General features: G+C 38.9%; 1 protein-coding gene and 1 pseudogene across 2 annotated transcripts; one reads left to right on the plus strand and one right to left on the minus strand.

Moving 5' to 3' along the window:
* The first annotated feature begins 19,576 nt into the window (after positions 1-19,576).
* LOC127483028 (U4 spliceosomal RNA) lies at positions 19,577-19,701 on the plus strand (annotated as a pseudogene).
* Positions 19,702-30,145: 10,444 nt separating this feature from the next.
* Positions 30,146-121,606, minus strand: IMPG2 (interphotoreceptor matrix proteoglycan 2). 2 transcript variants are annotated; one of them, XM_070072009.1, is made up of 19 exons: positions 119,838-121,606; positions 119,186-119,413; positions 115,770-115,936; positions 112,024-112,055; positions 94,119-94,168; positions 92,437-92,519; positions 75,510-75,671; positions 71,537-71,595; positions 69,278-69,298; positions 61,281-61,525; positions 60,066-60,151; positions 54,079-54,382; positions 51,648-52,933; positions 50,834-51,053; positions 41,475-41,685; positions 40,022-40,210; positions 37,768-37,966; positions 36,618-36,697; positions 30,146-34,293 (listed from the first exon to the last, which is right to left on the minus strand). In XM_070072009.1, exons 1-19 carry the CDS (start codon positions 119,920-119,922, stop codon positions 34,281-34,283), a joined length of 3,720 nt encoding a protein of 1,239 aa, XP_069928110.1. In that variant the 5' UTR covers positions 119,923-121,606; the 3' UTR covers positions 30,146-34,280. The 2 variants fall into 2 exon arrangements, with proteins under 2 accessions (XP_069928110.1, XP_069928111.1); XM_070072010.1 differs by having other exon boundaries at positions 119,186-119,365; positions 119,838-120,068.
* Between the last annotated feature and the right edge of the window lie 290 nt (positions 121,607-121,896).

A 121,896-nucleotide genomic window follows, 5' to 3' on the forward strand; every position in this document is an offset into this window, starting at 1 on the left:
TAATCCTTGCTCATGAATTGAAAGACTCAATATCATTAAAATGTCTATAATACCTAAAGCAATCTACAGATTCAATGCAATCTCTTTCAAAATACCAATAACATTCTTTACAGAGTTTTTTAAAAATCTCAAAATTCATATGAAATCACAGAATATACAGAATAGTCAAATAAAACTGTAAAAATGAAATTAAGCTGAAGAGATCACAATACCAGACTTCAAAGCATATTGCAAAGCTATAGTGATTAAGGCAGGATGGTACTGACCTAAAAGCTGACAAATAGATCAATGGAATATATTAGAGTCTAGAAATTAATCCACATACCTATAGATAACTGAGCATACATTAGTATCCAGAGCATACACTGGAGAAAGAATTATCTCTTCAATAAATGGGACTGAAAAAACTGGATCTACATATATGTAGAAGAATGAAATTAGATCCTTATCTCTCACCATGCACAAAAGTCAACTAGAGATGGATCCAAAACCTAAATTTAAAATGTGAAACTATCAAGTTGCTAGAAGAAAATGTAGGGAAAGCACTTCAAGACTTTTGTGTAAGTGATGATTTTTGGATAAAACCCTCAAAGTACAAGGAACAAAAGCAAAACTAGACAAATGGGATTATATCAAACTCAGGAGCTTCTACACAGCAAAACAATCATTAGAAGGGAAGGACATCTGACAGAATAGGAAAAGACAATTGCAAACTACTTATCCAATGAAGGGTTTATATCCAGAATAAATCAAGAACTCAAAAAAAAAAAAAAAAGTCAATAGCTACAAAACAAACAATTCAGTTAGGAAATGGGGAAAGGACCTCAACAGATAGTTCTCAAAAGAAAGAATATGGCCAAATATGAAAAAATGCTCAACATCACTATGTTCCAGGGAAATGCAATTAAAACCACAATGAAATATCACCTCACTCTTCTAAAAATAGTTATTATTCAAAAGACAGAGCAACAAATGCTGGTGAGGGGAAATCTTAAACACTGTGGGAATATAAATCAATGTAGTCACTGTGGAAAACATATTGGTGGTCTCCTAAAACACTAGAAATAGACTTGCTGTATGATCCAGCAATCCCACTATTGTGTATATACCCAAAAGACATGAACACATTGTATCAAAGTTACTTGCACCACCATGTTTATAGCAGTACTGTTCACAAGAGCCAAAATATGGAATCCACCAAGGTGTCCAACATCAGATGAGTGGATAAAGAAATGTGGCATATATACACAATGGAATACTATTCATCTATAAAAAAGAATGAAATTCTATTGTTTGCATGAAAATGGTTGCAACTGAAAATGTTAAGGGAAATAAGCTGGACACAGAGAAATACCACAGGTTCTCCCCTGCATGTGGGAGCTAAAATTTTTAAAAATAATAGTAATAAATTAACATAGAAAGACCTCTGTGTATCAGTTATGCTGCAAAGATAGCTTTGTCAAACTTTGTTTTTAATATCTGTCAAACAAATTGTTCAGCATTATGTACTTCTTTTTAAAAGTGTATACATCGGGTTATACAGGGCAGAGCCAAGATGGCAGAATAGTGAGGGCGCGCACCAATAGTCCAGGAAAAGATAGTTTAATAAAAGTGGAGTTACTGTAGCCTCAGGAAAAAGCTCAGGAAAAAACTGCAGAGAAAACACTTCCAGATCTAGTGGATGTGACACGGAGGACCTACAGGGAGAGCAAGGTCACCCACCACGTGGAAGCTGAGCTGCGGGAGCTGAGCCGCGGGAGCCAAGCCACAGAGTCTGTGCACCAGCACTGGAAGGGGAGGTGAGACAAAAACTTCCATAGCCCGAGACATTGGCGGGGAAAGGAAGAAAGAGCCTAGAGGGAACGAGGCCTGAAGCCCCACTGGGGAAAGTTCACCAGGCTGACTGGAGGAGAAAAAAACCGAATAAATAAGGGGAACCGGCACGGACATTAGTCGCTCTCTCCACTCACCTTACAAAGCCGAGCAAGACAAAGAGTAGGCACCATTTTACATATGTAAAGCGGTGCCCACCATTAGCCAAGCAGAAAAACCTGATTCTGGTGGGGAGAAATAACAGGAGGTTAGGACCTAGTGAAAGTGTGGAGCTAACGAACTGAGACTGTGAAAATCTGATGGGGGGGGGGAGTGCAGAGAACTCACCAAGTACACAAACTCAGTAACCTGGGCAATCCGGTGAGAGACTGCAGAGAAATTTGAGACCACACAGAGGGCTGCATAAACTCTTTGTGTGGTCCCAGGGGTAGAGCAGACTAATACCCACAGGGACCAGATTTCATACATCAACTACCCTCAATGCCACTCAGCTATGTGGAATTACTTCCCAACTGAGTCAAAAAAAAAAAGAGAGAGAGAGAGAGTGAGGGAGCGAGAGAGCGAGAGAGCGAGAGAACAATCTGGGTGAGTCACCTTTGGCACACCCTTAACCCAGAAGAACCAAACAGCTCTCTGGCCACACCCATCACAGTCTCTAAGGATCCATCAAAAGCAGACAGTCCACTTAATCTAGAGTCATAGTATAATTAGAAAAAGCACCACAGCAAAGAAATCAAAGAATATCTCCACAATGCCAAACAAACGCAGAAACCGAGGTAACAAGAACAAGGAAGACACTATGATGCTCCCAAATGAAAAATATACGCCATTTCAAGATTATGAAGATGATGAGATAGAAGAAATGCAGGAAGCGGATCTCAAAAAATTGATAAGAACATTAAGAAGTTTTCAAAAACAAATTCTTGAACAACAGAAATCCTTAATGGACAAGATAGAAAATCTCTCTTGCAAACATGAAATATTAAGGAGGAATCAAAATGCAATGAAACAACTATTAGAACATGAAACTGTGATAGTAACGAGAAATCATAATGAAATGAAGAATCAATAGATCAAATGACAAACATATTAGAGAGCCTTAAAAACAGAATGGGTGAAGCAGAAGAGAGAATATCGGATTCAGAAGACAGAGACAGGAAAATATACAGTCAAACCAAAGAAAAGAAGAGGAAATTAGAAATCTAAAAAATATTGTCAGGAAACTTCAGGATACTATTCTCGCAAAAGCAATTTATACATTCAATGCAATACCAATCAAGATACCGAAGTCCTTATTCTCAGATCTGGAAAAAATAATGCTGAAATTCATATGGAGGCACAGGAGATCCCGAATAGCTAAAGCAATCTTGTACAAGAAAAACAAAGCTGGAGGCACCACAATACCAGATTTCAGGACATTCTTCAGGGCAGTTGTTATCAAAACAGTATGGTACTGGTACAGAAACAGATGGATAGACCAATGGATCAGAATATAAACACCAGAAATCAACCCAAACATCTACAGCCAACTTATATTTGATCAAGGATCCAAAACCAATCTCTAGAGAAAGGAAAGTCTATTCAATAAATGGTGCTGGGAAAATTAGATTCCCATGTGCAGAAACGTGAAGCAAAATCCATAACTTTCACCTTACACAAAAATTCACTCAACATGGATTAAAGACTTAAATCCATGACCTGACACCATCAAATTATTAGAGAGCATTGGAGAAAAACCCTGCAAGATATAGGTACTGGCAAAGATTTCTTGGAAAAGTCCCCAGAAGCACAGGCAGTCAAAGCCAAAATTAACATTTGGGATTGCATCAAATTGAGAAGTTTCTGTGCTGCAAAAGAAACAGTCAGGAGAGTGAAGAGGCAACCCACAGAATGGGAAAATATATTTGCAAACTATGCAACAGATAAAGGGTTAATAACCAGAATCTACAAAGAAATCAAAAAACTCCACAACATCAAAACAAACAACCCACTTAAGAGATGGGCCAAGGACCTCAATAGACATTTTTCAAAAGAGGAAATCCAAAGGGCCAACAGACACATGAAAAAATATTCAGGATCACTAGCAATCAGGGAAATGCAAATCAAAACCACAATGAGGTTTCACCTCACCCGGGTTAGAATGGCTTACATGCAGAAATCTACCAACAACAGATGCTGGGGAGGATGTGGAGAAAAAGGGACACTAACCCACTGTTGGTGGGAATGCAAATTGGTTGACCCACTAGGGAAGTCACTCGGGAGATTCCTCAGAAACCTGAATATAACCCTACCGTTCAACCCAGCCATCCCACTCCTTGGAATTTACCCAAAGGAAATGAAATTGGCAAACAAAAAAGCTGTCTGTACATTAATGTTTATTGCAGCTCAATTCACAATAGCTAAGACCTGGAACCAACCCAAATGCCCATCAACAGTAGACTGGATAAAGAAATTATGGGACATGTACTCTATAGAATACTATACAGCAGTCAAAAACAATGAAACCCTGTCATTTGCAACAAGATGGAGGAATTTGGAAAACATCATGCTGAGTGAATTAAGCCAGTCCCAAAGGGACAAATTTCATATGTTCTCCCTGATTGGTGACAACTAACTGAGCACCAAAGGGGAAACCTGTTGAAGTGAAATGGACACTATGAGAAACAGTGAATTGATCAGCTCCTGTCCTGACTGTTGATGTACAATGTAATACTTTATCCACTTTAGTATTTTTTTGTTCTAGTACTATTGGTTGAACTCTGTAATTAACACACAATTATTCTTAGGTATTTAAATTTTAACTGAAAAGTGATCCCTGTTAAGAATCTGGAAAACATTATGCTGAGTGAAATAAGCCAGTCCCAAAGGGACAAATATCATATGTTCTCCCTGATCAGTGACAACTAACTGAGCACCAAAAAGGAAACCTGTTAAAGTGAAATGAACACTATGAGAAACGGTGACTTGATCAGTCCTTGCCCTGACTGTTGATGAACAACTTAATACTTTATCCCTCTTAGTATTTTTTATGTTTGTTCTACTTAATACTTTTGGTTGAATACTATAATCAATACACAGTTATTCTTAAGTGTTGAAACTTAACTGAAAAGTGATCACTGCTAAATATAAGAGTGGGAATAAGAGAGGGAAGAGATGTGCAATTCGGGACATGCTCAAGCTGACTTACCTCAAACAGTAGAGTTAGAAGCATACCAGGGGATCCAATTCAATCCCATCAAGGTGGCATGTACCAATGACATCTCACTATTCCAAGTGATCAATTTCTGTTCACAATTGATCATAATGATAGGACTAAGATTCAAAGGGATCACATAAACAAGATTAGTGTCTGCAAATACTAACTGATAGAATAAAAAAGAGAGAGAACGATTCAACATGGGAAGTGAGATACACAGCAGACTCATAGAATGGCAGATGTCCTAAACAGCACTCTGGCCTCAGAATCAGCCCTGAAGTCATGTATTTCAGGCATGGAAAGTCAAGACACTCTGGCAAAAAAAAAAAAAAAACCTAAATGAAAGATCTCTGTGAGTGAGATCCCAGTGGAAAGAACAGGTCATCAAAGAAGGAGGTACCTTTCTCTGAATAGAGGAGAGAACTTCCACTTTGACCATGACCCTGTCGGAATAAGATCGAAATCGCCGAACTCAAAGGCTTCCATAGCCTTGGCAACTCATGACAAGTGCCTAGGGTGATTACTGATGCCATAAACAAGAATGTCAATTTGTTAAGTCAACAACAGGAGTCACTGTGCACTTACTCCTCATGTAGGATCTTTGTCCTTAATGTGCTGTACATTGTGAATTAATGCTATAACTAGTACTCAAACAGTATTTTTCACTTTGTGTTTCTATGTGGGTGCAAACTGACGAAATCTTTACTTAATATATGCTAAACTGATCTTCTGTATATAAAGAGAATTGAAAATGAATCTTGATGTGAATGGAAGGGGACAGGGAGCGGGAAAGGGGAGGGTTGTGGGTGGGAGGGAAGTTATGGGGGGGAAGCCATTGTAATCCATAAGCTGTACTTTGGAAATTTATATTCATTAAATAAAAGTTAAAAAATAAAAATAAAAAGTGTATACATCAAGAAGCAAAAATTATACTTAATAATAAAATGTGTTAGTGACATGCTTACTTTAAAAAAAAACAGTACATATAGGTACAGACTATTATAGGCTCTGTTTTACTTTGTTGCTTTTTTTACAATTTTCACAGTGGTTCTCTTCTGTTTAATGATGTGTGTTTTCTTTGCTTTATTCCCAACCTTAATTAGGTTACCAAGTAAATGTTTAAGTTAATGAAAAATAAATCAATAGAAATTAGAGTAATAAACTGAAACTGTGGAGTCAAATCATGTACAATAGTAAATTTTTCACATACTTTCCTTCATGTTCACATTTTGGAAATCAATACTAATTTAGAGTACTAGACATTCCCACAAAAATTTGAAAAGTAGAATAGTTGAAGTTGCTGCACTTATATTTAGAATGACATTTAATAACTCTGCTGAAAATGAAAAAAAAAAAGTTGCCAAAAAAAAAGAGAGAGAATAAGGAAGAGTAAGAGGTTAGGGAATACAGGCTATTGGCCTCCAAATGCAGACTTCAGCAAAAAATAAAAAATAAAAAAATAAGAGTCCTGTTTACAGTAAAGAATTTAAGCACTGATATCATCCTTTTCCTTGCTCTCTTAGGTGAAACTAACACAAATTCCAAAAATATGTAGGTCCAACTCTATTCTTCCCTGATGTATACAGAGTACAAGCTAGCCAAGCTGTTAAATCCTATGGCTTTATGACTGGATTCTGGAAGACAGGGAGGATAAAGTGAGCAAGGAAGGCAAGTGCTTTTTACCCTCAGGGAAGGTATAGGCAGCAGCAAGGCATATTCCACATACTGTGTTGCCAGTTACATTGGAAGCCAGAGTAGGGAGCTACAAAAAAGTAATAGGTAAAGATCAGAAACTGTAAGTGGAGTCAAAACTATCAAGAAGTCAGGGAAACCAGCACAAATTAGGGACTGATGCCAACCCATGAACTACCCACTGAGAGATCTTTCCAGGGAAAGAATGAAGCCAGGGAGGCACAGAACACTGATGACCAAAAAGTCATAGAATGTTGGATCTGGAGAGGATCATAGATTCTATCAAATCCAACTGCTGCCCTCCTACCCTGCTCCCACTGCAACCCCCATCTGGGGGACCTAGACTACAGATGTTAATGGACAAAGAAGAATAATTGATAAGTAGCAGGACTAGGACCATTGCAATTGTTTTTAAACCTTAGTCCAGGATTCTTTCTGCTCCCCATATTTTTTCATAATTTAAATTTAAAATACAAAAGTGATGTAAAGCAGGGACTAGTAAACTTTTTCCGTAAAGGGTAAGATAATAAAAAAGTGTGTGCTTTGCTGGCTATATCATCTCATATAACTCTTCAATTCTGTCATTGTAGTGTAAAAGCAGCCACAAACAAAATATGAGCAAAATGGGTAGAGCTATGTTCCAATAAAACTTTATTTACAAATTCAGGCATTAGTCTGGCCTTTGTACAATAGTTTTATGTCGCTGGGCCTAGAGAAATAATATGGTACTTTCTAAAACTTCCGATTCATTGCCTTCAGGCTATGGCATGGGCAAATGTGGAGGAATAGAGTTGTTTTTGACCTGTATCCCCAGAGCTTCTAGAAAAGTAAGAAAACCTTTCCCAGCCAATGTAGTCAATCATTGAAACTTCACACTTATGTGGCAACATACACACACACCTCAGAGAGACAAAATTGAAAGGGTAGGGAGAGAGGCTAACAGGTGAACATTTTCATTATTAACCAGGTGTCCCTTCTTAGTCTTTTAAGGAGTAAAATCAAATCAAATTAACAAGCTTCTAACTCTACCATTTGGGGCAAGTCAGCTTGAGCATGTCCCAAATTATACATCTCTTCCCTCTCTTATTCCCACTCTTATGTTTAACAGGGATCACATTTCAGTTAATTTTCAACACTTAAGAATAACTGTGTATTAATTACAGAATTAAACCAGTCATATTAAGTAGAACAGACAAAAAAACTACTAAGAGGGATAATGTATTAAGTTGTTCATTAACAGTCAGGGCTATGCTGATCAAGTCACCGTTTCCCATAGTGTCCATCATACCAGGGGATTCCAATTCAATCCCATCAAGGTGGCATGTACCAATGCCATTTCACTAGTCCAAGTGATCAATTTCAGTTCACAATTGATCATAATGAAAGGACTAAGAGTCAAAGGGAGCACATAAACAAGTCTAGTACCTCCTAACACTAACTGATAGAATAAATAAAGGGGAGAGTGATCCAACATGGGAAGTGAGATACTCAGCAGACTCATAGAATGGCAGATGTCCTAAATAGCACTCTGGCCTCAGAATCAGCCCTAAAGGCATTCGGACCTGGCTGAAAAGCCCATGAGAGTATTTCAGGCATGGAAAGCCAAGACACTCTGGCAAAAGATCTCTGTGAGTGAGATCCCAGTGGAAAGAACAGGTCTTCAAAGAAGGAGGTACCTTTCTCTGAAGGGAGGAGAGAACCTCCACTTTGACTAAGACCTTGTCTAAACAAGATAAGAATCGGAGAACTCAGAGGGCTTCCATAGCCTTGGAAACTCATGACTGGTGCATAGGGAGATTACTGATGCCATAGACAGGAGTGTCAATTGGTAAAGTCAACAACAGGAGTCACTGTGCACTTACTCCTCATGTAGGATCTCTATCCTTAATGTGCTGTGCATTGAGATTTAATGCTATAACGAGTACTCAAACAATATATTTCACTTTGTGTTTCTATGGGGGTGCAAACTGTTGAAATCTTTACTTAATGCATACTAAACTGATCCTCTGTAAAAAAAAAAAAAAAAAAAAAAAAAAAAAAAAAAAAAAAGAAAAGAAAAGAAAAGAAAAAAAAAAAGAAATTATCAACTCCCAACTTGACTCTCACTGGGATTAAACATGACAATAGGTCTGATCTGATTTCATCATCATTTAAAAAAATCATCTATTATTTTTCACTTTATGTTTCTGTGTGGGAGCAAACTGTTGAAATCCTTACTTAATGTATACTAAGCTGATCTTCTGTATATTAAGATAATCGAAAATGAATCTTGATGTGAATGGAAGGGGAGAGGGAGTGGGAAAGGGGAGGGTTGTGGGTGGGAGGGACGGTATGGGGGGGAAGCCATTGTAATCCATAAATCGTACTTTGGAAATTTATATTCATTAAATAAAAGTTAAAAAAAATTAACAAGCTTTCTTGTTAGTCATTCATTAGCCACCTATATATCTTTGCTGCTCTCTGGTGGTAAGATGAAATTGTAGGAAGATATTCCAGACGAGTTGTATACAGTAGAACTTAGGAGTTGAATTCACAAAAATGGACACTAAAGAGCTAATTATCAGTGAAATGGAGTTTTTTCAAACTTACCTGACAGAGGTGTTATCAGATCCCTAACATATTTCTACGATTGGATATCTTTCATCACAATTTCTTGTTTTTCTATCAAGCCCAAGCATCAGTTCTCCTGACACTCGAAGATTCTGTACTTTTTCTTTCTCTAAAGCAGGAACATCACCTTTGATTACCCATGGCTCAAAAGAAGTTTTAATTCTTTCAAAACTTTTGGATAGGCCACACAAAGGTGCCCCAGAAAGTCAAATAAGAGGGATCAGCACTGTAGCACAGTGGGTTAAGCTATGGCCTGCAGTGTCAGCATCCCATGTGGGTGCCAGTTTGAGTCCCAACTACTCCACTTCCAATTTGGCTCCTGCTAATGGCCTGGGAAAAGCAATGGAAGATGGCCAAGAAAATTAAATGCCTATGTGGCAACTGACTGACACCTAAGGAATTTTTAATGCAAATTACAATTTCAAGTGATGCTTGCAGCTGAACATCAGCAGGTTTTACTCCTCTTTAATGTTTTTATTTTATATTTATTTCTTTGCTTATTTGAAAGGCAGAGTCAGAGAGGGAGAGAGGGAGTGTGGGGGGGAGAGGGAGAGAGGAAAGGTGGAGGGGGGAGAGAGAGAGAGAGAATCTTCCATCTGCTGGTTCACTCCCCCAAATGGTACCAATAGCCAGGTTTGGGTTAGGCCCAAGTCAGGAGCCAGGAACTCCAACCAAGTCTCCCATGTGGGTGTTAGAATCCCAAGTACTTAGGTCATCACCTGCTGCCTTCCCAGGAACATTAGCATGAAGCTGGATCAGAAACAGAGTAGCCAGCATTCATATCTGCACTCTGATATGAAATGCTTAATGTCACCAATGGAGACATAATTCACTGAGTCACAATACTATCCTCCTCTCTTTAGTGTTGATAAAGCCTTTATCATGCCAGAGAAGCCCAATTTCAATTTTCTCCTCACTGAAAACAACCCTGTAGAATTGGATTGATATTTCTTATCAGAAGACAGGGTAAGACCATTCTTTCCTTATCAGTAGATTTGCTCTGGAGACTTTGACCAAACAAGGAGAGGAGAGACTCCAGAAACTAGGGAAAAGGAAGAGTAGGAATAAATTAAATAGTCTGAATACTCTATCAACCCAGCGGTCATGTCTAACTTACCCATTGAGGTTAATACTCTCAAGCTCCTGGCACAAAAATTACTATACTACAGAGATCCAATATGCTTTTACTGAGTGAGTGAGAAAAGAAATGAACCAATCATTCATGTCTATGAGGGTTGTTGGCAAACTACAAGTATATAGCACCCTACAAATGGTCATTATTTTTCATATTAGAAGTAGTAAATAAGCAAATTACAAATCAAGACACAGTGACAGGAAATAGTATGTCTAAATTGGAAAGAAGTTCTTTCCAAACTCCTAACTTTGCATCACTTTCTCAGTCATAGCATCACAGACTGTAGAGCTTGAAAGGAATTTTAAAGATTTTCTTGTTTGAACATTCATCTTTATTCAGAATTCCACAATGTTTCCATCAAGTATGGGTCACTTAACCTCTGTTCAAACACTTCCAGAGACAAGGAACCCAACATATGCAAAGACAGTTTATATTTTTGGCAGGAATGGAAGTAGAGCAGTAGGTAAGGTTAGAAAAGTGAAATTCTAGAATTGTGCTGTTTAATAGGCAGCCTCATGTGACTACTGAGCAACTGAAATGTGGCTAGTCCAAACTGAGGTACACTGTGATTCTGCACTTAATATAAAATGGATGAAAATATCTCATTATTAATTTTTATAATTATTACATGGAAAAACTGTATCATGCATCATTGAATTAAATAAAATATAGGATTTTTCTCAGTGATCTAAGTTTTGCAGAGGTATTTAAGATAACATTTATGGCCAGCGCCGCAGCTCAATAGGCTAATCCTCCACCTAGTGGCGCCGGCACACTGGGTTCTAGTCCCAGTCAAGGCACCGGTTCTGTCCCAGTTGCCCCCCTTCCAGGCCAGCTCTCTGCTGTGGCCAGGGAGTGCAGTGGAGGATGGCCCAAGTACTTGGGCCCTGCACCCCATGGGAAACCTGCACCTGGCTCCTGTCTTCGGGTCAGCGCGGTGCGCCGACTGCAGTGGCCATGGGAGGGTGAACCAACGGCAAAAGGAAGACCTTTCTCTTTCTCTCTCTCACTGCCCACTCTGCCTGTCAAAAAAAAAAAAAAAAAAAGATAACATTTATAAGACTTGATATTTGGGGCTGGGTTAACACGCTGACCTGAAGCACCAGCATCCCATATGGATGCCAGTTCAAGGCCTGGCTGTTCCACTTCCCATCCAGCTCTCTGCTATGGCCTGGGAAAGCAGTAGAAGATTGCCCACCCAAGTCTTTGGGCCCCTGCACCTGCGTGGGAGACTCAGAAGAAGCTCTTGGCTCCTGACTTCTGATTGGCACAGCTCCGGTCGTTGCAGCCAGTTGGGGAGTGAACCAGCAGATGGAAGACCTCTCTCTCTCTCTCTGCCTCTCCTCTCTCTGTGTGTAACTCTGACTTTCAAATAAATAAATAATTTTTAAAAAAAAAAAGACTTGATATTCAAGTTTTCAAATCTTAGTTATCACAAAAACATTTACACAGGCCACTTAGGAGTATTAAGATGATTGATGCCACCAAATAAGCCTTCATTAACGTTTAAATAGTCTTTCTAATATGATACTTGAAACACAGCTTTTAAATACTTGGTCAAATTTGTCCTGCCAGAAAAGCACACTCCCTCATCTTCTAGCTTCCCTATTCTCACATTGCTCCAAGAGCACAGTCAAGTGCCTGAGCCAGTATCTGGAGAGAACATATCCTGTCCTCCTTGAAGTTAGATGACCTAACAGCAAGGACTTACCTAATGCCTCACATTTTGAGAAAAACTTAATAGGGTCAGAGGTGGAAAGAATGCCCTTGGAAATTCTGCTTATCCCCTTCAGGCTGCACCTGCCCAGCTTCTAGTACATGAAGATGAAATATTTTTGACTCTTATCTCTTTCAAAATATGACTTAATATAATAGCCTACCCTTAACCATGTTTTACCTTGTGTGGTTCCAGTTGCCAGTGGTCAACCATGACCTGAAAACATTAAATGGAACATTTCAGAAACAAACAATTCATAATCTTAAATGTATGTGTCCTTCTGCGTGGCATGATGAAATCTCATATTTTACAGCTTCATTCTACTCAAGACGTGAGTCATGACTTTTTCCAGCATATCCACATGGCATACAATACCTGCCCTTAGAAGCAACCTTGGCTATCATATTGACTGCCATGGTATTGCCATGTTTGTGCTCAAGTAATTTTTATTTTTACTAAATAATGGCCCTAAAGCACAAGAATAGTGATGCTGGAAATTTAGATATGCCAAAGAGAAGCTATAAAGTGCTTCCTTAAGTGAAAAGATGAGAGTTCTTGATTTAGTAAGGAAAGAAAACAGTATGCTGTGGTTGATGGGCATAACTAATTTTGTTCACATGGAATTATGAGGAAGGAAAAAGAAATTCATGTTAGTTGTGGTTTCACACCTCAAACTACAGAAGTTATGGCCACAGTACCCAGTAAACGCTTAGTTTTATAGTTCACTGCTATCCATGGTTACAGGTATTCACTAGGAGTCTTGGAATGTATCCTCCATGGAGTAAAATGGACCTCCATAATCATGTGACCTGAGAATATGCCAGAAAATGCTGCAAAAGGCATAAATTTAGTTAAGGCAGAAAATTAGGGAGAAAAACAAACCAAGTGTTTTATCAACAACAAACTGAGCTAAGAACATGATACAGCTGCTACAAAAAAAAAAAAAAGAATAATTCTAAGGTACAAAGATGTTATGGCCATTTTACTCATCTGTAGACATACAACATCTTAGAAAAGTCATCAGTACCAGGGGAGGTCCAGAGATGACCAGAGTTATACAGGATCTAATATATGTCTCCATTCACAGGGACTCAGAGTGAATGGCTGCAGAAGAGTTGGGGAATAGCTGGTGAAGGGCAGATAGACACAAGTATGTTCTCTTGAAATCTTTGAAGAGCTGTCATGAAAAAGAAATTATGCTTGTTCTCATTCTCTACAAATGACAGAATAGGTACCTATCTGAGTATTAGGGAGGTTAAGTCAGACTTGTGATTTAAACGTTAGGTAAATAATTTAATATCTGAGAGCAAGTTGTTCATCTGAAAAGAAAGATATTATAAGTAGCTAATCTTAGGTAAGTGTTAAATAACAGATATAACAAGATCTAAAAAGTGTTTAGATAATATTAGCTTGGATCAACTGATGTGATAGGGGATGCCTGAAAATGCAATAAGCTGCCTCTAGAGGAGGGTTTTACCACAAGCTAGATGATCATACGCCAATGATGTTGTTTGAATATGCCTGCATTGGGTAGAAGAACTAACCAATGATCCATAAGGACCCTCCTAACTCAAAAATTCTTCACAGTTTTTAACTAACCCTCAAGTCTCTCTCCCCTGTGCTCCTCACACTTTGTCCATCGCACAAACATAGGAGTTATCACACTTTCTCATCAGTGACTATAAACATGTCTTTTCCCACATAACCTGTGAGCTCCTTAATGTCAGGCCATGCCTGGTCCATCTTTGATCCCCATGAGCCTTCACCAGTGTCTGACATACAGCCAGAATTTAATAAGCATTTGTGTAATGAAGATGTCTCCAGACTAGACTTGACTTGGGCTCCTGCCTGCTTCTCTACCTAAGTGGCAATTCTAGTAATATTAGGGATCCAACTAATATTCAATCCAGGCAGTTCTAGAACTCTTGTGATTGTGCTGTAAACATCCCTTGGGGCATTAAATTGTCTTGCTGAGTAAAACACTCCAACTGCATAATATTAATTGCATTGTGAAGTTATGAAATTTGGACAACTATGTGATACCTAATACCTGAAGTCTCCTCCTGGCCGCAAGATATGGCTCTTTGAGCATCATACACACTATCCAGAGTCCTGCTCTCCAGTTGATAAAGAGGCTCAGCTCACATCAATGGAGAGCCTTATGCACTTTTTTTATGTACCAAATGTTTCTAAAAGCAGCAAGAGGCATAATATTGCAATGCAGTCACAGTATTCAAAATTAACCTAACACCTGCCTGTCTACTAGAAAAGTGTGTTTGCATAATTACTGACTGATTCTTCCAGTACCTAAGTTCTTCTGAGGCACCCTTCAGATCCCCAGACTTATTAATCATTAATACGTTTGTCCAAGTACTTCCCAAAATATGAATGGCCCAATAAATACTTGGTGAGTAACTAAAGAGTCTTTTAATAGCACAACAGAGGTAATAATATGGCTTCCAAATTCTAACTGTAGAGTAGCTTAGACATTTAAAGAAAGTGGTTCAACTATCACTCAATGCAAGGAAAAAAATTTTCATACTCTATACTCTGAATTAACACAATTGTTGAAGAATCACAACTACCCAAAAAACCTAAAAATTCCATATGGGGTATGAGTAAAATTAGCAAAGAAACTTCCAGCCCTGGTATTGGAATGTGATTCTAAACAAACTGACAGTGGGTTTGTTTCAACACCAAGCTCTCTCTCTGCTTGGGAATGCAGTGAAGGGAAAGTCTGAAAGGAAAGCCAGTCTTGGCAAAAGCTCTTTTGTTCTTTCATGTATTCCAAAGATGTGAGGCTCCAGGAGCACTCAAGTCCTCAACCCTGGGCATGACTAAAGCTGTTACAAACTTGAGAAAAACAATTTCCCTTCTGCTTCAAACAGTACGTGCAGCCCTGAAAGCACAGAACCTACCCAAACTGCACAAACAAGAAGCACATGTTTTCCGTCACGACTAATTTCCTCAGTAATGATGTGTTATTTCTTTATGATATCCTTACAGCCCATTTTCCTCCCATTAACTGTGTATGAAGTTTTTGTAGGGGTGAGCTTTTCCTAAGACAGTGTTCATTCATGAAACTTCCTAATTCTATCAATTGTTCTAATCTTTTATGTGATTTAAGTGTTAAGTAGGAGACTGTTTATGTCTGCAGGAGTTCAGATACCTATATACACTCCATTAGCTTTCATCAGTGATGATTAAAAGGACTTTTATATATACTTTTCTGAAAAGAATCAAAAGAATGAGTGAGGAAATGTTAGACCACTATGTTCCCTACTGACTCTTCTCTCCTTTCTGTTTATCACTTATTACTCTGATGACTATCGTGAATCGTTTGTAGGTTTAACATTTTTGTCTTTGCTCATAGAACAGTGAATTTGGGGTTTAGTTGGTTCAGAGTAATTTTTGTAAAACTACAGTGCTTTCTTGGACAACATTGCTAAGGGATTCTTTCGATGCAGAGTTCATTAGACAGGACCATTTTCTACACTGATTTGACATTTGTAATGACTCAGAAAAAGCCTAAACAATCTTTATGCCTCAGAGAAATTTAAAGAGAAGAACCTAAGGTAAATGTCACCCACAAAAGCCAAGGAAAGTGCTTCTCTCAACAGGGTGAGCAGAATATAGTAACTGCAGGCTATTTGAAGATCAATTAAGAAAAATCATCCCCTATTCACACTGAATAGGTCATACTAATGTTCTGCTTATATATGCAAGGAAGTTTAAAACAAGAAGAAAGCCTACCTCTAGAGAGGTATGGTTTTTGCAATTATGAGAATAATATTGAGACTTTCACAGCCATTCATTCACCTGACAGCACATGACCCTGAATATAGCTCAGCACACTGTCCAATAAAGAGCTAAATTGGTAACAATACTCATAAATGTCCATGAGTAAAATGGAAGTCATTCCTGCAGTGGTAAAAACCACACTAATGAAGACAACATTCACAAAGACTCTTTCTCACAAGGTCCTGGATAGTGTAGATGCTATGATCACCAGCCATTCTCCAAGGTTGCAAAGCTCTTGCCACAAGCATGGCCAAAACCAGGGGTGTCCTTATATGCCTGGCTTCTCCAGGTGGAAGATATCCCTTTAAAGAGATGTCTCTGGGAGTCCCTTGAGAAGAAATAATTTCATAATAGTAATTAGAGCCACTGTGTATATTCTGGTAAGGTAATTCAGCTACAGATAATAAAGATTCCCTAGGTATTCTAAAAGGAATTCCAAACATAAAAGAAGGAAACAACATCAATGCATTGGATTCAGTCTTTTTATTAAATTCATTTTCTTTAAAAATGAACAAAAAAAAAACGGGAAAAAAAGATCAAACAAAGTTTGGATATCAATGATATGTGCCCAGAAGATCACCCAGTTATACCCATCAACAATGAAGGGTGATAAGTAAGACAAAGGAATGAACTATGTTCTGGGAATGAGGCCCTTAGACAGCACATGTTCCCAATACACCAGATTTAGACGGTTTTTCTTGGGATCTTTGCAAAGTCTGACCATTCCCAAGGAGCCTGACCATGCTCAGAGTTCAATAGTGAATACATCAATATTTCTCATTCTATGAAAAGCATTCATTCTCAGTTAAGGAATGCTTCACTTTGAAATTCTTTTCACCTCTTAAATATTGCATAGCTTTTTAGAGACCTTGCTTTCTAGGATTCTAGATCTGTTAATGATGTAATAAACATTCATAGAATAATTGTTATTACATAGTATTTGCTGTTTGTGAGACTGTTATTTCATTAAATGTCATGTCATTTAATATCTGTGAGGACTCATCATTACTCCCAGGAAGCAGGTGAGGATATTGAAGCCCAGAAGGACAAATCACCTTCCCCAATATGACATAGTCTGTGAAGAAACCAGGATTTCACCTCATGTCTTTTCAGTCTTGGATGTTTTTACTACACCAGGTTGTCTCTGACCAATGATGAGATGATCAAAAGATTTAAAAAGGAATAATTTAGAAGCAGTCATATATTCCAAAACTTAAATAAAAGAGACTATAACTATGTGACTTGTACTCATTCCTCAAAACAAAACAATCATTTTTAGCCTTCATGACATTACTTTATTCCTCCTATATTTTTCTTTCACAAAAGGCAGCGGCACCCAAATCATTATCATCTACTGGGAAAGGTTTTCCTTAGGACACTGCCTGGGGACAATTTTCAGAAGTCAAGCTATTTTTTACTTCTACTTCTGGGCTAGCATTTAAGCTTGAATATAAATTTCTATTTCTTACTACTGACATTCAATAATGTTGGCACTTAGCTAGGGCACAAAATATCATATATCATGGAGCAACCCATGCTTACCACTTCCACATAAATAATGTCCTATACAGAAAGGAATTGCACTTAAATTGACAAAGATTTTGTGATTATCATGGAAGGGAAGAATATCCAAATTAATCCTAATATCAAGCCTTGACAGTTTTTTCTCTCATCAATCTGTTGGTAGATCGCTTTTCTAAAAATAAGTCTTCCTGTCCCTTTTGTTGATGCATAGACTTCCCGGGAGTCTTACTCAGTGCCTATGACTTTCTGCTTATATGTAATCCCAGAAGGATAAAATTGCTTGCTTTGCCACTAACGTTGCTGTATTAAATGAAGCCTGTATTGGAAGATTTTATGTAAGAAAAACTATCCAACTTACCTTTGCAAGCAAATCAAATCTTCATTGACTATCTTATATCTTAACCTGGGTGTAGATAGATGATTCCAGTAGAAACACTGGGGGAGAAATTTAAGTTTTCACAAAGAGTAAGCGTGAATCACTTGTCCATAAAGGGTACTTTTTATGAGAAATAGCATTGTCACCCAAAAGGCTGTTTTCCAGGCCGTTTTGAAATTGTTCACATCTATTATCTTCAAACTACATTCAGAGTCCTGACATTGATTTTTATATGAAAAGACTACAAATCACTTTAAAACATGCCAAGCCCCTGTAATGTAGCCCATAAAACACACATACATTTCCATGTAAATTAATCAAGAGAGTATGGTCAAGAATGTAACAGTAATTTGGAAAATCAGTCTAGAGGAAGATGATTTTGATTGCATAAGTCTCCTCAAAATAGCCTGAAATTATCCTAGGTCCAACTTAGAGAACTTCACAATGAACCATAGAGATTTAGAATAAAAAAAGACCTCAATATCCTGTTGATTTACTCATTTTTGGTTCATAGGATGGAAGTAGATTGATATTTTTATTTTTTATACAGATTCTAATACTTTTTGCTTTTTATTATGGTAACTTTAAGTATACTTAAATGTAGGGAGATTATGTAATAAATTTCTATATATGAGCAGAAGTCATACCAATTGAGTTGCCAATCTTTAACCTTCTTACTTTTCACCCAAGGAATTCAAAATCCTGAGAAGCAACTTAGCTGAGTTGTGGCTGACTTCATGCCTGAAAGTTAAGTTCTACCATTTCCCTTTTCCCAGATAGTACTTTCCCCCTGAAATTTATATTTGCTAAATAAAAGTTAAAAAAATAAAATAAAATAGAAGGAAATAAAATTAATATCTAAGTAATGTTATAGCCATTGCCTAATGAGATTAAAAATAAATGGCTCATTAATCTTAGCAGAAAACCCTCTGTCCTCCAAGACTAAATTGTTATCTACCATTCAGCTTTCTCCCCACCCTAAATTATCATCCAGCACTCTAATATCAACAAAGCAAATTTAAAACTCAGAAAAGAGGGCCCAAGGAGAAATAGAAACCATTTCTAAAACTGGACATCTAATCCTTTCCTGCCACACTGTGATTTCTAATACAAGTTTCCCTGTTTTTAGTTAAAGATGCCTAATGCTTCTGGTGTGCAAAACTTAAAATTTTAGAATTCTATTTTCCCATTTTCTTATAGTCCATTTCTAGCCAGTCCTCAAATCTTGTCAACTTTTCTTCTAGAAAATTTCTTAAATGGGTTCACTTCTCTGAAACCCCTCACTTGCATCCCTTCATCCCATCACATCTAGTCTATGACAATAGCCATTTCACCAGCCAACTTTCCATTATTCCTTTCCCAGTCTACTAATACACCACTAGGATGGGAGGGGGAAGAAAATCTCCCAAGTGCTGCCCTCAGCATATTTCTTACTTCCAAAGGCCTCTCATTGTCTCTCAAACCATATTTTACTACTACTCTGTGGAGCACTACTCTGTCAGTGCTCCACATCTGACAGCCACTGTCCTTCCTACTCATTTAAACCTATCCCCTAATATTTCAAGCCTGAACACCTTGCCCAGTTAGGTCATTTCCCTTGCCTACCCTAAAAAGCCACTCTCACGCTAGTCACCTGTAATATCCACTGGAACCTAACTTTAACCTAGGGCCATGTTTAGAAGTAACCTTCCCAGGTTTGCGCAGTGGTAGTATCGTAGCCGATGAAGTTTATCTGAGACCCAATTATTGTTAATTGAAAACTTTTCCCAGAAGTAACATTCTTGATTGAGCCTAATTACTGCACAGTGAATTTTCTCTTTCTCTGACTCTCCCCTGCACTACAAGTAGCCTGTTCGTTCAACCTAGCTCTGGATTTTATTCTAAAATCCTTCATTTGTGTTCTATTTTCCCAGCTAGATTATAAACTCCCAGCTAGACTATAAACTTTCTCTCCTTTCATACAATACATGGTTGTAAACTCTTTAAAAGCAAGGAATGTGTTTCATACATCTTTGACTTTCCCAAAAGATGCTGAACTGCACCTTACATTTAATAAATAGTGGGTTTTAAGGCAGTATGTTGGAAAAATTCCTGAGTGAAGGTAAGTCTTCAGATGTAACCTAATATGAAGATGAAATAAGGGGATTAGGTAGACACATAGACTTCTCTTTATAATAAAAGTATCAAGTGAAAGTTATTCAATTTTCTGTATTGATAGCTTTAAATAATTATTACTGTGTTTCTAAATCTTCATTCAATAAGGATATTTATTTAAAAAAAAAAAGACAAATATTGTTCTAAGCATCAAAAGAAGGCCATACACTAAAACAGCACCCTAAAGTTTATAACTCAGGATAAAAATTAAGAATGTTTTAAATAAGATTTCATTTTTCTAATTAAAAGTGTCATGATAGTCCACTAAAGAGTGAATAAACACCACAAACTCCCTACTTCTAACTCCTCTTTGATTTAAGAAATAACAAATTAAAGGAGACTCCAGCCAAACTAACTTGAGCAAAGAAGTGAATGGAAAGTTAGGCCTGGACATGCTCTCATAGTGGCTGCTGGGAGCCTCTCCTCGCCAGGCTGGCAGGAGGCCAGGTCTGGTTAATGCCCACTCAGTCTGCGACCCTGCTTAGCTGACACTGTGAGCAGATTGGCCAAGTGGAAAGAAAGCTGTTGTGAAGTAAATGTCAAGAAAGTATGATTTTGAAAGAAAACAAAAATTTGAAATCTTGATGAAATAAACCTATTTTAGAAATCTTTCATAAGGAAACATTCAGAAATGCAGACAAGATGAATTCTTCACGGTATTAATTCTGATAATTACAAGTTGAAAGCAGCCTAAACTAGATCCTAATATGTGAATGAGAAGTCTATGTTTTGGTGGAGCTTTCCCAGAGCTCTCAAAAAAAAAAAAAAAAATTCCAAAAGGGACCAGACCAGTCACTCAGGCAGAGAAAATGATCTATGTAATGTGAAATATTCTGATTTTTAAATATTACCAACTAATTCAAATAGTTTTTAATATTGCAAAAATCAAACAAAGTATGTATATGGGCCAGGCTTTGCCCACACATCACCAGCCTGCTATGTCTGATCTATGTGGTAAACTTTTTGAAAGCTATATGTTAAAATATTTTTCATAAAAATGCTCTTAATATAAGATTAGGAGAAAATGAAAGTTGTCTTAATCACTTAAAATATGTATGTTTAGAAAAAAAGACAGTAAAGACATCAAAATAAAAGCTATATGAGGAGTGAGGCTAGATGATTTATTATCTTGATACTTTTCTGTAATTTAAAATCATATTCAAAAAGATAGTTTATTACTTTATAATAGTTTTCTAAAAGTATCATAGAGAAGGAAAAACACATCTGCTCAGCCCTTCTATTGGGTTCAGCAGATCTGGATTCAACTGCATCATTGATTGGGAGATTTCCCTGAAAAGGGAAAGCTGGCATCCATTCTTTTTTTTTTTTTTCTTTTTTTTTTTTTTTTTGATTTATTTATTTGAAAGTAGAGTTACAGAGGAGGGGAGAGAGAGAGAAAGAGAGAGAGAGAGAGAGGTCTTCTATCTGATGGTTCACTCCCCAAATGGCTGTAACAGCCAGAGCTGAGCTGATCTGATGCCAGGAACTTCTTCCAGCTCTTCCGTGTGAGTGAAGTGCCCAGGCACTTGGGCCATCCTCCACTGCTTTCCCAGGTCATAGCAGAGAACTTGATCAGAAGTGGAGCAGCTGGGACTCGAACGGCGCCCACATGGGATGCTGGCAATGCAGTGGCAGCTTTACCTGCTACGCCGCAGTGCCGGCCCCAGCATCAGTCCTTTATTCTACTCAGTGAAGTTAAATTTTGTGAGTACATGACTTAAAGCCCCACAGTTCTGAATTGCTATAAGACTGAATAATTAACACCATTAAAAGGTTGGAAATATTACTGAAGACACACAGAAATATTGCAATAGGAGCGGGTATTTATCCTGTTGGTTAAGACACCTGCATCCCATACTGGAGTGCCTGGGTTGGATTCCCAGCTATAGTTCCTAACTCCAGCTTCCCACTATTGCAGACCCTGTGACACCGGCGATCTATGAGATAACTGGGTTCCTGCCACCCTCAGAGGAGACCCGAATTGAGTTCTCTGCTCTTGCCTCTAGCCTTGTCAGTGTGGGGTTCTCTTTCTCCCTCCCTCTACCTCACCTTCCTCTATTCTTTTTCTCTCTGTCTCTCTGTCTCTGTCTCTCTTCCTCTCTCTCTCTCTCTCTCTCTCAAAAATAAAACTTTAAAAAAACACTGCAAAGAAAAACTGCATAAAATGCACTTAAGCCATCAACACCAAAACAGCAACTTAAAAATATTCAGGTTAGTAGGGAGTGAAGTCGCCTCAATCTCAAACGAAAACTAAAAATGAGGAATCACATTACCTTTTTTTGAGGCCAATAATAGGTATGCAAGAGTAGAGCCAGGAATAAGCTTGTAAAATGGATAACCGCCAACAGAAACAGAATGCTTATAAACATAAAATAAATCAATCCTTTTAAAAGAGAGGAGTAACAAGAAGCAATGGCAGCTTGCTTTTTATGTCATCAATTACACATTGATTTATGTTCACTATTCAATATCATGCCCAGAGGTTATTACTATAAACCAGAATTATGTGCTTTATGGAATTTTTCCATTGCATTTTGAAGACTACATTTGGTATGGTTTTATTTAGATGAATTTACAAAAAAAAAAAAAAAAGAAGAAGAATGCCTAGCCTAAATCTGTATGCTCTAATATAAATTTCAGAATTGAGAAACTAGCTGAGTAACTCGGTGGCTTTAGGGCAACCCTGAGAAAGCAGTCATCCTTGGGTAGCTATCACACTGCCATTCCCTGTCCTCACCTCCCAGGCTCATCTGGCCTTCCAATTGCCTGCTGCTGCTGCAGAGTTCAGGCAGCACAGGACAGGGGCTCTTGCCCCCCAGGACCATTGAAACGTGGGAGCAGGGACAGGAAAGTCCCCTATGATGAAGCCACCCTTAACGGAATGACTCTCTGTTCACTGACACTTTTCCCTTTGCTTGCCATGGACTGTTCCATCCCAGATATGATTTGGACTTTGGTGTTCCTGTGTAGGACTCCTACAGCTTATGGCTTTACAAATTAACTTTGAAACCATTCTTTGGCTCAGTTACTAGCTTTTCTGAACCCTCTCCCCATCTACTCCATCCACAAACACACCCATTAGTTTCTCAGATTTTCTGACCAGCATGGATGGCTAAAATCATGTCCCTAATCTCTCCAGGTTCTTCTTGTCTCTTGCTCTCTTATATAACCATCCACAGGAATTAGTGAGATGAAATCCTGGACAGGTTTATTTAATAAAATAAATCACTCATATTTACATTTATGGATTTTTTTTTTCATTTTCTTTGAAAGAGAGAAACAAAGACAGAAAAATCTATTTGTTTACTCCCTAAGAACCCCACAACAGCCAGGGCTGGTCCAGGCAGAAGCTAGAAGCTAGAAACTCAACCCGTGTCCCATGTGGGTAGCAGGGGCCCAGCTACTTGAGCCATCACCCGCTGCCTCCAAGGGCCCAACTACTTGAGGAGCCATTGTGTGCTACACATTAGCAGGAAGTTGTAATTGGCAGCCGAGCTGGGACTCAAACTCAGGCACTCTGATTTGAGATGTGGTATTCCAAGTAGCCTCTAAACTCTTATGCCAAACTCCCAACTGTCCACTTACCTGTCAGGAAGATGTGAAATTTTACCATATATAGGTGAGGATTGCCTATTGTCATTTTTCCCAATAATTTCAGATTAATAAAAGACACCCAAATGTATAACAGACCAAAGAACAGGCATATGAAAAAGAATAACAGTGTCCTCATAAAAAAAAAAAAAAAAACTTGTTCTTTGGGGAATGTAAATTTGATGTTAATATTCATATGCATACCAATCAATTTTATTAATGTTAATCTTAACAAGAATGTCTAGCATCTGGGCAAGGAGAAAAGATGTAGTGTTTTTCACTTTCCACATTTCTATTGGCCACTATACCAAGATTGTATTTTCAGCTTCTGTTTACAGTCACTTGGTCCAGTGTGCTCTCCCTTCCACTTGGCACCACGTTACACAACCTCAGACACAAGCCTTTAGTAAAGGTAATGACTTCGAAACTCAGACGCTGAGCTCACATAGTAACCATGAGCACACATGGGTCACTATGGCCAGAAGAGAAGTTGGTGCCAGAAGTGGAAGCCATCAGCAACTCAAAACATGAAGTGAAATAAGAAGTCACATTAAGAGAAAGGACAAGGTAGAGATATTATAACATACCTGTCAATACGAAGGTACCTCCCTCCCCTGGTGGTGGCTGAAACAGGAGTTAGGGTTCCAGGTCTGGGAGGGCTTGTGAGTTCTGCTTCATAGTGAATTAGGTTCTGGAAAGTAGATTAGAACTAGAAACCCAAGTCTAATATGACCACTGCTGTTAACTAGAATTACAGTATTTGCTAGTCTTCTAGATGATAAAAAGAAGCTTGAAGTGGGAAGGTTCTCAGGATATTTGACTTCCTGTTTCTACTTCTCGGGGCACTTTCTTTCCCTGGGAGTATGTAATATTATCTCCTCCTTAAATCATTATAAGGGTTGAGAGGTTAAAAACATTATGTTCTGGTTTACATAATTTAGCAATAAAAGATGATCTCAACCATTTAACACAATCCTCTCCTCTAAATAAAACAACACTGGGGACAAAATTCTCTAAGACAAATAGATGGAAAATGTGTTTACTCTGCAGATTGCCGTGTAACTTTCTCTTTTTTCCCCAGCGAGTTCTGGAACAGAAAACAAGGGCTTCCCTAGGTGCACAGCTGAGATATCCCAAGTGGGGTCACAGTGAGGTCCTGCTGTTATCGTGTTCTGGAGTTCACCATGGCATATCACAGACCAGCAACAAGAAGAAAGGATTGATTGCCACAGTCAGGGGTGCTCCCGACTGGGTGCCACAAAAATACTGTTCATTATCAGATTCCTATCCCTTTCAGTGGAGTTCAATAAAGCTAGGAAGACTCACCTGATCTTACATATCTTGCCAAACTATCAATTTTATATTTTTAAGTCAAAATTAATTTGACTGTATTCAAAATAGAATAATGTCTAAACCTGATTATTAATGGAAAGTCCATTTAAGCTTGTAGTTTTGCCATTTTGAGTTAAATTCTGAGTTTGAAACATCACTGGCAAATCTGAAAGTAAAATAAGAAAAAATGAAGCAATGGAAAAATCTCCCCTGGCTCACAGTATTGAACAAAAGGTATTTCCAATCCTCAACATGTGTTTTTAAACTTTCTGTTATGAGAATTAAAGATCATTCCACTAATGTGTCATGGACATCACTTCATATGGAAAACAAATTTCTCTAGAATTAAGTTACCTTTACTTCTACATTTTAAAAGAAGCAAACAATATTTTAAAGGAGCAATTACAACCTAGCAATCTCCTTATCTAGATCATTTGAATGGTTTCATCTATTGTGGAAATAAGCCATTAAATCCATTTTCCTGGTAGAAACTGTAATATTGATTATTGGTCTATTATCCACCTAAAATGAAGCTGTCACCAAATGGTAGAATGAGATGTCAATGCCCATTTTATTCATGGCTTTCCAAACTCAAATGGAATAAAAAAAAGAAAAAAGGTGAAGAACTTTTTTTTTCTTTACATCAGCCTTCTCTCTCATTTTCAGTAAATAAGGTACTAAGATATTAGAAAACAATTTTGGAAGGAAAAAAATCACTTCTCAAAAGCTTTCGAGGCCGGCGCCGGGGCTCACTAGGCTAATCCTCTGCCTTGCGGCGCCGGCACACCAGGGTTCTAGTCCCGGTCGGGGCGCCGGATTCTGTCCCGGTTGCCCCTCTTCCAGGCCAGCTCTCTGCTGTGGCCCGGGAGTGCAGTGGAGGATGGCCCAAGTGCTTGGGCCCTGCACCCCATGGGAGACCAGGAGAGGGGCACCTGGCTCCTGGCTTCAGATCAGCACGGTGCGCCGGCCGCAGCGAGCCGGCCGTGGCGGCCATTGGAGGGTGAACCAACGGCAAAAAGGAAGACCTTTCTCTCTGTCTCTCTCTCTCACTGTCCACTCCGCCTGTCAAAAAATAAATAAGTAAATAAAAAGCTTTCTATATAATAAATCAAAAAGTGGAAAAGTGGAGTCCGTGGTAAAACAAAAAAGGCAGAGGTGCATCTGAATCAATTATCACTAGAAAGCAACTAGAAATTAAATCAGTGTCTGCAAATAACTACAATTTAGTTTTGTTCAAACTGTGAAAACCTTCTAATCTATTTTATTTTTCTGGACCTTACAAGTAGAAGCAATTTATCACTATATTATTATTATTATTATTATTATTATTATTAGGGAGGCAGAGAGACATTCACCGCCATTCACTTGTTCATTCTTCAAATGCTCACAATGGTTGGGACTGAAGCCAGGAGCCAGAAGCAATCCAGGTCTCCCACATGGGTGGCAGGAATCCCATTGTTTACGCCATCACTGCTGCTTCCCTGGGTCTGCATTGACAGGAAGCTAAAGTCAGGAGCCAGAGCTGGGAATTGTACCCAGGAACTTCGATGGGGGAGGCAGGCATCTTAACCACTAGGATAAACACCCATGCCAGCAATAACAATTTAAAATATGAAATGAAAAAAAAAATATGAAATGAAAATGTTTCCTTCACTCATTATAGACAACAGTCAATGCTTGTTTTACTATCACATAAACCCTTAACAATTTCAGCAGTCTCATCCTCATTGAGTGTTTTGCCAATTACCTAACCCTGAGGAAAACTAATACTGTTCTCTAGGAGCACAGACCCAACTAGATGCTTCCAAATGCCTATATCACCTTAGGGGCATGAAGCCTTCTCTTTTCAAGGCCTTTCCATTGGAGTACCAGAATATGAGGACTGAGTCACATAGACAGGAAGTCAGTCAATGTTCCCCTAAACTGAATGGAAAGTAGCAAATCAGTTGCTGCTATGTGCAGGCCAAACACGATCAATTAAGGTACATGATCACTAACTTTCAAAAAAATAATTACAGGAATTTTAGTAAAACTGACAAGTGTAACCAAGTATGTGTCCCTCTATATGGCAGTGATTTTTTCAAGAAAGGGAAGAACGGGGTCACATCTTTCCCTGTGCCCTCCCTCTGATGCCTTTGTTTTAGTGTACCCTACACATAAAGAAATAAAATCATATTTTTATAAAAATTACGTTTTAGAGGCAGTAATTGGGGCACAGTGGTTAAGCCCAAGCCAGGCTGAACATCCCATATCATGGTCTGAGTTTAAGTCCCAGCTTCACTTCCAATTCAGTTTCCTGCTAATGTACGGCCTGCAAAGCAGCAGGTACCAGCTCAAATACTTGGGTTCCTACAATCCACATGGGAAACTCTGATGGAATTCCTGGCTTTTGCCTGGTTTGGTACCAACTGTTGTGAGCATTTGGAAAATGAACCAGCAGATAGAAGTTCTCTTTCTCTCTCTCTCTCATTCTGCCTTTCAAATAAAAATAAATTTTTAAAAAACTTTATCTTTTTTTTTTGCTTTCAAACTTTTATTTAATGAATATAAATTTCCAAAGTACAGCTTATGGATTACAATGGCTTCCTCCCCATAACGTCCCTCCCACCCGCAACCCTCCCCTTTCCCACTCCCTCTTTGAACAAATGCCTTCCTTATTCATTATACTCCTAACTCTATTAAGAAAAAGTAAAGTTGAATTTTTATTCCTCCAAACCCACCTCTCTGGATAAGCTCCCCAATTGTCCCAATCTTTGCCCCTCCCCCCACCACAGCGAGCTTGTTTCTCCTGTTTTGGCCCCTTTTCTCACAATACTTCATCTGTTTATCCCACCTTCTTCCTTGAGTCAATTTAAGAAACTCGGGTTACTGCATTTGGATGTAGTTGTCCATCATATTCTGTTAGGTTTTTATGAAATGCTTACTGCTTGATGATCCATGAATTACTCATTGAGACTAAGACAGATATAACTGTATGGATATGACTTCTTGAAACAGTTACATTTAAAGCTCCATAAACCATTTCTTCAAAAGTGATTTGTAGGAACTGGCATTGTGGTACAGAGGGTGAAGATGCCACCTATCATGTAGGTATCCCATATGAGCAGCACTTTAGGTCCCAGCTTCTCTGTATCCACTCCAGCCCCTTGTTGATGAGCCTGGGGAAGGAGCAGAAGATGGTCCAAGTACTGTAGCCTCTGCCACCCACATAAGAGACCCAGATAGAATTCCATGTTCCTGGCTTCCTCCTGGCCCAGCCCTGTTCATTCTAGCCATTTAGGGAGTGAACACATGGATGGAAGATATCATATCTCTCTCTCTCTCTCTCTCTAACTCTGACTTTCAATAAATCAATAAATTTTTACTGTGGTTTATAAACCACTCATAGGTCCACCTAATTAGTTCCTGGAATATAATCATCCATTTGTTAGTCATCAGATGGATATTTACATATGACCCATTTTCTGAAGATATTTACATATGACTCAATAATAAAAAATTATTGTAGACCAACTCTGTAGCAAGCACTTTTTTGCAAATGATAAATGACTGAGATACAGCCCTAATGTCAAAGAACTCAGTTGAATGGGAAGTCAGTTATGTAATTAAAGAATTATAGCACAGCCTTACTGAATAAAGAATGGTAGCATATGCTAGGTATAGAAAAAGTCAAGAAAGAAGTAGTCCTGGGTTTGGGGGTTTATGAGGTTCCCTGAAAATTCCATCTGACAAAAATATGCTCATTTCCCCTCAAACCTGCCATAGTGCAGTGCACTATCAACAGGAGTTATTCATTTGGATAATGAACTATCTCCAAAAAGCTTACATACAATTTGTTTTTTTTTAAAAAAAAGATTTTATTTATTTATTTATTTATTTGAGAGGTAGAACTACAGACAGTGAGAGGCAGAGACAGAGAGAAAGGTCTTCCTTCCATGGGTTCACTCCCCAGATGGCCAAAATGGCTGGAGCTGCGCTGATCCGAAGCCAGGAGCCAGGTGCTTCCTCCATTCTCCCATGCAAGTGTAGGGGCCCAAGCACCTGGGCCATCCTCTACTGCTTTCCCAGGCCATAGCAGAGAGCTGGATTGGAAGAGGAGCAGCCGGGACTAGAACTGGCACCCATATGGGATGCTAGTGCTGCAGGCGGAGGATTAACTTACTGAGCCAAGATGCCGGCCCTAAGCTTACAAACAATTTGGTGTTACCTGGAAAAGACGGATGGCTTAACGCCTATTAGTACATTAGCATATATTAATGTGTTCTATTACACAACATATGCCTTTTGGTGAAATGATAATTTAAAGTCTAGTAATGGAGCACAGCTTATCAAGGACTAGCTCAAATGGGACATAAATTCAGAAGGATGAGAAAGTGTACCCGAATCATGAAGGCATGAGCTAAGAGTGACAAGGGCTTATCCTGACAGCCTCCTTAAAAACAGGGTTTACTACAATTTCTCCTAAAATTAGATCACGAATTAAGCAACAGCTATTTAATTAGATCACTAAATAATTAATCAACAGACACATTTCTCTCACTTTATAATTTTGTAGTATAGTCTTTGGAGTAAAATCAAGACCACCTTTCTCTTTTCTAAGACTGCTTAATATTTCAGCACATCCTGCTGCCTGCAAGACATAAGGCAAATGCAGAAAAGAGAAAACCTGAACACGTGGGTTTCTAATGCTAATGCGCCAGGAACTGGCCTTCTTCCATAACTGACAGCTGATTTTCCTCCTGCCTTTACATCCAAGATGGCCTCAGATTGCTGTTACTATGTTTATCTCTGTTCTCTTTCCACAGGTAATTAATTTCTCCTCTCCTCACAAGACAGCTGGTGCGAGCTACCTCACCTAATCTTTAATCAACTTCAGTTTTCTTTCCATACTTGCTCTATGCAGATGAGGGGAAAAAAATGCAAGTTTCTAAGAAAGTTTAAAAGACTAAAGTCCATGAAAGGCCAAATAATGACTCAGCATCATTAACTAACAGCAAAATTGGAGGCATAGTGGGGCTACATACTTCTCTCGAATTCTCCTAATCTTCACTACACAAAGATGAAACAAAGAATGAGTTTTCCCTTTCACACCATGCTCAGATAGTATATACTTTGAATGGTAACTACAATTCAGCTATTGCTAACATGTATGATATTGCTTCAAATTGACAAAGAAAACATACACAGGTTCTTGAAAGAGATGTTTATTGCTAATGAAAAATCACACAATTATATACAGGAGAGAAGAAAGATGTTTCAATATGCATAAAGACTTTAAAATTTTTATTTCTAATTAGCTAGTATTAATACTAGAAAACTTGAAGAAAAAGTACAGTAACATGAATTTATTTGATCCCCACCTTGGATAAAATTTCATTATAAACAATATTAAAAATGGAAGTCTTTCATTATACATGCTCCACAATGAACAAATATTATGGTGTATACACTATGGCTCAAGAATCGTCACATAATTCTGATATATAAATAATCATGTCTGTATTCTGTGATATAACCATTTACCCCTATATATTCTCATAATCTCTAAAAATAAAACAAATAAATGAGAAATTTTTTAAAAGGATAAACAATCATTTAATCTAGACTGTAGCAATAACTGCAATTCAGGGGAGTGGTTTAACCTGTCTCCTATTAACTCACAGAAGTGATGTAATGTTTTACAAAATATGTGAGTCAAGGAAATTTCCAGGCAAATTCTTTATATCATCATTACGTTATGATACCCTCCCATCTCCCTACCTCCAGCCGGGGCCTTTGTGGAAAACACTGGAATCAACTCCAGGATTGTGACCTTCTCATCATTTTTCGGTGTTAATTCACTCTTGGGAAAAGAAAGAGCTAGAATCTTGACTCATTGCAGCTGAACTGTAAATAAGGAAGCACAGCCCCACCCATTTCTACTGGGAATTGTTAGAAACATTAAAAAAATTGACCCATATTTTTCTTGGCTAAAACATCTCAATTTAATAAAGATAAGTTATTCTCCTAAATCAGCTGTTTCCTTATTAAATAAATATGCTGTCTTCTCTTCCCATTGCAAAATGGAAATTCAATTCAGGGACACACAGATGTCAAAATACCCATTGTTGAAAACATGGACATGACCCAAAAATACCAGCTGCCTAAAAATCATGAAATGGAAGGCAAACTTATAAAACAAGCTTGCAAATCTTTAACTAGTTCAGGCATTATATTTAAGTCAAAAAATTTTAGAGTCTACAAAGAATATTTGTGCATTTTCCATCATTTTGTCAGGAGCAATACCAAGGTGGTTCAACTACATTACAATTCACTGTATGGCAAAGAAAAAAAAGGGGGGGGGGTGCTTAGAGATTTAATCTAGGTGACCAGATACTGCAGAATTTAAAATAGAGGCAAGAATTAGAATAAAATCAGAAAAAATTTTCACTTCGTTTATTATGTAAAATAAATGGGACTTTAGGCCACATAAGTGTGAAAAAAATACCCTAAAATACTGCAGTAGTGGAAACAGAACCCTGTTTAGCAAATAAATTCCCCAGAACACATTAAAAAATAATCTTCACAGTACCTTATAAGTAAAAAAAAAAAAAGTTATTTACCACACACTTTAAATACTAACTATGCCTTAACTTTTTCAAATGAAGTGATAGCCTCATTGAATATTATATTGCTAGGTTAGTGAGACTTTTCTAATCTTCAGAACATTTCATTTCTTATGCAGCCTAAATTAATTTAGTACTTTCTAATGAATACATATCATTAAATGACCTTATGGAAAGCTCCTTTTTTTTTTGGATTTCTTTTTTTTTTTTTCTAATTTTATTTAAGTTGTACACACTTCATGTATTTCATATATACAGATTTAGGAACATAGTGATACTTTCCTCCCTTCCATCCATGCTCCAACCCTTTTTCCTCCTCCCTGGGAAATCTCTTTTTAAAAGTTCTGTAGAGATAGTTTCCCTATCATACTGATAGCTCCACTGGCCCTTTATTTGCACATAAGTGGATCTTAACTGCATTCTTCAAGGAGACTCTAATACTGAACTGTGGCCACCTGTTCTTTCCCTGATAGCTTAGGAGTTCCCACTCTTAACATTTCATTTGTATGAAGTAGATATTCATGTAGAGCTAAGTAATTTGCTCTTGCATGAAAAGGTCATGCAAAAGGAAATCAGAGATGGTGACATGTGGCAGAATTTCCAAATTCCTACTTCACTGCTTGGCTCATGGAGAACAATCCTATGCCCCAGCTCATGTGTCTCCTAAGTGTCCCAAATGGAGATCTTCTCTAGACAACCTTTATGTACCTCTAGCCTACATTCAGAAGGTTGCATTCTAGAGTTAATTTGAGACAAAAGGCATTTTTGTCCAACACAAATGAGTTTAGGAAAAAAGTTTAAAATCTTAAACAGAAATCTTTGAAAGTTTTACAAATAAAAGCATGCATTTAGTAGTGACAAACATCATTGACATTTTTCATGCTCTAATGATAATTATCATTACTTTTCCAATGGGCCAGTAGAACATGTTCCTACAGGGGCTTGACTATGCTAAACTTATAGAGAATTCATTATGTGTGTAGGGTATAAAAGGGAATACTGAGATATGAAGCTACCTATACACACACACACACACAAAAATTTTATTCACATGTAGTTTGATGAATGATGCCTAGATGTCTTCGAGGTTTTTCCCTATCTTTAATGTGGCCTGTACCAAGCCCAGACATTTAAATCCTAGGGTCATCATAATGAGTGAAATTGGCAGTCATTAACTTGAGGAAAAAAGTAGTGAACAAAGTATTTTTTTCTTATGGCTAACCTCTAGCTATCCCTGGTTAGATATATCTGGTCAGAAACAAGTCAAAATGTTCAAGATTGCTTTTAGAAACCACAAATACATCTGACATAAATACTTGTGTTAAAAATAACATATTCCATATGCAATTTAATATTAATAGTGATGATTATTTGACTTTTTCTTGGCTCCCTCGAAAGCTACCTACTAAGAAAAAATTAGAAACAAAGAGGAAAACTTTCACTTTCAGTCAAAATGACAGTCACCTCTGTTGCAGTAATCACACCCTCAACTCTTCTCTTCCCAGGTGATCAATACCTGGGGTTAGCCCACAGTGGGTGTAACTCTCACCTGTGCTGCCACATAAACCACACAAAGGATCCATGCAGTCCTCAGTGTGAGCATGGAACCCTCAGCAATGGCCCATCCCAAATAGTCAGGGAGTTCTGATCCGCTGACACCAGGCACACTGATTGCCTACAGACCCAGCTACATCCCACACTCTATCATGCATCCACAGGATTCCCACAGTCACAGGATGCAGAAGATCTGCTCTGTCCTCCTAGCCTGCTCCATCCACAGAGACAGCAGAGATGTTTCCAGAGCCCACTGCCTATGGGTGTTCTGCCTTGGCAGTTTGAGCCCTGGAGCCTGTGATTTGGTGAGATGCTGGGGCACCTCACTGTCCTACTTGGATGCCCAGTCCCCTGTCAATCCTCCCAGCCAGAATCAAAGTCAAGGGGGAATGTGGATTTTTCCCTTTGGTAAAAAACCCCTAATCATTCCCATGTACAAGAGCCACTGCAGCCTCTACTTGTGTCAAAATGTCACCTTCTCCCTGCCAGTTGCCAGTTGCCCTTGTTGGGGAGTGGGAAGAAAGAAATATGCTTTTCTTTCGCTGGATTAGGTGGGTACCCTGCCCCTGATAGGGCTCCAGGCCAGACTCAAAGATAGCATGGTCCATAAGGCTCTCCCTCAGGCAGTATCACCAATGGCATAGTCTACCACAGTATGCTCTCACCTCGCTCTCCAAAGCTGGCATGTCCTCTGGTTCCCAGCTGCAAGATCATGTGTGGTATCTGCACTCGCTGCTGCACGTTGTCACCTTCCACACTGCTCCACAGAGTCCCTCTTCCCTCTGTAGAATTTCCACTCAGCCTTCTCTCCAACTCTCCCCTGGGAATGTACTTCCTCGGCTTTTTTTCTGCCATTTTCCCACCTAAAGCAGTACATCTTTTTCTCTATTCAGCCATCGTGAAATCCTCAGTCTTTTTCTACTCATGCAGTTTTGAATTTCTTTAAACCAGCTTTTGGATTTATATAAATAAAAATGGTCATGCCTGTTACTACATTCTGAAAATTTAAGCTGTAAAAAATTGAGTGCCCCACACTTAAATTTTAATAATTAAGGGAAAAAAACTCTTCTTCCAACAGGGTTTAAAATCCAGATTAATCATATGACATAGGTAGCAAGTGATCTCCATCTTCTCCAGGCTTCTAATCATAGGAGTTGTGGTTAAAGCTCTTCCCTGCCAGGAACGAGAGAGTAACACATTGAAAACACAGAATATAGTGAGATGCATTTTTGTTGTAAAACATTGCCAAGCTATTTTCCTAAAATCACCAATACTTTCTTTTTTCACTTTCTGTGGAGGAAAGCTGTCTTTTTGCTATTCTAAATGTTTTAAAAATCCACTCTGCAAAGACCATATGCAGTGTTGCTATTATTGAATCCTAAGCCAAATTCATTAACTTTTTTTTGACTACCTGGTAGATACAAACCTTGCAACTAAGTGAAGTTGAAAACACTGCACAGATTATGTGCCTAGCATTCTTTCAGTGTTGTCTATGAATGTCCTATTTAAGGTTGTAGAGCCTGGGTGGACTTTCTTTTGTTTCAAAGTATCTTCTTGTTCAAATCTTATTGGATTCATGTACTTTTTGGCATATTTTAATGCCAGAGAGTTCACTGGAAGAAATTGAAGCAGGTAGTCAATCTGCCTGTTCCTAATTAGGTTCTCCTGAGTCCTTTCTTCAAATGTCTTAACTGGGTGAAATACATTTTTAATTCAGGCAAGCAGCTCCAGGGGGCTTCTACAGGGTCTTGGAAAGACAAAAACATCCTCTGTGTTCTTTCTATTAGACAGTACTAAGATGGAACCATGGGTCATCTGCTGGCTGATGAAGGGATGAGTCGGAGTCCTGGCATCATTGCTAAGACAACACTTAACAAGGTTGGCAGCACTGCCTGGGAGCCAACTCAGATATTCAGAGATTTTTTACAGAGATCTCTGCCACACAGAAGGGATTAAATGGCATCCTTCTCAGATTAAATGGCAATTTATCACTCTGTCACAGATATGCCATGAGTGAAGGAGTTGCTTATAGAAAAAGGATTTGGAAAAGAGAAACGAAAATGAATCTTGATGTGAATGGAAGGGGAGAGGGAGTGGGAAAGGGGAGGGTTGCGGATGGGAGGGACGTTATGGGGGGGAAGCCATTGTAATCCATAAGCTGTACTTTGGAAATTTATATTCATTAAATAAAAGTTTAAAAATGTAATAATAAAGTAATAGTGACATAAAAAAAAAGGATTTGGAGCAATGAGATAGGTTACTCAGGGCCATGGATATGTTATCCTGAACCTTTGTCAATTCCTCTTACAAGCTTATATGATTTTTTCTGATTTTTCTTGCTTAAATGCCAGGTGAAGGCCTGCGCCATGGCTCATTTGGCTATCCTCCACCTGCGGCGCCAACACCCCAGCTTCTAGTCCCAGTTGGGGCACCGGGTACTAGTCCCAGTTGCTCCTCTTCCAGTCCAGCTCTCTGCTGAGGCCCAGGAGGGCAGCGGAGGATGGCCCAAGTGCTTTGGCCTTGCACCCACATGGGAGACCAGGAGGAAGCACCTGGCTCCTGGCTTTGGATCGTTGCAGCACCAGCCGTGGTGGCCATTAGGGGAGTGAACCAATGGAAGGAAGACCTTTCTCTTTCTCTCTCTCACTGTCTATAACTCTCTCTCACTGTCTAACTCTGCCTGGCAAAAAAAAAAAAATGCTAAGTGAAGATAGATGCCCAGCTGGCACTCCTACATGAGTAAGCTTCTGTGTGAGGGCAGTCACAGGGGCACCTATCAAACACCAAACTGTAATCCCACCCATTATACTCAACTAATATCTACAATGCTTCCTTTACAAGATAGTTTAGTTTCACATCCTAAGTCTGGTTGCAGATCCTGGGGAACAAAGAAAAAAGTTGCAGACACTTGCCCAAAATATATGCTGAGAAAAGTAACTGGAAAGAGCCAGAATGAAATCACAATAGACTTGATAGAGGCGAGTGATACACTTCAATAAGATATGTGATTCAAAGCATATGAAAATGTCTACAGAGTTAGAAATAAAAGGGTATGTTGAAATATGTGAGGGTTTATGGCTACTCAAATGTTTTTTCAAAGAAATCATCTACAAAAAATATTTTAAAGCATTTGGTCACTTGTGAGATCTATGATAACAAAAAAGGAAATGTGACATACTCCAGGACCTCTAGGCCAAAACAGATAGTGCTTCAGTTTTAAATCTTTGCTACTCACTATCATGATCATCTTAAATAAGTCTCTTCATCTCCCCCAAAGCTTCCTTTCCACAAATAAGAAACACTCAGCTTAAAATAGCAATTATGAGGAATAAATGAAATAATTGAAATGGACATGCATGAACTTTGAAGGACTCAATAGATGTTGGTTATTGCCAAGATCCCTGTCATATGGGCAGAAATTACGTGCTCATGCGAGTGGTGCTACCCTAAAGCAAACTATAAAGACCTTGGGTTGGGGGACTATTTCCAATACTTACATTTGATGCTCTCTTACAAAAGCTGCAAACTCAGGATCATTGGCATACAGTTCCAAAACTCTCATTCTCTCTTGAATTTCCTTTAAAAAGAAAAGGTCACACTTGCATTAAAAAAAAAAAAACTCAACAATCTTTTAAAAAGAGTTCTGAAGTGGGTGTTTGGCGCAGCATTAAAACCACTTGGGATGCCTACATCCCATATCAGAGTGCCTGGGTTACATTCCTGCCTCCACTTATTTTTTAAGATTTATTTATTTATTCAAAAGTCAGAGTTGCAGAGAGAGAATGAAAAACATAGACAGATCTTTCATCCACCGGTTCACTCCCCCAGATGACTGCAATAACTGGCATCACTGGGGTTGAGTCAGTCCAAAGCTGGGTACCATGAGTTTCATCCAGGTTTCCCACATGGGTATCAGGGGCCCAAACACTTGGGCCATCTTCTGTTGCTTTTCCCAGGCAATTAGCAGGGAGTTGGATCAGAAATGGAGCAGCCAGGTCATGAACCAGTGCCCTTAAGGGAGGCTGGCATCTCAGGCAGTGGCTTTACCTGCTACACAACAATGCTGGCCTCTCTGCCTCCACTTATGATCAAGCTTCTGCTAATGTATACCATAGGAGGCAACAGATGATGGCTCAAGTACTTGAGCCCCTGCCACCCACATGGGATACCTAGATGGAATCCCTGGATCCTGACTTCAGCCTGGCCTAGCCTTGGCTGTCAAAAGAGTGAACCAGCTGAACCAGCTCACTCGCTCACTCGCTTGCTCGCTCTCTCTCTCTCTCAAATAAAGTGAAAATAATATTTTAAAAAATTTTTAGAGTTCTAATTATTCTACTTTCAATATAACAGATACTGCTGTGACTAATGGAGACATAGATTTCTAAAGGAGAGAGAGTGGAAAGACTATTTGCTAATAATGGAAAAAGGAGCCACTGGTGGGGAGTAAAGAACATCTCAGAATTGAATAGCATCTGCATAAACATTGCCTGGGAGATATCATGGGGTTAAGTGAATCATAAACATACTTCGTGTCTCTTGAAGTCCAGGTACATGCATACCTACACACACACACACACACACACACACACACACACACCAGCAGTAGCAGTAGCTACAGTGTAGCACCAGAAGTACAAAGTTTCCTACCTCTTGGGAAAGCCCACTGTTTTCATACATCTGCCTGATTTCTTCTCTGCTCAGACCACCAAGAACTTCTCCGCTAGCAGAGCTGTAGAAGGGATGCTGAGGACAGGGTCCCTCATAATGTTCACATTCAGCCATGTGGCCTTCATACACCGGGTTGTACTTCACAGCATTCTCAATGGATGAGAGGCTATCAGGCTGCCTAGTAGAGCCACAGAAAGAAAGATATGATTGATCTTGGTTCTTCTTTGGATGCTTAACTAGTTGGACAAGTAGTTACTTACAAGATTTCCATTGGAGAAGAAAAAGAGGTGAACTGGAAATAAGTGGGAGGAGCCAACTGAGAAAAGTCTATCTCAAAATTACTTATTGGGTGTTATTTTTATCTCATCAACTACATACCAAGTGTCCTATTTTATTGTTTAACTGTGTCCATCTTATTTTCCCACAGTACCTGGCACTTAATAAACACTGGTTGGAAACTATGTCTGCCAGTAGACAGTCTTTCATTAGACAAATACAGCTTCATTTTTTCCAGAGTTATACACACAGAGAAGTGGATAGAAATATAAACATTTGTATTCAGCTCACATCTACAAATATTTACTGAGCATTGATTATGTTCTTAGGACTGTTCCAGATGTTAGAGATGCAAAGAGTTTGTCAAAATCTCTGCCTTAAATAAAAAGGCAGTTTAATGAAAAGTCAGACTCAATTTAAAAAGCAAAACACAATGAGGGATATATATCCTGGATGTCCTAGGAACTCCCTATAGAGGTTCCTCCTTAGCCAAGTCAGAGGGTGAGGGAAGGTAATTAAATCTGAGATAGTAACTCTTATTTTTTTTTTTTATTATTTTTTGACAGGCAGAGTGGACAGTGAGAGAGAGAGACAGAGCGAAAGGTCTTCCTTTTGCCGTTGGTTCACCCTCCAATGGCCGCCGCGGCCAGTGCGCTGCGGCCGGCACACCGCGCTGATCGGATGGCAGGAGCCAGGAGCCAGGTGCTTTTCCTGGTCTCCCATGGGGTGCAGGGCCCAAGCACCTGGGCCATCCTCCACTGCACTCCCTGGCCACAGCAGAGAGCTGGCCTGGAAGAGGGGCAACCGGGACAGAATCCGGCACCCCGACCGGGACTAGAACCCGGTGTGCCGGCGCCGCTAGGCGGAGGATTAGCCTAGTGAGCCGCGGCGCCGGCCCCTGAGATAGTAACTCTTAAGACTAGAAGAACAGAAGTCAAATACAACGAGGGATTATGATGAAAATAGCAATTTGAAGGATCTTGGGATCCCTAATCTAGCAAGCGGACCAGTTTTTCTTTCCCCCACTAATGTTATACTTAACTAAACAGAGAAGGAGGTGTCACTTCTTGTCAGATTGTTATCTAGATTTATAATCAGGTTAACTAATACTGGTATGATCCAAAGAGAACGAACTGTAACCGATCTGGTACTCACACAAAGGAACCTCACCTTTTTCCATTTCATTAGCCCGTCTCCAAACCCTCCCCGATACATGCATTCTGTCCACACTCAAGGATGGCTCCCTCCACTGTGCACTCGGGCTCATACATACTCCTTTTCTTTTCTCATGTTCATTCAGCCAGCTAGAAAGCATCCCATCATACTCCCAGCAAACATCTACTCTTCTGTCCAGCTAAGTATCTTTTTTTTTTTTTTTTTTTGACAGGCAGAGTGGACAGTGAGAGAGAGACAGAGAGAAAGGTCTTCCTTTGCCGTTGGTTCACCCTCCAATGGCCGCCACGACCGGCGCGCTGCAGCCGGCACACCGTGCTGATCCGATGGCAGGAGCCAGGTGCTTCTCTTGCTCTCCCATGGGGTGCAGGGCCCAAGCACTTGGGCCATCCTCCACTGCACTCCCTGGCCACAGCAGAGAGCTGGCCTGGAAGAGGGGCAACCGGGACAGAATCTGGCGCCCCAGCTGGGACTAGAACCTGGTGTGCCGGTGCCGCTAGGCGGAGGATTAGCCTAGTGAGCCGCGGCGCTGGCCCCAGCTAAGTATCACAACCACATTAAAATTTCCAAGACTCCCTCCCCCAGAGAAAACTAATTCAACTCTTATCTGGATTCCTTAGCATCTTATTCATGGTGCTGCCTACGTGTCTTTCCAATTTGACACCTCTATAGGAAAAGGGACCACGCTTCTTGTCTAATATCTGGCATATACTACGTACTAAGTGAATGAGTCAACAGAACACTGTATTCCATCAGAAAACCCTTTTCCCTTTTTCTTCCTTACCTAAAAGGCCTCTCTGTTTCTCCCCTGATATTGTGATCTTGAAAAGTCTTGACAAGGAAGAAGATGATAACAGAAGAGATCAGGAGAAGCCCAACTACGGAGGCAATGGTGATGCCTATGACCAAGGGCTCAGACACAAACTCCTCACAGTGCTCACCTCGGTACCACCAGTTCTGACCAACCCGGCACCTGTAACAGACAACAAATTCAAGATCAGAATCATTCTGATCAAAGTACCAATTTATAGTGGGATTGGGAAAGGTAGAGAACTAAAAACTGACCATGCGTCACTTCCTCAAAGAGTTGAACACACAAGGTAAATGATAAGACTGTACATAATGTCCAGCCCAGACCTGGCTGGCCCTCATGACTGCAAACAACTGATTTAATAGGAACAAAGAAATTATCCTGGTTAGTCTCCTTGTTCATGGATAACAATACAGAAGCCCTGGAAAGAAGGTGACTGGCATTAGAATACACAGTCAGTCAGCAACAAAGCAGGATCTAAAACCCAGGCCTCCAGACTCCTCAGGTTCTTGTCACACCAGAGATCCCAAACACTAAGACCACAGACTTGTGTGCAAATGTCTTCAACTCCCAGAGCAGCAAGAAAATCATTTTGTCTTCTCAAAAAATACTAATTTCTCAGGCACTGAAAGATTGCTTTTCCTCTTCATTTTCTAGCTAAGATTTATATTTATTCATAAAGAAGAGTCTGAATCATTTCCACATATTTCCTCTGTTTTTGAATCTATGCCAGCTTTTCCAACTTGAAACTTGCAAGTTGTCTTCCTGTTTATGCTTCTCCCTCTTATTTTCAGCATTTTTCTTAAAACCATGAAGTTTTTGTTGTGTGCAGTTGGGAGCTTGATTTTGCTGGTTTTTTTGTTTAAGGAGAATGAAGAGGGAAGGATAGTCAGATCAACTTTCTCATTGATTTGGACGTAAACATTGATTCAGATGCACAGAAAAGAAAAGACATTTGTCACCAATTCAGCTGCTTTATTGTCTCTATTTTTGAATATTCAGTAGAATTAAGAAGAGCCCAAAGCCATTAGTGATATAATCGAAGTGGAATAATAAAATTCCTTTTGTTTTTACTTTCGGATATAGTGTAAAGTGTTGATCTTATGCCTAAACCTTATCTAAATACTGGTTGTCTTATCAACACCACTAAAAACCGTAACAAAAAGATCTCCAATTCCTCCAAAGACCCACAGTAAGACATACTTAGACAATTTTGTTTTTACAGTCATCCATCAACATAAAATAACCAACTGAACTATATAATTCAGGCCTATTAAATGACCCAGTCTGCACATGAGAATTAGATTATTCATCCATTATTTAGATATAATCTCTATAATAAAGATTATGATGATTAAATTATAGATGTAGATCCCTTTTGTTCACAGGAAGTATTCTGAAGTCAAAATCCCCAAGTACAACATACCTACAAATGGCCCCATGCCCAGGCATAATGTCACACTTTCCATCATTTAAGCAGAAGTCAGGCTGCAGGTCACAGAGACTCTGACAGGGCAGTTCATCCACACTCAGGTACCCGGGGTAGCATCTGCACTTTGCTTCTCCACTCCAAGGATTGACCAGACACTCAGAATATTCATTGCAGGCCTGAAACTTGCAAGGGTTGGCATCATCACCTAAAATATCAAATGAACCAGAGAAAGATGCAAGCAAAGGAAATATACAGGAATTGGGACACATGAAGACCCTCATTAAAGCACCCCTGTACCCCCTCAAAGTAACATGAGACAACTCCCTTCTTGACCCATTACAGTATCTCACCACCACAATACCACAAATACCTTCTGATTCATCTAAGATAGATAAGCTCTCATGAAAGTTCTCTTGAAGACCCTGAGCCAAATCATAAAATCCTATGGCCTTAGCAAGGCTCTACATATTTTATGTAGGGAGCATATAAAAGCTTGAAAAGCCACATTGTATTTTACACAGTTTTCATATATCATTCAGTTCTACCAAACTTATCCTGCCTCAGTCCACCTCTACTCTGTACACATGGCTGCAAGCCCTACTGCACACTGAGACCATGCATGGTGAAAGAAAGACCAGACAGCTGGTAGGAGCCTCAAGGATGGGTATAGATCCAAACAAGGAGCCTAGGATTGAGGTCAGTGGAAGCAATATTTTTTAAAAAATCATCTCTGTACCTCCACAGGTCATTCCCAACAATATTTTGGCTTCAGCAACCTGAATTTTCATTGATAGTGTGAATAAAAATGACAAATAATTAATTAGAAAAATAACCAGTCAAAAATGATATAAGGAATTGACCATAGATAGGCCTTCCATCCTTCCGTGATTCCACCACATGTTCTTCACTGGTGAATGACAAATGGGCAAATAAATGGTGACATCCATACCCCAAATAGGAAATAAGTGGAAATGGTCCACAAATTCATCTATATGAAAAAAATATATAAAACTTAGCTACAAAATCTAAGGTGAGAAAAAAGATAACATAATCTCTTGACTTACAGAGAAAATAGTATTTTTTAAAGTAATGATTTTCTTCCTGCTCTAGAAATTGAAAACAATTTTACTTCTGGAGTTTAAAGGATCTTTTTTTTCCTTATTCTCTTTTTTTATTTAATAAATGTAAATTTACAAAGTGCAACTTTTGCATTGTTGTGGCTTTTTCCCCCATAACCTCTCTCCTACCTGCAGCCATCCCATCTCTCACTCCCTCTCCCATCCCACTCTTCATCAAGATTGATTTTCAATTATCTTTATATACAGAAGATCAACTTAGCAAATACTAAGCAAAGATTTCAACAGACTGCACCCACACAACCGCACAAGATATAGAGTACCATTCGACTAGTAGTTTTATCATTAATTTTCAAAGTACAACACATTAAGGACAGAGATCCTACATGGGGAGCAGATGCACAATGATTCCCGTTGTTGATTTAACAACTGACACTCTTATTTATGATGTCAGTAATCACCCAAGGCTCTTGCCATGAGCTGTCAAGGCTATGGAAGCCTCTTGAGTTCACCAACTCTGAACTTATTTAGTCACGGCCATATCACAGTGGAGGTTCCTTCCTCTCACTTGTTAAAGTGATAAGTTTAAGTACTTAATTGATCAAAAAGATAGGTTAAGTGTCGAAGAGATTTCACAAATAAGACCAGTGTCTGCAAATAATGAAGGATAGAATTAAAAGGGAGAGAATGATCCTGCGGGGGAAACAGGATACACAGCAGACTCATAGAATGGCAAATGCCCCAAACAGCACTCCGGCCTCAGAATCAACCCTTGAGGCATTTGGATCTGGCTAAAAGGCCCATGAGAGTCTCACAGGCATGGAAAGCCAAGACACTGTGGCAAAAACGACCTGAATGAAAGATCTCGGCGAACAAGACCCCAGAAGAAAGAATGGGCCATCAAAGAAGGGGGCACCTTTCTTTAAAGGATCTCTGAAGTCAATCTTCCTTGGCCCTGTGTGGAAAGAGGGGAATGTATTAGACTAAATGGTGTTTCCTAAAAGTCCTTATTTAGGGGCCAGTGATGTGGCACAGCAGGTTAAGCTGCTGCCTGCAATGACACCAGCATCCCATACTGGAAAGCCAGTTCAAATCCCTGCTGCTCAACTTCCAATATTACTTCTTGTTAATGCACCTGGGAAAGAAACTAATGATGGCTCAAGTATTTGGAGCCCTGGCACCCATGTGAGAGACACAGATGGAGTTCCTGGCTTCTGGCATTGGCCTGGCACAGCCCTGACCATTGTGGCCATTTGGAGAGTGAACCAGTGGAAAGAAGATTTCTTTCTTTCTCTCTCTCACTCTGTATTTCAAATAAATCAATAAATCTATAAAAAATAAAAAATAAAATTCCATGTCTATTCAGAATGTGACTTTATGTGGGAAAATATCCTTTGCTAACATAATCAAGTTAAGAAGAGATCATGCCACGTCATGGCACAGCATGTTAAACTGACACCTACAATGCTAGCATCCCACATGAGCACCCGTTAGCGTCCCAGCTGCTACACTTCCAATCCAGATCCCTGCTAATAAACCTGAGCAAGCAGAAAAAGATGGCCCAAGTACTTGGGCCCCTACCACGCACATGGGAGACACAACTGGAGTTCCAGATTCCTGGCTTCTTTGGCTTGGCCTATTGCAAGCATTTGTTGAATGAACCACTGGATGAAAGATCTCTCTCTCTCTCTCTCTCTCTCTCTCTTTCTGCCTTTCAAATAAATAATTTTTTTTAAAAAAAAAAGAAGAATTCATACTGGATTAGGATGGGCCCTAATCCAGTGGTTTGTATTAAGAAGAGGGAGTGGTAAACATTTGGTATAGCAATTAAAATATCCCTTGGAAGGGCAGGCGCCATGGTGCAGTAGGTTAATCCTCAGCCTGCGGTGCTGGCATCCCATATTGGTGCCAGTTCTAGTCCTGGCTCCTCCTCTTCCAATCCTGCTCTCTACTATGGCCTGGGAAAGCAGTAGAAGATGGCCCAAGTCCTTGGGCCCCTGCACCCGTGTGGGAGACCAGGAAGAAGCACCTGGCTCCTGGCTTCAGATCGGCGCAGTTCTGGCCGTTGTGGCCATTTGGGGAGTGAACCAACGGAAGGAAGACCTTTCTCTCTCTCTCTGTCTGTAACTCTACCTCTCAAATAAATAAATAAAATCTTTAAATATATATATTATATATATATATATACATATATATATATATCCCTTGGGGTGCCTGTATTTCATATCAGAGTGTCTGGGTTCAAGTCCCATCCCTGCTTCCAATTCCAACTTCTTGCTAATGCGCATCCTGGGAGGTTGCAGTGGTAGCTTAAGTGGTTGGGTCCCTGCCACCTTCATGGAAGATCTGTATTGAGTTCCTGGCTAGCTTCAGCCTAGCACAGCTTCAGCTTTTGCAGGCATTTCTGGAGTGAACCAAGGGATAGAAGATCTCTATCATTATCTCTGTCTCTCTATCTACCTATATCTGAATTTCAAATAAAATATTTTTTAAAAGAGGGAAATTTGGACTTAGACACACAGGGAAGAAGGCTATACATATCCACAGGCAGAGATTAGAGGGACAAGCCAAGGAATAAAAATGATTATCAGGAAACACCAAAAGATAGGAAAAGGCAAGGAAGCTAGCTGGTGCTAGCTAGGCTAATCCTCCACCTGTGGCACCGGCACCCCGGGTTCTAGTCCCGGTTGGGGCGCTGGATTCTGTCCTGGTTGCTCCTCTTCCAGTCCAGTCTCTGCTGTGGCCCGGGAAGGCAGTGGAGGATGGCCCAAGTGCTTGGGCCCTGCACCCGCATAGAAGACCAGGAGGAAGCAGCTGGCTCCTGGCTTCAGATCGGTGCAGCGCGCTGGCCGTGGAGGCCATTTGGGGGGGTGAACCAACGGAAGGAAGACCTTTCTCTCTGTCTCTCTCTCTCACTGTCTAACTCTGCCGGTCAAAAAAAAAAAAAAAAAAAAAAAGCAAAGAAAAGGCGGTTTCTTCCCTAGAGCTTTAAATAGGAGCATGACCCTGCTAGCACATAGATTTTTGAATTCTAGCTTCAAGAACTTTGATGGAATAACTAACTGCTAGTTGTTCTAAGCCACCTGGTTTCTGGGACTTTTTACAGCACATCTATGAAACTAATATAGGAATCACTGGCAAGATATCATGTGCTGAGAGATGGGTGGTTTCTACAAATGGGCTGTCCAACAGGATTTCACTGTATATTTCCCAAATCTTTGCACCTTTATCCTAGTACTCATTTTGTGACTCTGCAATCCAAAACTAATCTAATCTTTACCTAGCAGTGAGGGATAGGAATGTGTATAGTGGGTGGCAAGAGTGGTATTACATAGATCTGCTTGACTGATAAAAGACCAAAAATTTCTAAGACCCTGCATAAGAAAACAGGTTAGGTGAGAGACTTTCTCTAGCCAAAGTTAATATAATTTAATCTAAGTGCCTTGAACTAAACATATACATGTATTAAGAAAATTCTATTTCAACTTTTGTGGCCATTCTGTGGGTGGGAGGGACCAGGAGAAATAAACTACAGTCCATGTTTTCTATCGATTAGGAAAAAAATATTAATAAAGAAAAATGATGAATGCTGCTTCCTCTTACTTTCAGACCAAGGAGAGAGAGCACTACAAATTAACAGACTGTGATTTTTAAAGTCTCTTTCCTGCCGTTTGTGCTGGCTAAATGTGGATGGCCAGAATAGCTGGCCCTCAATTGGGAAAAGCACCTTAAGTTTATGGACAAGCAAAGGTAGACCTGGAGCTACATTTTGTGCTGGAGACAGGAATCCAAGTTGTAGAATGAATTACATTCTGGCTAGCCAAAAGTAATCCAAGAGAAGTGCTGATGGGTCCAGAATGTCTGGGATGACACCTACTAGCTGACTGGGTCTCATGGGAAACATGAACTAGTGAGAGAAGCCCCAGAGAGAGTGGTCAGAGAACTCTAGGATGGCTACACCTTTCAGTCAGTAATAGTTCTAAATCATCTGTTGTGCTTCAACTCAGAATTGGAGGTAATTCACCCTGACTGTTGATGAGCAACTTGATATGTTATCCCTCTTAGTATTTTTGTTTGTTTGTTCTACTTAATACTTTTGGTTGAATACTGTAATCAATACAATTCTTCTTAAGTGCTGAAATTTAACTGAAAAGTGATCACTGTTAAATGTAAGAGTGGGAATAAGAGAGGGAAGAGATGTGCAATTCAGGACATGCTCAAGCTGACTTACCTCAAAAGGTAGAATTAGAAACATACCAGGGGATTCCAATTCAATCCCATCAAGGTGGCATGTACCAATGCCATCTCACTAGTCCCAGTGATCAATTTCTGTTCACAATTGATCATAATGATAGGACTAAGAACCAAAGGGATCACATAAACAAGAATAGTGTCTGCAAATACTAGCTGATAGAATAAAAAAGGGAGAGAATGATCCAACATGGGAAGTGAGATACACAGCAGACCCATAGAATGGCAGATGTCCTAAACAACACTCTGGCCTCAGAATCAGCCCTTAAGGCATGCGGAGTATGCCATGAGAGTATTTCAGGCATGGAAAGCCAAGACACTCTGGCGGAAAAAAAAAAAAAAAAAAAAAAAACTAAATGAAAGATCTCCACGCATGAGATCCCAGTGGAAAGAATGGGTCATCAAAGAAGGAGGTACCTTTCTCTGAAGGGAGGAGAGAACTTCCACTTTGACCATGGCCTTGTCTAAATATGATCAGAGTCGGTGAACTCAAAAGGCTTCCATAGCCTTGGCAGCTCATGACAAGAGCCTAGGGTGATTACTGAGGCCATAAACAAGAGTGTCAATCTGTTAAGTCAACAACAGGAGTCACTGTGCACTTACTCCTCATGTAGGATCTTTGTCCTTAGTGTGCTGTACATTGAGATTTAATGCTATAACTAGTACTCAAACAGTATTTTTCACTTTGTGTTTCTGTGTGGGAGCAAACTGTTGAAATCTTTACTTAATGTATGCTAAACTGATCTTCTGTATATAAAGATAATCGAAAATGAATCTTGATGTGAATGGAAGGGGAGAGGGAGTGGGAAAGGGGAGGGTTGCGGGTGGGAGGGACATTATGGGGGGGAAGCCATTGTAATCCATAAGCTGTACTTTGGAAATTTATATTCATTAAATAAAAGTTTGAAAGCAAAAAAAAAAAAAAGAATTGGAGGTAATTAAGACATATTTAAGTTCCCTAATAAAGCCTAGAGAGAGAGGTTCTGGGGAGAGGGATTAGACATAGATATAGGTTTTACACTGTACAGGTTGAGGCCAATGTCAAATCATTTTAAGAGTTACACACAAAATTAAAGCAAATGTACTATTTATTAAAATTTTCATAAAAAGTGATTAATTTTTTAAAAATGTTATAAATCATGACTGCTTGCATTTGTGTAGCTAGTCAAATAGTTTTATACATGCTGTTTAATCCTTAGATTATCCCTATGAAATATTATAGCAAGGAATATTATACCCCATTTAATATATGAGGGACTAAAGCTAAGAGATAAAATAGCTCATCTGCAGTCAAACAAATGATAAATGGCATGGAAGAGACAAGAAATCAGACCTTCCAAATTATAATTAATTGCTTCTTCCACTACACCACATGACAAAGAACGCACAAACGACCTTAAAGAACTGAAGTGGCGAGAAGTTTGGATACAGGGATTAACTAAATCATTTTCCTCACTTTCAATGAATAATGGCCCTTCAAGGGTTTCAAAGGAAAGAATGTTCACTTCTTTCCTAGTTACAGAATAGGGCTGTCCTTTAAACCAGTTTGAAAGTAAAAGACACGGGAGAAATAGGAACCCAGACATTCCACCTTACTCCTACTCAAAACCACTGTCCCCTGGTATGTGGAATGGAAAGAAGAATGAAATTTCAGGCTCCAACAGAATTCTCTGTGTCCAAGCCTTCCAAATGAAAACAATTGTATTTCATCCATCCACAGTATCTTTCAGGATCCACTAAGTTCAAGGCACTGTGCTGAGTTCTGGCAAGAAAGTGGTTAATAATAAGACACAAAAGTAACAATTAAGAAACTACACACATAAATTAACTTTATTACAATGATGATAAACTCTACAAGGGTAAAGGACATGATATTGTAAGAAAGACTAATAGAAAAGACCTAATCTAGATTATTAATAAGTCAGTGAATGTCTTAAGGAAGAGCCACTGAAATGACACATAAAGGGTGAAAAGGAGTCAGCCAAGAAGGAAGTTTCAAAGGGGACAGTACAAGCAAAAGCTTTAAGGCAAGAATAAGTTTTTATTGAATTTTATCTCTTACATAATAATATATCCTTCACCCTTATTTTATGATCTTTGTCATGAATTCCACCTTATGTGATACTAATACACCCACTTCGCTTTTAAAAAATTGTACATATGGGGCCAGCGCCATGGCTCGGTAGGTTAATCATCCACCTGTGGTGCTGGCATCCCATACGGGCACTGGTTCTAGTCCCAGCTGCTCCTCTTCTGATCCAGCTCTCTGCTATGGCCTAGGAAAACAATGGAATATGGCCCAAGTGCTTGACCCCCATACCCACATGGGAGACCCAGAAGAGGCTCCTGGCTGCTGGCTTTGGGTTGGTGCAGCTCAGTTGCAGCCATCAGGGGAGTGGATCAATGGATGGAAGATCTTTCTCTCTGTCTCTCCCTCTCACAGTCTGTAATTCTACCTCTCAAATAAATTTTTTTTTTTTTTTGACAGGCAGAGTGGACAGTGAGAGAGAGAGAGACAGAGAGAGAAAGGTCTTCCTTTGCCGTTGGTTCACCCTCCAATGGCCGCCGCTGCAGCCGGCGCACCGCGCTGATCCTGGCAGGAGCCAGGAGCCAGGTGCTTTTCCTGGTCTCCCATGGGGTGCAGGGCCCAAGCACCTGGGCCATCCTCCACTGCACTCCCTGGCCATAGCAGAGAGCTGGCCTGGAAGAGGGGCAACCGGGACAGAATCCGGCGCCCCAACCGGGACTAGAACCCGGTGTGCCGGCGCCGCAAGGTGGAGGATTAGCCTATTGAGCCACGGCGCCGGCCCTCTCAAATAAATTTTAAAAAAAAGTATACATGTATTTGTGTGTGTGTAATGCACATATAAAGCAAGTACAATAAATTGTTAAAAATAGTTAAATCTATGTATAGTCATTGAACTGCATTTTTCTGATTTATTTGAAATATTTTCAAAAAATTTAAAAATATTTTGTATATGAAGAACTAAAAACAAACTAGTTAGACTAGAACATGGGAGCAAAGTTATTTGCACTGGATGATATGGGAAGACAATGGAGACTAGGCTTTATGGCTATGAAATTGGGTAGTCATCGAGTTGTTTCAAACTGTGAAGAGGAATAGTATGGTTGATTATTTAGAAAGAACACAATGGCTACTGACTGCAGAACGAATAAGAGGAATGAAAGGAAGTGGGAAAACTCATTCAAATGAAAGATAATTAATGATAATCTGAATAGAGTGGTGGTAGTACAGATACAGAAAACAGAATGAATTTGAAATATTTAGAATTCAGAATCACCATAAGCTTGGTGGCAGACTAAAAGTCGAATGTGACAGAACTACAGTATCAAGAATAACTTCAAGATTTCTGGTTAGAGTAACTGAGTAGATAAATTTCCATTTATAGAGATGGAAAATCTGAGAGAAAGAATGGTTGTTACTTAGAGGTTAGAGGGATATGAAATGCTATAGTCCACTCTTAGGTTACTTAAATTTGATATACTGAGAATAAAGGTAAGTGGAGAGTGTCAAGGAAGTATTAGTTAATTGCTTTTGGAGCTCAGAAGAGAAGTTGGATCTACTTACTAAAATGTGGAAAATTATTTACTTTATAAAAGACCTAACACAATAGGAATGGATACAAAATCTTGGGAAAATAAAACAGAAGGCAAGAGAGTCAAATCTACGGGGCTTGGCAACACAGAAAAAGTAATAACAGATTCAGTGGGTAAGTAAAAGAGAGATCCAGATAGAGTGAGTAGAAAGGGGAATGGGAAACAAGCCAGTAAATAAAACATGATAGGCCATCCTTTAGAGAAGATGATGATGATATTGATGTCTTAAGGATAAATATTTTATTAATTATCAAGATATGGAGAATGTATCTGGCATAGCACTTCCCTCATCCCCCTCCTCAACACACACACACACACACACACACACACATATTGGATTGCCCATAACTCGATGAAAAAAAACGCAAGAATAATCACTAAACTCCACCAAAAAGGCAATATCATTACCTGATTCCACATCAAGGGAGTATTTATCAATAGCCAAGTTCATGGTTTGGTAAGCAGTGGTGCAAAAGTCTTCCAGAATCATGTATACAGCATTGTTGACATTAGGAGGGACAGACTTGGCAAACTTCATTCGGCTATTCACCACAATGCTGCCATTTCTGAAGTTCAGGATTTCCAAGTTCTGGAACCCTGTGAGATTTGATTGGAGATAGGGAACCAGCTACAATACATGGAAAGTAGTAAGTTTATTGATAGGCTTCTGCATTTTGTTCACCGCATACCAAAAACAAAAAAAACAAGAATGAGTCCCTCTCCCACTTTTCCTAATTGTATTCATTTAATTGTATACTTTTAACTTGTTAAACAAAGTATAAATTAGGAATTATTGGAAATATAAATTATAAATGTGCTGTTTAGAAGTCCCATGAAGCTCATAAACAATTTTAGATACCCATAAAGTTTGTTAAAAGATGACAAGAGTAAAGGCATAACAGGGATTCAAAAAAAGCCGTGGTGTAAAATAAAATGTGAAAAGAAATCTCAAACTTCTCTCAGTCACAAAAAATCATGGAACACAGCCTTCAGTATATAACCTGTCACATTATTTTCTCATCACTATTGTATTTTCCACTTCCTGTATGCACGTATCTCATTGTCTCATGACAGACCTTAGGCCATTGTGTTATTAGTGGGTGATACACAATAAATGTTCACAGCAGATCACACTTTCCTTGATTCAGATCATGTGTGTTGGGGGAGGGGTGGCTCATATCTGCTTATTCTCTAGTGCCCGTGTTTCTCTTTTTGTACTTACCAACTCTAAGAATCTTTGCTCCAGGGCTTTATACTCCAAAGAATTTTTATTAAACAAATCTTCTGAAAACATCATATTAGTCACTCGGAGACTGAAGAAAACTACCAAAGCTCCTGTCATCTGGGTATAACTTGAGTCACCTCCACTAGTGGGTGGAGCCACAACAGCCATCTCTGTGGCGTGAACATTTGTAGACATTTCCACATAACTACCAACCTTGCCATTTTTATCTTGAATTAGCTCAGGCTGATAGTAATCTGTGCCTACCCGGTCCAGTTCTAATGAAATATCCTGTACACCCACAATTACTTCATCCTCTAGTAGGGTGGAGCTCGTGGTTGGAGGTAATTTGCTAGACTCTGTCATGGAAGCTTTCAACCAGAGTCTGTCAGTACTCTGTGGTGTACTTGCCAATGTGTCTTTGGACAATTTCCGTAGAGAAGATGTTCCTTCCCAAATTATATCTGATTCTGGCAAGGCAGTCCACAAAGTTTGCAAATCTGACTTCACCATTGAAATCTTGCTATCAAACTCTTCATGTTTTGACTCTGTACTTTTCTCCATATCCTCCTTTAAGAAATCATCTTGGTTTGCTTGATCAGTAGGAGCAGATATTGCTACAGATGCCAGCAGAAGAGGTGGTTTTGTAGCAGAGTCATGATCAATGTCAGGTACCTCTGATGTGTGTTCAGGAAGGACTGGAGATGCAGGCTGCTTTGCAGTCTCTGCAAAGAAGGGCACAGTAGGTCCACCAAGAAGCTCTCCTTCTGCAAAGTTTGTGGCTCTATCATGCTCATATTCTGAATGCTCAATAATCTGATTTGTGAAATTCATTTTGTGATCTATGACTAGTTCTTCATCTACACCCTCAGTTGGCAAAAGTGAATCCTCATCTTCAAGCCATGACTTGGACAGTGGTTCTGTGCTCTTCTCTAACAAAATCTCACTCCATGGCCAAGTAATTAGATCCACCATCTGCCCAGACCCAGAACCAAAACCACTCTCAAATAAGGACTCTTTTTCCATGGGTGTTTCTGGCAGCAAAGGGCTCACTTCTAATTGGCTTTTGACTTTGGAGTCCAAGGAATCCAAGACAAAAGGTATAGTTATTTCTTTAGTAAGAAGATCTAATGTCACAGGGGAAGAGATATATGGTGAGGATGTCAAGGTCACACCAGAGTCTTCCATGGACAGTAGTGTTTCTTTTGGCACAGGCTGAGTCAATAAACTTGAAGGCAGTGGATCAATAGGAAGAAAATCTTCTGACTCTTCAATATTGGCTAATCCTGAAAATAATATTTTCTGTTAAATATACTACAAACTTAAACATATTCCTAGTTCTCTCAATAAAACTAGCAATCTGTTTTATCCCATTAAGTTAGTAGCAACAATTGTTGATGACTACTACTTTGCTATATAGAGCAAACAAGACCCAATGATGTGTTTGCAATGTGAGATGATCATTCATGAATATAGCCCCCACCCTGAAGATGACAACACCTAGAATGTTAAAATAATTTACTTTCAATCATTTGGTTTTTTAAAGAGAGAATTTCTAGTAGCCATAAAAAATAAACAGAGACAATCCAGTGGGAATTAAGAAAGAAAATTATTTAGAAATTATTGTTTTCTTTCAGTTCCCATTTCCATTATTTTATTATTCATCATCCTTCATATTCAGGCTATGCTCAAACTTCTAGCCTCATTATTTATATCTTTGTTCATCTTTCTCTTTAACATGTATGCTCCTTTCTTAGTCACATTGATTTTTCTTTTCCTCTACAACATCTAGAAGATCGTCAATCATTAGATTTGAACTCCACAATTAATCCTATTAAAGCTGCTGGGATAATCTTTTTTGATGCTGTTTGTTTACCACTCCAATATGAAAGTAGTTGTTTAATAGTAGTCGTAACAGGGGCCGCTGCCGTGGCGCAGTAAGTTAATCCTCCACCTGCAGTGCCGGCATCCTATATGGGTGCCAGGTTCTAGTCCTGGCTGCTCCTCTTCCAATCCAGCTCTCTGCTGTAGCCTGGAAAAGCAGTAGAAGATGGCTCAAGTCCTTGGGTCCCTGCATCCCTGTGAGAGACTTGGAAGAAGCACCTGGCTCCTGGCTTCAGATTGGCACAGCTCTGGCCAATGCAACCATTTGGGAAGTGAATCAACGGAAGGAAGACCTTCTAAAATCTTCTAAAAAAATAGTAGTAGTATAATGTAATTGTATATTCTCCATTTCTTACTATTTACCTATTTGGATTCTCCATCCCAAGGAACTAATTCTGACTGCCTTCCTCTCTCACCACAGTTTCTTGAGGCATTTTCCCCCTAATGAATGCTACCAGGCTTTTTCTATCAGCCATAATCTCTTCCTCTCTTCAGAACCCTTGGCATCTGATTCAATAAGATACGAAAAATGATTCAAGTTCCTCACCATCTTCTAACAAGTGAGATCCAGAAGTCCCCTCCTCAGGAGCCACAGGCAAGTCAGTGTGAAGCACTGCTGGGGTGACAGAATGCAGAGTCAAGCCACTGAGCTCTAAGGCCTCTGAGGAAGAACTTAGGCCCACCTTGGAGGGAAAGGCTAATTTAGGTGAAGACACTAAATCACCCAATGGACTTTCTGGCGAGAGTTCCCTGCCAGTGGTTGAGGAAGGCCCAGAGCTGAAATCAAGTGGTGAAATACTGCTGGTTGTGGATTCATCTGCTGAAGGCCATTCAGCTGGAAGGGTATTATCCTGGAGGGAAAAAAGGCTAAATCATATCATGGATAAAAGGAACACATAAAAATGACTTTAAATATCACCTACCCATCTATACTCCCAGGTTTTCTAGGAACAACAGGCAATGTAATCCTGGGGAAAGTGGGGTGGGTAGCACATGGGCTCTAGAATCAGATCTGTAATCAAATCCCAATTCATTTCTGGTTAGAAAATCCAGAGAAAAACTGTTGCAACCCCACAAAACTCACCTGTGAAGTGGAAAACAATAAGATGACATGTTTAGGGATCCTAAACAAGGTCAATTTGGGAGAGAAAATAACTCTCTTGCTTTATAGGGTTTATTTCCCTTTGTCTTTTAGCTTAAATGACTTTAAATACATAGAAGCTACTTGTATCTGTAATTTCTTGGCAAAGATCTAAGCACAAGGTCCACATCAGAAAAGAATTAGCAATTGTATTCATTATTCAGAAAAACAATTTAGGTCCTCTATTTTTATCTGAAATGTCACCACATCAAAATGTGGTTTGTTTCCTCAGATGAATATCTCCACCTATGAAATGACATCACTCTTACAAGATACAAACAATTTCCTCTTTCTAATGATTAATTACTAATATAGTACTAATTGAATCTTAAAATTTAGATTCAGGCATAGAAAACTAGACAGAAGCAAAATCCTAGAACATGCTAATTATTCAATCTAATGAAGAACACTCTATGTAAAAAGTCTAATGATGATGCTAAAATAGCCATGGCACTTGGCAGGAGTTTATGTATTTCAATCAACGCTGGGTTATGAGCAGCAAAGAACAAGTACTATGCATGAACATGGAGACTTTCTGGGTGGATGAAAACTGAAAAAGGAAAATGGAAAGGAGCACTCATTCTCAACTCTAAATTGGCATTAAAATCACAAAGAAGTTTTTGAAAAACACAATGCCTGTGCCTCACAACCCAGAGATTCAAACAAAATAGGTAGACATTGGTATTTTTAAAAGCTCCACAGTAGAGGCTACAGCCTCATCATGTTCTGAGTAGATTATTCCAGCCTGAGCTTCAAATGTACTTCTTTAGTGGATACATGGCTGTATCTCATCAACTGGAATCTTTAAGAAATATCTCACATTTAAAACCTACCAGAAGATTACAATTCATGGGACAGCTAAGAAAAAAGTAAAGCCAATCAAAATAAAGAATAAGAAACTCTCAACATAATCCTTCCCCCACCTCCACTGGGAGATTCCTATCAGTGGCAGTCAATTTTCACTGACATACACTCTCAAGCCTCATGTGCTTTTTTGGGGGGGCGGGGCGGAGGGAGCGCACAAATTTAAAGTGACTAACTAGAGTTTAGTCTATACCCATGAAATAAAACCTGTGGAGGGAGTCTACCCAACTCATGGTCTAGTTCATCTTTTACCCTTTGCCTACACAATGTCCTTTGTCTCTTCCTCAACGGTCTGTATGAGGAAGATCTGGACTGCACACTTCCAACCACAGGGGAGGAACCATGAGGCAAGAAATCACAAGTCATACACTTATTAGTTCCTTCCTCTAAGTACAAAAACAGAAGAAAGATAGCAACAGATCATTGGCTATACTGAAAGATATTCTCAGTTTTATCTGCTTCCTTTCAACTACAAGCATTCTGTCAAAAAACTCATTTTTCATTTGGGGAGCTTAGTGACACCATCACTTCCTGCCTCGTCCATGCTATTTTAATTAGTTTCTGTTGCAAGTAAGTTGCTAGGTTGGTTATTCTATATTTGTCACCACCACCCCATATCCTTCTGTTCTGTTCTGTGCCCTGGAAGGCTGACCCCTCTGAACTGCATCACTCCTGCTCCCTTCTAGCTGTCTTCCATTTGACTTTGTATAATGGGTAGTACAAGCAGATCAAAAGCCAGGAGGTAGGAGAAGTTGGGGTATTTTCTCCCTGCTTTCTTCTACTTTCAATACTGTGTCTCAAGCAATAGTTGTGCCCTCCACAGTTACAGCCTCAGCTTCCACTGGGCTCTGATAATAGCATTTCTTCCCTTTGTCCTGGAATCCAGCAGAGGATAATGGTCTCTTGATGCTGTCTCTGCATATCCCAGCATCCCTGTTTTTGGTCACTTAACTCCATCCACATCTCCATCAGCAGGTAACTGTAACTGTTAACATCTTATACCCCGGAGGAGGCATGTTATACAAATGTTCCATGATTTTATGGTGCCAATTACGTTTATGAAAGATAATAAACTGAGGTTCATAGAAGCAAAATGGTCAAGGTCACAAAAAAAATAGAAAAAAATTCAGAATGAAAGCTTATCTCTAGATTTCTCAGTGCCAGAGCTTTTCCTGCTATAATGTGGCTATTCATTCAGAGGTTGCTACAAGTGTATAGTCACAGATGGAGAAAAGATTTCCAAAGGAAAAGCTAAAGCTAACTGACTAGTCGGTCCTTTCTCTGCTGGGTTAACGTATTCTACAAGTCCACACGGTCCAAAATGAACACAAATGGAGCACATTGCTTAATATTCAAATGTCCGTTTGCATAGGAAGAAAAATTCCTTCCTTACCCCTTTATTTTTCTAGTATTTGAAACCACATTTATAATCAGAAGATAAGAAGGCCATTTGTTCAATATCTAGTTCTGTTTTTTAAAAAAGTATAGTTACGGCCAGCACCGCGGCTCACTAGGCTAATCCTCCGCCTAGCGGCGCCGGCACACCAGGTTCTAGTCCCGGTCGGGGTGCCCGATTCTGTCCCGGTAGCCCCTCTTCCAGGCCAGCTCTCTGCTGTGGCCCGGGAAGGCAGTGGAGGATGGCCCAAGTGCTTGAGCCCTGCACCCCATGGGAGACCAGGAAAAGCACCTGGCTCCTGCCATCGGATCAGCGCGGTGTGCCGGCCGCAGCACGCCAGCCGTGGCGGCCATTGGAGGGTGAACCAATGAAAAAAGGAAGACCTTTCTCTCTGTCTCTGTCTCTCACTATCCACTCTGCCTGTCAAAAATAAAAAATAAAAAATAAATAAAAAGTATAGTTACGATAATAATGATCATACCACATTAGTAAATTCATTTTTTTCTCTTAATGATCTAAAACTAGAAATGTGTTAAAGCTAACCATGCTTTCAGCTGAGTCAGGCAAGTTTATATTCTAACAAATTCCAAAGGTGCTTTTCATTTTTTTAAGTTCCAAGTGAGATGACTTAAGTCCTTTAACTTGTGCTAAAGAAATTTAGTTTTATCAAACAGAGCTTACACTATATCAGATGAACTGACATACATTTAAACAGATACCAAATCCTCAATGAAAAAGAAATTTTCAAAAAAAGAACAATATGTATTATCCTGGCATATTTATAAGTTAAATGATTTTTTCATTTTGCAAAAGTAGCAGAATAATATATCTTTAATAAAAGTCAACTCAAAATTAACATAAAATGTGAAAATAAACAATTTGACTTTTCAAGTAAAGAAGGAAGACCATCTACTTCCAAATAAAAAGTAGCATTCCTAAAAAATTTCATAGCAATGAAGCTTTCTTATACATTTTGAACAGTGAATACATAAGTGCCAAGAATAGCACTCCATTTATTTTTATATCAATAGATGTTCCCATAGTAACAAATGAGACTCATGAATTCTTCTTCTAGTTCAATGTAGTATATTGACAAGTTTAATATTATTCTGGCCAGTTTCACTTCTGTTAATGCCAGTTGAAAAGCTTGCTAGTGCTATAGAAAATGTACTGTGCAACAAATTATTTTCCAAGTCGGGATGCCAGAAAGGCATCAAATTCAATATCCCAACATTTCTACCTCTAAAATAATGCTAAAAAATCAAATCTGGTTTAACAAAAAAGTCACTTCTATAATAGAGTAAAATCTCACTAACACTTGAAGGGAAAAAGCAAGGAGGGAAAGGAAAGCAAGTAAGGTTCAGACATTTCTAATTAATCACTCATTTTTATATCTCATTATCACCCATTAACATTCCAATGTCTCTTTAAATTGTTGACTGGTGCTTTGGAGTTATCATTAGTGAAAAGAAAAGTAAGAAGTGGGCTTAAATGCAAATAGAGCCACTGCAACATAAATGCACAAAGGAGACTAGTTAGTCAGTGCTATGCATCATCAAAGGGGTAGCCAGGATCAAGCTGCGGCCACTTTCTGACACAAGGGAATATGAACGTCATGCTGTCAGGTCTCACTGATTTTCAGAAGATTGAAAGTTGCATTTTTGCACAAAAAAAATTGATTTTTAAATATTGACTCATAAATTTAAATATGAATATATATATATACACACTCTCAAAATGCATGTCTGTACCTGGACCTAGACTGTTTGTAACCTCTAGCTTATATGATCCTAAAATATCATCACATATCTCTTCCCATGGTTAGAAAAGTCCAGGTTGAATATGATTACGAGAAACAGAGGCTAATGGTGCTATCACCACCCCTGCCACTACACCCTGAACAGCCTTCCAGGCTAACACCTACATAACCTAATTTGTTTAGAAGTCTGTTTACTACTACCAACTGGAAACTTCTTATAGGAAGGGTCACCCCTCATTCACATTAGTTACCCCAACATTTGGCACATGAAGAACACAAAACAAATGTATCTGAGTAAAGGAATACATAAACACCAAATGAACATTCTCTTGGATGTCATTTCCCCCCAAAACAAAGATCACAGGAAAGAATCTTTTCACTCTGCAACTGAATAGAAGAGATGGCTATATAGTTCAATGGCTAAATGAATTTGAGACAGGCTTTCTAAATTTACATTGCTAAATTAAAGCCAAGAAACAAGTGGTTCTAACAGTTGATACGAGACAGAAAAGAAGTCTGATGAGGATAGGAGGAGTGGGAGATATAGATGGGAAGGCAGCCCGCCTACCATGTCTATATGATAATAAAAGATTCCAGTACCAATGGCAGATGGTAAATCTCTATACTGTTGTGGTTGCAGCTATCATCACTGTTGATTCACTTCACTTGAGGAAGTCTTTTTCTTTTCTACTTGATGTCCCCCCATAAGTGAAATGTAGCTGTAGAGGTGTAGAGGGAGAAGAGGAATTCCTACACTTGAACTTAGCCAAAATGCCAAGAAGCGAAGCATAGGAATTCCTGATGGAACTGGGTGGTAAGTATAAAAAAGAATATTCACCCAATGTTGTTTCTGGGGAAATAGTAATGATTTCAGTCCACATTAAAAGGAGACCTGATTTAGAGCCACTGTCAGTATTCAGCTAGCTGATATTTTTATTCTTCCTTCTCCCTTCCATGCACACCCAGTTCTACATGCTTTAGTGCCCAAATTTTCCCTCACTATCATCCTTGAAATAAATTTCGGGACCTCAACTTATAGTCTGGCTTGTAAAAACATTTTTGGGTAACTTTCAGAGAACAACTCATACTTAATCATCACCAAACAAGTGTGAACAATAAACAAGTTTTCTACCATGTGTGGAGTTTGGAAATGCAGACTTGATTTAACCATTGAAGAAGGCTTAAATTTTCTGAACCAACTCCTAGTACCCATGAGTTGACAACTATGAGTAATATTCCAGGGATGATGCAAGAGAATATTTGAAATGGAAACAGTTTGGGAAATCCGTGATGCCAAAGTAAGCAGATGAGGGTACAAAGGAGAGAAGCTTGACAACCTGGTTCTAGACATAGCCATAAAACATAGAAACATACCAGAATAGGTGTTGGTGGTGCCTGAAGGCTTGGACTTTGCATATTCCAAGTAGAGTCTTCAGTTTGGGGAAGCAAAATTCCTCTCACTGACGAAAGAACATTTTTAGTTGAGATATTATTGTATTTTAGGTGCTGGGATAATTAAAAATCAAGTTCTTTGTGTGTCATTTCCCATTTTCTGCCTATAAATGTTATCCAGCCACATGGCAGCTCTGGAGTCTTGGAGAAACTGGCCTGGTTCTAGGGCCTTCCCAATTCATGAACTGTCCTGTGCTCAATTAAATTCTGTTATATTTAATTTGTATAAAGTTTTTCTTTTAATAAAGATCCTTTTCACTTAGAAGTATGTGGGAGACGGAGACTTTTTTTGCTAAAATACATCCCTGTTAGCATCATCTCTCACATGCACATTTTCCTCTTTAGCAGCTGGTACTTCTACTCTGCCACATCAGTAAAATAAAACCCACCAGACATGTTTTTTGAAAGCTTAACTATTAATGAATGAACAATTCACAGAGACAAAAATATGTACTAACAAGTAAATTAACAGGACATGGTGTCCCTGATGAATGAAGCTCTTGCACACTAGTAGCCAGACTATTAGCAAGTTTTAGTCCCAGATTGGCTGGACTCCCCTTTAGCTTCCGTGTCCAGGGACATCTCCCTCTCCCTGATGACCCCAGATCTACCTATTCACTATGGACCACAACTGGAATGCCCTAACTAGCTGAACTCAAACTCAGTTTTGGATTCTCTGTGATTGTGCCCAATCCCCATTATCAGTCCTTTGACCAGGATATCCCACTAACTTCCTAAACTGTTCCCTCTTTTCTGCTTTCTTTTTAGGCATTACTAGTCAATGTACCGCTGGACAATTCATGTCTGGATTGCTTAGGCAGCATTATTGGCTGTTTCAATTTGCATATCCAGATATTACAGTTCACTACTGTTCCTTCAACTTTGATCCTCTTTCTAAATACCATTCTACTTTCCCCATTCTGTGGCCTTTTGTCAACAAGTGGCCCAGAGAGTTTCTGATTAATCTGTTCACAGCATATGTATGGCTAAAACTCCATTCATATTGGGCTAACATCTGCCTCATGCAATCTAGAAAACGCTCAGAACCACATATATTTAGGGAAATTAGATTTTTCCAGAGAACATTGGAAAGGAAAATAAAATATATAAGGACTGCATGATGGATATTAGACTCACCATTAACAAGCTGAAGGGAATCAGGATCTGGATTCAAGGAGGAATTCCCCAGCAAAAAATTCTGGTGCAGTGTCTCAGCAATATAATCTCTGAAGTTACTAATTGTATAGACAGCAGTGGGCTTATCATCCAATTCCACAAGGCCATGGTTTTCTACCTTGTTGGAGTGAAGGCTAATGAGGTCCCAGGTGGTATTGCTGATGGCCTCACCATTAAAGGTAACTTCATAGTGAACATCCAGGCCACTACAAATAAGAGAGAACAGATTAAGTCCAGCTGAAGAAGCACAAATAAAAAGCATTAAATTACTGAGAACAAACATTAGGCCTAAAGGCAGAGCCTGCTTCCTTTGTTCCCTATTATCATTTTTCCTACTTGGTTAAAAAAGAAGAGCCATCCTAACTCCTCCCAGAATGGGAATTCCTCTCCCAACCCTTTATTATTTTTTTAGATTAATTATGTGCTAAAACATAGCTATTTGTTGTGGAAAGAAAACTATGAAAAATTTGAAAATAAAGCAGATCAATGATTTTTTAAATCTTTTTTATCAAGCCCCAGTATCTTTTCCTTAGTTTGTAGATCCTCTATGAAAACTTTTTTCAAATATTTATTTATTTTGAAAGAGTTAGAGAGAGAGAGAGATCTTCCAACTGCTGGTTCCCTTCCCAGATAGCTGCAATGGCTGGGGCTGGGCCAGGTAGAAACCAGGAACCAGGAGCTTCATCCTAGTCTCCCACATGGTGGCAGGGGCCCAGGTACTTGGGTCATCATCTACAGCTTTCGCAAGACATTAGCAGGGAGCTGGATCAGAAGTAGAGACTTCAATGCCCATATGAGATGCTGGCATGGCCAGACTGTGGCTTTACTTGCTAAGAAGGCTTTATCTGCTTTGCCACAATGTTGGCCCCTTTAGTTCTTCTGTAAGAATTAACTCATTAGGTTAGGAATGACACAAGGAAAAATTCAGAGCTGAAACCCTGAACCATACAGACTTGAATTGCCCCAACTGTTAATATATCAATTCTAGCCTCTATCCTGGGAGCTCTGCAGGAACTCACAGGCCGGCATCAAAGGAAGTAATATACTATATAAGCTTTAACCCAGACAGATTGTAGCTCACCTTTGCCATTCCAAAAGAAACACACTATCCCCTATTACTGAGCAAATGAAGGCCCTGTGCACTAAGAACCATGCACATGAATTTATTAAACACTGCTCATCCCCGGCTTTGAACTATAAGATTCACTGCCTTTAATACCTTATGGAGCCCAGGAATTGAGCATTTCTCTGCATCTTTTTTTTTTTTTATGACAGGCAGAGTTAGACAGTGAGAGAGAGAGACAGAGAGAAAGGTCTTCCTTCTGTTGGTTCACCCCCCAAATGGCCGCTATAGCCAGCGCACTGTGCTGATCTGAAGCCACGAGCCAGTGCTTCCTCCTGGTCTCCTATGTGGGTGCAGGGCCCAAGCACTTGGGTCATCCTCCACTGCCTTCTGGGGCCACAGCAGAGAGATGGACTGGAAGAGGAACAACCGGGACATAACTGGTACCCCGACTGGGACTAGAACCCGGAGTGCCGGTGCTGCAGGCGGAGGATTAGCCTAATGAGCCACGCTGCTGGCCCTTGCTCTGTATCTTGCAATAAATACCTACTTTTCTTCTTCACCACCCCAAAGGCAGTGATTGGTCTGCTGTGCTTCAAATGAATGGACACAGTTTGGGGTTCTATAGCAACTCCTCCACCCAGTTCTGGGGGCTTACGATAACACAATGTTACACTTTCACTAGCATTAATTAAACTATTATCATGAGGACAGCTCTGACTTAGTCATCACTTTGGCTTCCAATCAGTCTCTGTACCAACATCACAGGCAATAGCCAGCAAGCCACACCAAGACTCCTCTAGAAGAACACTACCTTCCCAGAGATAAACCACTCAAGACAGAATCTAGGAAAAATGAGATCAGTCAGTTTGAGGGAAAGCTCTGTTCAGTATACCGGGGCTTTTTTGTAAGATAGATTCCCGCTTGGAGACTGGAGATGGCTACAACAAACAAGCATGATTGCTGATTCTGGCTATTAAGACCACCCAACTTCGTTTTTCTGATTTCAAGTTTGCAAAATAAATTTTTTTATTGTAACTCCCCATAGGGAGAGAATTCATGAGCTGGTCAATGGAATAACTGACATAGCAGATAAATTTTTCATTTTAAATAAATCAATGGGGCATCACAGAGAATTCACTGTCTTGTGGTTTGGTGAGCATGAATGGTATTAAGAGATCTTTCCTTCCTGGAAGCACTGGCTGTTCTGGACCTGTCTCAACTTGCATGGTGCACATCTCACCCTGGACTGCAAGGGCCTTAAAGGTGACACTCCCATCTGCTACAGAAGTGGCCAGTCCTCTTTGAAGTCTCTGTATCATCCTGAGTAATGTCAATATTGCTTTCCTCTAAGCTCTGATAAGCTGACCCTTATAATGGGGTGGTTTAGGGCTCTTGAAAGTGTGGTACGGCTGGCGCCGCGGCTCACTAGGCTAATCCTCCCCCTTGCGGCGCCGGCACACCGGGTTCTAGTCCCGGTCGGGGCGCCGGATTCTGTCCCGGTTGCCCCTCTTCCAGGCCAGCTCTCTGCTATGGCCCGGGAGTGCAGTGGAGAATGGCCCAAGTACTTGGGCCCTGCACCCATGGGAGACCAGGATATGTACCTGGCTCCTGCCTTCGGATCAGCATGGTGCGCCGGCCGCAGCGCACCAGCCGCGGCGGCCACTGGAGGGTGAACCAACGGCAAGGGAAGACCTTTCTCTCGGTCTCTCACTGTCTACTCTGCCTGTCAAAAAAAAAAAAAAAAAAAAAAAAAAAAAGAATTAAAAAGTGTGGTTAAGCACTTTGACATCCTGATGTTCTGAACTAAGTGGTAAAAATGTCTTCTTGTCATCTAGAATTTCCCTCAGTCTCTCAAGCAATTAAAGACTTTTAATTTTGTACTTCCAAATATGTTGAGTAAATATATAGGTAAATATTTGATTTTCTTTATAAAGAATAAATACAGCAATATAGACTAAAATAAGCAAGTGATGGCTTCAAGGTAGAATAAAACAGTAAGAGGGACACCTACTGGTCAGAACTCACCGCACCATGCTGCCCCTTGCTCTTGGGATTGTTCAATCCTTCTGAGGCACTGGCAGACCACAGGCACACATGCACTAATGTCTCTGTAATTTTAAATATACTTTTCTTCTAAAATGCCTGTTATTACCTCCCGCTCAATATATCCTCCACCTACACACATCCTCTTTACCTGGCTATTTCTTTTTTGTCTGAGTTCAGCTATCACCACCAGTGGAACCTCTTGCTAGCACTGAACATACAGCTGGTGTTCATATTCTGTCTCCCTCACCACTTATATAGGCATAACTAGCTTTCAGATCTGTATCCCAGCCATCTAGCACAATGCCTGGTTCATAATAGTTCAATAAATACTTTTGAAAATAATCAGGGAAATGATCAGATTTGTTCACATATACAGGCTAATGAAACAATTGAATTTGTGCCACTTAAATGATACTATGGAAAACTCCTAACTTAATCTAAAGCATTTTCAATCTCTAAATATAAAAGAACAGCTTTTACCCCTAAAGAGCAATGATATTATCTTTGCACACTTGTATGGTCTGAGTAATCTAAATTTTAAAGACATGGTTTCACAGTCACAGCCTAATTTTGTGAGGATGACCCTGTTTTTCCCAGCTTGTTGAATGGACCATACTTTATATCCAGAAAAATGGGCTTCTCCCTGGGATTTTTGCACAATCTAGTAAAATTCTATTGTTTGCATGACTGTAAGATAGGAAACAGTGATTTAAAAAAGAAGAAGAAAAAGCTGTGCTAATTAGTCCTGGAGTTGGTTCCTGGATTATCTAGAAAATCAGGGAAAACAAAGCATGAGTCTACCATATATCTTGTGCGACTTTTAATTAAATAAAATGGGGGAAAGATCAAGATAATGTTCCTGGAAGAAGAAATCTATGCAAATAAGGCAGTCTGGATTGGTTTACTGGCCCTACACTTTACTGGCAAAGCATGATTTGCTCCCCAATGCTTCAGGTGGCCATCTAAAATAAAATTTCTGCTATAATTTATCATGTCTGGTAAGAATAAATTCATTAAAGAAGATGAAACACCTAAGAGATGCTGCAATTTATTACCATTTTTTATGTGTGTGTGTGCTGGAAAGAGAACTCAAAGAAGTGTTTGAGGTACCAGGAAACCATCTATTCTCAAGGCCCAGAATTTCACTGTGACCCAGAACAGAATGAGTTCTGGCACAGTGAATGGAGTACAGAGATGTCTCAGGATGGGGAGAGATCAAAAGAAAGCCAAGAGGCCAAGGAAGAACATAAGAAGCAGAATACACACCGGTAGACAAAACATCATCTGATTGAAGAAAAAGCTCTACTGCCTCTCTGTACTCAGCATTTCCTAGTCAAACAACCACCATGGTATCATCTTTCAGATTCTCAACTGGACTGAAACAGCTGCTGTGCAGAGGAGAGTTTCCATGTCTGAAAGCTATTTCCAGAGACATCGGTTATGTGGAGGTCAAGTTCATCCTTTCTTGCTCTCTCACCTCAAATGCCCTTATTAGCTGTTTGGCATGTGCAGATTTTAAAAAGGAAAAAAAAAAGAGTAGTAACACATGTCAACAAGACCAAACAAAACAATATTTCAGAGAAACTCAGATATCACTTCTTTTGTAACACTTCTCCCGGGAAGAAAATGTACATTTCCAAAACCCAGAGCTGAATTTCTGAAGTATATATATCAGATGGACCTATTATTGATTCACTTCAAATGGGTCTTACTAACTGAACATAATGAGAGCATCTTGAAAGAAGTACAGAGCAAACACAAAGGTTTATATGCATAAAAATGCTCATGGAGAGATAAAGGGAGGTAATATGTACACTATTTCTGTACCACATAGTCATTCACACACATTCAGAGTATAAGCATACCAAAAATAACTAATAACTCTACCAACCACCTGACAATGCTGAACAATGTTGAAAACTGTACCTAGGTTAACAATTCTATAACTTAAGGAACTGTTGTCTGTTTCCCTACAGGACTGGTAATACTCAATAAATGGTTGCCACTCTTTTGATCATAGAATTAACATTAAAGTTTGGGTCATCTGAACATTCTAATCACCCAAAGAGCATCACGATTAAACAACCAGATGTTTGGGGCTGGCATTGTGGCACAGCAGGTTAATCTGCCACTTGTAACATCAGTACCCCATATCAGAGCACCAGCTCAAGTCATGGCTGCTTCACTCCTGATCCAGTTCTTGTCTAATGCACTTGGAAAAGCAATGGAAGACAGCTTGGCTTACTGCCACCCAAGTGAAAGAACAGGGTGCAGTTCCTGACTGCTGGTTTCAGTCTGACCCCATGGTAGCCATTTGAGGAGTAAACAAGCAAATGGACAATGCAAATGGACAATCTCTTTCTCTCTCCTCTCTCTCTCCCTCTCTCTCTCTCATTTTCTCTCTTATTTTCTTTCTCTCTTTCTCTGTCATTCTGTCTTTCAAATAAAAAAAACTATATAAATCTTAAATCAGGTGTTTGGTTAAGTAGTGACTATCAGAACATACACTATAATATATACATATACACAACAGTTTACAATACTTTGGAAGTACAGAAATCCATAATCATTTTGGTCAAAATATCTGATAGATACCCAATAGTCATATAATTCACCTCCAAAGGAATATTAATCTCATATTTTAGTATCCTACAGGGGTATTAAGAAAATAAAATTCAAAAAATCAGAAACTAGCATTCTGACATGATAGTACTTTTCATTTGAATGCATGTACCTAGAAGATCTAGAGCAAGAGTCTTTATTTTTGTGTGCACAGGGTTTGCCCAATTACTACCCATTTAATATGTACTCATTAAAATAAAGTAAATGAAATGAGAAAGTCAGAAGGCCTTTTCCAAATATATTACAAAAAGGAAATGCTACAATATCTCTAAAAATGCCCATAATTGACCTATAAATTTGCTTGTAAATGCCATGTTATACTTACCAATCTTGTGAGATAACATGAATTCAAATAAATTTGGAATTCAAATGCAGAAATGATAAGCAATTTTCCAAAGGTTATTGATTACACCTTTATATTATTCCTTAAAGAAATTCCAGGGAATAACTGCTTTTACAAATGAATTAAAGAGATCAGCTCCTTACCTTTAATTTACAACTTAAGCTACACTTGAATACATTATTGAGTGATACAGTGTATTTGAAAATATTTACAAGAATTCACATTATTAGTCCTATTTTAACTTAAGTATAATTCAACGTTTAAAAGTATCTACCAGTTAGCGGTCTATAATAGGGAACTGTGCACTACAACCTGTGTGCTAAATCCATGAGTTGGTGAATTTTACATTTTTAATTAGTTGTCATGTGAAAATTATATGAAATTCCATTTTCAGTGTGCATAAATAAAGTCTTAGGGGAACACAGCAATGCTCATTTAATTTACAAAGTGCTATCTGTGTTGACTTTCACCTGAGGGTGGCAGACTAGAGTAGTTGCCCTTGAGTAGCTTCAGAAATCATATGGCCTGCTAAGTTTAAAATATTTACCATCTGACCCTTAACAACAAAAGTCGCCACCTCTGATCTGTAAGGAGATAGTCAGTGATAGTGGAAGTGATTGAAGAATTGATCATGCTCCTCTGGATCTAGGGTTGCTGCATTTTCTTTCTTTTTTTTTTTTTTTTTTTTGGTTTTTTTTTTCTTTTTTTTTTTTTAACTTTTATTTAATGAATATAAATTTCCAAAGTACGATTTATGGATTACAATGGCTTCCCCCCCATACCGTCCCTCCCACCCACAACCCTCCCCTTTCCCACTCCCTCTCCCCTTCCATTCACATCAAGATTCATTTTCAATTATCTTAATATACAGAAGATCAGCTTAGTATACATTAAGTAAGGATTTCAACAGTTTGCTCCCACACAGAAACATAAAGTGAAAAATAATAGATGATTTTTTTTAAATGATGATGAAATCAGATCAGACCTATTGTCATGTTTAATCCCAGTGAGAGTCAAGTTGGGAGTTGATAGTTTCTTTTTTTTTTTTTTTTTTTTTTTTTTTTTTTACAGAGGATCAGTTTAGTATGCATTAAGTAAAGATTTCAACAGTTTGCACCCCCATAGAAACACAAAGTGAAATATATTGTTTGAGTACTCGTTATAGCATTAAATCTCAATGCACAGCACATTAAGGACAGAGATCCTACATGAGGAGTAAGTGCACAGTGACTCCTGTTGTTGACTTTACCAATTGACACTCCTGTCTATGGCATCAGTAATCTCCCTATGCTCCAGTCATGAGTTCCCAAGGCTATGGAAGCCCTCTGAGTTCTCCGATTCTTATCTTGTTTAGACAAGGTCATAGTCAAAATGGAGGTTATCTCCTCCCTTCAGAGACAGGTACCTCCTTCTTTGAAGACCTGTTCTTTCCACTGAGATCTCACTCACAGAGATCTTTTGCCAGAGTGTCTTGGCTTTCCATGCCTGAAATACTCTCATGGGCTTTTCAGCCAGATCCAAATGCCTTTAGGGCTGATTCTGAGGCCAGAGTGCTATTTAGGACATCTGCCATTCTATGAGTCTGCTGAGTATCTCACTTCCCATGTTGGATCACTCTCCCCTTTATTTATTCCATCGGTTAGTGTTAGCAGGTACTAGACTTGTTTATGTGCTCCCTTTGACTCTTAGTCCTTTCATTATGATCAATTGTGAACTGAAATTGATCACTTGGAATAGTGAGATGGCATTGGTACATGCCACCTTGATGGGATTAAATTGGAGTCCCCTGGTATGTTTCTAACTCTACCATTTGGGGCAAGTCGGTTGCTGCATTTTCTAAACTAATTCATGATTCAATGAACAATACAGAAAGCACTGTACCTGACATTTTCCTTGGGGGACCTGAAAACAAAAATAGAAAGCATTAACCGGAATTCCTGACAATTATAACTGTCACACAATATACCAAAGCACAAGTTCTCTGTGTATTTCTCTTGATTTTCTTTGAAGTGCATCCTTAAATAAAAATAGTTGCATAGTATCAGACACTGACAATTTCCTATAGATTGATGGAAGAGAATAAAGGGGGAGAAAATATTCCATTTAAAATCAATAGACTTTATTGTCTTTTAAGCTTTGCTTAAAAATACTTTTAAAGCAATTAATATATGTTTATCTCTTTATAAACAAACACTTTACAATACACCTGAAGACGATTTCATTTGTTGGCATTAAAACTGAGAATCTTTTTTGAGACACATTATGCTAAGTAGTAGTAAAATAAATGAAAATAATAACGGATGTATTGACCTATACTAAAATATAACATTGAGAAATTTCAGAACCTTACTAAATATTCATATGAGAGAGGGGAAAAGACTCATAAATCAAATACTCTTTTAAATAACAAAGAAAATGGAACAATAACTTCAAAACTCTAAATGAAGATTATTTCCCAACTAGAACCCCATGCCTAAGCAAATCATCCATCCAGTAGGATGGTCAAATAAGATTTTCAAACATAAACAGACAGTGAAATTGTCTCCCATATACTTTTTTGCATACTATATAAATGAGGAAGAAGATCAAGAAAGAAGCTTATGTGAGCCACAGTAGAGAAGAATGGCATCCTTTGTTGTTTCCTGAGCCTAGACATGAAGGGGCATTAATCAAGGAATGGGGGGATACAATAAGCTATGTAACAAAAACAGGAGATTAAACAACAAAGCAAAAAAATTATGGATCTCCAAAGTAACATCCCCAAGCTGAACAATCTAAATTGGTGGGACATTTATGCTTCCCTAATTCATTCAGAGACCCAAGTTCTTCTGTCTTGTTGCTCACTCCTATCACTGTACTTTTCTGCATATACAAAAGTCTCAGGATGTATCTATGTTCTAGTTTGTGAGGAAAGGATGAGCAGAAATTCAGAGTAAGCAATTAAGGCAGAAGTTTACAGATACCAATTCCATTCTTAAATCATCAGTGATAGCTTAGTCACATAGACACTCCATTAAGAAGAAAGGTTATAAAATATAGTTCCTAGCATCATGTGACTAGCTTAAATTATTTTATTATGAAACAAAGTAAAAGCAGACTTTGTGATATAGTTTCCACAACAGAGAACAAGCAGTCCAGAGTGAGTGAGTTCAGGAATGTGATGTTCCCGTTACTAAGTATTTACTCAATAAATGTTTATATGTATTATGTTGCAAGTCTTAAGTGAGGAAGAAATGTCTTTTTAAGAAGTTCTCTTTCAACAGGAATCACTGTGCTCTTACTCCCCTGTAGGATCTCTGTCCTTAATGTGTAGTACTATGTGAATTAACAGTAAAACTAGTATTCAAACAGTACTTTACACTTTGTGTATCTATGTGGGTGCAATCTGTTGAAATCTTTACTTAGTATATACTAAGTTGATCTTCTGTATAAAAAGATAATTTTAAATGAATCTTAATGAAGAATGGGATGGGAAAGGGAGTAGGAGATGGGATGGTTTGTGGGTGGGAGGGTGGTTATGGGGGGAAAAACTGCTATAAGCTAAAAATTGTACTTTTGAAATTTATTAAATAAAAGTTTAAAAAAAGTTCTCTTTGACTTGCTCAAAGCTATGATATTTGAAATAAAGTCTAAAGAGTCCCTTATAGACTGACCTTATGCCAGGTTGTCAAATCACCTTAACAGAACATGAACAGGCTTTTTAGGAAGGTGTTAAGGCCATCACACCAAATGAGAGCTGTGTAACTTGTCAGCAGTAAACTTGAAATACAAATTCCTACCCCAGACCAACTACTGACCTAGTATGTCTTCTAGAATGTATTATTTTATCTTCTTCTAACTCTACTTCCTTACCTGAAAAACTAGAATTGAGAATACTAATTTATCAGAAAAGACATTGAATTATATTAATGAAAATATTTGTTGCTAGTGTATACAAGGGATCTTCAAAAAGTGTATGGGAAGTGACTGTTATGAAAAAAACATACCCAAAATTCAAAACATTTTTTGCACCAAGCTAAATTTATCTTCTAATTAATTTTTCCATTTGCTTTTAAAGTAATCTCCTACATGATAAACAAAGAGGATATTCCATCTGGAACAGAGTACTATCAATCATACATGTTTATAAAATCTAGTTACCTAAATTGAAGTACATGAATATCCTTGTAGCCTGGTAAGCCAATAAATGCATTTTCAACCTGTTAAAAATAAAAATTGTAAGTATGCAGGACTGTGAAAATTATATAGAAAAATCCTTTGAACAGTAAAATGTTCACTGTTTTCAGCAACTAGAAGTTTGAACACACACACAGCTGGAAAGTCAAAATTACAATAGTTACCATGTTAAAAAATTTTTACCACAATACTGCCACATTTTTCTTTTTAATTTCATCCTTCCAGGTTTAAATGTGCTTTAAAATTAATTTTTCCCAAATTATAAAAAATATATTTAATGGCAAAACACCGCCTTTTCATTATGTGATGAAATGTAAAAAGAAGTATCCATTTCAAAAGAAACTACAATAGCATTTTTAAAATTAAATTATTATTGTTTGGACTAGACTTCTCATTCCAGTACACACATTGACCAGAGTCAAGTCTGTGTTTCCTGTAAGTATGAAAGTGTCTGGTGCCATCTGTTTCCTGTTCCTATGAGGCAGAAGAATGATGATCACTCTCAGAATTTGGAAGAAGTCTACAAGCCCTGAACTGGCCCCAGGTCAGAGGCCCTGTAGATTGGCTGGTATCAGGGAAGGTAAGAGGCAGTGTCCAGATCACTTGACCGGTCAAAAGATCAGGTTATGAGCATCACATTCGCAGCAGCGAGTTTTACTGAGTCTTTAAAATTCAACGATGTAACTCCTTGTGAGTTTAATGATTTGAGGAGATGAAAGAATGCTAGATTGGATGAAAGTCTAGAAATAATCAAGTTATGCAAAAATACATACTTTAACAAAACTGACCATCTAAGCCATAATACTGCAGAAAGTGACTCACCAAATGGGTCAGTACATAGCCAAGACCAGAACAAGGGAAATAAATTAATGGATTTTGAAGACATCTGTAGGCATCTGCTTTTAACCAAGTCCTCAGATAATCAGAAAAGTGGGATTTTAAAAGAATCTTGGTTCACCAAAGATCATCATGCCTTACAAATAAAAATCCAAACTCATGAAACATCTTGGCAATACAACTACTTTGCCTTGTTTTACTCTCTGAGAGGAAAAAGAAAGGTGCTATAATTCTTGTGAGACAGAGGAGGGGGTAGAAGTTTTAGAACTAGGAATTAGAAGACTGAGGGTTAGTCCCAGAGCCCTGTTTTTGTTGGCAAAGTGGCCATGCACAAATCTTCTTTTATAGAACAAACATTGCTCTATCTACCCACTGCCAGTTTTTATAAAATTAAATGTGCCTGAAAGTACACGTGTTGTCCACATGTACATTTTTATTACTAAGCCCATCTAGACCTAGGCTTTGTCAACTCTTGCCAGAGCCTAAACATGTTCAGGTATTCTAATTCATCATGTTAGCTATGCTAAAGGAGTCCAGTTGCAAGTCACTCACTTTATTAACACCAGTAGTAATAACAGGTACAATTTATTGAGTGACTACTATATCTGGTGCTTTGCAATATTACTTCTAATCCTTGAAACACTCCCAAGATAGATGGATGATAGACAGACAGATAGATAGATAGATAGATACCCCAATTCTATCAATGACAAAGCTGAGATGCTAAGATGTCAACTAACTTGGCCAGAATCACACATCTGGTGAGAGAGGGAATCATAATTTAATCCCAAGTTCCCCTAATAATGAAATCTGCATTCTTCCTACTGAATTACATTGTCTATTCCTCCTTCTCCTGCCTCATGACAAATAAGTTTTAGAATTAGGACCAAGCCCAGGAAAACTGTGAAGTTTACTAGACTTTTCATTTGAATTAAAATGAAGGGGACCTTCTAGAGTACAAAGGCAACAGTACTTGGACTGGCGAGAGGAGTCTGGATTTGCATCTTCTGCTCAGAGAGGCTGAAATAACCACGAACAGTTTGACCTCCTGAACCTCTCAGTAAAATGGAGGTGCTTATCCACATGGCTGCTGTGAGCAAACAGACAGAAAGTAGCCTACAGAGTATACAGCACTAGACAAGGACGTTACATTGTTACTGTGACTGACTTCTGGTTCTGACACTAACAAGTTTTTCCCACTCCTTTCTCTTCTGACATAATACTTCATATCATCCCAAGCTTTTCGTGTCCTCTCCTCCTCTTACTACGCTTTTCATTAAAAGGGGGTAGGGGGCTGGTGCTGCAGCTCACTTGGCTAATCCTCCACCTGCGGCACCAGCACCCCGGGTTCTAGTCCCAGTTGCTCCTCTTCCAGTCCCGCTCTCTGCTGTGGTCCGGGAAGGCAGTGGAGGATGGCCCAAGTGCTTGGGCCCTGCACCCGCGTGGGAGACCAGGAAAAGCAACTGGCTCCTGGCTTTGGATCGGCACAGCGCACCGGCTATAGATGCCATTTCGGGGGTGAACCAATGGAGGGAAGACCTTTCTCTCTGTCTCTCTCTCTCTCTCACTGTCTAACTCTGCCTGTCAAAATAAAGTGGGGGGGAGTAATAGCTCTTGAACCTAATCCTTTCCAAACAGCTATCTGTATCTTCCAAGATGATCTAGGAGGAAATATTGAAAGAACAATCCTCACGACTGCCATGAAGGGAGAGCACTAGAGGGCTGCCCTCATTTTGTAGTAAATATGATGACAGGATTCCTTCAGATACACCACCTCCACCTCTGTTGTTCACAGAAAGAAGTGGCTGTTGGTAGACATTTCCCTCAGGTAATAAGGGGATGGAGGGTGCAGAGACAGGCCAGAAAAGGAGGTGTGGACCCTGATGCTTCATCACTTCCAAACCACCTAAGCCAATAGCTACCTACCTCATGAAGTTCCCATTGGAGATGTTTGTCAGAGTACTTATTAGCCTTCCCCTAAAATGCAACCATGCCTTGCAATTGTTTACCCAAACATGAAGGCTTATTAAATGTTCCTTAATCCGAAGGCAGAGAGAACCAGACAGCCAATTCAAAACACTATCTGATGCCAGGTGGCCACTGCCTGGCTGACATTTCTTCCACATACCATACAGCCTTGCAACTTGGCCACACAGCTAGGAAAATGAATTGTCTGGACTTCGCTCCCCATGTCTGATGGTTGCAATGATGCTGTTTGGCTGAGAATTGCACATTTTTATTTCCCATCTGGACAGAGTGTCTGGGGAAGGAAATTAATCCAAGGTAACAGAATTGACAAACTTGGCCAAGGAGAACTCCACCAAGAGGGAATGGAAAAGAAATAAACAGGAAGAAATGATGTGCCCTGTCATCAGACAGGGAAGTGTAGATGGGAATTCACTGCCTTTCTGTACAAGAGCAATGATACACCAGAAGGTGGCAAGTATAAGCATTTTTTGACTGAAAGAATTTGAGTTCAAGTCCTATATAGAATTCTTCCAGAAAGTAAAATTATGGGATGTTCTAAGCCATCATTGTTTAAGGAAATTCTTTTTCAAAAATACCTCCAATCAACTAGCTGAAATCAGAGGGAAGTGTATTTTTCACTAGAAGCTCTTTTATGCTTCTAAATTTTATTCCATGTAATATCTATGTGTCAACTATTCAGAATCTTTCATTTTTAGAAAGGAATACTAAAGGTGAAATTTTTAAAGACCAAATTTAATATTCCCTCAAGAAAAACTGTATACTAATTCATATATACTCCTCAAACATGCTTACTTCTCCAAATATTATCAAGTCAGAACAACCCACAGAACATATTCTTCCTGGCTGTGCAGCTAAAGTCAGAAATAACATTTATTTGTTAACAGATGGAAGGATTTTTTTTCTGTGAAGAGTTTATCTGTATTTCTGTGAACTTTTCACAGAATTTTCTGGAAAAATGGCTAAGTCACCAACCCAGAAAGCAAGTAGATGAACAACTTCAATTTTAAACCTTCTTTTAAACATTGCTGTGAATACAGAAAACTTACATCTATACCCAGGAAACTGTCTTACATATCAAAAAATCTACATAAAACAAACAAAAATTACCCACCTCTGAAACAAACTCTTCTACAAGGTGCTGGTAGTGAAAGCTGGAGGGATCCTGGAGTTCTTCCTGGTATTGCTTCCCCAAAAGGTGGATGCTGAATTCTGCAATCTGTTCAGCTGCTGGTTCTTTGGGTTCATCTATCACATTCTCAATTTCATTGCTGATCTGGATTTTTAGACAAAGAACAATAGATGTTGATGTTTATTCATTCACCCAACAAGAATTTATTGATTGCCTTCAATGTACCAGACACTGCCAGAAGCAACCTATGATAATGACTTTTTATATAGCATTTAATGTTATAACAAATCAGGAGGACTTCAAGGCACATGACTAATATTAAAATTACTGTGCATTTGTATATTCTTTTTTTTTTTTTTTTTGACAGGCAGAGTGGACAGTGAGAGAGAGAGAGAGAGAAAGGTCTTCCTTTGCCGTTGGTTCACCCTCCAATGGCCGCCGTGGCCAGCACACCACGCTGATCCGAAGGCGGGAGCCAGGTACTTATCCTGGTTTCCCATGGGGTGCAGGGCCCAAGCACTTGGGCCATCCTCCACTGCACTCCTTGGCCACAGCAGAGAGCTGGCCTGGAAGAGGGGCAACCGGGACAGAATCCGGCGCCCCAACCGGAACTAGAACTCGGTGTGCCGGCGCCGGCGCCGCAAGGCGGAGGATTAGCCTAGTGAGCCGCGGCGCCGGCCTGTATATTCTTTTGAACATACACTGACCAGGGGAAGGTAGACTATTTCCCAAAGGAAATCATCAGATGAGTTGACTGTGCTATAATTATTGCAGATGGGTACTTCTCAAACTTCTTGGTCCCTGAGCTCTATCTTAAATTCTTAAAAAGAACTAGGGGCTGATGCTGTGGCATAGGGGGTAAAGTCACCACCTGCAGTGGCAGCATCCCATATGCACACCAGTTTGAGTCTTGGCTGCTTCACTTTCAATCCAGCTCTCTGCTATGGCCTGGGAAAGCAGTAGAAAATGGCCCAAATCCTTGGGTTCCTGCATCCCCATGGGAGACGTGGAAGAAGGTCCTGGATCCTGGCTTCAGATCAGCACAGCTCTAGCTGTTGCAGCCATTTGGGGAGTGAACCAGCAGATGGAAGACACCCCCCCCTCCATCTGCCTCTCTGTAATTTTGCATTTCAAATAAATAAATAAATCTTTAAACAAAAAGTTAGTGGCAAAAGTGACATTGTTTACATTGTTGCAAATTTTTTAATCTCTGCTTTTGCATTCAATTAGTTTCAATATGTTCTCTTAGTCGAAATACCTGAAGAAAGCCTGCCCACACAGATAAATACTGGGGAATGGAGGAATAAATTAGTAACAGTTTTGGTAATTGTGGATATTGTATTTTGATACCACTCCAAAATGAACAAGTGGCACTTTCTCAAAAGAGTTGCTATAGAGAATCAGAAACCATGTATAAGAAACTTTCTGTAGTCTGTAACATTAAAATCCAGGTCTTCCACCGGCCAAAGTTGAAATAATTTAAGGAACAAAATGAATATTTGGCTATAACATAAGGAATTAAAAATTATTGCTGGATTCTTAATAAATGCACTCAGATATGTCAAAAAAGAATTAAATACATATGAGTGCATGTTGATATCAATAAAAGAATAAATAAGTGATATTTAAGTGACAGGGGCTTCTTAAGAAATTAGGTAGACTACCACTACTAGAATACAACAGTTTTAACTGAAGTATGTGAGATATATCTGACCTCATTTAATATAAGCCCTTCCACTTTAATATCTTCAAACCAGTGACTGGATAGGATAAATCAGTTAAGACTCACAGCAAGCCAATGGCACAGTCAGGAATAGAACACAGGGAACTTTTTTCATTGTATCATTTTTTCATCCCTGCTGGATTACATAGTTAGAGATCCTTAAAACTTCAGAATGGGGAAAACCCTCAAAGATTTCATCATCTCTTCTGAAGTCTGAATTCTGTCTACAATTTCCTGGGTAAATGGTAACTCATTATCAGTTTAAAAAGCTATGCTAGAAATAAGCAGACTACAATATTTCTAAAAAGCTTTCATGGCTGGAGAGTTCTCAACATTAAACCCAAACTAAATTCCTGTAAGTTCCATGATCAATCTAAGTCCTATAACCTGGGACACATATTATAATCTGTAGTCATTGAGACTGCTTCAAATATGGACAGTCAACTATCTCGTGTTCCCTGACATCTCACCACTTCCTCTGGTCCAGACACTTCTCAGGCTGGTAATGTCTTCCTTAGGGAATAGCAGCCACAAATGAGTTCTAATCAATTATATATGGTCTTATGGAAGCTACCATAGAACTGTTTGACTATGTGTGCTTTCTGGAAGCCATGAAAGGGTACCCCAGACCCTGCCATGTGACTGGCAGCCCCAAGAGGCCCTGGAGCATCCTAAGAACTTAGAATGCTGTGGTCCATGCCAGTGAGCAGGGAAAGCTAATCTTACTGGAATTCTCATGGGTTAAAAGCCAGTTCTGCCTGCCACGTGCTGGGTGACTTTGAGACAGCAGCAAAATGGAACAGCCTTCCCCAAGGGCTGGGCTTCATGTTGCGTCTTCTCAGGGCAGCTCTGGGTTCCGAGTGTAGTGCTGTTTTCATTGTCATATCTCTGTCACATCATGCTGTGAAGGTGTTGACTATGGATGTGACCCTATACACTGTAGAGAATTTTATTTTGAGGTGAGCATCTCGTTAGGGTTTATAAAAGATATTTTCCTATTTAGACCTCAGGGCTCTTTTGGGATCCTAGATGAAATGTCACCCCAGCAGCTTCAATTCTCAAAAGGGCGATGGCCTTTCCATGAAATACGATGTCATGTTATTTCCCAGAAAGAATGTGTTTTTTTCCTTCTTAACTTCTAACCAGTTCTGTGTTTGATGTTTAAAAAGTATGTAAGAGAGATGCCATAATGTAAAGAACTGGGAAAATTATGGCTAAAGAATTAAAAATCACTTGCAAAATAAAAAAAATTAAATATGGTGGGACCACTACCTCCTCATAGTAGACCCTATATTTCTATAAATGAAACCTAAAATTAAACTAGCTTTTTCTGGTTTTTGCTTTGTTTGGTCTCAGTGGTTACATCATATTGTTGATTCACACAAGACTAATATTAACAAAAACTCTTAGTCTTATGGAATTTTGCACAATAGTTTGCATTTTTCCATATTAAATCGCATCTCACTAAATGTGGACAGTGACTTAAATTTTCAATATTATTATGCAAGAAATACCTAAGTAACCTTATTACTAAAGAACACCTAAAATGCTGAGTAAATATTTTAATATTCTTATATTATGTATGTATTCTAATATAATATATATAATGTAAAAAAATAAATTCTAAGAAATCTGAGGTGGCTGAATAGAGGTATCCTCTTGTTCATGTCTGCCATAAAAATGTATCAGGGCAACAAAGGAAGAACTGCATTTCAAGGAGATTGACTGAGGGAGAACTGTGGAAATCAGCAAAAAAGTCACAGAAATCTTAAATAGCATAGAGAGTCAGGAAGGCAGCATGCAGAGAATAACAAACACTGCAACTCTAAATGCCAGTTCCCCAGACATGGGAGGATCTCCACACCATCAAGAAAAGATAAGTGGGAAATCATCATTGCTGCAGACCAGTAGCTCTAACTACATAAGAATTCCCTGGTTCTAGTTATAACAGGATTAAAATTTAGTTTGAGGAGCTCTTCTTTTGAAATAACCATTCAGACAAAAAAGGAAAAGGAGGCAGAGGAGGAGGAGGTGGGGAGGAAGAGGAGGACGAGAAGGAGAAAACAAGAAGAAAGGAAAATGAGTTTTAAAAATTAAGAAAGCCTGTGAAATATCTGGGATACCATTAAGCAAATAAATATTCATATTATGGGGCTACCTAATTAGAAAATAAGGTAAAATATATTGAAAACCTCTTTAATAAAATAATAACTAAAAAGTTCCCAAGTCTTGAAATAGATAGGCCATCTGGATCCAGGAAACTCAAAAGACACTAACAAACCTCAACTGTAAAGATCTTCTCCAAGCATTTTATTGTCAAATTGTGAGAAGTCAAAGAGAGAATTCTAAAAACAAAAAGAGAAAAGTATCAAGTCACATATGAGAGAAGACCTATTAGACTGGCAGTAGACTTCTTGGCAGGAACCTTGCAAGCCAGAGAGAATAGGATGATATAGGAAAAAAAGTACAGAAAGCAATAAACTGACCACCAAGAATACTATATCCAGCAAAACTATTTTTCAAATAAAGGAGAAATAGTCTTTCCCAGGCAGGCAAAAATTCATCCCTACCAGACTGGCCCACAAGAAATGCTTAAGGGCGTCCTACATTAAAAGTAAAAAGTCATAATTGTCATCATGTAAACCAGAGAAGTATCAAATTCACAAGTGGAACAGATACAAATAGAAAAGTGAATCAAACATTATTACAATAAAAAACTAACAAGCCACAAAGACAAATAGTAAGAGGGGCAGAAAGAACAAAGAATATACAAAAGGGCAATAAAGCAATTAACAAGAGTACACTCTTCTTATCAGTAATAAACCCTTGACTATAAATGGATTAGACCTTCACTCAAGAGATATAGACTGGCCAAATGGATAAAACAAGACTCAACTATATGCTGCCTACAAGAAACTCACTTCACCAGTAAAGATACACATAGAATGAAAGTGAAGGGTAAGAAAAAGACATTTCATAAAATAGAAACTAAAAACAACCAGGAGTGTATGTACTCTCATCAGGTAAAAAAAAAAAAAAAAAAATTTAAATGAAAAACTGTAATAAGAGACATAGAAAGCCATTATATATTGAAACACAAAATTAACATACAAAAGGCAGTCACCTTTTTATTTACCAATAACAGGCTTGCTGAAAAATAAATCAAGAAAGCAATCTCATTCACAATAGTTACCAAAAACACTTTGGAATAAATTTAACCAAAGAAGTGAAATATTTCTATAACAAAAAATATGGAATACTGATGAAGGAAATTATTAGAGTTCATAAAAAATGAAAAGATGTTGCATGTGTTCATGGATTGAAGACTTAATATTATTAAAACAACCATAGTACTCAAAGAAATCTACAAATTTAATGCAATCCCCATCAAATTACCAAAGACATTCTTTGTAGAAATAGAAAAAACAATCACAAAATTCATATAGAACTAGACCCGGAATATCCAAGATGGCAAAATAGAGACAGGATGATCCAAATCACACAGGGCAAAATTGATAATTAAGGAGAGAAGATACACACCTGAGAAAAAGGCATGGGAAATTCGCAGCAGAAAACCTAAGAAAACAGCAGAGACTGAGCAGGTCTGCACCAAGAGAGCAAATAAGAAAGGGATACGGGGGAGGCTCAGATTGGGGAGGGTAGCGCTGGCCCCCAGCAGACCAGGTGAGTTAGGAATCCACAGGTCTATGGAGCTGCAGAGAGCAGCAGGAGGAAGAGCTTGTCAAACTGCTTTTGAAGTTCCATTGGGGCGGGGAATACAGAGGAACAAATAGAGAGGTCAGGCACTCCCTGCCTACTTCCCCCATCCTAACTTGCAGCTGGCTGGGAGAAACCATTTTGCCCCTTTGTTCATCTGTTTATATTTTGGATGCAAACAGGGGACTGCCACCCTTATCTCCCGTGGGTGAATCTATCAAAAGTGGGGGTCACTTCACCTCACCCACCAACAAGAACAAAAACCACAACAATTCAGAAGAATTCCTTCACCCACCATCAGGCTGTACAGCAAAGAGAAGTCCTATTGGAAGCTCATACCCACCCCTATCACCACTGAGAAGTGGGCTTGGCTCCAGTAGGTGGGGCTCTGCAAACGTACTTGCAATGCACAGACCCACAGCAGCTCATTACAGAGGGAACCATCCCCACAGGAAAGTCTCCACAGATTCTAGGTGCAGTTGCTTAAGCAGGGTGATCTAGAGCTGAACACACCAGGGACTAACAATGGGGTATCCCACAAGTGTAAGGAAAAAGGAGGGTCACACCAACAGAAGAGAACAACCTCCTCCAACCAAATAACCAGAGGAGAACTACAAAGCCCCCACGGGGGCCTTACCTTGGGTACCTGCTCCACCCTGGATTACTGAACAGAACACCCAGGCCACATCCAGCACACACCTCTTGGTAATCGCTGAAAGTACAGACATCCCACTAAACCACAAAGACACAAAGAGAAAGCAATGAGACCAAAAAAATACACAAATGCTGAAAAACAAAGGAAAGCCCCTGAATAAGAATAATGAAGACACTATGAGCCCCCACAAAAAATACTACAACACTTCAACAGAAGGTGAAGATGAAGAGATTGAGGATATGCCAGAAATAGAATTCAGAAAATTATTCATCAGATTACTTAGATGCAATCAGAAGGTTAATTCACAAACTAAATGAAAAAATTTCCCATGAAACTGAGATATTAAAGAGAAGTCAGAATGAAATACTAGAAATGAAGAATTCAATAGATCTAATAAAAATGCTATGGAAAGTTTTAACAACAGAAAGTTGAGAGAGAAGAAAAATTTCTGGAAATTTTACAGCCAGACCCCCCCCCCCCCCCCCCCGCCGCCGCCAAATAAAAAACAAAGAAATTAGAAAACTAAAAGACACTGTTGGAGATCTACAAGATACTACCAAAGGACTGAATAAATGGATCCTAGGAGTTCCAGAAGGCATAGAAAGACAGAAAGGATTAAAAGACCCTTCCAACAAAGTAAAGCCCAGGACTTGATGGCTTCACCGCTGAATACTACCAAACATTTAAAGAAGAAATAACTCCCATTCTTCTCAAGCTATTCAAAACAACCAAAAGAAAGATAATCCTCCCAAATTCTTTCTAAGAAGCCAGCATCACTTTAATTCCTAAACCTGGAAAACATATAACAGAGAAAGAGAACTACAGACCAATCTCTCTGTTGGAATAAATTTAACCAAGGATGTCAAAGATCTCTACAATGAGAATTACAAAACACTAAAGAAAAAAATAGAAGATACCACAAAATGGAAAAATCTTCCATGTCCATGGATTGAAAGAATCAATATCATCAAAATGTCCATACTACTGAAAGAAATTTATAGGTGCAATGTGATACCAATCAAAATACCAAAGACATTCTTCAAAGATATGTAAAAAATGATGCTGAAATTCATATGGAAACACAGGAGACCCCGAATAGCTAAAGCAATCTTATACAACAAAAACAAAGTTGGAGGCATCACAATACCAGATTTCTCTTTTTTTTTTTTTTTTTTTTTTTTTTTTTGACAAGCAGAGTGGACAGTGAGAGAGAGAGACAGAGAGAAAGGTCTTCCTTTGCCGTTGGTTCACCCTCCAATGGCCGCCGTGGCAAGTGCGCTGTGGCCGGCGTATTGCGCTGATCCGAAGCCAGGAGCCAGGTGCTTCCCCCGGTCTCCCATGGGGTGCAGGGCCCAAGCACTTGGGCCATCCTCCACTGCCTTCCCGAGGCCACATCAGAGAGCTGGCCTGGAAGGGGGGCAACCAGGAAAGAATCCGGCGCCCCGACCGGGACTAGAACCCAGTGTGCCGGCGCCAAGAGGTGGAGGATTAGCCTATTGAGCTGCAGCGCTGGCCTCACAATACCAGATTTCAAGACAAACTTCAGGGCAGCTGTAATCAAAACAGCCTGGTACTGATACAAAAGCAGACAGACAGACCAATGGAACAGAATAGAAACACCCGAAATCAATCCATTTATCTACAACAACTAATCTTCAACAAATGACCTAAAATCAACCCCTGAAGCAAGAGCAGTCTCTTCAACAAATGGTGCTTGGAAAACTGGATCTCCATATGCAGAAGCATGAAGCAAGCCTTTTACCTGACACTTTCACCAAAAACACTCAAAATGGACTAGAGACCTAAATCTATGACCCGACACTGTCAAATCATTAGAGAACATTGTGGAAACCCTACAAGACATTGGTGTAGACAAACAGTTCCTGGAATAGACCCCAGAGGCATGGGCAACCAAAGCCAAAATAGACAAATGGGATTATATCAAATTGAGAAGCTTCTGAACTGCAAAAGAAACAATCAGCAAAGTGAAGAGACAACCAATAGAATTGGAGAAAATATTTGCAAACTATACAAGTGATAAAGATTTAATAACCAGGGGCCAGTGCCATGGCTCACTTGGTTAATCCTCTGTCTGTGGCGCCGGCATCCCATATGGGCACCAGGTTCTAGTCTCGGTTGCTCCTCTTCCAGTCCAGCTCTCTGCTGTGGCCTGGGGAGGTAGTGAAGAATGGCCCAAGTGCTTGGGCCCTGCACCCGCATGGGAGACCAGGAAGAAGCACCTGGCTCCTGGCTTCGGATTGGCATAACTCCAGCTGTAGCAGCCATGTCAGGGGTGAACCAACGGAAGGAAGACCTTTCTCTGTCTCTCTCTCACTGTCTAACTCTATCTGTCAAATAAAAAAAAATTTTTTTAAATACCCAATCCCATTTAATTAATACAAATTTATGGAGCCAAGTTAAACAAATAAGTCATTTAAAGTCTCTTTAACATCCATAAAATACTAGAGAACATTTTATTTTTATCTCAGTTAAAAAGACTGCCTTAGAACAGGAAGCTAACAGTCTATACAATTGTTCATAAATTTACGAAGAGAACTGCTTCCTTAAAATGCCTTTCTCTTTATGAGAAATAAAATATTAAAAATGATTGCCAGTCATTTGGGGGAATTAAAAATCTGTTAGAACAGACTATCTATAATTTTGATTTTACAAAAAATTTAAAAATATTTAATAACCAGAATGTATAGAGAGATCAAGAAACTCAAAAATAACAAAACAATTTGGTTAAGAAATGGGCAAAGGGCTTAAACAGACATTTCTCAGAAGAGGAAATCCAAATGGCCAACAGACACATGAAAAAATGCTCAGGATTACTAGGCACCAGAAAATGCAGATCAAAACCACAATGAGGTTTTGCCTCAGTCCAGTCAGAATGCCTTTCATACAGAAATCAACAAACAACAAATACTGGCAAGGATGTGGGGAAAAAGGACCCTATGTCACTGTTGGTGGGAATGTAAACTGGTAAGCCACTATAGAAGACAGTGTGGGGATTCCTCAGAAACCTGAATATAGCCCTACCATATGACTTAGCCATCCCACTCTTGGGAATCTACCCAAGGGAAATGAAATCAGTATTTGAAAGAGCTATCTGTACCTCCATGTTTATTGCCGCTCAATTCACAATAGCAAAGACATTGAATACACCCAAATGCCTATCAACTGAAGACTGGATAAAGAAATTATGGGATATGTATACCCCAGAATACTATACAGCAATAAAAAAGGAGGAGGAGGAGGAGGAAGAAGAGGAAGAAGAAGAAAGTATTCTGGTCATTTGCAACAAAATGGATGAAACTGCAAAACATCATACTTAGTGAAATAAGCAAGTCGCAAAGGGACAAATTCTATATGTTCTTTCTGATCTGAGATAACTAATAGATCACCTAAATGGCAACATATAGAAATGAAATTGACACTATGAGAAGCAATGTTTTTAAACAGCCCTTCTCCTGACTGTTGAGGAATAGCTCTTTATTCTATACTTTTGCTTATCTTTTCCTTTATAATTTTTTTATCTTTTTTTCTTTCATACAAATCATTTAACTCTATACTAAACATAGAGTTAATCACATATGTATAAAGTTGATTAAAAATAGATCTTAGGAAAGAATAAAAGTGAGAATAAGAAAGGGAAAAGGAAGGGGGGATGGGAGTGTGGGTGGGAGGGCAGGCACAATGGAAAGAATTACCTAGACCCTAAAGCTATAATCATGAAATATATGAAGTGAGTAACTGCAAAGCAGTATACTCCTACATACTTTCCTACAGACTCACTTCTAAAGGTACAGCTAAGCAAATTGCCATAGGACCCCAAAATCCTTCAAGTTGGCTGATAAAAATAGCAGCTTATGTGTTAAGACCAAATATATATGATTAAGTGGTAAAATGACCATATAGATAGGATCAAGTGATCATATAAATAGGACTAAGTATATGGAAACAATAATAACTAGAATTAAAAAGGAGTGAAGGCCCCAACATGGGAGGCAGTCCATACAGCAGTCTCAGAATGACAATCACTTTGAGTACCCTCCAACCTCAAAATCTGCCCTTGAGGCACTCTGGTCTGGATGGAAAGCCCAGGAGGAGCATATCAGGCATGGAAAGCTAAGACATTCCAGCAAAAATGTCCTACATAAAGGACCCCTGTGGCAGAGACCCCAGTGGGAAGAAGGAGCCACCAAAGAAGAATGTACTTTTCTCTGAAGGGAGAACTTCTACTCTGCTTATGGTCTTGTCAAGCTAGTGGATCCAAAAGTCTTCCATAGCTGAGGCAGATCATGTCAAGAGCCTTGGGTGATTATTGATGTCATACATAAGAGTGGTATTTGATAAATAAACAAGAGCCACTGTGCACTAACTTCCCATGCAGGAAATCTGTCCCCAAAGAGTTGTGCCATGAAACTTAATAGTAAAACTTGTTATCAAGAATCACTCCCTTTTAATATATTAAAAGGAGGATATTAATATGTCTCATAAGTAATAGTTATGCCTAGAGCTCATGAAAGATGTATTATCCTTGTATTCTTCTTCAAAGACAAGTAAGTTGCTAAGCAATAACATGGATCAGCCCTTGTATAGACTGTTGAGGAACACTTCTCTTAGTTTTCCTTATTCCATACATTCATTTTTTTTCTTTCTTCTTACGTTTCTTTCTCAGACAAAACAGGAGAAGAAGGGAGCAGGAAGATGGGGGAGAATGGGTGGGAGAGCAGATATGCTGGAAAGAATTACTGTGTACACAATGATGTATCTATGAGATATACACAAATTAAAAATAAATTAATTTAAAAATAGATAAATAAAACAGTGGTAGGTATCACAGTACATGATGACAAAACATGCTACAAAGCTATAGTAACCAAAATTGTTTGACACTGGCATGGAAACTAAAACATGTACAAATAGAACACAATAGACTACATAGAAATTAATTCACATACACATACCCAACTTATTTTTGACAAAAGTGTCAAAAACATATGTTGGAGAAAGCATAGTCTCTTTGTAAGTGGTGCTGGAAACTGTATATTCATACACAGAAGAATGAAAGTAGACCTCTACCCTCTCAACACATATAAAAATCAACTGTTAATGGGTCAAAGACCTAAATGTATGACCTGAAACTAATAGAAGAAAACATAAGGGGAATACTTCAAGACATGGGTGGAGGCAAAGATTTTTTTTGGAAAAGACCCCAAAAGCACAGGCAACAAATGCAGAAAAAAAATAGACAAATGGGATTATATCAAACCAGAAGTCTTCTGCCAAGCAAAGGAAACAAGAAAGACTGTGAAGAAACAATGTACAGAATGAAAGAAAATTTTTGTGAATTATCCAACAGAGATTAACATCCATGTATATATGTATATATAATTTCTTGGGTATTTTGTTTTTTCAATTTTTATAAGGTAAACAAATTCCATGTATTTCACATATACAGATTTAGGAGCACAGTGATACCTCCCACCGTATCTTCCCTCCCAATCAGATTCCCACATTCCTTCCTCCTTTCTCTCTTTTTCTTTCCAAATATATAAGGAATTCAAATAACTCAATAGCAAAATACTAAATAATTCAAATAAAAATGGACCAATTTCTCAGAAGAAATACAAGTGACCAATAAGTATATGGAAAATGTTCAACATCAATCAAAACCAGAATGTGATATGATCTCACTTCAGGTAGAATATCTATTATCAAAAAAGTAAAATTAGGGGCCAGCACTGTGGCGTAGTACATAAAGCCACTGCCTGCAGTGCCAGAATCCCATATGGGCACTAGTTTGAGTTCTGGCTGCTCCACTTCCTATCCAACTCCCCGCTATGGCCTGGGAAAGCAGTGGAAGATGACCCAAGTCCTTGGACCCTTGCACCCACATGGGAGACCCAGAATATCCTGGCTGCTGGCTTTGGATCAGCACAGCTCTGGCCATTGTGACCATCTTGGGGAGTGAACCAGCAGATGGAAGACCTCTGTGTTTCTCTCTTTGCCTCTGCCTCTCTGTAACTCTGCCTTTCAAATAAAATAAATAAATCTTAAAAAAAGTAAAGTTAACAAATGCTGGTAAAGATTCAGAAAAAGGACAATTCTTACACACAGTTGGTGGTGGGAATGTAAATTAGGACAGCCATTTCACAAAACAGTATGGAGGTTCCTCAAAGTAACCTCTGCAAAAAAGTATACTAAATTACACTACTGGAGATAGACAGATAGATAGATAGATAGATATGAAAATAATAAATAAATAAATGAATCAAGATATCAATGAGATACCAGTATGCCCATGTTTATTATACCACTATTCAAGATATATAATAAACCATGGTGTCCATCGATAGATGAAGAATTTTTCTTAAAATGTGGTATACATACAATGGAATATTATTCAGTCATTAAAAGAAAGAAATCCTGTCTTCAGTGGCAATATGATCAGGACTAGAATATATTATATTAAGTGAAATAAGCCAGGCACAGATAAAACAGAAACATTGTGCTCTCATTCATTTGTGAAATCTAAAAAAGCTTATCTTATAAAGTATAGAATAGTGAGCTCTAGAGGAAGAGTAAGGAGAACTGTGGATAGCAAGAGGATAGATAACAGGTAGCAAAATACAGTTAGAGAGAAAAATTAGTTCTATTCTGTAGCAAGCAAACTATAGTCTATTTATTTCTATTTCAAAACAAATAGAGGATTTAAGTTTCCCAACACAGAGAAATGAAAAATATTTCAAAAAACAGAAATGCTAATTACCTTGGTTTGACCTTCCTATTGTATATATGTGTTAGAATATAATACTGTACCCCATAAATAAGTACAAATATTATGTTATTAAAATTTTAAAAAAGTAAAAGAGTATGGTAAAACCTAGTGATATAGACTAAGCTACAGAAAGTTATCCAGAAGATCTAGCTATAACTGATGAAAATAACTACACCAACCAACGGAATTGCAGTGGAAATGAAGTTGTCTTAATTTGGAAGTTGCTATCTAGTTCTCCAGAGCTGAAAAAGTCAAGTCAATGCCTGGCTACAAAGCTTTTAATGACGGGCTCTCTCTCTTGCTAGGGGCTAAGGCAGCTGATGACTTTATGCTGAAGCCAATTCCAAAAATCACAGTCTAGAACTAAATATGCTCCACCTGTGCCCCATAAATGAACCTGGATGACCAACACATCTGTTTACAACATGGTTTACAGAATACTGAAGCCTAATGTTGCAAACTAATGCTCAATAAAAAGATTCCTTTCAAAATATTACTGACCATGGACAGTGCACCTGGTCACCCAAGATGTATTGTGAAATGTTGCTTGCATGCCTGGTAACACAAGATACGTTTAATCAAGAAGTAATTTTGACTTTCAAGTCCTTTTATTCAAGAAACATGTTTGCAAGGCAGCAGCTAATACAAATAGTGATTCCTCTGATGGAGCTGGGCAACTTTCTGTAAAAGAGTTAGAATTCTCTAGTTAGAATAGGGATGATTCAAATGAGGAGGTCAAAACACCAACATTAACAGGCATTTGGAAGAAGCTGATTGCAACCCTCATGAATGCCATTGAGGGGTTCAAGACTTCAGTCAAGGAAGTAACTGCAGATGGAAATAGCAGGAGAAGCTGTGACCGAATTGCTAAAAGCTCATGACCAAACTCTAGTGGATGAGGAAATGCTTCTTATAGATAAGCATAGAAAGTGGTTTGCTAAGATGTACCTACTCTGGTGAAAATATTTTGAATACTACTGAAATAAAAAACACTTTTAAAATAGTACATGACCTTAGTTGACAAAGCAGTGCAGGATTTGAGAGGAGTAACTCTAATTTGTAAAGTTCTATAGGTAAAATGCTATCAAACAGCATTGCATGGTATAGAGAAATTTTGTGAAAGGAAAGGTCAGTGGAAACAGCAAACTTCATTGTTGCCTTATTTTAAGAAATTGCCACAACCACCACGGTGTTTAGCAATCATCCCCCTGGTCAGTCAGCACCCATCAACACTGAAGCAAGACCACACACAAGTAAACAGATTACAACTCAAGGAGCAAACATTTCAGCCTTGCATTTATATATTGCACCCCACAATGGAACCCCTGAGTTCAATTCCCACATCCAGTTGCTAACTCCAGATTCCTGCAAATGCTGACCATGGGAAGCAGCAATGATAGCTCAAATAACTAGGTTCCTGACACCTATGTGGGAGACCTAAATTTAATTTACTTAAGGTGAACAGATTTCATGTATTTCATATATACTGATTTAAGAGCATAGTGATACTGCCCACCCTACCCTCCATCCCACTCATGCTCCCACCCTCCATCCTCCTTCCTTTCTTATTCTTTCTTTTGATTATTCTAAGATCTTCTTATTTACTTGAAAGGCAGAGTGACAGAGAGGCAGAGGAAGAGAGAGTCTTCCACCTGCTGGTTCACTCTCCAAATGGCCACAACAGCCAGAGCTTGGCCAATCCAAAGCTAGGAGCCAAGAGCTTCTTTCAGGCCTCCCACCAGGGTACAGGGGTCCAAGGACTTGGCCATCTTCTACTGCTTTTCCAGGCCATGGCAGAGAGCTGGATCAGAAGTGGAGCAGCCAGGTCTAGAACCGGCACCCATATGGGATGCCAGCACTGCAGGCAGCAGCTTTACCTGATATGCCACAGCACAGGCCCCTCTTTTAATTTTTACAGTGACATACTTACAGTTTATTTTATAATCTTAAGCTTAACCCTCCACTAAGTAAAGAGTTCAACAAATACTAAGAAGAACAAGTTCCTCAACTGTAGAAACAAGGGCTGTGAGACTTGGATTTCACTCCTGGCTCCCAGCTTCAGCCCTGGCACAACCTTGGCTGTTGCAGACATTTTAGGAGTGAACCAGTACATGGAATCTAACCTTTGCTTCTTTCTGCCTCAAAAATAAATAGGTAACATTTAAAAATATATCGCAATTCTCTGAAAGGCTCAAATAATCATTAATATTTTAACAAAATATTTTTAATTAGGCATGTGCATTTTTTAAAACATAATGTTATTTCACACTTAACAGACTACAGTATAAATACACTGGGATACAAAACCTTCATGTGACTCACTTGATGCAATATTTATTGCAGTGGTCTAGAAATGAACCCATAATATCTTAAGGTGTAATTGTGCACATCTATACTCACTTTTGTGAAACTGTAGAATATGTTACTTGTATATGTACATAATATACATTATATATAAAATGTGTATATGTGATACATTCTTTTACTTTTATTTAATAAATATAAATTTCCAAAGTACAACTTTTGGATTATAGTGGCTTTTCCCCCCCATAACCTTCCTCCCACCCGCAACCATCCCATCTCCTACTCCATCTCCCATCCCATTCTTCATCAAGATTCATTTTCAATTATCTTTATATACAGAAGATCAATTTAGTATATACTAAATACCACCACAAGGCCGGCGCCACAGCTCAATAGGCTAATCCTCCGCCTGCAGTGCCAGCACACCAGGTTCTAGTCCTGGTCAGGGCGCCGGATTCTGTCCTGGTTGCCCTTCTTCCAGGCCAGCTCTCTGCTGTGGCCCGGGAGGGCAGTGGAGGATGGCCCAAGGGCTTGGGCCCTGCACTCGCATGGGAGAGCAGGAGAAGCACCTGGCTTCGGATCAGTGCGGTGCGCCAGCCGCAGCAGCCGTTGGAGAGTGAACCAATGGTAAAAGGAAGACCTTTCTTTCTGTCTCTCTCTCTCACTATCCACTCTGCCTGTCACAAAAATAAATAAATAAATAAATAAATACCACCACAAGTGTTTAGTGACAGCTAGGAGGAAAGACAAAGTGGGGTAACATAATCTAATTTTGTATAAATTAAAATGTCCAAGTTGGGAAGTTGGGAAGGGAAAGTGCAAAGTAAGTAAATTGCTTCTTTTCTGGGAATTTTTCTACCAGAATTGGCTTTATATTAAATAATCTGACCTTATTTAGACAAGGCCATAATCAAAGTGGAAGTTCTCTCCTCCCTTCAGAGAAAGTTACCTAATAGTGGTGCATCTAAAAAATAATATCTGGGTGGGTATTTGGCCAAGCAGTTAAGATGTGAATTGGTAAGCCTGCATTCCACATTGGAGTGCTTAGTTTCAGTGGCTCCACTCCTGATTCCAGTTTCCTGATAACATACATCCTGGAAGGTAGCAGGTGATGGCTCCACTATTTGGGTCCTAACACCCACATGGGATACCTGCAGTGAGTTTCCATTTCCTGGCTTTGTCATGGCCCACCCCAGCTGTTGCAGGCAGCTGAGGAATGAACCAGTAGATGGGAGATCTCTCCCTATTTCAGTCCGTCTGTCTTGGCCTCTCTGCCTCTCAACAAATAAAATGGACCAAATTTTTTAAAAGCAATTTTTAAAGATAGTTTTTGGTTTTTCAAATTGCATAAAGTGTGTACCATTCTCCTTCAGAGAAGGCTAATGTCTGATCTATCAAGGAACAGAAGAAAAGCAAATATCCCAAAGTAAATGACGTCGCAGGACACACAAGAGGCAGTGGGCTGACCACAATGACGGCTCCTTTGACTCCAGGAAATTTCACTTATTTTGAAGCCCTCTCTCACACCAACTCACAGTAAGAACAGATTTACTCAGCCATCTAAGGAATCTTACATTCTTTTTAAAGTTCCAGTTTCAGAATCCATGACATTTCCATAGCAGGGCACCAGAGGAAGACCTATGTAGTCCGCAATGGAAAATAAACTCTTTCTCCATCTCTGTTTTCCATGCTAGAAACTAAGTAACAAAACAGCATCACTCACACTCCCCTCTTTGCTCTCCAAACTGCTCTCTGAGGCACCTTCAGAGGAGGCCACTCCTGGATATGGAATACCTAGAGCAGCACCTAAATAGAAAAACAAAAACACACGTCTCAGATCAAGTCAGATTTCAAAACCCAAGAGGGAGGGAAGGAAGTATGATTACCTTTTTAGAACTGTATCTATGAAATCTGTTCCCTTAATGTTAATTAAAAAAAATGGGGGGCTAGCGCTGTGGCACAGTAGGTAAGGCCGCCTCATGCAGTGCAAGCATCCTATATAGGCGCTGGTTCGAGTCCCAACTGCTCCATTTCCAATCCAGCTCTGCTATGGCCTGGAAAAGCAGCAGAAGATGGCCCAAGTCCTTGGGCCCCTGCACTCACATGGGAGACCTGGAAGAAGCTCTTGACTTCGGATCAATGCAGCTTCAGCAGTTGCGGCCAATTGGGGAGTGAACCAGCGGATGGAAGACCTCTCTCTCTCTCGCTCTCTCTCTCTCTCTCTCCCTGCCTCTCCTCTCTCTGGGTAACTCTGACTTTCAAATAAATAAATAAATCTTTTAAAAAAATTTTTAAACCCATTCATATAAGTCAGCTACTCTTTCATCCTGAAAATACAGTGCATTCTAACCTCAGGTCACATTTGCATAGAGTCTTCCAGAATAAAAATTATTGATTAATTCCACAAGCATTTACTGAACATTTACTATGTGCCAGAATCTGTGCAAGATACTAGGGAAACAAAGACAAAGTTCCTATTCTTAAGGACCTACCTAACAAAGGGTACAGAATTGGCTCTACCAGAAAAGAGAAATAGGGAAAGATTAGAGATGGCCTATGAATTGACATCTGTGGAAAGTGGACCTCATCATGTTCTTCTAATTGTTTTTGTATATATTTGAAGTTTCTTATAAAGAGGGCTTCTGTCTTGTTAACTGAAAATTTAAAAAGCAACTATCAATTTATAAGAAATAGAGGAAAGGAATGTGTGAAACTATGCAACCAGAAACACCTTGGTGCCGGAGCTGTGCCGTAGCAGGTAAGTCCAGCATCCCATATGGGCACTGGTTCACCTCCCGGATACCCCACTTCCAATCCTGCTCTCTGCTATGGCCAGGGAAAGCAGTAGAAGATGTCCCAAGTCCTTGGACCCCTGCACTCATGTGGGAGACCCAGAGGAAGCTCCACGCTCCTGACTTTGGATTGGCGCAGCTCTGACCAGTGTGGCCAATTAGGGAGTGAACCAGTGGATGGAAGACCTCTCTCTCTATCTGCCTTTCCTTCTCTCTCTGTGTAATTCTTTCAAATAAATAAATAAATCTTTAAAAAAAAAAAAAGAAAATATTTACTCTGGAAACTACAGGACAAAGAACAAATTGTAGACCTGGAAAGGTTCTACCTTTATAACATAAATAGTGGTCACAGCATATTGGCCTTGAAACCATTTATTAGATCATATAGTTTTTAAAAATAGTGTCCTAATTGATATTATACTTAACAATTAAGGGTTTTTAAGTACCCACAATAGAAAATAAATGAAAAATTATTTTTCCTGAGGTTTTGAGCAACATATAGAAACAGACAAATCTAATGTTTTTTAAATGTGAGTTGGAAAAAATGTACTTACTTAGAAGATCACCTTAAACTGTAATTTAAAAGAAAAGCAAATAAAGGTACAAAACATACCTCCTAATGTTGAAGTGTGGTCAAAAGGAACTGGAGATGACAATTCAGGCCTAGAAAAAAAAATTGGGATTAATAAAATAATAACATGAGGGTTTATTTGAAATTTGAGGGTTGTTTCCCAAAAAGGAAAATAGTAGATCACTAAATAAGGGTTCCCAAACCAAAGAACTAAATAACAAAGTTAAAAGTTTATAACTTTGTAATTCATTAATTTTACACTTATTGTTGCCTACTCGACTAAAATCACCTCACTGAAATATATGAGAATACTTCAAAATGTCTGTGGAAAAATGGAAACTAAAATGAAGTTTATTTTGTTGCAAAAACAATTTGAAATCCATGCATACTTTTTCATTAAAAAATTAGTGGAGGAGCGGCAAGATGGCGGAATAGGAAGGGAGCACACTGATAGTCCGGGAAGAGACAGTTTAATAAAAGTGGAGATACTGCAGGTTCAAGGAAGAGTAGGGGAAGAAACAGCAGAAGAAACTCTTCCAGAACTAGTGATTCACAGTGGACCTGCGTGGAGAGCGTGGGAGCCCACAGTTCAGGACACCAGCAGCAGAATCAACACACCAGCGCTGGAACGTGAGGTGAGCCGAACCTCAATAGCCCGAGACACCGGCAGGCAAGTGGAAAGAGGAGACTAGAGGGAATGAGGCTTGAAACCCCGCGGGGAAAAGTTCAACAGGCTAACTAGAAGAGAGAGGAAAAAAAAAGTGACCAATTTGGACACAAGTTTCTCTCTCTCCGCTCATCTCTCAAAGGTGAGCAAGACAAAGAGCAGGCGCCATTCTGGACATACGTCATAAGCGGGGCAACTTCAGGTCTGCACCCACTCTCAGCCAAGCAGAAAAACATGACTCTGGGGGGAGTGAAATAACCGGAGATTAGGACCTAGTGAATGTGTGGTACTAATGAACTGAGACTGTAAAAAAAGAGATGGTGGGGGAGAGAACTCACGGAATTCACGTGAGTATTCTCCAGAGACGCTACAATTCGGTAACCTTGGCAACCCAGTGGGCAACTGCAGAAGAATTTGAGCCAACACTGAGGGCAGCACAGATTCCCTGTGTGGTCCTTGGGAAAAAGCTTCCGATCTCTGGCTCCTGTGGGTATATCATTTGCCTGCTAACTACCTCCAATTCTGCTCAGCTGCGTGGAATTACTTCCCTTTTGAATCAAAAAAAGAAAGAAAGAGAGAGAGAGAGATTTACCACACCTAACCTGGGAGTGTCACCTTTGGCACAATCTTAACCCTGAGGAACCAAACAGAGCTATCAGGCCACACCCATCTCATGCCTCTAAGGCTCCATCAAAAGCAGGCAGTACACTTAATACAGTCAGAGTATAAAAAGAAAAAGCACCACAGAGAGGAGAGAAGAATCCAAAGAATATCTCCACAATGCCAAGCAAAAAAACGCAGAAACCAAGGAAACAAGAACAAGGAAGACATTATGACACGCCCAAATGAACAAGACACCCCAAGCCAAGATTATGAAGATGATGAGATGGAAGAAATGCAAGAAGCAGATCTCAAAAAATTGATAAGAACATTAAGAAGTTTTCAAAAACAAATGGTTGAGCTGTGGAAATCCTTACTGGACAGGATAGAAAATCTCTCTCGTGAAAATGAAATCTTAAGGAGCAATCAAAATGAAATGCAGAAACTAGTAGAACAGGAAAGTGTGATAGTGAAATCAAAATGAAATGAAGAACTCAATAGATCAAAAAACAAACACATTAGAGAGCCTTAAAAACAGAATCAGTGAAACAGAAGGGAGAATATTGGACTTAGAATACAGAGAACAGGAATGTTTACAGTCAAACCAAAGAAAAGAAGAGGAAATTAGAAATCTAAAAAATATTGTGGGTAATCTACAGGACACAATTAAAAAACCCAACATTCAGGTTCTAGGAGTTCCTGAAGACATGGAGAGGGAGAAAGAATTAGAAGGCCTTTTTAGTGAGATACTAGCAGAGAACTTCTCAGGTTTGGAGAAGGACAGAGACATCCTAGTACAGGAAGCTCATAGAACCCCTAGTAAACATGACCAAAATAGATCCTCACAATGACATGTTGTAATCAAACTCACCACAGTGAAACATACAGAAAAGATCCTAAAATGTGCAAGAGAGAAACATCAGATTAGTCTCAGAGGATCTCTAATTAGACTCACAGCAGACTTCTCATCAGAAACACTACAGGCTAGGAGGGAATGGCAAGACATAGCACAGGTACTAAGAGAGAAAAACTGCCAGCCCAGAATATTATATCCTGCAAAGCTCTCATTTGTGAATGAAGGTGAAATAAAGACCTTTCACAGCAAACAGAAATTGAAAGAATTTGTCGCCGCTCATCCAGCCCTGCAAAAGATGCTTAAAGATGTGTTACACACAGAAACACAGAAACATGGTCTTCAATATGAAAGAAGGTAAAGGAAGGAAACCTCACATGAAAAGATCACCGGAAGTTCAGAGCACAGATTAGAAAATATCTTTGGCAAATGGCAGGGCAAAGTTACTACTTATCAATAGTCACATTGAACGTTAATAGCCTGAACTGTCCAGTTAAAAGACACCGATTGGCTGATTGGCTTAAGGAACAAAACCCATCTATTTGCTACTTAAAAGAAACACATCTTTCCAACAAAGATCCATACAGACTGAAAGTGAAAGGCTGGAAAAAGATATACATGCCAACAGAAATGAAAAAAGAGCGGGCGTAGCCATCTTAATATTGGACAACATAAACTTTACCACAAAAACTGTTAGGAGAGACCAAGAGGGGTACTATATAATGATTAAGGGATCAATTCAACAGGAAGATATAATGATTATCAATGTATATGCACCTAACTACAGGGCACTGGTTTATTTAAAAGATTTGTTAAGGGACTTAAAGTGAGACTTAGACTCCAATACAATATTACTGGGGGACTTCAATACTCCACTCTCAGAAATGGATAGATCAACATGACAGAAGATCAACAAGGAGACAGTAGATTTAATCGACACTATAGCCCAAATGAATCTAACAGATATCTACAGAACTTTTCGTCCTACACAGAAAGAATTTACATTCTTCTCAGCAGCACATGGAACCTTCTCTAGGATTGACCACATACTAGGCCATAAAGCAAGTCTCAGCAAATTTGAAAGAATTAGAATCATACCATGCAGCTTCTCAGACCATAAAGGAATGAAGTGGGAAATCAGCAACTCAGGAATCCCTAGAACATATGCAAACACATGGAGACTGAACTACATGCTCCTGAATGAACAATGGGTCATAGAAGAAATCAAAAGAGAAATCAAAAACTTTCTGGAAGTAAATGAGGATAACAGCACAACATACCAAAACTTATGGGACGCAGCAAAAGCAGTGTTAAGAGGAAAGATTATTGCAATAGGTGCCTACATCAAGAAATTGGAAAGGGATGGCAGAATAGTGAGGGCGCGCACCGATAATCCGGGAAAATTTAGTTTAATAAAAGTGCAGTTACGGTAGCCTCAGAAAAAGGATCAGGAAAAAATTGCAGAGGAAATACTTCCGGATCTAGTGGCTGTGACTCAGAGGACCAACTGGCAGAGCAAGGTCACCCAGTGTGAGGAAGCCAAGCCGCAGGAGCCGAAGGGTCTGCGCACCAGTGCGGCAAGGGAAGTGGATGTCACACAGACACCAGTGGGGAGAGCAGGGATGCCCAGGGCTCCGAGTCCACACATCGGCGCTGGAAGGGGAGGTGAGCTCAGCAACCGGAGACATTGGCGGGGAAACGGCAGACAGAATTTAGAGGGAAGTGGGCATTGAGGCAGGAAAGTTCACCAGACTGACTACAGGAGAGAAGGAAAAAAAAAAAAGAAAAAAAAAAGGAGGGGGGGTACTGGTACAAACAAGTTTCTCTCTCTCTGCCAACCTTGCAAAGGCAAGCAAGAGACAAAGAGCAGGCCCCACTAGGGATATACATAACAAAAGGGGAGAGCTAAGGCTACAATTCAGTAGCCTAGGCAATCCAGTGGGAGTCCACAGCAGAAACTGAACAGGCACAGACTCTTTTAGTAGATACAAATTGGAAGGAAGAAGTCAAACAATCTTTTTCTGCAGATGATATGATTCTTTACTTAGAGGATCCAAAGAACTCTACTAAGAGAATACTGGAACTCATAGAGGAGTTTGGCAAAGTGGCAGGATATAAAATCAATGCACAAATATCAACAGCCTTTGTATACACAAGCAATCCCATGGCTGAGAAAGAACTGCTAAGATCAATCCCATTCACAATAGCTACAAAAACAATCAAATACCTTGGAATAAACTTAAACAAGGGCGTTAAAGATCTCTACGATGAGAATTACAAAATCTTAAAGAAAGAAATAGAAGAGGATACCAAAAAATGGAAAAATCTTCCATGCTCATGGATTGGAAGAATCAATATCATCAAAATGTCCATTCTCCCAAAAGAAATTTATAAATTCAATGCAATCCCAATCAAGATACCAAAGACATTCTTCTCTGATCTAGAAAATATGATGCTGAAATTCATATGGAGGCACAAGAGACCTCAAATAGCTAAAGCAACCTTGTACAACAAAAACAAAGCCGGAGGCATCACAATACCAGATTTCAGGACATACTACAGGGCAGCTGTAATCAAAACAGCATGGTACTGGTACAGAAACAGATGGATAGACCAATGGAACAGAATTGAAACACCAGAAATCAACCAAAACATCTACAGCCAACTCATATTTGATCAAGGATCTAAAAACAATTCCTGTAGCAAGGACAGTCTATTCAATAAATGGTGCTGAGAAAACTGGATTTCCACGTGCAGAAGCATGAAGCAAGACCCCTACCTTACACCTTACACAAAAATCCACTCAACATGGATTAAAGACTTAAATCTACGACCTGACACCATCAAGTTATTAGAGAACATTGGAGAAACCCTGCAAGATATAGGCACTGGCAAAGAGTTTCTGGAAAAGACCCAGGAGGCACAGGCAGTCAAAGCCAAAATTAATATTTGGGATTGCATCAAATTGAGAAGTTTCTGTACTGCAAAAGAAACAGTCAGGAGAGTGAAGAGACAACCGACAGAATGGGAAAAAATATTTGCAAACTATGCAACAGATAAAGGGTTAATAACCAGAATCTACAAAGAGATCAAGAAACTCCACAAAAACAAAACAAACAACCCACTTAAGAGATGGGCCAAGGACCTCAATAGACATTTATCAAAAGAGGAAATCCAAAGGGCCAACAGACACTTGAAAACATGTTCAAGATCACTAGCAATCAGGGAAATGCAAATCAAAACCACAATGAGGTTTCACCTCACCCGGGTTAGAATGGCTCACATTCAGAAATCTACCAACAACAGATGCTGGCGAGGATGTGGGGAAAAAGGGACACTAACCCACTGTTGGTGGGAATGCAAACTGGTTAAGCCACTATGGAAGTCAGTCTGGAGTTTCCTCAGAAACCTGAATTTTTTTTTAACTTTTATTTAATGACTATAAATTTCCAAAGTACGGCTTATGGATTACAATGGCTTCACCCCCCGCCCCCAGAAACCTGAATATAACCCTACCGTTCGACCCAGCCATCCCACTCCTTGAAATTTACCCAAAGGAATTTAAATTGGCAAACAAAAAAGCTGTCTGCACCCTAATGTTTATTGCACCTCAATTCACAATAGCTAAGACCTGGAACCAACCCAAATGCCCATCAACAGTAGACTGGATAAGTAAATTATGGGATGTGTACTCTATAGAATACTATACAGCAGTCAAAAACAATGAAATCCAGTCATTTGCAACAAAATGGGGGAATCTGGAAAACATTATGCTGAGTGAATTAAGCCAGTCCCAAAGGGACAAATATCATATGTTCTCCCTGATCGGCGATAACTGAGCACCAAAGGGGAAGCCTGTTGAATTGAAATGGACACTATGAAAAACAGTGATTTGATCAGCTCTTGCCCTGACTGTTGAGGTACAATGTAATACTCTATCCATTTTAGTATTTTTTTTTTTGTTCTAGTACTATTGGTTGAACTCTGTAATTAACACACAATTATTCTTAGGTGTTTAAATTTTAACTGAAAAGTGATCCCTGTTAAATAAAAGTGTGGGAATAAGAGAGGGAGGAGATGTACAATTTGGGACATGCTGAATCGGACTTGCCCCAAATGGTGGAGTTAGAAACGTGCCAGGGGTTCCAATTCAATCCCATCAAGGTGGCATGTACCAATGTCCTCTCACTAGTCAAGTGATCAATTTCAGTTCACAATTGATCACACTGATAGGTCTAAGAGTCAAAGGGATCACACAAACAAGACTAGTGTCTACTAATACTAACTGATAGAATAAAAAAGGGAGAGAACAATCCAACATGGGAAGCAGGATACACAGCAGACTCCCAGAATGGCAGATGTCCTAAACAGCACTCTGGCCTCAGAATCAGCCCTTAAGGCATTCGGATCCAGCTAAAAAGCCCATGAGAGTATTTTAGGCATGGAAAGCCAAGACACTCTGGAAAAAAAAAAAAAATAAGACCTGAATGAAAGATCTCTGTGAGTGAGATCCCAGTGGAAAGAATGGACCATCAAAGAAGGAGGTACCTTTCTCTTAAGGGAGGAGAGAACTTCCACTTTGACTATGACCCTGTCGGAATAAGATCGCTGTTGGCCAACTCAAAAAGCTTCCATAGCCTTGGCAACTCATGACTAGAGCCTAGGGAGATTACTGACGCCATAAACAAGAGTGTCGAATTGTTAACTCAACAACAGGAGTCACTGTGTACTTACTTCTCATGTGGGATCTGTCCTTAATGTGTTGTTATAACTAGTACTGAAACAGTATTTTACACTTTGTGTTTCTGTGTGGGTGCAAACTGATAAAATCTTTACTTAATATATACTAAATTGATCTGTATTTAAAGAGAATTGAAAATGAATCTTGACGTGAATGGAATGGGAGAAGGAGCGGGAGATGGGAGGGGTGTGAGTGGGAGGGAAGTTATGGGGGGGAAGCCATTGTAATCCATAAACTGTACTTTGGAAATTTATATTTACGAAATAAAAAATAATTCAAAAAAATTAGTGAAAATATAAGTTATAAAAAATTACTCATGAATTTCAAGTTCTTTTTGCACCTAAACAAACATTTTAATTCCATTTTCCACAAACTTTTTGAAGTGCCCTTGTATCTCACTAATTCCTGTTTCATAATCTTGTTTTCTTTCTTCTCAGTTTTTATCACTCAGTGAAATTATGTTGCTTATTTTCCTGCTTCTTTATCTCTGTCTCCAACCCCTTGATCCTCTAGAACAATTTGGCTCATTATGGTAGTAACTAGATACACATAGTAATTTCAATCCATTAGAAAATTTTTAAGTTAGAAACTCAGTTTCTCATTCACACCAGCCATTCTTCAGGTGCTCAGTAGTCACATATGGCTAATGGTTATCCATTGGACAAGACAGTAATTACATTTCCATCATCATAGAATCACAGAAAGTTCTGATGAACAGAACTGCATGAAGCAGCTAAACTCCTTGAGATCAGGAACCTTGACTGTCTTTATTTCTGCTATAGCTTTAGTGCATAACAAATACTATCCTCAGCAGGCATCAAAAGATATTTCTGTAACAAATGAATTATGCTCTGTGACAGGTAGTGAAAAAGGTACTTGGTACACAGTCACTAGTAAAATATTCACAACCTGTGAAGGCTATAGTCCTGTAGAAAATAAAGACACCAAATAAATTATTACAAATACAAGTAGTACAGAAAGGAAAATACTGGTTTCTAGCAAGAACATATAACCATGAATCACATCTCATTTGAGAGAGTGCCAATACCATAAAACCTTTTTATGGAAAGAAAGTCACACCTAGAGAAATAACTTGCTGTAGCCACTTTGCTAATGTCTTTCAGGTCTCCTGGCTGGCCTGCTATCATACCACCCTGCAACTGCAAGCAAAGATTGGAAGAGATCAGAAGACAATTTGATAAATTATGATATATGTACACCATGGAATACTACACAGTATTTAAAAAATCGAAATCTTGTCATTCGTAACAAAGTGGATGCAACTGGAAATCATTATACTTAGTGTAATAAGCCAGTCCCAAAATTACAAATACCATATGTTCTCCCTGATTAGTAGTAACTAATATAGTACCTAAAAGGTAATATATAGAAGTAAAATTGACACTTTGACATGAGGTAATTTTGAACAGCCCTTGTTTCAACTGTCGATGAACAATTTTTTTCATACTATTTGTTGAACTCTTTAATTAGTGTAGGGTTAATCTTATCTGTATAAAGCTAATTGAAAATAGATCTTTGTAAAAAATAATAACGGGAATAGGAGAGGGAGGAGGAAGAGGGTGGGAGTATGGATGGGAGGTAGGGTAGGATAGGAAGAATCACTATGTTCCTAAATTTGTATATAAGAAATGCATGAAGTTTGTATATCTTAAATAAAAGGTTTCTAGGTTAAAAAAAAAGGAAATAAACTGAGAAAGGTCCTGTTTTTCTAAAGAGTTATTTATTTATTTGAAAGGAAGAGTTAACAGAGAGAGAGAGAAAGATGGTGAAATATTTCCCATCCTCTGGTTCATTAACCAAATGGCTGCAGCTAGGAGCCTAGAACTCCATCTGGGTCCCAATATGAGTGGCAGCAATCCAAGCACTTGGACCATCATCCACTATCTTCCTAGGCACATCAGTAGGGAGCTGGATCAGAAGCAGAACATCCAGGACTCAGATCAGCGCTCACATGGGATGCTTAAGTTGCAGGCTATGGCTTAACCTGCTGCACCAAAATGCAGTCCCAGACCCTGTTTTTAAAGGAAAGAAAGGTTCTACAGGTTTAGATTTCTACATATCTCAAAGGTATAAAATTAAATTATAATAATTTGGAGATATTTTATAACTTCTGTAGAAACTTCAAAAGGGGAAAGGATACTGTTCCGTGAGTCTTTTCCAAAGATGCTAGATCAGCGGCAACTATGTGATTTTTCAATTCATAGCAATTGAAAACTCTCTTCAACATCACACAAGTCAGCTTCTTAAGGTGATTTGACAACAGGCCAAAATGTCTCCCTCCCAGACATGTCCAAGTACCATAAATCTCATCCTTGAAACCACTCCAAGTGTCCCTGCTGTCTTAAATTACTTAGAAGGGAACTCTAAGCTACCAGATAAACATGGCACAAATCTTGAAGCATCAATTTTACTGGAAGATCCAAGAGGTAGAGAGTTAAATGGGAACTGATAGTAACTTAAAAGATTAACATATTAAGGATATTCATAAAGTTTATGGAAAAAACGTACTATAAAAAGCTCTGCTGGGCTAGCATTGTATTACAGCAGGTTAAGCTACAGCTTGTAAGGCTGGCATCCCATATAAGCATGAATTTGAGTTCCAGCTACTCCACTTTCAATCCAGCTCCCTGCTAATGTGCCTGGGAAAGCCACAGAAGATGACCTGAGTATCTGGCTCCTGTCACTCACATGGGAGATCAGCATAGAGTTCTTAGCTCCAGGCTTCAGTCTGGCCCAGCCCCAGCTATTGCAACCATTTGGGGAGTTAATCAGCAAATGCAACATCAAGCTCTCTCTTTCTGTGCCTTTCTTCTTCCTTCCTTCCCTCCTTTCTTTTTTTTTTTTTTCTCTTTTTAGTTATTTGAAAAGCAGAGAGACAGAAAGAAACAGAGCTCCTATCCACTGGCCCACTTCCTAAATGCCCATAACAGCTAAGGATAGGCTAGGCTGAAGCCAAGAACTGGGAACTCAATTCAGGCCACCAACATGGGTTGTGGGGACCCAACTACTTGAGTCATCACCTGCTCCCTCCCATGGTAAGTGCTAACAGCAAAATGGAATGGGGAGTCAGAGCCAGGTATTAAACTCAGGTGTTTCAATATGGTTAGCCAAGTGTCATAACTACTACTTTAACCTTTAGACCAAAGACTCACCCCATATCTGGCTCATTGAACATAACATAATGACCTTCAGTTTAATCTATTTTGCTATAAATTTCATTGTTTTTTAATGACTAATACCCTACTGTGTATCTATATCACATTTTCTTTATCCACTCATCCATTGAAGACACCTAGGTTGAGTCCACATCTTGGCTATTATAAATAGCACTGCAATGAATGTGGGAGGGAGTACATATGTCTCTTCAACAGACTGATTTCATTACCCTTGGATATAATTCAGGATTGGGATAGCTGGATCATATGGTACATCTACTCTTATTTTGTTGAGAAACCTCTATGCTCTTCTCTATAAGGAACTCAAAAATCTCAAAAACATCCACAAAAAAACAGACAATGAATTTAGAAATGAGCAAATGATCCAAACAGATATTTGGCAGAAAATCTGAGGAACATAGACTTTTAAAAATCTCACCAAAAAGATCCTTCTGCCTTTTAAGAAAAATATTTAAAAAGAGTAACATATTAAACATTATACTGGGGCCGGCACTGTGGTATAGTGGGTAAAGCTGCTGCCTGCAGTGCAGCATCCCGTGTGAGTGCCAGTTCTAGTCCTGGCTGCTCCTCTTCCAATTCAGCTCTCTGCTATGGCCTGGGAAAGCAGTGGAGGATAGCCCTGGTCCCTGGGCCCCTACACCCATGTGGGAGACCTGGAGGAAGTTCCTGGCTCCTGGAATTGGATAGGCCCAGCTCCGGCCATTGCAGCCATTTGGGGAGTGAGCCAGTGGATGGAAGACCTCTCTCTCTGCTTCTGCCTCACTGTAACTCTGCCTTTCAAATAAGTAAATAAATCTTTAAAAAAAATTATACAAAGCCTCTCATTGGTTATTTAGAGCACATTTGCATGAACTTGCCTACTATGAGAGCTGTCATCCAAAGAATCTAAAAGAAAACAATGTGTAAAAAAGTAATTTGATGAGCAGAAGGTCTGAATAATGGAAAAGCATCAAGAGGCTTCTTGTGCTGCGAGAGGTAGAGCTGAAAAATGAGATTCAGGGTCCAGTGTTATGGCATGGTGGGTTAAGCTGCTGCCTGTAATGCTGGCATCCCTTATGGGCACCAGTTCTGTTCAAGTCTCGACTGCTTCACTTCTGATCCAGCTCCCTGCTATTGGCCTGGAAAACAGCGGAGAATGGTCCAAGTGTTTGAGCCTCTACCACCCACATGGAAGAGCTGGATGAAGTTCTAGGCTCCTGGCTTCAGCCTGACCCAGCCCTGGCTGTTGCATCCACTTGGAGAGTAAACCAGCAAATGGAAGATATATCTTTCTCTCTCTCTCGCTCGCTCGCTCGCTCCCCCTGTCTTTCCCCTCTCCCTGTCACTCTGATTTCAAATGAAATAAATATTTATAAAAAAATTGAAAAATTTTAAATGTTAAATTTTAAAAAATTTAAATTTTTTAAATAAAAAGAAAAAATGAGATTCAGATGCATTTGGAACAAACATTAACATAATTAGGCCTGAATAGGGTCTGTTTTTTCACAAGGCCATGTACTTCTCAAATCTTTGTGTTATGGAAGACAAAAAATTATGTCAAAGTAGGTAAAGCTAACTTCCTTGGGTAACACAAAAATTCCACTTCCCTTTCAACTAAAATACAACCAGAATAATCACAACTGAATTTACTGAGCCTTCATCATAAGTCAAGCACTGTGCTAAGAGCTTTATTTAGTTAATTCTGGCAACCAGCTTACAGGGAGTTACACTAACCTTCATTTAGACAAATGGGCACACTAATGCTAATAAAGGTTAAGAATTTGCTTAGGATCACACAGCTAGCCAATGGAGGAGTTGTGATATAGCTCCTGCGATCATAGACCCATTTGATCCCAGAAACTTCCCTCTTACCCACCTCAATTATCTGCCTCCTATGTGACCCATTCTCTTTAAAAGAATTTCAAATGCTCTCAATGGTAGTGGCCTATGTAAACTAAACTACGGAAAAGTCAGAATGTGTAACACACCAGGAAAAGGATGGGAAACCCAGTCAAAGTTGGAGACCTGTGGAAAGCAAGCAGGGATGAAGAGCACAGCAAGGCAAAAGGGTGAAAACATAACACAGAAACCAGAATAGGATGTTGGGATAAGATGGCAGAAGATCAAGACCACACCTGAGGTGGGTCAAACTGTCCCCCACAGCAAAGTCAAATTTAAACTAATCCAATAACTAAACAAGCATCATCAAGATGTTTGCCCACTTCAGTGAAACTCAATTTCACCTAAGTTCAAAATAACACTATTGTAATGAGGGTAAATAGGAAACTCTTGTCTAACACTCCAAAACTTAATCCCTCACTATCCCACTCTCCTTTCAAGACACGAAAAACACTTAATAAGAATCCTTTCAAATATTCTCATTAGCTATACCTCCTGCAGGAATCCCTTAAAATATAACAGCACTGGAACACAGAAGAGCATTGAACTTGGAGACAGAAACATTACTTCATTTCTGGACCAAACCACAAATGGGCAGTTTTCAACAAGACCTTTAGTTTAATAACAACAAACAACCCCCTACTGTCTCATTTTCTCAGCTCACTCAGCATATTAGTCATTTCTTACCACTACTATCTAATTATATTGGTGTAATTCAGATGGGATTGTGCAAAAAAGATGTTACATAGCTACATGAAATATAAATTTAAAAACATTGTAAAAGAAGTCAAGCATAACTTCATATTTAGATGACTACTTTAATGATTTTCTATACATATTTTCAAGATTTATTTATGTATGTGAAAGGCAGAGTTACACAGAGGGACAGAGAGAGGGAGAGAGTAAAGGGACAGGGAAAGAGGGAGGGAGAGAGACAGAGAGACAGACAGACACTATCTTCAATCTGCTGATTCACTCGACAAATGGCCATAGTGGCCAGGGCTGGGCAAGGCTGAAGCTGGAACCAGGAGCTTCATGTGGGTATCCCACATGGATGCAGGAGTCCAAGTACTGGGGCCATCTTCCACCGCTTTCCCAGGCACATTAGCAGGCAATTGGGTTAGAAGTAGATGATCTGGGACTCGAACCAGTGCCCATATGGGATGCTGATTTCACAGGCTGCAGCTTAACCCCCTATGCCACAATGCCAACCTCATGTTTTTTTCTTGAATCTGTTATTTTATTTTGCATGTGACAGAAAAAGAACTCAAGGTAAGGACCCAAGAATCCTAGGCACTAGTCTCAAATATACCATTGACTTTGTGAATGTCTTGGAAAAATATCTTAGTTGCTCAGGGACTCAAGACTTACTATCTAAAGCAGGACTATCTCCTTGTTCTGCCTATTTCATAATGTGTTGATAAAAAATATTGCCTATGATATTACGAAAAATATTAAATGTTGAGGACACAAAAATGAACATAAACAAACCTGTGTTCATGGATTGGAAGAATCAATATTGTTAAAATGTCCAGATTACCAAAAACAATATAAGTATTCAATTCAACTCTCATTAAAATACTAATGACATCTTTCATAGAAGTAGAAAAAATGATACTAAAATTTGTACACAAAAGCCTCTGATGAGCCAAGTGATCATAAATTAGAAGAACAAATTAGGAGATATTATATTACCTGACTTCAAAATACATTTCAAAGCTACAATGATTAAAGTAACATGACAGGGGCGGTGTCATAGTAAGCTAAGCCTCTGTCTGCAGCACCAGCATCCCATATGGATGCCATTTCGTGTCCTGGCTGTTCCTCTTCTGATCCAGCTATCTACTATGGCCTGGGAAAGCAGTAGAAGATGGCCCAAGTGCTTGGGCCCCTGCACCCACATGGGAGACCCGGTAGAAGTTTTTGGCTCCTGGCTTCAGATCAGCCCAGCCAGCCATTGCAGCCATTTGGGCAGTGAACCAGCAAATGGAAACTTTCTGTGTCTGCCTCTGTCTGTAACTCTATCTCTTAAATAAAAAAAAAAAAAAAAGTTTAACAAAAAATACATTTGCATAAAATATAGACCAATGGAACAGAAAGTCTAGAATTAAACTCACATATCTATAGCCAACTGATCTTTGACAAAGGCGCTAAGAACTTGCATTGAAGAAAGGACAATTTTTTCAATAAATGGTGCTGGGAAAATTGGATATCCACATGCAGAAGAATGAAACTGACTCTCTCAATTTCTATAAAGATCAATTCAACATGGTTCAAAGACTTAAATGTAAGACCTGAAACTACAAAATTAATAAAAGAAAATATAGAGGGTACCAGGGATATGGTGCAGAGGGTTAAGTCTCCGCATGTGATATGGGCATCCTATATAAGAGCTAGTTTGGCTTTGTGATCCACAACGAGCATCAGCAACTACAAATGTCAGTTAACTGAGGCACCCAAACAAAGCAAAGCAACAAAAAAAAAAAAAAAAAAAAAAAACAAAGAGCTGTCTTTATACTTAGAGTATCATTATAGACTTGAAAATAGACTTGGGTAATTGGGTGGAAATTCAATTATCCATTTAGCAAATATTTAGTGAGCACATATCCAGGGCCAGGTCTTGGACTGATTATTGAGGGTCTAACAGTAAAACCAAATGGCAGAGGGTTGAGTATCAACTGGAGCTAAGTGGAGATGCCTTCAAGATGTCTGGCTATAATGGAGATGAGAGCTGGAGAAAGGCCCTTTTTAAAATAGGTAACAGGGAGAGACTTGGGCATGTTTAAATAATAATAGGAAGGAGTTAGTAAAGAAGGACGTTGAATACTCAGGAGAAGCAGAGAAACAATGAACAGCAGAGGTTTCTAAGAGGAAAAACAGGATATAGGGTCCTAAGTATAGGTAAAAGTGTTTTTAAGACACTTGGCAAATCAGTAAAGATTAAAATGGAATGTAACAGAGTAGTTAGTGCAAGTCCTTCATCAATAGACAATTATAGATTGCATAAAAGAAAACACTAGATTACAGAGAAGAACTGTGGTGTGCAGAATAGTAGCCTCCCAAAGATGTTCATATCTTAATCCCAGGAACCTATGAATATGGTAGATTAATGGCACAAGGAAATTAAGGTTGTGGGTAGAAAAAAAGGTGTTAATCAGCTAATCATAAAATAGGCAGAGTATCCTGGGTTATCCAAGAGGACCAATGAAATCACAAGAACCTCTAAATATTGAAGAGGGAGGCAAAAGAAAGTTGAAGTGAGTGAGATAATGACCAGATATTGCTAGTTCCCTCCAGCTTTATCGTTAGAATTACAGAGTTATAGATGGTTGTAAAAGGGGCAACTGCCTTTAGGGAACAAAAGAAAATAAAAGTAAAAAATGCTTATTATGCTACAGTATTTATTAAAAATATGGGCTTTGAGAGCAATGTATCTCCAGTGAGAATATTAGGAAACATTTTTTGCACAGGCATAGGAAATAAGAATATCTGGCATCCTGAACACTATTCTATTACCATGTAGGCATAATGGACACTGGAACTGTAAGAATCCATTTTAATATTTACACAGTGGTGAATTTTTCCTTTTAAGAACAAACATGAAAGTCTATGTCTATCCTTTGGGAGAGTTTCTGGACTCATTCTAGAAACTTCTATTTCAGAAGATGGATGATACTTTTTTGTATCTGTGTTCACTTTCTTCTTGTGAGGTTATTTACTTATTAATAACGTTTCAATAGCCTGAAACAGTAGTTCCCATATGATGTACATTAGAATCAGCTGCAGATTTCTTAAAAATTTCCATTCTCAGGCAATACTATAAATCTATTAAATAAATCACTGGGAGTGAGATATACTATAGCTGTCCTAAAACTTCCCAGATGAGCAAGGTTTTCTGTATATAAACAATTAGGCTGAGGGCAGAGTGTCAACACCAACTGGTCCAGCAAAGTCACAGAAAACAAATAAACATCAGCTAACGGCCGTCCTTGCTTAACACAGATCTCTGAAGTAGAACCCCAAGTTCAGAACACTCCATGGAAACAGACTCAATATATAGCACAATGGAATCTCTGTTCCATCTCCTCCTGTTCCCTCAGCCTTACAACATTCTCAGAATTCTTCCAACCATTTGAAAAGGGGACAAGTACCTCAAAGAACACTGGGGTAACTTGTGTGGGGGTTCCAAGTATAGCCAAGTTCTTTCAAGATCCTCATCATGGGGCCAGCACCGTGGCATAGTAGGTAAAGCTGCCGCCTGCGGTGCCAGCATCCTGTATGGGTGCCGGTTTGAGTCCCGGCTGCTCCACTTCCTATCCAGCTCTCTGCTATGACCAGATGGCCCAAGTACTTGGGCCCCTGCACCTGCTTGGGAGACCCAGAAGAAGCTCCTAGCTCCTGGCTTTGGGTTGGCCCAGCTCCAGCCATTGAGGCCATTTGGGGAATCACCAAACAGATGGAAGACCTCTCTCTCTCTTTCTCTCTCTCCCTCCCTCTCTCTCTCTCTTCCTCTGCCTCTCAATAACTCTAGCTTTCAAATAAATAAATAAATCTTTTTTAAAAATCCTCATCATTCCAATCCCCTATTTAAATCTCTGTTGTTATCTCATGAGCAACAGAGCCTTTACCACACTTTTTGTTCATAAAAGTGTAAAAAGTACTGCAACTGATAAGACTCATCATAATAGTTCTTTCACTATTTGTTGCAATAATATCATAAGGAACCCCTGAGTTTTTCTTCTTAGTGGTTAAGACACCACACCTAAGTAGATCTAAGTAGATGTTCAGTCACAAGCCCATCTCAGACTTGGTTGTATCATCAACTGTATAACTAGGACCACAGAGAGTCCCCTTTCCTACTATTCATGTATGTTCAACTTGAAATCTAGATATGACCCACTATCCCCCACATGTTTACTTATGATTTTCCTTCAATCTTGTTAAGGATGTGTTTCTGGATACTGATTCATCTACTTAGATTTTCAACCTGTCCTACCCTCCAATGTGAGGCAAAATTCTGACTGTGACATGAATTGCAAGCCTAGTAGTGCTTTCCTATATAATCGCCCACATGCTGGCATAATCTAGATATTCTGCGGATGGACAGAATTGGAAATCTTTATCCCTATATATTTAAAATACCTCATCTTTTGTAGTTTCATTTGTACTACTGGCACACTGGAACCAAAAACTACCTTCACCCTAAACCTAAAGGCCAATAGGACCAAGATCATAATACTGAAGAACTCATCAATGCTGTGCTCTTCCTATGCTTCAAGACTAAAATCCTGGGGCTGATGCTGTGGCATAGCGGGTAAAGCTGCCACCTGCAGTGCCAACATCCCAAATGGGCACCAGCTTGAGACCCAGCTGCTCCATTTTCGATCTAGGTCTCTGCTGTGGCCTGGAAAAGCAGTAGAAGATGGCCCAGGTCTTTGGGCCCCTGGACCCGTGTGGGAGACCGGGAAGAAGCTCCTGGCTCCTGGCTTCAAATGGGCTCAGCTCCAGCCATTGCGGCCATCTGGGAAGCGAGCCAGCAGATAGAAGACTTTCTCTCTCTCTCTCTCTCTCTCTCTCTCTAACTCTGTCTTTCAAATAAACAAATAAATCTTTAAAAAAAAAGACTAAAATCCTACATAGTTAAGAAGTGACCCATGTTACCAGCCATCACCCACTATCCTCCACTAAAGTGTATCCTTTCACAACTACTTCATCATTAGCTTTCAAACATCAACAACAGATCTTTCCATCTAAACCATTAATGTGTTTTCTATTCAACAGAAGAACAAGTCTGCCTCCTGGTAAGATCAAAGCAAGCAAGTATAGGTGGTGGTCTGGAAAGGGAGGTGGACTCAAGATGAGAAAGAGCATTTGGGACTTATCCACAGGACTGGTAATTGCAAGAACTGGCAAGCAAATAAAAAGACATTATTAAATTTGGGGTGAGTCCTGGAGTAGGAATGACACATCTAAGTTGCCAAACATGAATTGAGGGAAAAGGACACACTTACCTGCTTATAGTTTCCTTTGTGGAAGTCAGTTTCTAAGGAAAACAAAGTCATAAAAATTAGTGAGTTAATAACACTTACTAAGCAGCAAATAAAGCTTATTCCACAGCAAACATTAATGCCCTAACATGGTAGAATGCATGTTACTAGTCTCTAATTCTCTATTGTTAGATACATGATGAAAACAAATACCAAAGAGATAAATATGCTTTCTGACTGTAAGACTGCCCTCAAACACTGTGTGCTCCAGAGTTTTTGTGCTGTCTCTTAATGGGAACAGATTAATAGACTTTACTTGCTAATCATTCCAGAAAGGTCCACAAGTCAGAGGTTCATAGACTTTTATATTACTCTGGCATGGACTTAGTATCAAAGAATTTTGTGATCTAGTATATTTGTAGTAATTCTCATGCTAGAACAACATAAAAAATTGGATTAAAAAACTGATAAATCTGTTTCTCCAGATTTAAGAAAAAATATAAACCATATTAAATAATCGGATTATTCCTCATGCAAATTATACTCATTCCCTCTAAATTCGTAGTTTTAGTTTGAGACCAATATGATGAAATGAACACTAACTTGGAATCAGAAGACCAAGCTTTAAGTGCCAGTTTTCCCTTCCTCAATTTCCCCATCTGTAAAATAGAAATCCTATTTCCCTACATATCTCTAATGATATGTATGAATAACTGGTTGCTCTTCTTACTCTACAAGACTCTCCTAAAATAATCTCAGTTACTGTCATGGTTTCCATTACAACCTCATGGCTGTGGCTCCTATAGCTATATTTATAACTGGACCATTCTCCTTGGCTTTATATTGAAATATCAAGCACTCACATTTCACAAGGCAGCTCAAGTAAACACATTCAAAAATGAACTCATTCTCCCTGTCATATTTACAACGCTGCTTCTCTGATTTCTTGGTCTTAGTCACCCAAGCTAGAAACTAACAGGTTTCCCAGACTATCCCTTCACTTTATCCCACTGCCATCTAATTCACCAGAGTACTACAAATCTTATTTCCCACTATGTCTCTCACCCTTCCATTTTTTAATCTCATGGTATGGGTAGGACCTGCATCACCTCAGGCCTAGAGGACTGAAGCAGTATCCTACCTGGTCACTCTGCTCCAGTCTTGTCCCCTGTAATCCATCCTATGGCCTGTAGAAACCATGATAACCTTTGTAAAATTCAAAACTGTCAAATCAGTCCCTGTGATTTACTTATTTACAACTCTTCAATGGATTTCTATCATCTGCAAAGTCAAATCCATACTTCTTAACCACATCTCTCATCTGATGTATCATTTCTAGTCTACCCTACTGCTATGTGGGTCAAAGTCATTCCCTATACATATTTAGCTGTCCCCTTAGACTGCAATGTCCATCTTCAACCCCTCCTCAGTTAGCTAACTTGTATGCATCATTTAAGACTTAATACAGGTAACACATCACCCCAATTATCTGTTTGTTCTACTAAATAATCACTGAGAGTGTATTTGCTATGGCTTCAAATCTATGGTTATTAAAAGTTCAATATGTAAGAGACATGTTTCAACATAACATCACAAAATTCTGTTGTTAAGGCAATACTAACTCATCACACATGTTTGCTGCTATAATAGCAGATAGCATATTATGGACACAATTGAGACAGTGCTGATAGAATTGTGTGTGTGTGTGTGTGTACTTTCACTGAACAGCTATTCCATATTAGCTATTACTATTTATAAAATTAGTAATGTTTGAGAAGGCAGACCCAGTGGTATGGGGAAAAGAACATGGAATTGGGAATATAGATCTGAGTTTGGATTTAAGTTGTATCACATCCTGGTTTTGTGATACAGGATAAAGAATTTTACAACTCTAAGGTATATGTATTTATCAGTAAAATAGGGGAACTACCACCTCTTTGTAAGGCTACTATTTATTAGATACAATATTTTAATGGACTTAACAAACAGGACCTGGTACCTGGTTGATACTGAACAAATTTTGGTGGATATTGTTATAACTATTGAGCAGTTAAAAATGCTACAAAAAAAAACAGAGAATGCTTTGGCTTAAAATATGAGGTACCATAATTAAAAGTTAAGTGTAATTCAAAATACTTACAAAGCTACAAGTCTTTAAAATGTTTATAATCCTACAAAGTTTGTCTTCTGTCCACCATGTTTATCAGACCATTCTTCCTTCCCCAATTTGTCACCATGTAGTAAGATCATCCCCACATATGACCAAAAGTTATAAGAAAACAATAGCACACCTCTACTGGAAACACAAGCTTAAAATTAGAAAGAACAGGATGCTATATTTTAAGATGCATAACTTGTTTTGACTAGTCCTAAATAAAAATATTTAGGAGTTATTTAGTAAAACTAATTTCCTCAGAACCCCTAAAGCTTACAATACTTATAACTACTACTTCAAATATTATTCATAAAGTTTACACATTTCAGCAAACAGGAAAGACATTGTGGCTACTGTTTCTATACTTCTATTTCAATAAATATCTACTGAATATGTACTGCATCATGGGGATGCAAAAATGGACATGTAATGACATAATTCCTACCTTTTGACTCTAACAGAGGAATTAGTCACTTTGCACAATTAATAATAACAAGCACAAGAACTATAATATTAAAGAATGAATAAAGAATTTTGGAACCTTGGCGCCAGAGCAGTGGCGCAGCGAGTTAATGCCCTGGCCTGAAGCACCAGCATCCCATATGGGCGCCAGTTCTAGTCCCGGCTGCTCCACTTCCAATCCAGCTCTCTGCTATGGCCTGGGAAAGCAGTAGAAGTTGGCCCAAGTTCTTGGGCCCCTGCACCCACGTGGGAAACCTGGAAGAAGCTCCTGGCTCCTGGCTTCAGATTGGCACAGCTCTGGCCGTTGCAGCCAATTGGGGAGTGAACCATTGGATGGAAAACCTACCTCTCTCTCTCTCTCTTTCTCTCTCTCTCTCCCTCTCCTTCTCCCTCTCCTCTCTCTGTGTAACTCTGACTTTAAAATAAATAAATCTTTAAAAAAAAGAATTATGGAACCTTGAGGCATAAAAGGAGCTAAATTTTCTGGAACTGGATTGGTTCCTCACAAGGGAGTTTACATCTGAGTTGAGGACATATAGGCCTTGAATAGACTGACAGAATGATATAGGGAATATCAGAGAGCACAGATAACTTGTTGTATATGTCTGAAGAGTTTCAGTTTCTTGTTGTGAATATGTGTGTGCTACATGAAAAGGGGAGAGTGGGCAGGTAACATGTCTATAGGGATGCTTATTTGTGTTTTGCTAAGCGTAAATTATGTCTAAAACAAGACAAGTAGGGAAATCATTAATCAGAATCCTATTTATGCTTCACTAAAAATATTCAATGAACTATATCCACTATCTTAGAGTCATTGGTAACCACTCTGAATTGATACATATAACTTTGCCCAAAATATTTGACTCTTTAAGATTTATATTCTTGGCCTCAACCTTTGCTGAATATTACTTCTAAAAATTTACATTTGTAAAGAAGGTTGAGGCTGTTATCTGGGTTAACAATGTTGATTTTGAAGGCCAGAACTAGGGGTAAAAGGCTAGGCCACATCCTAAGGCAGCTCACTCAGGTAGCCTAATTCAACTGAAGAGTATAACACGAGAACTTGCCACTGCTGTTTCATCTTTTAGGCCTCTGCTATGCACATGCGTTCCTACAATAGTCCAGCAATTCCTTCCCTCATTGTAACACTTACCTTCATGATTAAGCTTCTGTGTTCCAAAGACTGACTAAAATGTGTGCCCATTTCAAATATACTTGTGATTCCATCCTCACACAAATCCATCCAGTAACGGTATTCCTCACGCCCAGGAAGTCGATCCCAAAAAGTCCTGAAGGCTTCCCAGACAGCTTCCTGACACACTAGAAAATGGATTAAAATGATGTTTTATGTTAAGCTAGCACACTGAAGTGCTCAAATCATCATGACCGATTCATTCAGATTCCCCTGACACTCATTTCCACAGAGTCCTTTCTGTGGAGACATGAGAATGATGTTCTTCTGTACGCCCTGTTTATACCTTTTTAGTTCTAGAGAGAATCTATACTTACCACTCCTTTCTTTTGCAAACTGAAATATCAGTTCTTAATGAGCTGAGTTTTTTCCCTCCATCTCTTAAAAAAAAAAGTATGTTTTTATACTATATATACTCAAAGTGTCTTCCTAAAAGACACTGCAATTTTAAGTTTCCTTAATATTTGAAGATGTTCTCCTGAACATTAAAACAGCTTCAAAAACCATCTTCTCAGCCTTTCAGGAAGTCTTAAGGAGATAATGACATTTTTAAATGGCCTGGAGTTTGTTGGCAAAATGCAATGACATAAATGCATCATATCTACTTCTTCAAAAACTCATCACATAACTCTGGTTTGGAAATAAAAAGAGAATATTTGAAACTTTCTCCCAAGCTTATACAAAGTTGAAAGTACTTCATAAAATCAGGAAGAGGACACTCTCAAGCTACTATATTTCAATCTGAAACCAGAAGATAATGGTGAGTCTTTTCTATATGTAAAAAGAAAACAAAATACAGAATTTTCTATCTTTGATATTTTGCCTAAATTCAGAAAAAAAAACTCACATCCACATAAATATTTAAAGATTTATTCATAACTGCCAAAACTTGGAGGTGACAAAGAAGTCCATTAACAAACTCTGGTGTACCATATAGGAGACTATCAATCAGTGAAAAAAGGAAAGGAGCTGTCAAGCTATGAAAAGACATGGAGAGAAGCCAGCGTGTGGCTCACTTGGTTAATCCTCCACCTGCAGCGCCGGCATCCCATATGGGCACTGGGTTCTAGTCCTGGCTGCTCCTCTTCCAGTCCAGCTCTCTGCTGTGGCCTGGGAGGGCAGTGGAGAATGGCCCAAGTGCTTGGGCCCCTGTACCCGCATGGGAGACCAGGAGGAAGCACCTGGCTACTGGCTTCGGATCAGCGCAGCGCGCCGGCTGCACCACACTGACCATAGCAGCCATTTGGGGGTGAACTAACGGAAGGAAAACCTTTCTCTCTGTCTCTCTCTCTCACTGTCTATAACTCTGTCAAATAAAAAAAAAGTATCCAACTAAAATATGATTTCTACAAGCAAAAATGGAGGAAGGAAACTACTAATTATATTATACTCCAAGCATCCTGTTTAATTTTAAAAATCAGTAACTTAAAGATGGCTGTTTCTTGCTTAAATGAAGACATTTTTATATTTTTACACAAACTAGCAATTATTGCCACAAAATCTCTATGGAGGAAAAATTGAGCAAACCATCAAAAATGAATTAACTTGGTAGAAAGAGCTAGAACCCTTGTTTGGATATTGAACAGATCCCTCCTTCCAAGTATCAGATATTTTATTCTAAAATCATAATCCATGGGTAGGTGTTTAGCCTAGTGATTAAAATGCTATTAGGATGCCTGCTTCCCAAAGCAGAGTCCCCACTCTCGCTCTTGACTCCATCTTCCTGTTAATGAAGACTCTGGGAGGCAGTGATGATGCTCAAATAATTGGGTTCCTCCCGTCCATGCAGAAGACCTAGATTGAGTTTCTGGCTCCTGGCTTCAACTCCAAAATTTCTGTGGGTATCTGGGAGTACCTATGCTTGCTTGCTTGCTTGCTCACTCTCTCTCCACCCCCTTCCCAAATTAAAAAAAAAAAAAATCTAAAATGTAAAAAGATACCCAAGATAAAATCAAAAGGTATAAAAGCCCTCATCAAAAAAAGTAGCTAATACACTGTATCATTTTTTCTTTTTTTTTTTTAATCTTATTTAAGTTATATAAGTTTCATGTATTTCATATATACAGGTTTAGGAACATAGTGACACTTCCTTCATTTTTCAAAGACTGATTAAAAGGCAGAGCAACAGAGAGAGGGAGGGAGGGAGAGAGACATGGGAAGGATTCATTTTTCCATCTGCTGGCTCACTTCCCAAATGGCCACAATAGTCAGGGCTGAGCCAGGCAGAAGCCAAGAACCAGGAACTCAATTCAGATCTCCCACATGGGTAGAAGGGACTCAAGTACTTCAGCCCTTATCTTCTGCTTCCCAGGCACATTAGCAGGGAGCTTGACTGGAAGCGGAGTAGCAGCAACTCAAACAAGGTACTCATCCCAAGCTACAGCTTAGCCCTCTGCACCACAAAGCCCTACCCCATGTACCACTTTAACAAATAAAAATATATAAATATTAATATAACATCTGATACTAAATTTCTATTTTAGTTTAAAATATTTGGTGAGGTAGAGAAGAAGGAAAAGGAAGAGGAAAAAATAGGAACTCAAATGGAAAATGTCTATAACTTAATGCCTGGAAAATAGTCAAATGTTCAATAAATATTTGTTGGCTCAATGAATGAACACATACACGGTGAACAAACCTGATTTCACAGTCACCTTGTCATCTCTCTCCACTTTAGCTTACTAATCTCACAACCACATTATGGTTTTTTATTGGTTGTTGAGCAGCAAATGTTAAAGTCTGAAAATCTTCCAAATGTCTAAGAAATATTTTAATGATCAATTAGGCATTGTTAGTAAATATAAGAAACAGAGAATGAATTAATATAACCAAAAGATATGAGATCAAGTATCATACTGTTTTAAAACAAAGTAAAATCCCAGTTGTGTTGCTTTAGTGTTCACCGATCAGTACCATATTTTTATACATGAACAGTTTCATGTGTACTAACTAGAGAACACCCTACATTAATCTATGGAAGGTTTAAACTATAAAACAAAGAAATTAATTAATTTTCATGCATATGATATAATTAAACATTCAGGTGAGTATACCTTGGTAAATATATTTTATGAGATAGTTAGGTAAATTGTCACAAAGAAGTGAAAACTAATTAATTTATATAATAACATAAACTGGCATTTTTTAAATGCTTGAAAAGATTTAGAATATTTCTTCTGTTACAATAATGTAAACTATTTTCTGAAATTATTTAACACTACATTTTTAGCAAGTTCTTTTGCCATAGGTTTTAAAAAAAGGATATTTGTCTCAGTTCTAAATTATCATAAATTTTTATTTATAATGGGATACAATGAAGGAGACAAAACAATGGTTGAATTTCATTGTGGAGCTGAACAATTTGGAGGTTTTCTTACCTCGGACTTTAAAATACTTCACATGATTTGCTACTGCCTCTGTAACACTTTCATCTGGGCATATTTTTACTCCGTTGGGAAACAGAATAGATCGCCTCCTTCTGAATAATGACCGTCTCTCAGCTTCTCTGTGGTGCAGAGGCTGTTGCTTTTCTGTTGGCAGAGTAGGGTCTGTAGACTCTTCAGACAAGAGAAAGGATATTGCACTCTTGGGTTCCTGGATCTCGGCTAAAGTTAAGAAGGTTTAGCTATAGAGTGAAAGCATAGCAATGCAAAACGCAATGAAGAAAAATGGACATTTGCACCACATTTGGATTTTGAAGTCAATTTTCAGATTATAGACTGGTATGCATAACTAAGGAGAGGAGTGAAGCATTAAATCTTCTTCTGTTTTAATTCCCACTCCTTTAACTCAAGATTATTATCAAAATCAAGTATACATCCAATTTCGCATAATATGAGAAAATAAGAGTTGAACCAGGAGAAAATGAAAAGATAAAACTAAAATTATTGGATACATTTTAAGAGTTTAAATAAAACAATGTCAAAGATTAATAGCTATTATTAGAGCAATCACATAAATTAATGCTATTTTGAAGGAAATATACTACAGATATATAAAAAGATGAAAGTAATACAGATGTTTAAATACCTGTAAGTGATGGAAAGTCTCCTTCAATCAGCACAAATATCAAAATACCCAGAGAAATCTTTCTAAAAAGAGAAAACATAATCATCTGGGCCAAAACCAAAGGAAAGGTGAGAGGGCAGAATCCTCAATTAAGAGTCCAATTCCTTAAAATTTCCAGTAACAAAGTATTACACAAAAGTGCTAACATTTAAAAGTTTATGTCTGAGGATGAACAACAACTCCAAAACCATCATAAATCAGTGTAAATAAAAAGAATTTCCTTCCGAAGTAGCTGTCACCTCTTTTCTGAAATAACCAGCATGCTGTGAAGCAGGAGAGATAAGCTAATTAGAACAGATGGGGAGAGACAATTTCTTTAATCTAGCTAGCTAAGCTCTTTACTAACACTCTCCTTGTCTTTAGCAAGTTCATTTAAAAATAATATGCTTCATATTCAATTCGCTGAATTTTTCCAACTTTTCTGAATCTATTAGTTGAAGTTGATGTGGTCCCTTATTCTCTGTGCTCTCTTAGGGCCTACTCATAAATTATGTAAGTAGAAAATGTTCAGACTGGCTATACCTACTGTAGTAATAAAATACATACAAAAAATCTCCATACAAAACAAAATTCACTTTTGTAGAAAAGCTACTGTCTTATAAATTTCCATCTTTGGTAGAAAATTTGAAAACTTTTCAGTCTGACCTTTTTCCTTATATATAAAATGGGATGGGAATAGTAAAGCAAACTCAAAGTAGAGACATCATGATGATTAAATTAACTAATTAACTAATTTAATCTTCACACTATTAGAATAGCGCATGGCACACGCTAGGCACTTAATACAAAAGATAATTGTGATACCTATATTGCTTGATTTGCTATCAAATTTGAGGCTCCATGTATTATTTTTCTACATGAGGAAGGCTTAACCAAGAAAGATTTCCTCCAAGACCAACGGAATCAGATAAAAATCTATGATTCAGGACAGATGCTTTTATCAAACAAACCTAGTAGAAACCAATTAAGTTAGTCAAAATCCCTGTGGAACCTGGGATATACTATCAAATACCAATTAATTTACATCTTATTTTATTTTTATGTAACTCTGGAGACATTTGGGGGAAAAAGTTTTATAAAGATCAAAAGCACATTGCTCTTGAGATTCCTTACTTGTATTAATTAAGTCATATTCAATATTGTTTTACACTTCAGGAACAGCTCAGGTAGTATTTTGGACTGCAGCCTTAAATAAACCACTTTTTCAGCCCTTATAAAAGCTGACAAATGAACTGACATGTGTATAGTTGCATTCGCAAAATATTAGTAAGTAAATAAGAAATTTTTTTTACCAAACTTCATGGTATGAATGGGAGGAGTTAAAAATTTTGTTAACTAAGCAAATTTTAGTCTTAAGAAAAGCTTCATCGCTGGTGCAGCGGCTCAGTAGGCTAATCCTCCGCCTTGCAGCGCCGGCACACCGGGTTCTAGTCCCCGTCGGGGCGCCAGATTCTGTCCCGGTTGCCCCTCTTCCAGGCCAGCTCTCTGCTGTGACCAGGGAGTGCAGTGGAGGATGGCCCAAGTGCTTGGGCCCTGCGCCCCATGGGAGACCAGGAGAAGCACCTGGCTCCTGCCTTCGGATAGGCGCGGTGCGCCGGCCACAGCACGCCAGCTGTGGCGGCCATTGAGGGTGAACCAACGGCAAAGGAAGCCCTTTCTCTCTGTCTCTGTCTCTCTCTCTCTCACTGTCCACTCTGCCTGTCAAAAAAAAAAAAAAAAAAAAGAAGAAGCTTCAGGATGACCATTCAGAACAAGGGAGAACTCTTAGGCAACAAGTATTGCTTGGAAATTATGACTTTTGGTGGCCTACTCCAAAAGGTGAAAAATCTTTTGAAGATCACAGTTATCTGGAAACATTTCCATGCTTATTTTGAGAAAATGCAGACTCAAATCCTGATTTTGCCATTCAGCATTTGATTCCCTAAATCACCTATGCTCTCTGAGCTGGTATATTCAATGAAGAAATAGGTTGTGACTATCTATCTATGTAATAGGGTTGTCAATAAATATTAAGAAATAT

Source organism: Oryctolagus cuniculus, chromosome 4 (genome assembly GCF_964237555.1).
Source record: "Oryctolagus cuniculus chromosome 4, mOryCun1.1, whole genome shotgun sequence".
Classification (NCBI taxonomy): Eukaryota; Metazoa; Chordata; class Mammalia; order Lagomorpha; family Leporidae; genus Oryctolagus; species Oryctolagus cuniculus.

What these genes read in the sequence shown, in the direction of transcription:
- IMPG2 (XM_070072009.1), bottom strand. Translation starts at nt 119,922, where the DNA reads ATGATTATGTTTTCTCTTTTTAGAAAGATTTCTCTGGGTATTTTGATA. An exon ending in GAAGTATTTTAAAGTCCGAG is followed by an intron (nt 115,937 to 119,185) that starts GTAAGAAAACCT and finishes TCCATTTTCTAG; the next exon opens with TGTGTCAGGAAGCTGTCTGG. An exon ending in GGGCATGGGGCCATTTGTAG is followed by an intron (nt 40,211 to 41,474) that starts GTATGTTGTACT and finishes TGTCTGTTACAG; the next exon opens with GTGCCGGGTTGGTCAGAACT.